We start from the raw sequence: 124939 nt of genomic DNA, 5'->3' as shown, positions 1-124939 counted from the left end.
CTCCTTTCTGTTCTGCTGACAGTGCTACTATACTGGCTCCAAAAATCTCAGCGTACATCAACAACCTGTTCCAAAATATGCTCACCTCGGGGGGGGAAAAGAAAGTCGGTTACACCAGAGGAACCTCTGCTTTCCATCCGATATTGTTGAACCACATCCACGCAATCAACTGGAGTCAGAATCCAAATCATTCACATCTTGTTGCAGAGCAATATCAATAGTTCTGCACGGAACAAAACCCCCCACTGTCCATTAATACATTAAACATCACTTCACGCATGCATGCATGCTCGCAAACTTCTCTTTGACAGCAGCCAAAAGGAGAAGTTGACCCTTCCCATTGGCCCAAAATTTAAGGGGAGTAAAAGGTATCATGTTGAGATATATGGCTATGGGTAAACGATACACAAATATTTCAGGTAAAACACACATTTTTAAACTAGCACTGCAAATCAACCGGTCACTTTTCAAAACAAACATAACGGCAACCCACTAACTACTCTGAAACCGAACACGGCACAGTCAACGCAAGTCATTTTTCAGTGTAAAGCAATTTGTTTTTTGTATTTTTCCTTTTTCTTCTCAAAGAAATCTTTCTACGGTTTCATAGCTTATACCATCTCTCTTCGTCAGCATCCTCACATCTAACACACGTTGCCTTTTTGACAGCAAATATAATGCAACTGAACTGCAATTAAAAGCGAGGAACAGAATTCTCTAAATAAGCAAATATGTCTCTAGGGTATATAGAACAACTGGACACGTTTTAACGTGTTCCACTCAACATCATCCCCGTACAGTACTTCAACAGTGCAAAAACATTCAGACGTTAACCCCGGGATCCATCTTAGCAACATCGGGTTGTTCCTCTCCTGTCACAGCTCTACATTCAAATTTTGATTAAACTTGCTCGACTGCAACATGATCGGTTGATAACATATGATCGGACAGAATATGGAATCATGTGAAGACATTACCAGACAACTGCAGCCCCCCGAGCTTCTGTATCACTGAGGAATACATCCCAGGTTATTGCAGCATATTCAACATAATTGCAACCAGGGATGCTCACGGACCGGTTTCAGGGCCTGTTGAATAAAAAGCTATATTTTTGCATTTAGCAGTGGGTTAGTGAGTGTTTTCTGGACCCATTTTCTGTCTGCTGCTTTAATACCAGCCACCATTTAAAAACACAAAACCCCTCCTCCACCACGGGTTCAATGATGGAACGCGGTCTTTAACATTAAGCAAGTTTAGAATCAGTAAAGTGACAAACACAGGGATCTGTTTTTTTTTTTAGCTACAGTAATCTAAAATAAAACAAAACACAACAACAAAACTAAATAGAATTTTGGCAACAGTTTGTTTTTGTAATAGTGCTTACATGTGCTTCCAAACAAGCTGGAGCATTGCTTTTTTTAAACTTCTTTTCAGCGAGGAAGTAACAATTCGGTAAATACCAAGAAATAAAGAAACTCAGGAAAGCAAACAACGGGGTTTAGACGAACATATAGTTGATGAGATTGATACTTGGACATTCCCGCCCCTTCATCAGCACACGTCCTTACTGTATGCAAGTGTACATATCTTGGTAAAAGATAACATTTTGTCTACAAGCGGATATTCGTCCATCTTACGCTATCTGTTTATGTTTAGTTAGGTATTTTATGTGGGTATGTGACTACTTGGCGATATCTACTCCTGCAGGTGCTACGCCTGGTGAGAGGAATCTTCCTTCTTGGCAAAAATATGTCCTTTTCAGTGCCAGGAGCAAAGTCCTACTCGCATAGACGAGAGCGCAGACATTCTTTTCACAGCACAAGTGCTTCGTGTACAACACTGGCACGAGTTCAGTGCCGGAGAAGTCGCTGCCACTGTCCAGAACTCGGGATGAACGGCAAGCCGTTTGGAGAGCACAAGCCCCGACGGGTTAAAGTTCAAACTGCAAAAAGCCTTGTGGTTTCCTAGTGTTAAAGTTAAAACCATGAGATGTGGGTGGAGATTTGGTTTGTTGGAAATGTGCAGGGTGCAGATGACTGACATCATAGCCACACTCAAGGAGCGGTGCAGGAACTGTCAAACGCAGAGACCCGACTGCAAAGCTGTGAGGCGGCGTTCAATGCACTCTTTACCTGCATACAAAAAGAGGAAAAGAGAAGTGGGTGGGTGAGCATAACAAGTCATATCCATGCTGTGTTAGCATGGGCTTAGCTTTAGTGCATTAGCTCTGTGATGAACTGGCAGAAACATACATTTGAATATCACTGTATAGATGGAAAATACTGGGAAATCTAAATATTACATATATACATTTTTTTTTTAGCTGAAGGAACATCGCACAACGAACTGTGCTGCTGGTGCTGAGTGGAGACGTCCCTTCTCTTTGTGAGATGAGCTGACCCACATACTTACATTTGCTCACACTGAGGAGGTCGTCCTGTTCAGTGAGCAGCAGAGACAGGCCCTCCATCAGCAGGAGAGCTTTATGGTACCGCAGGACGGACGCTTCGCCCTGGTGGAACATCTCGTCCAGTGCAGCAGCCTGAACCTGAGACGACACCAGGAGGCTCAAGTCAATATATAATGTGTTATATTTTAGCTTTTGATTGAAACACCAACATCCTTTAATAGCTTTAGTTTCCCTTGCTTTGTGTGGTACTCTTTCCTGAGCAAGCATACAAATAAAAACATGACCTTTAAGCTATTTACATAAATACTCTAATTAGCTTACAGTTACTTTAGTGGCCTTACAATATTGCTGTGGCCATAAAGCAACAATTTGAGAGCAACTGCTTGGAGCCTAAGTTTATAAATGTTGCCATATATGTGCTCAGGTTGTTTAATGGTTTGCTGGATGTGTGGAGGGTTGAATCTCCCCCACCGAGAGAAGGCCGGAGAGCACGCTCCACTGTTATTTTACAGTAGAGTTGCTTCTTAATAAATCTACCATAAACTGGTTTACAATTAAAAAGTATTTAATCCTACTGAAGCTTATACAATTACAGAATGAAGTACACTACTAACAGAATATATAATATATGATCCGCGCGGAAAAGCTATTCACTCGCGACTCAGCCTGGAAACACAGATGTTTCCAGGCTGAGAGCCGAGAAGAAAGAGAGTGAATTCCTTTCCAGCACTTCCTCTTACAGTTTGAAATCCCCTCCCTTTTGTCCATCTTAATTCCTATTGGCTAATTTCGGTTGCCTCCTCCTGGCGTCAGGCTTCCGAAAACCCTCGCGCGGGCACAACCTGCAAATGTCTGTCTAGAAATCTGACTTTCCCTTGGCTATTCTTCACAGTTTAATACATTCAATGACTGTCTTTTATGGCTTAACACTTCTATGGTAAACATTCTATATAAAGATAAGGATTTGCAACTTTTGGCAAAAACCTTCACAAGTTTCACAAGCAAATATAAAGGTGCTACAAATTCTACTAAGATACACTTCTAATTATGTATTCCAAAACACTTCTAATTATGATTTCTTAATTATGAATCATTAAACACTTCTATTATAATTTCTTAAAACACACTTCTAAACCCCAAATTTCCTACAGATGCCCACACGTACAGTATCTGAACGATTACTCTTTGGCCTGCTGGTCAATATCCGTCATCTGCTCCTCTGCATCCCAACTGTCTAATTCCCCCCCCCTGGCTTACCATCTGCACAGTGTGGCTGAACAGCAGCCGCTCAGCTGTGATGGAGGTGATTTGGTCCATTAAGCGGTGCTTCCTGGAAAAGAAGCGCTCCAGACGGGTGCTGAGTGAGCGACAGGACGCCACACTGGACTTGTACAGCTCGTTCAGCCTCCTCACTACTGTATGCAGACAGAAATGTATTTTCATATGCTGCCAGGAAACTCATTATGCATTCTGTTTCATATGCGTATTAGACGCCTTAACAAGACCATCCTCATTAAAAAAAAAGGAAATGGCTCATACTTTGTTTGACTGTCGAGGATGGGTAGAGTTTTCCCTGTTTAACTCGCTCCATGGCTGTGTGTAAGGCAGAGGACAAGAGTTCTGCAGTCTTAAGGTAGAGAACCAGCTGTTCTGCATGACTGAGGAGAGAGAGACACAGAGACACACACACACACACACACACTACTTAAAACTCAAATTTAAATTGAAAAATGAGACTACAAACAATACAATGTTGGTGTTTAATTGTGAAAGTTAGCGAAACATCTGTACGATCGATTTGTATAGCAGGTTTATGGCCAATTATGCATCAAAAAAGTCACAAGTCTAACCCTAACCCACTGGCGGTGGTGCAGCAAACATCTCCCGAGGACCAGAGATGAGATCAAAGTCTTTCTCATTAAATACCACACTCCCCATTATCAAACTCATCTGCAGTGTGTTTCCCCGAATGTTAGAAGGCGTGAAATCTCCTCCTCTTCTCCCTGACTTATCATATTTATGTCTTGTGCAAAAAAAAAAAAAAAGTGCATTCAAGCATACAAATCTTGTTTCATACGAAGCAGCATGAATGTTGACATATTTAAGTCAATACCCATGAGCAGGTTCTACACATCTGCGAGCTGAAAGTCTGACTTGAAAAACTAAAAAAGGTTATTTTTTAAATGTTTAATAGCTGATCGATACGGCCTTACCTCCACTCTCGGCTCAGCGAGCTTATCTGATCCGCTACCAGGCTCTGCTGCTGAAAGAGGGAGGGATGAGAAATGTCTTCCTGCTCCCCCAAGGCCGCGACCCCACAGGCTCCGGCGACCTCCATCAGACAGCGTGCGAAATCCAACGTGAAGCGCAGGCTTTGCACAGTGTCTGTATGCTCCTGCTGCCCTCCGACAGAGTCGGGAAGAAAGAGAGACAGAGAAAAGGGAATTGTTTAGTGATGCGATTTAGAAGAAGCACCAGACTGTAATTTCCCATTTAGGCTGCATTAGTGAAATGAACGCAAGCATTAACAGAATCCACGTTAGGCTAATTTGCCACGATGACTTGATCTTAGGCCCTCTCAAATACACTATGCTCTCTTGTTACATTTTTTCTTACAGTCTACACTGTCAAGAGGGATTATTCATATCGAGGTTTTGTGAGAATGAACCCCTGACTGATGTACACAACAAAGAAGTAATTGCTGCAGAAATACACAGGTTCTAAGGGACGACTCCTTTTTCCATTGCTTTCTCGAGCCGCGCATTAAAACCTGCTTCTCACCTCCATCAGCGTCTCCTCGGGCAGCTCAGGAGCCTCAAAGGTTACACGGCCGCCCATGTTGGCTGTGATGGGATCAGTGAAACTGTAGCGAGGACTGGAAGGAGCCTCAAAGCCATCCAGATAGGTGGCTGTCTGGGGGTAGCGGCTCGTGAAGGAGCCTGCGGGGCTGATTGAAGTGAACGAGCCTGCAGGAGTCAGAAAAAGAGAAAATGTATTTAATACATACATATTTTGTTTTGCATCAAATGCTATGCTTTTCGCTTCCGGCTTTCACCCTAATGACCACTGTATTGAGCAGAGATTCGTTCCAGTTAATGCTCAACATCTGCCAGCAGCTACATGAATTCTTCTCTTCTCTAAACTCCAATTACCAATTGGAAAATTGTGTGTTTGATAAAAATGTAATTTGGGTTATTACTCCCTAAATGTAGCTACATCTCTCCACAGATGGGTTTAATGAAAAAGTAAAATAAAATAAACCTTTTATGCTCGCCTCCATAACTTTTAATGAAGTTTCCACATCATGGAAAATGAAAGCAATATCTTCCCAGTGCTCTATGTTTTATGATGTGCAGAGCGTAACGCTGCTGCGTAAGTGGAATTTGATTCCGGCCAGCTTGCAGACGGGATGTGGAGACCAATGACTTGCATTTGTTTGTGTTAGAATGTGCATGAGCTACCTGAGTATTTCCTCTGTCTGGAGGTATGAGGTGGGGTTCTGCCGCTGGGAGGAGAGCCCACAGTGAAAACCACCTGAGCAGGGCTGATCGAGCCAGGGGCAAGACCTCCCCCACCACCCGGGGGCACTAGAGGGCAGAAAAGAGCGATGAGTGGACCTTTTTTATTTTCCAATAAATACCAAGAACTACTAAACTGTATTTCAAAAGGAGCTCTCCCTGTAAATGACAGACTTCTATATTAATGACACGTTGTCGGCATGAGCCACGTAAACGAACAGAAATCCTAAATATCAGACATAATGTTTGTTAATTCCCACCTGTTATGCCTATGGTTTTCTCAGACGCCAAGTTCTCCGTGCTGCCTCGGTCACCCACGGGTCCACCTGGTCCAAACGCAGCCATCAGCAGCATGTCCGACAGACGACTTGCACTCTGAGACCTGCTCCGAAGAGACAGGAAACAAAGACAGAGCAGAGAACATGGAAGGAGAGAAAGTGATATGAATTAGGCGCACATCCTTGTTTAATATATATATATATATGGCACTCCAGTCTATCCTGTATCTGACGGTAAACAATTCCTCCTCGATACACAGCATCAGCGTGATAAACACAACACACAGAAAACAAAAACAATCATCTAACCTTCCAAAGCTCTTGGTATCGTCGCTCAGTCTGTGGATGCAGTGGGCCGGCTGGATAACCTGTGTCAGCGCTTGTTGTCCTGCGTCTCTGAGCTCCACCTGAGCAGTCCTGCTGCCGATGACCAATCCTTGTTGTTTCAGGAAGGTCATGAGGTTTGGAGAGCTAGGAGGCTTAGGGAATTCAAACGGAGGGATGGCCTGAGGAGAGCGACAAGAGGGAGAGGAGGAGAAGTACCACAGGTTTGTTGAAACTGCTTTGGTAGTCTTTTCTTGCTCTGTGTATCTCCAGAGGATTAAGCGCGCACACACACACACACACGTTTTTCTCACTCGGCTGACTCACCCTGGAAGGGGAGCCGAGGATTGTGGGGAGGGGGCTACGCTGCATCAGCTCACTGAGTCTAGGGGAAGAGTGTAGAGGGCGGAGAGCCTTCAGACCTGCTGAGGGGGCCACCACCGGGTCCGAGTGCTGCTTCCTGATCTTTTGCTTGCCGCCGCCACTGGCGCACTCCGACAAGCAGGGGGCACTGTGGAGCCGTGTGCCCAGGCCCGTCGGCTGTGGGTGCTGCTGAGCAGTCGGCCGTGATTCACCGTGCTGAGGAGCTGTGTAGGACAGAAGACAGAGGTCACATTGTTTCTGCTTTTAGACAGCAGGTGGCATCCACGAAATTCAATGTCAGACAAGACAACAGGACAAGAGATCCACCAAAGAGACTGCAGAGAAGTCCTGCCTAACTCCCACGCTGCCATGCTGGACGTCCAGACAGCTAAGGGACTGTGCCAGCACGAGGCACAGACGAGTAGAGAGCAACCGGTGGTGAGAAGGAGAGTGTTTGTGTACGTAGGAGGTTGGTTCATTGTCTCAACCCATGACTTTCAACAGTAATGAGCTGGCTGACTCAGAGAAACATTGGCAAATACTAACCACAAAAGTAGTTCCCTCTTTGTGACAAGCCAATTGACTTTATAGGGCTGCACCGAATTACTTTATAATAATTTGTTCCGTTTGATTAATAAATATATTTTTAAATATATATACACAATCCCTCTTTGGTTAAATTGTATAGAGAGTAGTATAGAGAAAGCTGGGATGTGCATTTGTGAAAGTGGTTTACAAAGTGAAGAGCAGCCTCTGAAGATACCTTGAGGGGAGAGCTGGAAAGGTCTGGCGCCCCCCAGGGAAAGCCTACGATTGGTGGTGACTGCCCCCTGCCCATAGAAGGGGGAAAGCCCGGTCCGACCGAAGCCTAACGAGCTCCCGCTGCTGCAACGCCGCACAGGTGTGGACAGCCTAATAACAGAATATTCATGAGTCACCGCAGTCAATTAAAGAAATGTAAAAAAAAAAAAAAAAAATACAGATTTACACTAGCAACAGTGACACAGACCGGGGTGAGCCATCCGGTTTGGTACAGTGGAGATTCTGCTCCATGCGCTGGTAGTTGTGGACCTGGGACGGGACTGGGATGGGCAACGACTGTGCGTGGTTTCCATAGCTACCCCCATCGTTACTTCCCGAGAATTCACTGGGCCTGCCAACAAGAGTGAGAAGAAAAGAGTGTGCCAATGCAAACAGTAGAGCGATGAGAGGCATAGTGTGTGTGTGTGTGTGTACACAGACAAGCTTAACACTTTCAACATGAATGAGTACTCCACATATTTTGCAATAGAGACATTCTGTTAATACTGCCAAGACATTGGCAGTTACAACATTACATAGCATGTGTGAACTGAGGTTAATCAAAGACATGTATTAATTTAGCAGATATCAATTACTTTAATCGACCGTACCAGCTACTTTGGCAATTTCTGCTATTTCTTCTTCTCCTACCACCAACCAATTTCTATATCGTTCACCACAACCAGACACATAGCTTTGAGGGCGTTACCTGACAGGACTTGGAGACCCACTGCAGGAAGGCGAGTGTGGTGGGGTTTTGACTTGGCTGCACAGACCAGCAGAAGCCAGTAGAGAGCTGATTAAAGAGGAGACACGCCATGAGGACTTTATCGAGCTGCCATTTTGAAAAGGAATACAACATGCTCTCACTTTTACTGTAAATTGAATTAGGGATAGTCGGTTATCCTCCTCTACTAGCGGTGTTCTGTAACACTGTTACACAACTACATTAAATTAGTGTAATACAGGTAATGGCAATCTATGAATAACCAATCCTTGCGTCTTACCTGCTGTTCATCAGGCTGTCCTGCAGCACTTTACTCTCACATGTCAGCTCACCCGCTGCAAAACCAGGAGAAATAAATCAGAAAAGAGACTGAAAAAAGGATCTTATGCAGCTTATGAAATGCTATTAATGCCACATAAAACTATGAAAAAAAATCTAAAATAAAATATGACTTCAGTAATCCTACAGAGCGGGAGCCAAGGAGAGGACTGTGCACGGAGGCATTTAATATTTAGGTAGAAAAAAACGTTTTCTTACTGGTGATGTGAGCAGGCACCATGACAAAGTCATCTGTGTCACAGGAGGAGGAGTTCTTGCTGCTGCCACCCCCGCCAGAGGAGTCCTTGAGAAGTAAACCAGCAGCCTCCTGGGTAGGGGAGGCCAGAGCTTTGGCACGCAAGTGCTGACCCTCGGCAAGAGACTGCTGCGGAGACGGGGAGAGAGAAAGCAGTCGGTAAACCAAGAAAGAAAGCACAAAGGAAATAGCGAAATAGATATTGACTTGGTCGGTTTTCTAAAACACGGCCTCGATACTTCGGTACGTACAGAGAAACAGAGGAAATAATACAGGAATAATGAACACAAACCGGTGGAGAGGCGAGGTGAGAGGTGGAGGAGCTGCTGCAAGAGCTGGCTGATGCAGAGCTTGGGAGGCAGGTCATGGATGCAGTAGGAGTCGCTGCAGCCAAATGCAATGCACTTGTTAAGACAACTCAAGGATACGCACAAGGCGGTTTGAGAAAAGCCCAACACACATCATGTCATAAGTCTATGGTATATATATATATATAAATACCATATATATATATATATACACGCATCATATACAATAGAGCTATAGTCCTGCACTTATGTATTACTGACAATTATCCAACCTAGCTTTATTAAGAAGTGTACCGTTTATTCTTACTTACTCTTTTTCAGGGATGAGCTAGCCTCCAGGAACGGATGACAAAAAAACTCATCTACCAACAGCAGCAGAAGAAGAAACAGAATCAGTACACAATATACTTGTTACATCTGTTGTCTGGGTAATGGGACTACATAAGCATTTATAAAATGCTACATTAGTAAGTTAGCAGTGTAGGTCTGCATCAACGCCACATAGTCAACCGTTTCATACGTTTTCCTGTACTTTATGTTCACTGACCGAAGTCCATGCGGTCCTTGTGGTTGCGCTGCAGCAGACCCAACAGCAGGTGCCTCAAATGGCTAGAAGTCTCTCTGGGGATGCTGCCAATACAGAACAGATACAACACTTTGAGCTGCACTTGGTTTACTTTTTTTATGTTCATACTGTAACCAAATAAAAGATCTATCTAAAATTCCCGTGAGATAATTAATGAATTAATGAAAACCTTAGTGTGGTTTCAGTAGGCGGCTGTGAGAAACGGAAATGTGAAGCCTTACAGACGTTAATTAGGTTCGGATGTTGGGGATTTGTTTGGGGCTTTTCATCTCTAACAATGTTGTGAATCAACTGCTGTTCAACTGTTAAAACAACCCAGCTGGCATGGCCGTTTTTAATAGCACTGTAGCAACACATTGTCAAATATAATTGGGTCTCTCTGAAGAGTTTAGGTCAGGGCTTCACTTTTTAAATCGGGGAATCTGTTCGGAAGATGTACCGCAGCAAAGTTTCTAATTTCTTAGAAGTAAAATCCATAAAACTAATACAGAACAAAGCGATTAACTTCACTAATGTTTTGCCTTTTACCATAACATTGGCTGATCACATTAAAAAGAACATGCTGTCATTGTAACTCCTTACTTGGGGCTGAGCGTCTTGTTTTTTTCATAGAACAGCCGGAGGTCCTGGGGACTGCTAGCCTAGAAATGATGAAAGGTCAGAGAGATGGTTGAAAACATGTAAATGTATGTACATCTGCACACACACACACACAGTCGTACACGCTTATGGCACAGTGTGCTGCCATTGCACGGATAGGATGATGTCATTAGCAGTGCCTGGCTCTGGGTTCCATCACCTGTGTAACGACACAATAACACACGCTTTGACACGCCTGTCAATGAAGCTACTCTAATAGTTTCAGAAATGCTACTAGGCCAGATTAGATGAGGTCGTTATGAAAGAAGTTATGTGTTTGATCTTTCACGGCATCATTTTACTGGGTTTTTGGGTTCTTCCTCATCTTTCACATGATCTGGAGAGAAGAGACAGTCTGTTTGAATACTTACAACAAACACACTGAACTGATGTTTCTAAGAAAAAAACATGTTAAAGGATCATTCAGCATAGTTTTGTGTTAATGAACTATTTTTAATTACTGCGTGCGTTTTCCATATTTTTGATCGCATTAAAATATCTGCTTCAATTCCATTATCTTGTGCAAAATGACAAGCAAACTAATTGTTATAATATTACGCAATGGCCATTCAAATATTCAATTATTGTTTTACTTTTCAGTGTTCTGTACACACATGCTTGTGTTCTTAAAAGCCATGGATAACAGTAAATTGTTAATTTATGTCTTTGGTCGGTGGAGTTTCGATGCAGGCTCATCCCTAAGTGACGTTGTAGGTATGAGGGAAGCGGGTCATATTGCAAAAAACAAACAAAAAACATGCATTGTCATAACGTGTTTACCTGAAAAGGAGCCTTTCCAATCAGACACTGAAACACTATGGTTCCTATACTCCACAAGTCAGCCTTGGCGTCATAGTTTTGGGACATAATGACTTCAGGCGCCTAGAGAGGAAAAGAATATGGTCAGATTGCAACACTTCAGTGGAACTCTTTGATGAACAATCAATGAGGCGATTAAGTTAGCATTACTCATGCCGTATCATGTGTTAGAGACTGCGATATTAAAAGAACTCGCTCCTAGCTCTGCTTTTTTCACGTGAGCAACGATAAGAGAAGCATCAGAAGCAACAGCCATCATCGGGTTTAAGGATGCGTACCATGTACATGGGGGACCCACAGAGTGTTGCCGCCATCATGTTGGTCTGGAGGTACCGGGCAAAGCCAAAGTCCGCTGTGGAGAGAAAATGTGCAAATGCTCAGACTCAAACGGATGAAATCAGAAAAATAGAAAAGAACTCCCAGAAGAAAAACTGCAGACGGTTGCAGAAAAAAAAAAAAATCCATAGTGCTCTAAAAATTACATTATTTTGTCTCCTAAAGGTTCCCAACTGAACAGTATCTATTTTTAAAACCAATACAACTATAAATCATAATAGCAATAATGCTTCACTGTGATTACAGGTATGATGACAACGCAGCATTATCACCCCCCCCGCAGGGAGTTATGGTTTAATAAAACACTTGCCAATTACAAAGCACTATTGTTTTGTGCATATACATATATATATATATATAATTAAATACTCCAAATAATCTCTGTGTAGCTCATTATATTACTCCTATTATTAGATTTTAACAACTCAACAAATCTACCTAATATCCTTGAGCACACAGCCTTTTGTAACGAGTCAACATGTTTCAGTAATCCCTTAAGCACCGTGTGGATGTGCTCGTGTGCCAGCACCTGCATCCACGTCGGTACAATGAGTGTGAACGGGCCGTTCGTTAGTGTGACTGTGACAGTTTTCCCGGAGTGGTGAGGATAATAGCGTTCTGCAGGGACTGGGAGCCTCACTCCCACGAGGCAATCAATTCTCTCCAGAGTGAACAGGAATTAATAGGCTTAAGGATTAGCGGAGTTTCCAAACAGCTGAACAACACAAACTCACTCTCAGTACTTGGTCATGACACTTTCCAAAACGGCCATTATTTGTTGTGAAACCAACTTCATTGTTTATGGTCAAATGAGCCAGACTCGAAACATACTTCAAGTGTATCTATGGATAGGGTTCTTACTTTCTTGGTATTTTTTCTTTCTGACTCTATCTCTATAAACGTGTTTGCCTATATTAATCAATAGATACTACTGGGTTAGACCAATTTCTGCCATGTTTTAAAATCACTTTAATATCAAAAATCTCAAGAAGTACACTACACGCACATGCCCGCAGGCTCTCGCGCCATCGAAACCTACCGATCTTGATGCAGGTGTTGTTGGAGTGAGACTTGCGTCCCGGTGCGTAGGAGAGCAGGATGTTCTGGGGCTTGAGGTCCCTGTGGATTATGCCTTTGCCCTGTAGGACCCTCATGGCCCCCGCGATCTGCTGCAGGAAAACCCGAATGGTGTCCTCGCTCAGCGTGCCTTTGGCTGCAGAGAAACAAGGTTTACTGACTACAAGTTAACTTTGGTACACTGGGTGTACAACGTGGTTTATTGATTCATTACTGATGGAGGAAACATGGTGGGGGTGTAGAAGACAGATTGGAACTGAATAACCTTCTTACATAGATTTTCTAATTTAATAAAAATATCTCTAAGATGTATTTTTCCTCTCTGTTCTGTGACATCACCCCACTGCCACCTCCTGCCCCCTCGTCTCTTCCTTCCCTCCAATCACTCCCCTCGTCTCATGGTGGGTCAACATGGTTCTATGTGAGAGTCCCTCCCTTGTCTTGAATTCCTCTCTGGGTCCGCCTCCCTTCCTGTAAAGCCAGACTCAGGCTTGACTCGAGCCAGGAAGAAAAAAAAGTTTTGTTCATTGCACAAAGTGGGTAGTGGATCCAAAAACACTTTTTTTTTCTTTTTTTGAACCAGAGAGGGAAAGACTATTACTGAAATAGGTCCTCTGTTTAGACTATCTGTACCTGGCAGACGAAGTTAGCAGCTCGAGCTATAATTAGTCTGCAGACGGCTAGATGTTTTATTTCCCAGACTGCCCACGTTGACAGATAAAGGCCCACCTCAGATGAGTTGAGTGCACGGGCTGCTAAGAGCCCCTGCAGTTTATGAGATGTGGCAAACCTGGACAGAATTACAGACTGTGTGTATGTGATATATTTCTCAAATACAGGAGGGACGCTTCTATGTGGTTGTATTACACTGCATGTTAAAGTCTATTTAGCACCAAATCTGTCTTCAGGGCCCCAGATAAGAAGGCAGCTTCCTGCGGTCAAACATGAAAGCTAAAAAAAAAAAAAAAAGCAGAGGTGTGACCTGGATGGCAGCCTTGGGGCGCATATTTCACTGTTAAGTTGTTCCCTTTTGTTTGCACTCTTTCAATCTCCTCGGTAGATTTAACAGAGCTGAGAAATAATTCTTCCTCTTCTACTAATCACAGTCTTAACCGGCAGCTCCTATCCAAACATCCTCATTCTGGATTTAAATGCCTTTATTGGTTGCTTTAGCGATTTAAACCTAGAAAGTTAAGATTATTCTACTGTCAGAAATTGTTCGTGTTCGTATTTATGATATTGGCTTTTAGAAATAAAGAGAGGCTTTAGGGACGAGGACTCTCCCTCTCTCGTCACCGAGCAACAAAGACGACGTTTCAACATCAGTTCCATTGTTGTTTGTTTTCTACTAAGAAGCATCTACAGCTTTTAGGAGGTGATTTGTTGCACTTACAGTGTAAGTAGTCAGCGAGGTCTCCCCCATTGCAGTACTGGGATTAGAGAGAGAGAGAGCGACAAGGAGGGGGGTGAAAGAAGGAGAGATGAAAAGGAATAACATTAGGACACACAGGTAAAACAGAGGCTGGAGTGTAACCATAGTGAAGGAGTCTCTGATATCAGCCTGCCTCTGAGGGGACTAGAAAGTGAAAGAGATCAGAGCGAGGATTTGCTGGAGAGTGATGCCTTTACAAATTTATAAGCATGCTCGCATCAATATGAATGAATCCAGGAAAGGACAAGGTGTGTTATGAAAGGCTGCCTCAGTCATTTCCTTTCCCCAAGACACAGAGATAAGCATGAACAAATTAAGATTATATATAGAGAGACGACATTTACCAAATGTCACGGTTTTGTCTTTCCACTCATGCAGTGTGATGTTTAATTGCTGTTGTATTACTTTATGCGGTGCTCCGGGGACACTGGAAGCTAACGGGGATGCACATTAAGAATATAAATAAATATATATCTTTTTCTGCTTAGTCACATTCCAAACCATTTTTTTCCAGATGTCCCTGCAGCTCTCAGTATTCATGGTGACTGTGAACGCTGCATTTTGAGATCGGGTGCCTCTGGCGAGCAAGTGTCACTTTTGTTGAAGTTGTGTCTGAGCGAGCTCTTCTGCTTGGCTGGCCTGAATGTGCGAACACAATATTGCATGTGTCCGCACAACGCACGTTAAAAAGAACTCAACACAAACAGTAGTTGACATGCACTCTAAAAGACCGAAACGGCCAATTATGATGTCTGGAGAGCTAGCATGACAGGAATGAGACATTTGTATGAGGCACTTGTCGTGCTGAACATTACTGGTTACATTTTGAGCATCAGTCTAGAGGCCAAAGTACTCGCAAAGTGAAGTAGTAGAAACAAGATTCACAAACACTACACTACCTATGGATCAAGGGAAACAGTAGTAAGCCACTGTAAAAAAATCGAGCAGCATTTGGATGTTAACCAGTGGCCATTTGCCCCCCCCCCCCCCCCTCCCTCCCCCCTCCATTGATGCCTGAGGACAAAGCTAAATATAGCCCGGGCCTCGTCAGCGCTGACTGCAAAAAGGCTGAGACAATACAGCGCTCGGCAAACAAAGCCAAACAAGCTTACCTCCATTACCAGGTACACCGAGCTGGCAGTTTCCTAAAGAGGGGAGAGATAAGAGTGTGTGTGTGTGGGGGGGGGGGTAAACAAACACAAGTTAGTGGCAGACAAAGGAAGGAACAGGTGGCCGTTATGTTTGAGCGGACCGAGCTGGGGGATCCGGATTGGAGAAACATACAAATTTAAATTTTTATTTTGTATTTGGGGGATTCAGAGTTCTAACAACCTTTCTAACATCTATCTATTTCCCTCTCCTATCTCCCCTCTCAGCCTCTCTAAACCTGTCTGAGGGCACACGTTGTGAAAAAGAAAACACAGTGCTGCCTGCGACCTCTTATCACATGGCAACAGATGACTGCGGACTTTCACTCTGACCTCAGCTCAGTATCTTGTTGAATCTACCAGTCAGAGGCCAGGCTGCTTTCTATAGTTCAGCTGAGTTGGGCCTTTTGGAATTGGTTGTCTTTGGCTGTATTGAAGCCGGAGGGCAAACCGACCGACCAGTCAGTAAAGAGAGAGACAACCATCTGGTTTCCACCGGCTGCCTCTCCGGCAGCAGCACCAAACTTTCAGTGAGATAAGATTGTCTGGCGTTGCATTGAAGGGGACGTTTTTCATCTCGCGCTGTGACTTGCTTTGAAATAATGAAGACGGCACAGGTGTATCATGTGTATCTCAGGTCTGCAAAACAAGGATTACTTGCATTATCGCATATTTTGGTACGAACGGTCAACTTCAATCAATAAAACACATCTCCGGGTCGGGTGACGAGGCCTGACGAATTTGTGTTAATCCAGAGTTCATTAATAAACAGTTTTCATTACGAGATTTCATCTGGGACGAAAACAAAAAGACTCAATGCATCAAAACTAAGAGCGCGGCCAGACCAGAATCATGAGAGACGCAGCAAGGAAACAAGGATGTCAGTCAACATTCCTGCAACGCGCGTCATTGTGCAGAAATGCAGTGTCGTCAGATGGCACGACGGGAATAATGGGAACACGAGATGTTTTGAACCAGATGGCAGCGTGTCACCAACGGGACCAAAAAAGACAAAAGAAACGCACGGCGGGTTGAGATGCGTCTTCGTGTCGGGGCTGTCTGAATCGTCCAGCAGGTGTTTGTCGCAGTGAGCTATAGGACTGGTTTGTGGGCTTCAGGCGAAAGAACACTGCTGTGGATTCTCACCTTACGATGCGACGCCCCGGTTAGCGTTAGAGGTTAGTTTCAGGTATCTGAAAACGTGTGTACGCGCACAGGCCGTGTGGGACAAACAACAACACCTGGTCGCCACCCGCGGCTTTGTGCCTGGAAAAAGGTTGGCGACGTATCTCTTGCAACGAGGCAGAGATACAGACAATTCACCGAAAGCCCCGAGCTCACAAAGGCAGAAGTATTTACTGAAACTTTTACAGGGATTTTGCTGTACACAGGAAAGCATGCCTCGACAAGATCAAACAGAAAGATGTTATTTTCGGAACAAACAAATGTAGCAAAGCCTCATTTAACAAGTAGGGGGAAAACAAGTCTATTCAAGCTGCGTGAGAACGAAGTGGGTCATCTGGAACAGACGCATCCAACAAGGCCCATCTGCTCTACTTCCGTGAGCGTAGACCGATGGGGGAGAAACTGGGCCGGTAAGAGGTGCGATAACGACGTATGTAAACAGAAGCATTGACACGGTTCAATCGGCCTGATCCCGACACGGCCCAGATAGCAGCCGCCAGTGGTTGTTTTACACACCTGGAAGTCCAGTAATGCAACGATGTTCTCGTGTTTCAGCTCCTGCAGAAATGACAGAGAAAATAAAATCTATATTTGGATGGTGTATGCCTCTTTGTTTTTACATGTTTAACTTGACTTGTGCAGCCATGAGGTTTGCAGAAAACTTAACATTTACTTTCACTACGACACGATGATCTTGTCACCATGATAACTAATATTTCACTCTGAAATATGGCATCTTTCCAGCTCTAGACACCGAGTTGATCACTACAGCAAAATGGTTTATTACCACACCACTGACCAAATTATCTAATAAACGCTTTATAACACTTTGAAATAGGTGGAATTCAGGGATTCACTACCGCTTGTGAGGACAGAAAGTGTTTTTTTTGCTCAGGTCTTATTTGGTCTCAAACAAACAAATGCTTGTTTTACTGCATGTGTTCATTATAATAAACAGTAATCTAATAATTGGAAAGAATGCCTCTGAGAGCTTCTGACTTACCTTGAGTATTTTAATCTCTTTCCCCAACAGTGTCTGGGATTTGGCCAAGTTCTTCTTGTTGATGCACTTTACCGCCACCTCCCAGTCGTGTTTCTAGACGGAAACAAATATAAGCTAAATATTTTTTGGGACGGATGCTATGTAGCAATGTGTTGCACTGCATCCTTGTATGTTTATGAAGATCTACCTGTCTTCGCACTACAGTGCAAGTGTCAGTATGTTTCAGGACACACAGAAAAATTTGTCCAATGTCCAAAATGTCTGCTTACTGAGACAGTTTTGTAGAGCAGTCAGTGACTCTTTACTTTCCTCATTTCCTACAATATAATGCAACTCCCCTGCCCTGCATTTTCTGACCTGACAGCATATTTGAATGTGTTGTATTATGTATACATATGTGTTCTAAGATGCCATTATCCTCTATTATAGATGGATCTGATCTGCCTATTTACTAATAAAGCAACACAGATGCTTCAGGCCTGCATTTACCCTAGACTGTATTAGCTGATGTGATATATTGTATTACCAGTGTGCATCATAATCTATACTCTTTCATTACGTAGGGCATGTTACAGCTTGTTCATCAATGGTCTCTGTGTGGAGCTTTCTTATGGAAACAATAATAGTCTGCTGCTCTACATTCAAATTTAACAGGATTATGGACGTGCAGGATCTGCCAAACCAGACGGAAAATAAGGACCCTCACCGAGTAATAATCCACGCATTTAATAAAACCTCGCATATATAAAAAAAATAAAGCATTTCATCCATTGACTGTGTTGTTTTTAGGAACATCCTGTTTCGTGAGCCCAGGCCTCTTAAGGCCGTACAATGACAACAAATACACCAGATGGCCAATAAAATGCGATTCACGGCTAATATTACAACCGAACCATTCTAGCGACCTTTCATTTCATTTTTGCAAAAAAAAAAAAAAAAAAAAAAAGTAAAATGAATAGCAGACAAGGAAAACACTCACCTCTCGGTGTCTGCCTTTGAAGACGACAGCAAATGCGCCATGTCCTATCAGGTCCTTCCGACTGAACTCAAATTTCCCCACCGTCTCCATATTGTGCACAAAGAGTGGTGTTCTACTACTTGGAGACGGACAATTGACCAGGAGGCCTCAGGTCGCACTTCTGGGTCGCAATTGCTCCTTTCTCCTCGGTCGAGTAGGGGCAGCAGCAGGGATGTTCACCTCCTCGTCCACTTGCCATGAGCTGCCTTCCTGACAACAAACTGTCCTCTTCTCTCATGTTCGCAGCACACGTTATGGAGTTTAACTCCTAACAAAGCTCTTTGGTGATTCACATCGCTGACAACGCGGCCGACACGGAGTTATAGCGAACTTACCGAACGAGAATCGAGTGTTGTTGTTTTTTTTGCAGCTTCTCTGACGTGCCACCTTAAAAAAAAAAAAAACAGCCAGCAGCTTGCTGCGTTTTGTTTGTATACAGGGCAGCCTCGCTTCTGTCGTCTGACGCGTACACACGGCGAATCAAGCGCCGACTGTGAGCTCGAGGCGAGCAAACAACGTCCAATAACCGGAGAATACCGCGAACTGTCCCGTTTATATCTTGCAATTCGCAGTTGACTCGCCGAAAGTCGTAGCATCGATGGTCCCGACAAAAGCAGACGGCGTCTAGCCTCTGCAACAAGAGCGCATGCGCAGAGCAACTACAGCTGTAGGGTTGACGTCACGACCAGGGTCCTCGGTCATAAAAGTGGAAGCGTTTTGTCATCTGCTTTGGCTTCGCTGATGAACTACTTTAGACTTGAAAACCAAGGGACTGTCTCCTAATATTAAACGTGTCAAACAGTATGTCACGAGACAGTACGTCATATATACGTGCACGTGGGTTTGTGTATTTTACTTTAGGCTAACGTGAGAAGAAAAATGAAGAAGAATGTCGTGAAAATAAACAGTAGGCAGGCACAATGCAGTAATTTACGGTAGTATCTACAATTTCCGTGTGTTTCAGACAGTCTTAACATTTTAACTAGCTACTGCTTTCTAGGAATACTGTTGGCCAAATGTTTTTAAAAAATGATTTCAAGTATGTGCTATTTGTCTTACAACATTAATATAATCATTGACTGCTTTTATAACAGGGGGGATTAACACCATATTCCCTTGATTAAAGTTTGAATTGGTGACTTCACAAAATGTTACCTTTTTTGTAAACTCACCACTAGGAGCAGAAAAAGACTATCAAAAGCAGTAGAATACATTAAAGCGGAGAGGAAAGGGTTGGAAGGGCATAGAAAAACTGGACAAAGAATGATTAAAACAAGAATCTAATAGCCCACTTACACAGATGGCTTGAATATAGAGTAACAGGAAACACTATGGAAACTAAACAGAATTGAAAATGAATATTATCACCGATCAAATGTGGGAAAAGACTTGATATTGTCATACATGGATGGAGTTTGAATGGAAAACTAGAATGAGAGCATGCATACTAATCTCATGTACAATAATAATCATTTGCATACAGACAGAAAAAGAAATAAGCAGCTAAAAGCAACCATACCCTTTTTATTGCTGTTTTTTTTAATTACTATTGCTGAGGGTGTTGCTGTTGATTGCAAGGAAGGTGATTACAGTGGAGAAATGCCAAGCCACCAAATGTTAAACAGTGGCGGGTCAGGTTAAAACGTGTTTATGTGATGGAAAGCACAACAGCTCAATTCAAATTAAGAGCTGATGTTTTCACACCGGTGATATTACAGCTAATGAGACTGATTAAGGAAACAAATACGTGATCTCGGAGGAGTTTGACTGGTTCAGTCTTCATGTAATTGGAGCTATTTATACTGTGACTGTGTAGTACCTGCACAGTGATGCTGCAGTGACATACTAATTGAGATTTCCCTCTGAGTTTTCCAACGGGATATGAAGAAGTGTCTAATTATATAGGTGATTGCTTACTGGTCGGAGCTATAGGTTAATTGGGTGTCTTTATCTGTGATGCTCATTTGAACAGAATCCAAATAAGATGGTAACACTTACGTTATGATATAGTCTGCCCAGCATTATGCAAACTTCGTAATGATCATTTAATTAAGTATCAATTCATCTGAGCAGGCAACTTTCCAAGGGCTCTTTTAAGGCTGGAGGACAGCTGCTGTGGGAGAGCCCCGAGATGCTGAGCCCACTGCTCCTAAATGCAGCCATAACTATAAATTAAATGGGTCTCTCACGGCGGCTAAATCCAATGTAAGGTGTTTTTGTTTCAATTCGGTTGACTGAGTGGAGTCTGACTAATACAGTCGGCTTAATTATCATATTTTGTCCTTGAGAGGAAAGTATTTCCACAGTTTAAGTGCAGATGATGAATGTGCTCATATTTCTGCATTACGACCAAAGCAAAAAGACTGATGTGAATTCCTGTCACAGAATTCCAGCATGAGTTTCTTAGAGTTCAACTGATGCCCTTTACACACATGAATACAAGACAGTTAATCTGCCCAGGAGGTAATAAATAAACGTTTAAAACACGTTCTGTATATTTAAGTACCAGAGGAGGGCGGTAGAGGCCTGCAAAAGAGTGCATATTGATCATGTTGACCACCTTTTTATTTAATATAAACACCGATTGGAAAATGTCATGGAAACAAGGCATTAGGTCATTATATTATTTTTTATCTTATCTTAGTCTTTGGATAATCAGACATGGACAATAGTGTGACAATATTCACTTGAGCAATATCATGAGATCAGTGACAGCATCATGAAATACAGTTTACCTGGAGAAATGTTCTGCAGTCGTCAAAGGACAGCTTTTGAGAAGTTGAGTTCCAGTGGAAACGTTGCTAGCACATTGTCAAATATATATTATTTAAAGGTGGAAGGCTTTTCAGGAATAACATTGTTTTGATGTTTTGACACAGAGTGAGGACCAGTAAGATCACCTTGAAACATCCGGCTCTCACCGCCAATCTGATGTCAAAGAGCCGTTGTATCCTAGCTGATATCAAGTGAGATGACAGCCAGTCATTGTGTAATACTAGTGCAGCATTGTCCAACAACACCGGTGCATGCTATCATGAATTACTTATAGTGCTTTTCCCGAGCCAAGAATCCGACTGCGCTGAGCAGGTCAACATACACTTGTATAGTTGATGCTGTGATGTGTTCACTATGTAACAAATGTTAACTGAGTTTTTTTACTCTTCTGCTCTTCAGTGTTTCACTTTGACAGAAAGTTTTGGTTAAACAGGGCGAGTGCATTTTGCTGAAAGCAGCCCACCAGCCATTCCAGATGTCCACTCTGCAGGGGGCTTGCTCTGTTTTTTAAATTTGTTTTATACATATTTTAGTTCTGCTCTGCGGCTCACTCAGAATGATTGGTTGGTTCTTCCTGTCACACATTAAGCCGCTGCTGTAGAAAGTTGATGCAAAGGCCTTCAACAGGTATTCGCTGTAGTTAGAGAATGGGGCTCCACAGCCAGCAGTGTCTCAATGTACTTGCACACTGTATACAAATGTGAGATGTCTGTAAAATTAAAATATGTAAATGTTTTATCATGACACAATAAATAACACCTTGCCTTCCACCTCTGTTTCCGAATTAAGAATGACATTCGCACACACTAACACCCATGCATCCACACTTACTACTCTCATACACACACACACACACACACACACACACACACACCTACACACACACACACACACACACACACACACACATACACACACACGCACACACACACACACATAATAATCCCGTCCATGCAAGGGCATAATGCCCTGTTTTATCAGGGTGCTTTGTTTTTATGCATTTTAGCCATGTTTAACCATACTAATGATCACTCAAGGACAACTATGCATACAGAAAGCACATAAGCTTACTTACGCATACTAATTTGTTTGCTTCCCTTACAAAAGCCCAACCAACTATCTTTGACTATGTATTCCATATAATTATTCATCTTAGATGTATCATATTTTGCAGTATATCAATACATTCCGTATCTGGAATACAATTAAACAAGGGTGCATTGTGTGTGTGTGTATGTGCGTGTGTGTGTGTGTGTGGTGTGTGTGTGTGTGTGTGTGTGTGTGTGTGTGTGTGTGTGTGTGTGTGTGTGTGTGTGTGTGTGTGTGTGTGAGTGTGTGTGTGTGTGCGCGCGAGCGCACATGCATGCTTTGTGGGGACATTATCCCACAGATACATTACGGGGACTTATCTCAAAACATGCCAGAACATGGTCCCCAACCATATTTTAGAATAGGATATGGTTTGGGTAAGTGTTTCAGTGAGGCAAGGGTACAGTACAGTAAGGATAAACCTTTCAGTCAATTACAGTCAACACAATTCCTCACCATCAAGAGAAACATTAAATTAATGAATCTAAATGCGTATGATTGAATTTGTGTTTTCTGCATACCCCTATTTTGTTGGTTCTCCTCATTGTAAACCACTGTGAGGTACATGCCCTGTGTATTTTGAAATCACATTTACTATTAAGAACTTTTATCTCCATGACCAAAGGCTAGGGGGCAGCTGCCTCCTCCAAGGCCCCTCCTTTCCACTTAGCTAATATCAAGTGCTGTGGCACGGTGCCCTGCTCATCTGTTCAGCCTAACATCAAGCCTTCTACCACGTGGGGAAGAGGTTGCACAGCTGAATGGTGGCCAACCTTTTTTCATGTAGATGGATAGCTACACGTCTTGCCATGAAGGTCAGTGCTTTTTCAAACCCATCTCCGCACTGAAATGAACTTTTAAGACTTGATCAGCATAATAGTTTTGTCTGCATACTGCATTGCTATGCTCCAGCATGTGATCCCCGCCAATAGGTCATGCCAGATAATTAAACTGAGAAGCAGAGGGAAATTCAATACACTCTATTACAACTGAGGGCGCCTCGGACTCAAGGGAGACTTTGGTATTCATAGACTGGATATAAAGCTTTTGGAAAGCATCAAGTAGCTCACACTGAAAACACAAGTCGTTGAATGTGTCAGTGTTGACTAACAGTGGTGCCACATCACAGACCAGCATCATGTTAATGTACGGTAGCTGAGTGAGGTCACACTATGATAAATGCTTTAATAACTGCTGATCATTCTCATCAACCCTTAACCGTATTGTATTTTCAATGACTATGAAGCTAATGGCTCAGTCTTTTCATTCATTTGTCTTCATTTCTAAGCAGGATCCTGCAACTTGAAGATGAAAAGGGACACTTGTATTATGGAGTCAGGGATGAGGTCATGTTCAGCAGTATTTAGGAGTTGTGTTACATACAGGCGGAAACCTCTGGTTCTGAAAAGTGAAACCAATGCTGAAGTGCGTTAAACTTGTGTTCCGATTGTATGGAAGTCTATGAGAAAATGACTCTACTTCTCACTTGATTTATCACCTCAGTAAACATTGTAAACAGGAGTTAATTCGTTCAAACAATAGTTCAAAGTCTTTTTCAATAGAGCATGATGTTCATTTACTAAATTATGGTCCCATTTAGAGTAAAATAGACCATAAACAGGGTATGCTTTAGGGCGGGGCTACCTTGTGATTGACAGGTTGCTACCCCAGCGTTGTCCAGTCTGCGAGTTGTACATGTTTTCATCTTAGAACTGACCAAAATGCCTAATAAGTCATTAAAACAGTAGTACACAAATCAATGGGTTACATCACGGTTACTTTGCCCACTTATGGTTCAATATTCTCCATAACACCATAAGGGATTAATTTTGCGTGACCATTTAAAGGGTTTCACAAAGTGCTGAAAAAATAATACTCCACAAATTCAGCATTGGACTCCTGTAACATTGCCAGGCTCACAATGGACCATTTAAAAAAAGGATTAAAATGAATGCAGCCGAACCTAAGATATATATTTTTTATTCCAAACATTCTTCTTGTCAAAATCTGCCACCTACATTACTTTGGTTGGAGATTTAGGTGTGTTATGCTCATAGCAGCTAATGAAGCCTCAAGTCCCTATAGCAAATAGTAATCTTTAAGCTTACTAAGTGACATCACTTGAGGCATTTTATCTGATTATGAGCAGACAATTATTATAATCTCAAACTGTAGCAACTATCCACATGCTTGCACACCTCCGAAGTATTTACATGCAAAGCAGCACACATTTGTTGTTTGTTTTGAATGCTCTAATGAGTCACGTTGAACTTGTTACCTTTTGGATAATATATGAGAACAGTAGGCTTTAGAAAGTCGAGCGTTGGTGTTTTATCTCAACCGGATTAAAGGCCTCAGATGCAATTCATAGTCATCACCTGATAAAATGTCAGTTTATTCACCAGGGAAAGGCCAGACTGACTGGCAGGAGTCTCTTCTCTCATCAACTGCCCAATATTTCTCTTTTTATTCTGTTCACTGACATTAGGTGTAAGCCAATGTAAGTCATTTTTTTGAAAAACAAAAATGGAAGAAACATTGTCGCTTTCTATATTGCTTGTACCACGTGTCTATTTTTTCAGCACCAGCCCATATATCGTCCATCAAGGTGAACCGTCCAACACTGTCACTTTGTCACACCAGACATCAAGAGTGGAGACGATGCTTCGGCTCAAGCTTTGACCAGTGGGAGTAGAAACGAACCCTTCCTTCCTGCCGAATCCACCGGCTTGTGTGGTGGGCAAGTGTTGAATTCAATATGACCTTTTGAAGGAATGTGACCACAGAGAGCTGCCAGAGCCCAGTTTGACAAGTCCGCCGAATGATTCTCTCAACATGCGAGCTCCAACCAGCTCCGTGGACCCTTACCTCAACCTCACTGCCTCACATTCATCAACTCGGAGCCGGGCTCTTGACAACATCACATCTCCACAGTGCAGAGACTTTGGGAACGGTTGTACTTTGGTGCATGTTGAGTTATTTTTAAGTTACGTTAGTGATGTTTTCTATACTTAAGTTACGTTGTTTTTGTTTTACTTAGGTTACGTACTTGTTTTAGCGTTAACCACGTGTTGGAGCGACTGTAGTGGAGCATCATAGTTTGAAGCGCTGGGCTACCCAGTGCGCTAGAAAGTGACTCATCGGGGTCAGATCAAGCACCAGGATGTGACGAGTTGGGATGAGAACATGTTGAGATAATCTGTTTGGCTGTTTGTCTTTAGTTTGTCTGTTTATAAATATTTTTTCTGTAATTTATTCTAAAACCCAAGCCTCAGCTGTATCAGTGGTTTCATTGAGGGTTCCTCTAAGATATCCATTGCATAACATGATTACGCCTCACTTCTCATATTTCCTATTAAATAAAAATAAAAAAATCCTAAAATATTATCTATTTTTTGTGTGTGTGCATTTGTAATGTGTTCAGTCGGGACTTTGTTGTAGGTCCTAAAACAGTCACAGCTGGAACAGTCACAGCTCAGGGCATCTGGAGTCTAAATTTTAATGATGCAAACCTGCCTGGCTGGAAATATTTCCCACAGTAGTTTAGAGAGCAGTGCAAATCAAGACCGAGTCCGGCTGGGATGCATTAATTAAATTTAGTGAATGTGGAACTGCTGATAAAAATAAAATGATTATCGAAAAGGCAATAACTTTAAATGTAACAGTTCTATTAAAAAATACAATTTGATATTATACACTTCACACTTCCCTGATGAAATACCTGTTCACAAATACTCGCATACCGTTTTTTAATTCTAACATATAGGGGTTAGCAGCTCAAGTAGGATCAGTTGAACCAACTGCTGAAAAGCGACCCATCACGCAGAGTTCGCCTCCAGGGAGCAGGTGCTCTCGTGGTGGCCGCCGAGCCACACCAGTTAATTAACACCACTCGAGTGTGTCAAGAGGAGGGAAGAAAAATTGCGGCTCCTAGTTGGTGTCACAGCCCGGCCTGCAAGGCGTGACAAAAGGCAGATGCAGGGGGAATAACAATGGATTCATTTTTAAACCGACATGATAATAAATTACGAGAATTTGAACAAGTATATTGAAAGGCGTAACAGGAGTAGAACCTATTACAACCAGACACGAATGAGTTTGTGCACGCAATCTCAAGATGCAAAGAAATAGAAAATGCAATTGTAAAACAGAATAATAAAACAATCAAGCCGGAGGGTCATTACGCCAGAAATAATGCTTTTTAGACTTAATTCGACTTTAAAACAGATTGAAAGTTTAGCCGTGCGTATTCTGGTAGAGGTCATCGGTTGCCTCTCGGTGAAGTTGATTGCTTTCATTTTATAAGTCGGTGACTGACATGGGGTTCTCCTGGTACGCCGTGTTCCTAAGCACTTATCTTGGTTTACCCCCTAAAGCTCACTTTGATTATCTAACTAAGCGGCATCTGAACCGCTAAATATCTTTTAGATCAGGTGACATTGCTTCTCTGATGTACTACCCCGAAAGAGCGTGGGCATATATATATATATATATATATATATATATAATCCTCTGCCAGCAAATCTGTTCACAAAGCCACTCATAGTGAGCGTGCAGTGTGATTGACGTGATGAGGTTCGCATTGCTGATGAACAGCGGTGACCGTTACAAGAGGAAAACATGCAGAACATCAGAGAGATGGAGAGCAGTTCCCAGTTGGTGTCTGCAAGCCGCCATGTTTCCTTCATCCGTCTTCAAGGCCGGGCTCCTTTTCAATGATGCTAAAAAATAAAAAATTAGCGGCAGCGCTCAAAATAATCCGTCTCCACACAAACTCACGTGACCACAGTCGGGGTCAGTAAACTTCATTCGTATACTTTTATTTTTCTACAAAAATATTTTACATTAGAAAACACACCTTGAAATATACACACAGTCCACTTTGATTTTTGAAGTAACCGTGGGATATCTCAACTCAAATATATCTGTGTCTTTATTTAAATTGTAGGTAAATATATCAGCAAGAATAAATCCGGTTGTATCTCGTGAGGCCTTATAACAACGACACCAGAAGGAGCTTGGGTTGATAGAGGGCGTCGTCCAGCGGTGAGGGGGGGGGGGAAGAAAAAGGCTCTGTGAACTGTAATCTAATCAAAGCAATATGGAATCACAATCTGTCCATATTTATACCAAAGAGTAGCACAAAACCAATACGGCCTCTGATAAATGGCAGGCGATGTTTCTGTACCAGGGTGTAGAATGAACTCTTGGTTGATACATGAGCTGCAGCTCCTTGAGGAGCGTGGGAGTACAGGTAAGAGACATAAGCTGAGATAATAGCGTTAAGCGACACCGAGACACATTTAGACTTTCAGACTTACAGGAGGACGTCCTACTTCTGTCCTACTTCCCCCAGCACAGGGGTGCCCTTCTCTCTTCATGTGGCTGTGGATGGTGTTCACCGGTCTACCTGTTCACAGCCCTGGATGCAATTCATCTAGCTACCTGTCGACATCCCAGCATGCCATTTATTTGTCTTCCTGTCAGCATCCCATGGGGCCGTTCATCTGTTAACATAACTATCAATCTCCACTACCTTTCAGCTGTCTGCCTGGATGCATGCTGGGGTTTCACTCACCCGTCTACAGTAGCTACTGTATATCCCAGATGGCATTCTGTACTCTGGTCTGAGTACTGCAGACAGCTCTGCTCTTCCTGCCAGAGTTGAACTACTTTCTCTAGGGATTGGTGGGCACAAACCCCAGCCACTGTCATAACCTTAACTGTAACCAACTTAAACATAAACATTTATGTTGGTTCCATTGCTGGAGAATGCTGGAAGGCAGTAAGAAGCCTGGCAGGAAGTTCCACTTTCCAGCCACTATTTAAAGAAATAGTTTGACATCATTGGGAAGACACCCGTTTGTGCTTTCATGGCGAGACTTATATGAGAAGATCAATATCATTCTCATATGTGTAAGGTAAATATAAGGCTACAGCCTGGACCTGGTTAGCTTAGCATAAAAAACTGGAAACGGGGAAACTGCTAGTCTATGTCCGAAGGTAACAAAAAGCCTGGTTTGCAGTTTTCCCCCTTTCCAGTCTCAATGCTAAGCTAAGTTGTAGCCTAATATTTCTCTCGGCAAGAAAGGAAACACGCCAAACTATTCCTTTAAGGTAAAAACATGCCTTTGAATGAATTCACCTGTCACCATCTCAGGTCACCATTCAACTGTCTAACATCCCAGGATGCCATTTGTTATCGTTGTAAACTTGTTCTACATGAAAAAAAGCGATTCTTATGGCTGCTGTTGGAATACTGCTGTATTTCGTGTGAACATATTTCAGCACAGCCACACTCAAGTATAGCGTACTCCCAAAAATTGATACAGTTCAGCCATTCAAGAAGAAACCGAGCGATATATAACTTATGGTTCTGTGTAACTCAATTTGTGAAGCACGGCACTAGCATTGTGGACGCCCACTAGATACATCCTAGCATGATAATATGATAACTGCATGTACTACCCCATACAGCAAGGCGCTTTTAAAATGACCATCGAATGGGCATGTGAAATAAATAACAGCAAAAATAATAGCGAAAAAACATACCAATTGATATTTATATGAACAAAATGTTCCCGTTTGTATTTAGTCCGAGTGTCCGCTGGCCCTCCGTCGATGCGTCTCTGTCTCTGCACCCGGCTTGAGAAGTCTGTCCCGTGCTTTGGCATCATAGCGGTTCTGAGCGGAGGGCCAGCGAGAGCGTCCAGAGAGGTGGCAGCAGCCACAGGGGGGAGAGGGAGGGGCGCGCTCCGAAAGGCGAAGCGGTGTCAGAGGTGCAGGAGCACACCTCGTATCCGTTCTCCGCGTGGTCCGGCTGATGGTGCACGTTGACTCTCGTCTCTGTGCTTTTGGGCTCCGCGTCCGGAGAGTCCGACTGCATCTCGGTGCACAGCAGCCAGTCTTTTGCGATGAGGCGGGGGTATCCGGCCTCCGCCTCCATGTCGCTGCTCGGCACTCGCCAGTACTCCTTCCCCTTGAAGAAATAGGATGAGCCTTCAGAGAGAGAGAGAGAGAGAGAGAGAGAGAGAGAGAGAGAGAGAGAGAGAGAGAGAGAGAGAGAGAGAGAGACAGATGGTTGGTATTATGTATGTTTTGTAATACTAGAACAACATATAGGTCAGAATAAAATGCTAATTTATCACTCATGAGAGCAATAAGGATGCACTCAGCATTATTCTCATCCTTTCAGTGTATTTCTTATCCATCTCTTAAACCCGGGATTTTCTTACAGGCCTGTCTCTTTTCACTCACTGATCACCATGAGTTGTCACCACGTCTGCTTCGCTTCTCTCTCCTCCTCCCTCTATCGCACTGTTCTCGCTTCATCCCCGGCTTGTGTGGAAGCAGCCTAAAGGCAGATAAATGCTTTGATGTGGCTCCAGGTCCCTGGCCCTAAAGGTGCGCGTATATGTTCATTTGCTTATATACTGTATATATACACATACTGCTCCCACACACATCAAAGAGCTTGGATCAGGACCTCTACAGCTGGTGAAAGCCAAGAGACAACACAGACCTCTCAACACCTGACAGGGGAAAAGAGCTTCCACATATCCAGCTGGGAGTTCCTGCCGGGCAAAGTGGTGATGGTTGCTTGTTACCATTGAGAGTAGCCTGAAATAAGCACCCAGTACCTGCTTCTAATTAGCTGTTTTTTGTACCGGTTTTGAACATCCACAAGTGCTTTATCAAAGCCTAATCTGCAGGTGGAGGCATTCCTTATAGGGGATTTGCCTGGTAAAGGCCACCGGAACAATGCCAGTTAAAGTAAACATTATTAATCCAAAAGGGAAGGCAATATGTCTTCAGCATCTGACCTATTGTAATTGCTTGGGAACAGCAGGCAACCTTCCTCCAGCACCCGGGGACCAAAAGCCCTCGTCCAGTCAAAGGAAATGCCAGAACCAAGCTGATATAATAGTTTTAAAGTGTTCAGAATTATCAAAACGTATGATATTCGCTCTGTTTCCAGGAACACAATATAATGAAAACTTTAGCCCGTAAACTTAGACGTATTTTAGAACATACATATTTTTAACCCTTTCAGTCTCAGGCCAAAATCTGGATTTCCTCATTATTCCATTTATGTGATGCGATTACAACCAAGCATGAGAGCTCATATTGCTCTTAAGGTCCAAATATAATACGTTGATTGACACCATGACCAAATTGGTTCATGTGCTGGTCTCGCTTAAACAGTGGACCTAATGCCGGCATTGTAAAGGGAAATAATAGGGTTAAAGTGACTTTATACAGAATATATGCAATTTATCCTAATATGACGAAATGTGGTCATGTTCAAAGCAATGCAAAAGTACGTCTTTGATGTGGATATGGCCTTAGGTTCCATTACGGTTAATATCATTTCAATAAAGAGTATAAAGCTTCTTATACTTTCCGCAAGGACGGTATTTCGTACAGTTCTCAATTTTAACAGCTGCCTTATTGGTTAACTTCATATTTTGTGAGTCATTGAGTCTTACATTATTATCCTCCACGTCCTCCCTATGCTGCACAGTGATTAAGTCAAGTTAGGAAGCAGGCTCTCAGTTTCTACCTATTTAGCCGCGGAGGTTAAATCTCAGTGAGTTTCACTAATTAGCGTTTGAGACGCATTAAGGAAAATAGGTTGTGAATGTTACGTACACTATCAAAATACAATTAAAAAGAAAAAGGGTCACTCCATACAAGATAGTTGTCCATTTTCATTCTCTTTTTTTTTGTTATTATCGCAATTCATTTTTTCATTATAATGGCTTATGTCATCCTAATGCCACACATGATTACACGGCGCCTGCTGCGAGCTCACTAAACACGCATACACAGATTCTTCTTTTACTCTCACGTGTAGTGCTCGGCTTTTATAGAAGCCACTATAGACATTTCATAGCAGGTAAAAGAGCAGAATAGTTTACAGGCACAGATGCAGAGTCCATAAAGATTACTGACATGGCAGATTCAGGCGTGACATGCTCCAATAATGATCACATTACCCCACCTCCTGCTATAAAGCTACCCAGAGGAGCTAGGTAGCTTTATGTAGGAGGTTTTAAGAGGCAGGTGAGGGAGAGAGATAGGAAGGGAGGACCACACACACACACACACACACACACACACACACACACACACACACACACACACACACACACACACACACACACACACACACACACACACAAAATACTGTATATACATGCTGGACTTCTCCACGAAGATCATTTTATTCAAAATGTAAATTTACTAAAACAACACTTTAAAAAATTGAATCAGTAACAGTACTTCATATGTATTGCTTCCATTAGGTCACATATTGACTCACACAACACCAGAGAAAGATTTGTATTCTTTACGCTGCCGTTAGAACACTCAAAGTGAACAATTGAGCGTCGACTTCTCCGAGACACAGTTACTTTACTGGGTCAGTGGCTGACCGTATGTCATAAAAGCCAATTTGCGGCAGTTAGCGGAGAATAATACTTGTGTCGTCCATCTGCCGCTGCCACTTCTTCCCTGATGCGTTTCAGAAAATTTCACAATCATTTTCTGGAAGCGGTTTAATTATACATGAACAGAAGGCAAGCGCCCGTGCTGCCACAGTGAAACATTTGTCGCCCGCGATCACTCAGCGACAACAAACAAGTAGGACGCTCTCAGGAAGACGGCGGCCTTTGCTTGCGGTCCCCGAGAGCCCACACTCGGCTCCAATGCTCACACGTTTAAGTTTAACAAGCAGCTCGGGCTGAATGTGGAGATAAGCAGAGACGACTTTGGGAGCCTGATAAAACACCTGTTATTCCCAGGGTAGCTAGGAAGCAGTGGACGCGCCATTGTGGAGAAATGCCAAAGCCGAGGGCCGCATAATGAGGAGAAAAGCGGCGATTTGAAACTCGGTCACTTGTTCGTGCGCACTTAAAACAAAGGACTACATGGTTGTATGATTTGCATGATTAAAGTGGTGCCCGTGGATGCACATTTACAGTGTTATCTGGACCTAATATTGACTGTGGGAGCGTTTTATGACTCATGAAATGTATTTACACATCCTCAAACTAGAATATTCACAACAAAAAAAGGCCCGCTGCGCAGGAAAACCGGCTTGATGTGAACTGCGAACAAACAGTAAAGTTGTGAAACCAAAACAATGTGCTGAAAGATGCTAAAATGTTCCGTAGAACTGATGGGGAACTGCAGAGTCTGGTCATGTTTGTCACTAACAGCGGCACCTTTCACATTAAGAGTTGTCATCCATTGTTGATATAAAAAAAAACTTGCAAATAAATGTATTTGTGGGGAAAATGATAATTCATGCTATAAGTAACATAATACATTTGCTCAGTCATGGGATGGTTACACAATTCAAGACCGACACAAGTAGTGTGGGTCAAATTAAAGTAGCGGTAAACACATTTTGTAGACTCGACCTGCGAAGAAAGGGAAAGTAAAGCTAAACTAATAACTAACACAATGGCTGCAGCGAGGTAACGGATGCTGAGGCGGAGTGCGAGGGCTGATTCAATGAAGCTGTACGCCAGAGGGCAGTGTGTGAAATGCAATGCTGCCCAAGAAACGGGGTAAAAGCGGCGGTTTTCTTTCATTGCCTCCTTTCTTCCTCTGGTGCGCTGGACCGCAAAACTCAGCTTCTCAAATGACAGACTTCTGTTTTATCTGGCAGCAGGAAAAAGGCTGATTTGCATCAGATGATGGATCTGTAGAACCCGATCAGGGTCGACTGGGATACATCGATTGCCCTGCAGGTTAATGCTGGAGGAGCATCCTCAGTTAGACTTTCTTGCTAATCCAGTTTTGTAATCCCACTTTAGTGTTTTGACCGACTCACTGAGCTAGCGGAGGCAGCATGGATTAATAAGGGGGAAGACCGGCTGGTGGATTGATTCGGCACTCCGCTGTGTTTGCAGTGTGTAGGTCAAGGCTGTTTGTTGGCAGGCCCAGCTGCCAGTTTTTCAACCTCTTTCTGGTAGACCGACTCGGTGTCTGTAATCTAAAAAGTTTGTTCTCTGGAAACATGGGCCCTGAAGGCAAACGTACATTTTCCATAACCACGGCTCGCTTTTTATGAGTCACTGGTTATCCGTTATCGAGTATGTACACATCGTCTTTGCCAAGAGCTTACAGCATGCGAGTTTGTGTGTGTTTGAGTGTGCAGTTTGTGTACAGGCTTTACTTGCTTGATGAAATACCGCACCGATTCTCTTACTTGTTAAGAATGATACAAATGATCATTCGCTTCCAACCAATACCGTGCTACAGGTATTAGTATAGATATGAATATATATACATGTGTGCTCAGGTAAGCTAAGCTAATTGTTTGTAGTCTTTAGAAGCAGAGGTTACAGCTGCAGGCCTGAATAACGTTCACTTCTGCCAGATTCCACACGCTGGCAGATTCCATACTTCTGCCAAAAACTGTTTTATTGAGCATATTTGTCACATAAAAGTGACGAAATGTTTCCCTAACTTTTCACAGTTCCTTTTTAGAGCCACATGTGACTTTAAAAACCTGTGTCTCCATTTTCACAGGTCTACCACTGATGGGGAAGTTTTTTGTTTTTAGTTGTGTTTCCATGTTGCTATTTAGGCAGACAGCATAAAGATGAGAGGAGCGAGAATCCCAAAACATTCACCTTTTGACTTGCAATGAACTTTATTTAAATACAATTTGTCCTTTCCAATACAATTTATTTCAGGTAAAAGGACAGCGTGCTGGGATGCTTTCTTCTCTTGCTTATGAATATTTCCTCCTATGCACTTGTCCACAAGAAATTGAAGGTGTGCGTGATCCGTCACAGCCAAGAGAATATAAAAGACGAAAATGAAAGCGCTCTGTGGCATTCATTGACTGAATCTTCTCATGAAAGTACATCCAGCACATAACCAACCCAGCTGGAGTAAAGAAAAAGTGTTGATTTTTAAGGTTACTCACCATCAGACCACCGCATGGCGTCGTCCAGTTGTGGCGGCAGCCCCTTCCAGAGCGTGCTGTCTTTAGGGTAGCCCTGGTCCATACGTCTCAGGTGGTCGTCGTAGCGCCAGTAGTGGCTGTCCTTGAAGAAGTAGGTTTTCTCGTTGTGTAACCAAACAAAGGCTGCATCCACTGCTTCCAGGGGCAGGCCGAAGTCACTGATTGGACGAGGGTAGCCCTCCTCCACGTTATTGTCTTTAAATACCCAGTACTTTAGACCTGAAGGGGATGGACACAGTGGTCACAATTAAAGGGAGAAACACCGCCTTTATAGTTTGGAATACATCCACCCAATTACTATCGAAACGTTTAGAATTAAATCCGTCAATTGTGCCTGATGTGGAGTACCAAGAATGCAAAAGTGATCTCGTCAGTCAACAACGCTCACACAGACAAAGTTACGATCAGATAGAGATATTTACCTTTGAAGAAGACTATTTTGTGGTCCCCAGGCCTCTCATATACAGCATCCACACTGTCCAGATTGGTTGGGAGGCCCCTCCAGAAGCGATGGATCTGAGCCGGACGCAGAGACACCAGGTGCTTCTCTCTCGTTAGTCGCCAGAAGTACTTCCCTATGGACAAACAGGAACAGGTTAGAGCTCGAAACGTCTTCACAATATCCTGTAGGAGTTTATCCCAAGAGAAGCCATGTTTAGATAGGACGCTGTGCTGCGTCTGCTATAATCACATTACAGATTCCTTCCCCTAATAGACAAGCTAAAGCTATATATTTCTTTGGCTCTTATCTGTGGAAAAGAGTGCTGCGAAATAAGGCAGTTGGGCTTGTGTTTAGGGGGATAAGTGTACTTAATTAGCAAGAAGCAAAACTTTAGCCAATTCACATCACATAGTGTTGTGTTTCAAGAAGTCATTTTCAACATGACAACTGTTTGTTTAGCCTGCAGAATATGTGAGGAGTGTGAGCCTGTGATACGGGCCCTGGGAGCCACACATGACTTGGCTTCCTATCGACCGCTGGAGCCTCCATTCTGCCCAGCCCCCTTTGTCCCTTACTCTTTCACTTTATCTCCTCTCCATTCCTTTTTTTTTTCTCCCCACTCTTCTCTCTCACTGTCGCTCTCTGTTTAACCGTCCGTCTCTCTCGTTCACTCTCTCCTTTCAGGCTTGAATACCTTTGAAGAAGAAGGCCTCCCCTCGTATTTGGGCCACGGCATCGAAATGACTGGTGCATCTGTCCGGGGCATCTCGGGCCAACCTGAGAGACACAAGTTGGAGGAAAGAAAAGTTGTATTTTGTTCGAAGTCGAGGCTACATACATACATACATCTTTACATAAAATAATCTCACTTGTTGAAAAGCATGCAGCTCACACACACAAAAAAAAGGCCGAAACCAGTTAAAACCGTTTGCAATAAAAGAAAACAACTATGTGATAATTGCACCTTCCTACTGAGAGAGAGTGAATGGGTTTCCTTTCATTAAACAGGTTAAACAAGGTGAAAAAAGCTGGGTGAAATGCTACCACACTGACACGCTGAGGTCCCCCAGTGCATTTATCCTCTGGGCTAATAAGTGATTTAAAACACTGACGTGGCCGGCCTGGCAATGATGAAGCCATTAGCACCACAGGGCTGCCTCTGTGAGTGGGAGGCCGACGGCCCTCGCGTTATCAACAAAGATCTCCATTCAGAGCTCTATTAACGCAGCACCGCTGCCTAGTGGTCAGCGTTCGTGACCCTTGTCAAGCATAATCCAGCTTCTCCACGCATCAGGCCCGGATATGGAGGTGGTGAAAAAATGAGTAATGAGGGCAGTGGAAGGCCGGTTAGCGAGGGTTGTATAAGTGTGTTTGGTTTGGAACCGCTGCGTGAGTGTGAGTGTACGCATGGAGGTCAGCAAGCATCGGGGGTTGTTGTCAGCATAGCTGGAAACGCAGTTCGATCACTCCCTCAGGAAGCTGCCCTCTCTTGATCCTATTAATACAAGAGACCGCCTGAGTACAGTTAACACACTTTGCAACTCGCAAAGCCACCAGCCTCTGTTTATGCTTCACAATAATTAATGTATCAAGATCTATAAGGTTAGCGCTAGGATGACAAAAATGCACTATGCTGGATAGGGATGGATGCGTCTATTTTCTGTACATTATAACGGTATTCAGACGCACACAAGCCAAAGTCCCAGCGATATATAAAGATGGTAGTAAAAAGACAACAGGAGGGATACTGTAGCATGACGGCCTGGCTCCTGATGTGAGATAGTAGACAAAGAGACTCAATCCAGGTCATCACTCAAAATTCATTGACGGTTCATGCGGCGCGTAGTGCGACAGACACTGCTGTGCATTCAGGGCGGGTCTGTTGGTCAGTACGAGCTTTTTGTCCAGAGTGAGATATCGTTAAAGCCACTGAACGCATTGTAATAGAATTTTGTATTGACATTAATGGTCCTTGGCTTTGTGATTCCTTCTGTTTTTTGATGAACCCATCACCTTTCCAACAGTGCCACCTTCACGTCAAGGCTTTCAACTGGAACGTAAAAGAAATGGTCCACAGAGGAGGAGCCCGGTGGTAGTCTCGCATAGCCAGACGTATCTCCACAGCGCCGTGTGAGCTCTAGAAGAGAGGTCTGGCTCCACACATTGTCATTCTGGTATAGGGGGAGCAAACGATCTGGCTTGTTTGCATGTTCTTAAACCAATCACAATGGCCTTGGGCAGCGCTAAGCACAGGATGCAGCGACAATGCCCTTGGGAAATAGATAGCACAGCACCGCGTTAGATAGGAGGCCAATGGCAGGCTTATACCCACAGTCGAGTGAGACTACACCTGTGTGGTGATCTTTTTGATTCATCACCAACCTGTACATGTCCACTAATCATATTTATGCTCCCTCAAGTAATTACTACTTTACGTAATTATTATCTCTCTCTTTAACGGGCGGATGGATGTTTGGGTTGTCAAACATCAGCGTTATTTGTGTTGCACTCAAAGCACAGCAGATCTGCTACTTACAGGAAGGTGGATCTGTTTTCGGGAAGGTCCAGCAGGACAGGAGGTTCAGCCGTCTGGGACGAGCTGCTTGGTCTGTTTGTGTGGGACACCGAGTCTCTGACACCTATGGGTGACACGTGATTAAGGAAGGATCAAATGAACACTCAAAAGACAAGGCACTACATTGACAGTGGGCTCTGGGAGCAATTCATCTATTCATCCCAAAGCCAACCAATAGACATTTTGCTAATTTTGATTTGTTGGCTCAGTTCCTCTACTCTTCCGCATGATTCCGCATTTATCGTATTTGCACCACAGTATAACATGAAATAAACAGTATGAGATGCTTATTCTTAGTATACCAGCATTATTTACTGCATTTCCTTCTCATCTTCATGATCATTAGTCTCTCCCCCGCACACTGCTACTCTCCATGTCAGTCAACGGTGTGATAAGGTCATATCCCATAAAGAGGTCCAATTAACTCAATCCATGCTTTCATTAATCAATACCCTTGCTCCACGGGGCAATTGCTCCTTTTTCTCTCTGTCTCACACACACACACACACACACACACACACACACACACACACACACACACACACACACACACACACACACACACACACACACACACACACACGGTGCAGTGGATGGATGTTCCGTCGTACCGTAGAGCTGCCAGACGCGGACCTTGTCTTCGTAGGGTAGGTCGTATTTCAGCGGGTCGCCTACAGGACCCTGGTAGTACGGCCTCATGATGGACTCTATGGCTGAGGTGTGGACCAGGCCGATGGCGTGACCAAACTCGTGGACCGCAACCGCAAACAGATCCATCCCATGAGAGTCTGAAAGGAGAGAGAGAGAGACAGACACTGAAATCATCATCGTGGCTTCTTTACGATATGTTTTTACACATCTTATATATCGACAAGCGGGACTGCTTAGATCATGAATAAGTCAACATTTTTAAACTCACGTCAAAACTGCTATTTAAAGAGGTTATCGGGTGCCTTTCATCTGGGGTTATGGTTATCTTTAAGTTATCATTGTCTGTGTTGTTATTTATGTGTTTTCCTGTTCATCTATATGTAAATGTAAATGCTATGGAATTGGAATAAATCAGGAGGATACGCATCCTTCAATTTTGAATGCCCCCCTGCCCCCCGATCTTTAAAACTGGAGTTATTTAGGTGCAGTCAATACAACCGCAGACGCAGCTACAGAATGCTGCCCACAGCATATTTTTCATCCCTATAATTGCGCCCTCAAAATCCTAGACACAGCTCCTCTTTCCTCGCTCTCAAGATTTCAAAATGAATCGACACCAGCGAGAGAACACAACAGGCAGAGAAGCAAGATATGCAAATATTGGTAAATGATATGATGATCAAAGATATCACGAAAAACATGAGACTTTTACTTAAACCGCAACCATCTCAGCGTCACCTTCACAGAGATCACCTTGCTGCTTGTGACTTTTTGCAGAACCAATACGACCCCTGTTTGCATGTTTATCCCTTTTTTTATGAGTGAACTCCATAGGTTGAAAGTTAAGAGCCGTGACAGACAGCTCCGGTGGCTGTCAGTGCTGTTGGGCATGTGGTGTAGTGAGATAACTATGGTAATACCGCCTGAGCCGCTGGGCTGCCAATCAAAAACCTGAGTGCGGAAAGACACCTAAAGAGGCTGCAGGCTGTTAAAGCACATTTCCCCCGATGTTCCAACTAAAGAAGAAAAGGCAAAGCCTCCAGAAAACTCCTTGTCTGGCTCTGCTAAGCAAGACAAAAACCTGTGGTTTAGAGAGTTAGATTTGACAAAAATGTGAGAGCTAGCGTATCAAGCCAAGCTAGCTTAGAGTTCCTCGGTGGCTAGGCTGAAGTCTCTGCATTCGGTTAACCTAACGTTGGCCTCGGCTTGGGAACATCTCGGTGCCTCGCTCTGTCAGAAGACAAAAGGACAATTGGAGCCGCGCACTTGTTACTTACAACACCTGGGACATTCCAAAAGCCAAATGCCAACTGTAATCTACAGGAGCACATGGAACGGAGAGGGAAGGTGGATAAAAGGACGGATCGAGGGGGGGGGGGGGGAGAGAAGAGGGACTCGGAACAAAGTAGGTACCATGTCATCGTATTTACGGTCCGTCTGAGGTTGACAGATAAAAATCCTAATGCCTGCGGACAAAGTCAGAGCGTAGAGATTTGGGGCGGATGAACGAGGCTCATCGAGTGAGACATCCGTGGCAGAAAGAGAGAGAGAGAGAGAGAGAGAGAGAGAGAGAGAGGGCAGGAAAGAAAGGGAGAAAGAGAGGTTCAGAGTAAACTGTTTTTACTGCATGATCAGTAACATCTTCTTAAGACGCACAGTAGCTACAATAAATTCAGCGGTACCTCTGCATTGGCTGTATAGCGTGATGTATCCGGAATGCTGCAAACATAGCCTGCAGCATTTAACTAAACCTTTAATAAGGACGGTGTAGCATACGGTAGATGGAAAGAAGTACAAGCACAACTATCCGCTATCCTTTTCAGTACTGTCACCGTTCATCACCTCGTGCCACTCAAGAATTAATATTTCTACGCGGGTCATTTGATTTCCTACGTTTGAATCATAGCTCTGGAAATATGTTGGATTTCAATCATTTAAAAGATGAAACAAAGCCTGATATGAGTCGAGCGCAGTCACGGCAAAGTCAAATGTTGTGCACTCTTGCGACGCGATGTGAGAGATGGCAGCTTAAACTGACGGAGAACATTTTAGAATGAATTAAACCTGAGACAAACATTGATTCTAAGAGTTTAACATAGTGCAAATGGCCGAGGATAAACATTAAGCGCGTCTCGATTTTAATGGGACAATTGTTCAAGCAGAAGAACTGCTGTAGCGGTCAATCGTTTTTGTGAGACTGAAATTACTTCCCATGCTCCCTAAAAATCAATTCTGGTAACATCTGCGGCTACAGTTGAACCACATATTTCTTACCTGCATTTCTTTTTTTTTTTTTTTGCCTTAGAGTGAGGATGCTATAACCAGTACATACACTAGATTATTAGGAAGTACAGTGAATGCCGAATTGTATGCCATGCTCCAGTGCAGCTCAGGAAATATATATAAAAAAGTGTCCAGAGAAATGAAAATTAGACCTTTATCAAAGTCTATTGATCCGTCTAGGCTCCAAGAAACGAAAATTGGAATTAAATCTCACTCATATGTTGAGGAGTTATGGTACCTTACAGTTACAATCTCCAAGAGCTCCCTTTCGCCCTCTTTGGCAGCATTCAGGGCGATAAGAGGGAACTGCAGATGTGTTTCTGGATCTCACTTCCTTGCTGCCACTGCCAAATGCTTGTTCATGGGGAAATGTTGGGTCATTGTAAATTAAATAGCATGGTTTAGACCTGCTCTATATAAAAACTCCAATAACACTATGTAATGGCGGCCCTGTTTCCAAATGACCTCAATCGTATTTTTGGCATTCCTGTCCTACTGCTGTATCCACTGGGAGATCAGCAGATAGTATCCCCCATGCCAGTGTATCGGCCATTTAATAAATGTAACTTTACCCTCTAAGCTAGCTTGTATGTGTTTGGAGATACTTCCCCTCTCTGTGATTTTAGCCTGCCTCAGTATAAGTGGATACAAAGAGCTATTCTGTTGTGTCGAAAATTAATTAAGAGCAATGGAAGTCTGCATCGACTCCTTTTGTGAATTTAGTGGGTTGACGGCTCTAGAATTAATGAATACATTTTCAGAAATGTGAAATCAATACTAAAATGCATCGAGTGTTTCCTCGAGGTCAGGTGTTAAATACATTGCCTTCCTCATGAAACATCTGCAAAAAACATCGACTGTACACTCACTGCCCAGCGCCAAGCAGCACTCTGACAGAGTTAGCGACTATCATGGTGGAGAATTTAGCTGAGAGGGAGAGTGAGAGGGAGGGAGAGGGAGGGAGATGAACAGAAAAGAGCATTCTTAGTGCTTAATGCTTTTAAATACCGCATTGCTTTAGAGTTGATTGGAGAGCTATTAGCCTTTATATATTTTCATGAAGGACCTTGGTCTTGAGGTAAGTCCCTAAAGGTGTTTGAATAGACAGACTCAGAGTAAGACTATGACAAAGATCACAAGGGCAAACCTTCAAGCAGGGGATCAATATCTTGCTTTTGTAGCATACAACTAACGGTGTCTCTATTGTACTGTCAATATCTAAACTCGCATAAACCCTAATCTTGTTCTAAAAGAATGTTACAAAACCAAAGGCAGCAGTATACAGTGGCAGCGTGTTTTTACTGGCATCGATTGGCGATGAGAAACAGAGGGGCTTAAATGCCTTTTACAGAGTGCAGGAGGAAGTGAGGAGGAGGCAGACGCCTGCTTTACAAGTGACAAAGTCTGATGTGGTATTATTTGATGTACATTTTGCCTTTCAAGTGTTGAAAGTAACCTTGAAAGCAGGAACATCTAACAAGGTACGTTCTCGCTCACAGTGAAGGCCGCCTTCCATCCGACACTTCCATCCGACACTTCCATCAAACCGTTTAAGATTGGAAACATAATTCTTCGCATTAGAGAATTTTCTTCGCTTTATTTCTCCGTTTCTATTTCTGAGTTTCTCACTTTGCTGAACATTTTGATTTTGGAAGAGAGAAACAGTTGGCGTTCGTTGGCGACACACCTCTGACGCCCCCCCCCTCCCCCTTTCACTGCCCTGCTCCCATTAACCGTACCCGCAATCTATGCAGATTACTCTGTAAACTACAGCGCCGTGGCGTCGTGTCCTGCCGCTGTGAGGTCTAATTGGAGCAGACTGAGCTGCAGTGACATATGCTTCACAGCTTTGCAGGGCAAAAGGAAATGAACAGAAATGGACACAGGTCCTGGTTGCATCATAGACTCACCAGCTGGATCGGTCAGTGCCATCTAGACCCCGGCTGCAAGCTTTTAAGCTCCATCTCTAGGGGGGGGGGGGGGGGGGGGGGGTAGGACAACACAGCAAGGTTGTTGCCCCCCGAGGAGCTTATTTTTCAGCCTGAGGTTTTAGTCAGCATCCTGAGGAGTGTGTGTGCCAGGAAGAGTCGTGTCTTATCTTTCTAAAATCAAGGGATCCTCCTGGTATTGCACGCATAAGCACTTTTCTTTTTCTAGTGAACTGAGAAGTTCCTGATCTGCATGAGCTATTAATAAGTGATAACTTCCCCAGTGGTGGGAGAATCAGGTCCTTTATAATGAAACATTTTGACATTTCCGGAGATACCTTCATATGGCTTTCTTGCACAGAGTGAGATGAGAGGAGTTCTACCACTCAAATAATGTACGCTAATTATGAAGCTACAGCTAGCTGACTTAGCTTAGCAGAGGGACGGGAAAACCCAACCCCATAAATCCCATGTGACATTGTGTCTAAATCACTTTTTTATCGATTGTCAGTCGTATTTTGAAGCCAAGTAGAGGCCTTTGCATGCCTTTCAGCTTTTTCTTGCCCATAAATCAAAAGAAACATTTAGTCATCAGGTAACAATACATTAATCACTCCCAATATGGTGCGTTTGTCTCTTTATTTTCTTCCCAATCATCCGTTAAGAAATTAAAATCACTCTATTCTTGGCATAATTTAACAACCAAGTGGGATCAAAAACATAAACAAACTGTAAACTTCAAATATTTTTGTTTTGGAGGATTGCTAAAAACAAGAACTCATGGGTACCAGAGGCTTATTAGAGTGGATTGTTTATGGCAGCTGTAGTGAAAGGCCACCTTTTATGCCTCCTAATAAGCTTGTGATAACAACCACTACTGCTTTAGTCGCTGCTCCGAGTCCTGTGTCTGAACCATTGTATGTTATATTCATAGTTCAAACCAATTAAATATTAATTATAGAATCTGGAGCATGAACAAAGGGGAGAAGCACAGCTTGGCTGCAAAAATGCAGTCAGCGTTCTAGTTTTGGATATGGAAGTCTTGGTGAGCACGGAAGTTCAAAATAGTTGTCAGCCTCTGTTTCCTTGACACCGACTGTTCCAGTCTCATTTTCTCGTGCTTTTGGAGTCTCTAAGAAGTGCTTTGGTTAGATGTTTCTTAAAAATACAACTCTATATCCAATCTGCCCCATCATCGATCCCTCTTCTGCCCGTGATTCAGTCACACACTGTCTTTTACCAATTAATAGTGAAGGTTCCTCACCTGGAGATCTGAAGGTCCAGGCCTCGTCGTCATCGAAGTGTGTATCCCCAGCTGTGAACCTCTCTCCGGGGAAAAATGCGTGCGCCACCGTGCCCCCTGGCCCGTCAAAGGGATATCCGTCGTCGTGGTCGGCCTTTGTGAAGTCGATCTGAATGTCTGCATCGCTGCCGGCCACTTCATGGAAGTTGAGCGGTGCGATGTCACTCCAGACCTTCAGGGCGTAGTACATCAGGGCCCGGACAGTGTCCCTGCCCAGTACGGCCGAATCCTTAGGAAAGGTCCTCACTCTGAGAGAAGAAAGGGGGAGGAGACAGATCACAAAAATGTCATCCGTTCCTACCAAACATTTAAAGAAGTGCACCTATCATAACCTCCCTTTTAGTTATATTGTCCAACCTTTACAACAACAAAAATACAAATGTAACATCCTGGATTCTCACATTCAATCTTTAAACGGTCATATTTAGTGGACAAGCCGGCCTAGTTCTGATGAAACATCTACTGTAAGTTCCAGGTCAGCAGTGAACTTCACTTGAAACGATACTTGACGTGACTTCCTGCTTATCTAACAAGATTGATGAATAAAGGAAAGTTAGACCTTCAGAGGTTCGTCCACCCATCGTAAACCCTTTATCAGTTGACCTTCCAATGTTTTTCATAGCAAAAGTGTATTTTACTGATAACTTGTGAGTCTAAACTACTTTCCAAGTCAAACTTCTGCCAGAGGAGCTCCCACCAGTGAGGATCTCTTTAATATTTGTGTCACTTGTACAAGCAGGCACGTTCTGTCTTCTTTTATCTTTGTTTCAGATGCATTCTCATTCCAAAATGGAGTCATTTAGTGCTGACTTTTTATCAACTCGGCAGTTTTTCTTGTTTTACACACACTTACATACATAGAGCCAAGCCGACAGACTCTTCTCTACCTCACCATTCATCCGTGATTGATTTTCTTTTAGGGGTCCAAGCACCATAAGGGTTGGCACCATTTGTTTTTCTTCATTTTTTAAAAAGCTTCCTTGTCCTCCTCCCTGATCTGAGTTAAAACTATCACTACCTCAGAGACGATAAGTCCTAGAACAACTAAATATGGAGTTTCGTGAAATTCGTGGAACTCGTCCTCAGACTGTGGCTGATAAACATTGGGAGATAGAATATAATGGGTATATAATGGGTAATTAAAGCGGCTATAATCAATATTCATATCAGAAAGAAATGATTGTTTTTTTCCAGCCTGCAGCTGTACTGTTCTTCTTTTCTTTTTGTAATTAGTGTAAAGGGCAGTACACAAAACAGGGGTAGTGACATTCAACACATAGGAAGAGACAGAAACAGACGGATATAGATGAGACAGACAAAGCAAAACAAACAGATGGATATATAGATAGATAACAATATTATTGTTATTACAAATATGCAAACCAGCTGTTGTTTCTAAGGGTTGTTGTGTAGTGTGTGCGTATGGGTGCGTGCACATTTGTGGCTGATGGAGAAGAGACAGAAGCCTAATTAAAAACAAATTTATATTATAATACTACTATTAATAATAATAATAATAATAATAATAGGAAGTGGGAAAATGATTTGAAATCTGAAAATAAATAAAAAATAAATAAAAGTATAATAATCAATAAATGAGTGAGTACTGTCTTCAGCAGAGGAAGCTCTAAAAGCCGCTACCTGCCCAGCACCAAATAACAGAGAAAGTCAACGAGCAGCCGGTGAACATAGCGGAGCATTTAGTCGTTGAAGAGACGTATATTTCCCTCAGGAGCTGGTGGGAAAACAAGAGTAGGACTTGGAATTACATTTGCCAGGTGGACACAATTTGTCTCTGTGTCTACTGGCTGCATAAAGAGGCACAACTGTTTACTGAAAGGTGATAATACGCCACTGTGGGGTCTATAGTAATTACAGACTAGATGTAGTCACAGTCCATAGTATCGTAGATCTCAAGACGAGCGCTATAGATAAGAAAGCGTTGGAGAGTAGTGCTGTGAACACTCTCTTTCATGAATCGCGATATAATTGTGTAAAGTAATGGAGATGAGAATAATCAACCCTTTACTACAAACGGGAAACCATCACCTCTCGCATCTCCTCTTTGCAATAAAACCATTTCAAGGACATCTTGGTGTTTCGCTAACATCCACAGTTTTCAGCTGATATTTTCTGCACACTTGAGCTGTGGCTGTTTACCGCGATGTCTTTAACACACCCAGCGATGCGAATGAGTCCATTAGTGCAGCTAATTAGCAAATATGTCTCTGTCAACACGTTGTCACAGGACACACGGGCGGCGTAGCTGAAAAGCAATATGGTGGGAGCCGTTGGAAGAGGAGTTCCACCTCATTGAGATGAAGACGTATGCAGCCGGTTACCTCCAAATCTAATCGGATCGACTCGTCCGTGGTGGGGGGGGGGGGAGAGACTTGTGAAGCGTGATTTTTTTCTTTTCTTTATTGTGTTGATTTGTTCACAAAAAAAAAAAGATGTGCTCACACACAGTCCACTTATTCCTACTTGCCTGAGCGCCTGACCCTCACTGCAAATCACAGTGAGCCAAGGTCAGTGCAAATAGCTCACCCTCCACTGACAATTCACCTGCTTATTGGTGCTAATTCAGACGGACGAGGCCGGCCGATTGTGTACGGCTGTGTGTGTGGGTGTGTGTGTGTGTGTGTGTGTGTGAGAGAGAATGTTGATGAGGGAGAGCGATGGAGAGGCAGAGTGCATGGATTTGTCACGGCGTGAATATGTATGTGCATCCACTGTGTGTGTCAGCTTGTCTGTGTGCGTGTGTGTGTGCGTTACTGTGTATAAGACCAAGGTCAGAACATTCCCGACATTCAAACTAAATAGCAGCGATTGAACTACAGGTGAACGGAGCGGATATATTTATCTTATATATCATGATGTATTATTCTGCTTGACCGAGTTATTTAATTAAATATGTTGAATTAATAAGTCACGGCTATATTTTTCTTGAAGGATTTCCCAATAAGAAGAACTTTTTTTAGTTGTTACCTCAGTGTGAAACAAGAACCCTGACTAACGCGGTCACAGGTCACATCAGTGCATGCTTTTCTCTCAAAATGAATAAACTTTGTTTATTTCCTTCTAATTTCATGACCGTGATTGATGGGCAGTTAGAAAGTGATAAGCACATGAGCCAGAAAAGTGCAGACGTAGGAGTTTTTGGGCTGCAGCATAAAGCAGAAGTCATCACCGGCTCAGTGGCTGAGGGGCTGTTGAGCAGCGGCGCAGCGTTCCCCCGAGAGTGTGCATCATTGACTCACAAATAAATATCTGTGAACAGAGTGTACCGTCAGACGTTTCCACATCAATCAAATGTAATGCCTCCATGAAGAACTGCTTACATCAAAGCACACCGCGACACTACTGAGCAGGCGGTCCTGGATCGACTGGGAATCTTTGGCTGTGGCCCTTAACCGGCAAACAAGAGGAAGGAGGAGGAGGAGGAAGGAGGAAGGCTGACGGGGGTGAGAGGAAGCCAGCAGAAAGATGAAGTACGCAGGTCAATGTCACAGTATTCAAGAGTCTATACTTATTCATGCATCAAAACATCTATCAGTCTTTACATTCGAACCTGACTATTAACTATGTCCTTGGTTATCAACACATCATAACTTCATATTTGTAATCTCGCCGACTGGTTTATATTTGCCATTTCTGTCACTTGTACTTGGATTTAAAAAAAAAACAAAAAAAAAACTAAGCTACAGAATGTACGACTGAAGTCAAGTATGAGGTTTGTGATTTTAAAAACAACAACACAGTAACGTAAATCAGGGTTTGATCTCACATTGATGCACATAAAGAGTGCAAACACCGTGCCAACAGAGCTAATCAGAACCTGGATGATAACGCGCATTTTAATTTGAAAGTACTCGACTTTGTGTAAAGCAGGGTAGGCTTTAGTCTGAGGAATTGGACTTAGTGTAAGTGTTTGTCTCTCTTAATTCCCCGTGTCTAAAAAAGTTTATCTTCAATTTTTTTCCAGCTGTAAGAAAAGAAAGGCTATTAAATGGAAATAAACAAATCTTTTTACATTTAAATCAATAGCTGTAGGGCAAATGTTTTGCAATGCATTTGTGCTGCAATGTTTGGGCAAAACCCTACCTACCTATATCTCTCTCCAACAAACAAAGAATAATCATGCTGCTGATTGTTGTTTATGTGTATGGATGGGGCAGAAAGAATGGGCCTCACATGCACATATATAATAATAAAAAATGCAATATATCCTTTCAATAGGCTGCGTTTCTATTGCACTGGAAGGAGAGCGGGACGAATTCCCCAACAGGCAAGATGACGGATGTACAACATGAATCTGAGCAAGTACAATTACATTAAGTTAACCTAATAAACCTCCTAGAAATCCTGTAATTTAAATAAATACGAAGTTTTACATCTTATCTGACAAATAAATGTCTATGAAACCATCCTTAACCAAACGTTATAAATATGTAATGAGGAGGGAAATTAGTTTTGCCATTAAAGACTCTATTACGAGATATTATCTCAACAGGCCGATGTGCTGTTGTTATACTGGGATGCTGCTTCCATTGACATGTAGAAAAATACAACTTTCCGGTCTTTTCAATGCTTTCCAATGCTAGTTTAGGCGATTGTGGGCATTAAGGTCTCTAAATGGAAAGTCTGTTTGCATTGCAACTCAAAGGGCTGTCGGTCTTCTGTCTTTAATTAATACAACTTCATTGTATATTTGTTGATTAGGTGTATGAAGCATATGTGCACTACTAACCAGAACGCATATGTCATTTGTACTTCTGGTAATAACCCACTTAAGTTATGTACATCTGCTTACTTGAATATCTTTGTATTTGTTCTCGTTATAAACCACACGTCCTTAAACTCGACACCCTTACTTAGTGAGCGTCCTTAGTGTTCTGAATGGCACCCTAAGGTGGATGTAAGTGTTCCAGCAACACCTCCAGTCATGAATGAACAACTTTTCTATAGTGTAGGTAGGAGTTTTCCCTCCCGACTCATGTTTAAATGGCGTATTTGAGCAGAATTCAGTACCTTGGTACTTCATTGGCTGCGGATAATACAAATGTTCACGGCAATGTATCAACAATAGAGGGGCCTTGGAGCTGAATAAAGGCAGAGGATACAATAGAAGGAAGAAGGTGTAGGACTCTAGGAGTGTACTGTGGATGTTGAGTGTGTGATGATTTTCCAGAATATCACAGTTAAAAATCTATCTAATAAAAAGGAAAACAAGGCATTTTCCACATTCAACAAAAAAACCTGGATAAAAAAGTGCTCTCATTAAATTACAGCAAACACCCCCGATGCTGCGGCTCTTTATAGAATATCACAATAACACAACCTCTGAAAAAATGTGACTGAATCTGAAATTAACAAATAATCCACAAGTGTTTATAATAAAAGCACTTAACATTCACCATCTGTTTCTTGGCAGGAGCCCCAGGCATGGAAAGAAATATACCAACTAAAGACACGAGGTCTGTACTGTACATCTCAATTTCCAGTGTACGCCGTGGCTTCTCTCCACACACACACACGCACACACACACACACACACACACACACACACACACACACACACACACACACACACACACACACGCACACGTGAGAGCTGAAAGTAGAAAGGTGGCTTCACTGCAGGACTGAAGAGACAGGCTGCCGTATTTCACAAAGACTCAAGGGCTCAAGGAGTCTGAAGGCGTCTGAAGGCGTGTGATATCGGCTCGTCGTACTTTTGGCAGCGCTGGTATGGAGAGAAGAGTCAGATAATAAAAAATATTCCCGGTCATAAAGCAGCGGGTCTTCACAGCAGCGTGCATACCGGTTCCCCTGAAGCAGATGTTGACTACGTACAACAGCTTTCGGTGCAGTGCGATGCTGGATTGCTGCCACTCGGTTGTTTCCAGCTCGGCTGAGACCTCATGAGAGCCCCCCCCCCCCCCCCCCCCCCACCAAATGCAATCGTATCCTGAACCCGAAGAAATGTCTGTATCTCTCACCGAGAGCCTCCGGCGGGTGGATGTGCGGGGATTATTTCAACAAGGCAATGCCACGGGGCAAAAGCCGCCATAATGTTATCAATAAGCCATAACCATCCCTGCTCCGGGTGACAGGGGGATTCGTCCCGCTGAACTCTTCCCTCTCGCGGTGTGATCGTTCTCTTCTCCTGCTGCAAATCAGTGCGGAGCAGGAAAAAAAGAAGAAGTTGACAGAGACGTGTTTTTAATTCTTTGTTTCTCTTAGAAAGAAACTCAAACATCTTCCCTCAGTCCGAGCTCTACTTTATTTTCTGTCCTGCTTTTGCAGTATAACTCCTGCAGACCCCCCCCCCCCCCCCCTGAAAGAATGATAACAGCCTACCTGTCTGTTTCGGTGTGTTCCAGCAGTCAGGTACAACACTGCAGCTCCTGGCAAAGCAACACCCCCACTCAGCCAAGATGCCTAGCTAACCTGTCAGCAGTGAACACCTCATGGAAACAGAGGCAATTTAACCACTTACGCCTGTGCAAAAAGGCCCAACACTAGCAGAGGAGAAGAGTGGAAATAGAACCAAGATGACAGCACGGTCCTACTGTGTTTTGTATATCACAGTCCATCACAAATTCAACCTCACTTTGGGTTTCTTGTTTGGTTTCTTTTAGGTTATTGTGTGTGTGTGCATGCCAAAACTGTCAAATTTTTATACATTCTGCAGCTAGTTAGTTCTCCTAATGTGTAGTCATAACATTTAGAAGCTATTAATTCCAAGTGTAATTATAAACTTTGCAAGGCCAAAATTTACATCCAACACTGGCTGAGCAGTCCATATTGAAAACGAGCTAAAGGCGCTGTGCTCGGTGTTGGGAAACACATATGAGGCGGCAACTGTCACTGTGCGGGCAAACATTTGGGGGGCAACGTACAAGTCAACTGATTTTCCGCCATTACAGCCACGCCACCGGCTCTGTGATGCCACACACATGCACAGCGGTGCTTTGAGCTAAACGCTAACACGAGCTAATATGCGCCCGATGACAATGCTATAATGCTATGCTAATGTTGTAGCAGGTTTCACCATCTTGGTTTAGCGTGTTTGCATGCTAACGTTTGCTAACCGGCGCTCGACACTGAACAGAACAAACTGGGATCAGCAGTGACTGCACACGGCATTGTTTTCAATTGATTTACTGGTGTTGAAAGATGTGGTCAGTCACACCATCAAAGAAGTTGGCTGACGGAAGAATTGACTCTCATCAGCGACGCTGTGGGCTGGACTCTGGGAGAGGTCACTCCCCATGAATGAACTCGCAGAGGGAGCAGTGGGGAGATTTGATCAAAAGTTGTGGTGAGACTGTTGTGACTTGTGTCTGATAGCTGACTGAGAAGCACTGACCCTTTACAAACACCTCTCACCAGCAGGGAGAGAGAGAGAGACAGAGAACAAAAGGACATCCAACCTCAGTGTGGGGTAGTTTGTGTTTTTTTTTTACTGTGTGTGTTGTTCCACCCTCCTGTCTTTTTTTCTGCATGTGCTCGTGTGTGCGCATCAATCAATCAAACGCCGCTTGTACAGCACCTTTCATTGTGCAGTTCAAAGTGCTTCACAGACGACTGACGAGCCGAAAATAAGAGGGAACCGTGAAAACCCACAGAAAAGACTAAATGCAGTTCAGCAATTTAACGTTTGACAATTTCAGGCCAAGGCACTCAAGAGGATAAAAAAAACAAGTAATAAGAGAATTATAAGCTATGATAACAGTAATAAAGCGTGAAATAAAAACTAGGTGAATACAATTATACAACTTAAATACAAAACACATGTGATCATTTAGTACTTTAAAAAAAAAATTTAAATATAAAAAGAAAATGGGAAGAAGAAAAGTGTAATCAACCGCTTGGCTGAATAGATAGGTTTTAAGTTAATGTTTAAAGATTTCGACAGCCCCAGCAGCTCTCAGATCGGAGCACAATAGCTAAAAGCTAACGGGTGCAGGAGGACCTGAGGGGTCCATGCAAGACCATGAAGTGCTTTAAAAAGAAGCGAAATCATTTTAAAAATCAATACGAAAGCTGACAGGCAACCAATGTAAGGATTTGAAAACAGGTCTAATGTGTCCTCTCCTTCTGATCCTGGTCAGCACTCAGGCATAGACCACACCAACGTCTCTTGTTGGCTTTGGGTTTGTCCAAGGGAATTCAATTTTTCATGTGTGTTTGTATCAACTGCGTTAATGCGTAGATTGTTATATATTCGACAGACTGGCCAACACCAGCTGAGATCATCTCCTTGTTGAATCATCCCCGACAGCCTGTGTGAATCAGCAAAGGCCAACCGTATGTTCCACCGTGTCATCATCTGCTGTTTTAACACTAAGCCGTGTGTTGCCCTGACTGCATGTAACCATGTGGACCATAGTCTGTAGAATTCATTTTGTCTTTAGGAATCATACAAATGCCTTCGGTGTTGGGAGTATAGACCCGGAGATGCAATTACTGTCTGTGTGCAAAAAAAAACACATTACATGCTCTTCCTTTTTGAGCCGAAATGTATCCAGAAAACAACAGATTTCTGCCTTGAGGAAGCGTGGCCTAATCTAATCTACCAGAGGCTGCACAGATGGAGGAGACAATAGTGAAAGTGTGATGGTTTATGGGAGCTGGACTGAACACAATTGTGTTAGGCTTAGATAACCTGCTCTCAGTTGACACAGATTGAACTATACTGAAACACAAACACTGAAACATCGTTGTATGTATTTGTACAATATTATACTTCTAAAAAAAGTGAATTACATCCGAAATGTAGTGTTTTGTTCCCTCCAGCCTAGTAGGATGAATTGGGCACATTTCCATTGACTGGATGATCTCATCTTTGTGAAGCACCCTTCAGCACTCAGCATGACTACGGGTGTAAATGGTGAATGATCTAGACGTCATTTTCTTTTTGTTTGAGGTGTAACCTCATAGTAGATAGATAGTGCTTTTTAAAAATTGTTTCTTTACCTCCAGGATAGATGCCTCTTGCTCCATTTGTTCTGAGGGTTCAAGCCGCGCTTCCTGCGGCCCATGGTCCCCTCCGCCTCAGAAACATCTGGCAGAGAACATCTGGGTGTTTTCATCAGACCCACCGTGGCTTGGTCTAAAGGCGAGAGGGCAGGTAATTGTGATACAGACTAACGGAGGAACATCAATTACACCGAACATTATTACAACATCGTAAACAGAACTTTTATCACATCGGTTTCACGACGGCTGGAAAAGTTACTTAAAGCCTGATTACAGATTATGTCCGACATAAACACAGTGGAAGACATCAACCGCTGCGGTTCAACAACTGTTTGCAAATGAATCTTTCAGCAGCTGTAACTCATACTGAATACGCTCGCATGCATACATACATTCAGGCCATAAATCATACATGCTCCGTATGATTCCCTCTCACATGCACACTCACACGCTGCAGTTGGGGCCATAAATTACACTCACACACACACACACAGCCGCCGCTGTCTTAATGCGTTCACACAGTGCGATGCTTTCTACCCTCTACAGTTGTGTGCGTGAGATGGAGCAGTGGTGTGTATGGTATAGAGAATGACATTGTTTGCAGAAGATAACTGCTGTTGGTGTGTGTGTGTGTGTGGCAGACAATACACTGTATGTGCGAGAAATGATGTATAAGGGAGAAGGTATTCGATCCAATACACTGGTTTTACATATACCACGATGATCAATCACACAGCATGCAGTACTGTCATTCGACTGTGTGCATGCGCGTGTGTGACATCAAGTGTGATTTATGTTAACAAGGTGTTTCACGGGGCATAGTGATCTCATGCAATCCAATACAAAAGGGCTTAAAATACATTTTACCCGTGTTCGACGATTGTTATGTCAGAATGATTGACTCCAACTGCCAGTTTCTAAAGCCGTATTTTGTCTGTGTGTTGTGTGTCGCCAGGTACACTTTTAAAGTCGCTCTCTCACTCACACATACTGTAGTCAGGAAGTTAAAACACACACAAAGTGCATCCATCCATCCATCCGAAGTGCCAACATAATCCTCCCGTTTTCGGCGCGATCGCACGCAGCCACATACCTAAGACTCCGGTCTCCTTCAGCCCTCCGTACTTCTGCATGGCTTTGATGGCATTGGTCAGGGCCTCCTTGGTCTGAAGCTGACCAGTCACTGGGTCAGGGGGCGGGAGGTAGCCAAACTTGCTCAGCCAGTCCTGGAACGGGGAAACAGTAGACAGAGTTCAAGAGTCATCACAGGCATTTCAAGGACTCCAAGTATCCCAAAGCTGCTGAGAGGGTCTGCCACCTGTTCGTGTTTACTGTCTGCGAATACTGTGTGTGTATGCGCGTATGTACATTCAGGTTATGTGACAGTGTTATGTCTGAATGTAATGTTTGTACACATATATCTAGGGATCTCCATCTGTCTTGTGTGCACTCTGCACATCTCGAGAACCGCTCATCCGAATTCACACTTGGCGGGTGCATTGCTGGGGACTCGAGGGAGTGCAGTGTCGAATTCTGGTGCAATTTGGAAACGTGACATGTTCAATATTAATAAACTGTGGATTAACAAGCACACGGCGCTCTGTGCAGCAGCGGGGGAAGAGCTTCGGGGCGCTGCGGTCCAGCGTGCGGTCCAGACAGCGCCCTATTGACTGCAGTTCACTTTTTGCTGCTGGACCCTGGATGAAGCCCACTAAAGCTACATGAATCAGTTAACAAGCACGAGCAGAAAGTCTACATTTCAATTTGAATTGTGTATGTTTTAGTTTTTTTTCCATTACTAGCTTATAACTGCACCGCTGGAAATCCACTTGTTAAATAAGCCTTTTGACTTGTCATAGCAGAAAAAGCACAGGTGTTACTAATCACGTTAACGATGGCTCTGTTCTATTCAAGTGTCCCTGTAAGATCATTCACTTAATTAGTTGCACCTGTGCTTTCCCCTCTGTGACCTGTCAAAACGGCTTCTGTAAAAAAGGCCGTTCGTCAGCTACTAATCAATATTGTGATTACTGTTGGATTTGCAAATACTGACTGTTTTTGGATTGATCAATGACAGTATCATGTATGCACACATATTAAGTTGTGTCAAAGAAGATTTTTGGGATAATTCCATGATTTTCTTTCTTACTTTTATTGACACGCTATGACTTTTAATAATTAACTTAAGTTCTTCCGAAGCCGTCTTCTGACAGTTGATATTTGCGTCCTCATCCATGTCTTTGCTTCACAGAAAGGGGAAAGTATTACAGAATACAGATGACCCCAAGTATCATCAGGATTATGAGAAAGAAAAGTTTGCTTGAAGAAGTTTGATTACGTATAGAAAGCAGAGAGCAAAGAATGTGTGTCTGAATAACGACTTAGACAATAGCCTTTATGTTACCTGAGTACTGAATGATATTATACATTTGATGTGTACAATATAACTAGGCCCTGTGTTTATAAACAAAACCGTATTTTATTACAATGTCCTGATGAATGTCACGGAGACAGACCTCTTGTCATAAAACCGTAAGTAACCGTCTATGTCATGATGCGCTTTTAGCATCTGCAGTGCTCACGCCAGGTGGTTGAAACCTGGGTCCAAGGGCAGGTGATCGGAGACATACTAGAAGTTTACTATCACATACCCAGCAGTTACAATTTAAGAAACACGAGGAGAGAAAAAAGAAAAAAAAATTAACGATGAAACAAAATGTGGTAGTAAACTGGGAAGATAAAAAAAAAAGAAGTGGCTAAACAGCATCAAAAGGTTGTGTATGTGTGGTCTTGGTTCAAAGGCAATGGGATTGTGGGGCAGGTTCTGCTGAGCTGGAGGTAATAGCAAAGCACTTTTAAGGTTCAGAAGTCACCCAACCCACTTTTAAGTGTCAGCATACTGAACGTTTTGGCAAGATGTAAAGAAAAAGAAAATGAAGATATCAGGCAATATTGATCCCTGTCCATGTCCATGTCAGTCTCTCCCCGTCCTCGGGGGTCAGCTACAGAAAACAGCCCTGCAGCTGCTCTAGAGTCAGCATATTGCTCAAAGACCAGCTTGCTAGCACTTGAACCCAGCCCCAGAAGGGTGAACCCTAAACAAATGTTATTTTTTATTACCATACGATGTCCAGAAAAAGAGCAATATGGATGTAACAGTTAGGGTCTGCATATGCAGAGAGCTGACTCTGTGCTTCACTCAAATGCAAAAACATGATAAAGAAATACACAACACAACCACACTCGGCTTGTATCCCTTGGGGGGACCTTTTGACTACAACGGAGCAATTTCTGCGGACACGTTAGTGCTGAATCCACTAAGACAGCATCAATCAAAAGCAGCAAAAAGGCAAGGCAATATCTGCAGTATACCTTTCAAACACAGAGTGGTTTTACACGAGGCACGGAAAATGCATTAGAACATTTATGGACATGCCGAATGGGACATAAATCTGTTAAAAGAAAGTAGGAATGAATACAAACACACAGTTTGAGTGCAGCGGCAGCATTTGAAGTAATAATAAAAAAACAACATCTCCAGGTAACCTGCGATTGAGTATAATTAGACTGGGTGTAATGCTGACTACCGGAAGTTATATGTATTTATTAGTATATAGTGGTAGCTTGTTTCTTAGACAATGAAGAGACATTTACAGTATACAGTATTTAACATACGTTGCAAAATTTAGCATGAGTAAACCACTGTGTGTGTCTTAATATTAAAAAGACGTGTTTGATGCCCAGAATGCGGACAGAAAAGGCTGTATGTGTATATATATATATATATATATATATATATATATATATATATATTATATATATATATACACGTCATATATATATGACGAAAGAACTGAACCGTGTGAGTATTTCTCTCCAAATCTGTGATTAACTGCAGCACGAGGGTGCCGACGCCCATACCCGAGACTCCAGTCATCTTTTAATCATGCATTATTAAGACGAGCAGAAAACCGTGGCCCAAAAATAACGTGCAACACTCCAGTATTCCCGTTTTCTCGTACCTTCAAATGAGAGGCATGTTTTCAGAGAATGTCCTCTGCACAGATCTGCTGCCACTGTAGCGAGCTCTTTTTTTCTGAGCAATCAAATCGCCGCTTTGTACTGTAGTAATCATCTGTCGTGTTTTCAGTTGTTCCGCTGTGGTCGGCATTAAAAGTTTTCTTTCGGTGGCTCGTCCGAGTTGCGGAAGGGAACCAGAAAACAGCTGATTCCACAAACGAGTAAACAGCTGTCGCAACAACTTCAAAGCGTTGCTCGTGTCACACTTACTCGATAGGTTCTACGAGAGAAGAAAGTAGCGGTAGGAATAATTGTCTTTGATGCATTATCACTTGGTACAAGAAATGTATAAAAACTGCCCTTTCTTACTTCTAGCCACTTCTTTTCGTTTTTTGTCCCAATTTGTTTCCAGATGGCACGGGGTTGAACTACAGCCGCATTCTCACCAAATCAGGAGGTTGTGGCGATTAGGACCTATTTGATCATAAACCAAAGAAATGGTGACACTTGGTCAAAAGTTAGGAGAAGAACCAAAGTTGGTACGATTCATCCTGAGGGGGACATGAATGTGCGTACTAAATTTGATGGCAATCCATCAAATAATTATTGAAAAAAACGTTATGAACTTGAATGTGGAGAGGTCAGGAGTTCACCTAAAACTATATAGGATTCATCCTCTGGGCACCACGAATGTACCAACTTTCATGGCAAGTATCTGCAGTCCAGCACCTCAACAAATTGTCTTTATATTCAACATTTCTGCGTCGCACAATTTACGCCCCAACGCCTGCGTCACATGCAGGCACAAGTTCAAACTTTATTTAACGAAGCGGGGAAAGTAAGAGTGTGGAGGTCAAGACCAAAAAGAGGCCGGCACTGAATGTTAACTTCGTCATTGAAAATAATCTGGAGTTTTTCAGAACCATCAACATTCAAGGTTGTTGATAAGAATCGATTGCGGCGCGCGTCTGTGGACACACAGCAAGGTTGTTGTTCCGCGCTGTCAAAAAAATCCCTAAACTCATCTATCCGGCTGTCAGGACTGCCTGCTGCTCAGAAAAGGTGACTGCACAGCGAGTGTCACCACGTATGTGTGTGCGAGTGAGTGAGTGAGTGTGGAAGCAAAAAACTAAAAAAAAAAGAGTCAGAACTTAACCCCACAAAACACATCAGTCAGCAGAGACGCGCAGCAGAGAGGAGAAGGTGAGGGGGAATGGAAAAGAAAAGGGAAGGTGGTGAAAGACACTACGGGGGAGATGGAAGGAGACCTCTGATGAGTCCGTAAGATCGGCTCATCCTCAAGGGAGCCGTCTGTAGTACAGCCTTGTAAACATCAAACCAAACCACTGACTGTGATTTCACACACCACGAGAGAGAGAATGTGAGTCATGTATGAGCTGCATGAATAACAATCGACCAAAAAACAAGAAGTAAAGGAAGAAGATTCCCTTAGACACACACACACACACACACACACACATACACATAAAGGCATCGAATGGTGCCTATTGGCCTAAAACCATCTGATGACAGCGGTTCAGAGTGTGACAGGCAGTTGTTTTTAACACCAACTTTTTACAGAGACTTGAATCGATTAGGGCAGTGTTTGTTGGCGGAGTCTATATCTCCAGACTGGTTTTTATAAGTTCCTGTGAGCACTTATTCTGCGGTGTAGAAACATTGTTTCCTAATTTAAGCTGACCGCAACACCACCGTTTTATATGAAGGACACAAACCTGACTTTTTAACAGCCAATTTTCAAGCCAAAAAAAACAGAAAAAAGGGAGAGTGTTTGTACTAAAAAAAGACACAGTCAAGGTTTCAGGCTACAAATGTGGATTTACCATGAAGGGAGAAAAAAAGGGCCAACGTGGAATCAATTAAGGACAAATAGTTGAGAAAGCGCTGGTTTATGAAGACGGTGGTTTTATAGACCATTCTGAAGTTTGATAAACACAAAAAGTAATTTGGGTCTAGTTTTTTTTCGAGAGTTTAATGATGAAAATCCGGGCAAAAATAATGGGTTTGGAGAATACCGTTAGAGCTTTATAATCTATTGAGCCAGCACCAATTTAGACTGGCTCCATAATAAGGAATGAAAGGAGTCCCGTCCTCTTAAAGGAATACTTCACCCCCAGAGTGACCGTTTGAATATCAATTACTCACCCCGTGTTACCTTAAACCTTATATTTGATATATATATTTTGCATTACAGGACGAGGACTCTGACCGAGTGTCAGACAGACGAGGTATGGCTGTGATGTGGCATGGTGTAAAGATGGCTGACACGGGGACATACGTCTTGCTCAGGATGTGGCTCATCCGCACAGTGAGAGGTATGTGGCGATCGGTACAAAAGCAATCTCTATTAGGGTAACAACAAAAACAAACAACCAGAATCATGCTAAATGTTGTTTGTATTTGCAGGATAATGCATGTGGATGAAACGCACTCTGCACTCGCTGTGCGCCGTGCGTTCAAAGTGCGGTCGGGTTTAGTTAATGAGACACTTTGATCTCCCACAGTCGCTATCACTTAGAAATGAGGCAGCACACGGAGGAACCTCTGCAAAGATGAGAGGATGTGGAATACATAAACACACAGAACCAGGGTAACAAACAAACTTTGTTTTTGTTATTCATATTGAAAAATTAGTTTTTTAATATCCTCAAAAGAACATCAATTATTGTTCCTGGTGTCACCGTATCGGTTCGTTTTTGTCTTCGCTATTATTAATAATAATTTTATTACGAATCAAACCACTTCTCGGAATTAGACTCTTCTGCACAATATAAAATGATTCGTAAAAGAAGTAATTCAAAACAGGTAGAGTGGAAAAAAGGAACCGCAGCAAAGTGATTATAGTGATTATGTAACATAATTACATCCCCCATCACTCAGCATACTGCTTCACTAAGAATGGCACACTTTAATTATACACCGCTTTTCACAAGGTGGATTTAAAACATACTGTAGGAAAACAAAAAGCCCGAACAGGTTGGGATCTGCAATTGCTTACTTAAACTTGAAGAGGAAGTGTGATTTTGGTGTCCCTCAGTAGTACGTGACGGCCTTGCTTACAGTGTAAAAACGTGCCCGTGTGGTGTGCCACTTTATATTGATGGTGTAAATTACAAACCCACCCTTGTATGAATTAAACACAATGATAAAGACGTTTAGCCAAAATGCGTAGGAGCCAGCTATGCAATATTAAATATTAAAGGCTTTTTTATTATACAACCTTCTTTTTGGATTCGCAAGAGGATTCCCGAGCTGCAGTAAGAAATAATAATAAAAACAAAATATCTTTCCTTTTATTTCCGAAACACTGGACATCATGCAACGGCTGACAGCGGGCTGCGAGTAGACGGGCTGGGAAGCCATTAAGGGTTATAGGAGCCGCTGCATTCGAGGATATCGCCTCTTAAGTCAACTAATGCAGTCACAGTACAGGTGTCACCCTTTTAAGCATCCCAGAATATGCAAAGCAGGAAGTGTCTATCCAGAGTGTAAAGCACACTTCTGAAGTCTTTGATGAAGCTCCAAAGCACTCCGCTCCAGTAAACGACTAATCCAGTTTGCATGTCATCCGCACTTCTTCTTCTTTTTTTCTTTGTTAAAAAGGAGGTGAAAATCAATCCAAACAAGATTCTCAGTTTAGTCCGGCTGTAATTTAATAGTTCGTACATACGCATGCACACGTTTTCAGCCTGCAACACACATTGCCAATGGGTATTCAAGTGGGTATTGAATCACCCGAGGTTTTTGTTTGTCCTATTCCGCGCTACATTATCTGTGAAATAAAGCGCGTTTGCTCTGAAACGCGTGAGCCCCGGTCGTCCAGTGATCCTGTTGTACAGCGAGGGCTGCAGCAGGTGAATGTCTCGTTCTGGTTTCATTCCTCCGTCTCTTCCTTCACTCCATTTATTCTTTTTCTACCAGTCTTCTCATCTCTCTCCCTGCCTGTTTGGGGCGACGCTTCATATATACTGGCCTGTTTCGGATGGAAAAATAAGAGCAACGCTCGGCATGAAGGGGAAGAGGATAGAAACAAACAGTGTGACGGAAAGACAACTGCCTAAAAAGCAGCCCTTGAACAGAGCGCTCTGTATTCGTCCTCCCGTTTCTGATTAAAGTCATTCCAACATCATGCAACACATCCGGTCAGAAGGGGACGAACTCTCTTCCCCGACGGGTCAAAGGTCACCCTGCCGGCCTCTATATAAAGCTCAAATCAGTTTCATCCTCCCCCGCCGGCCGGACAAAACCTTCCTCTGTTTTGTTTCTTCTCTCCGACGAACAGCTGCCGAGTTCCTCCAGCCCTCGGCCTTATCGACGAGGAATGAGGAGTCACCGCGGGACGTTTGACCCGCGGTGACCCCCGCCACCTCGCTGTCTCTCAGAGCGCCGGACGGTTCGTGTGTTTACATTGTTCTGCGAGGCCTCGGAGGACGGAGGCAGAACCTTTACTCTCCTGTCTGGTGAAAAGGTTACGAGGCGGTGAAGGAGCAATACCGAAGCGGTAGCACTCCACAGAAGACACGCAACAACCGGACTGATGAGGTTTAAAGTTTGTTTTCTTTGCTCGCTCCCGCCAGCGTGATGAGAAGTCTTTAAGAGCGGCTCTCGAGCGATCAAATGATTAAACGCATGTATGCTCAGACAGGAGCGAATCAAAGAGGTTGCTTCTTTTTTTCAGTTCTTACATTTTTTTCACAGATTGTTTGGGCATTTGGGATTTTGAGTTGTTTTATGTTTTTTGTGTGAAACTTCTACTATCTTTGGGAGCAATTAAAAGGTGTCCTGTGAAGTCTTCTTGTAAACGAACACATTCTTGACGTCCTTGAGGTCTTACAAACATGTGTTTACTTCCTCATTAAACATTTGCAAAGCTCGTTCTTTAAATAATTTAGATAACGGTGTGTTAACGCCGATGTTTGATTGCTAGCGGTCTTCTTGTGGTGCAACGTGTATAACGTATACATCCAAAGTGCATTCAGATCTAACAGTTTACAAGAACTGTCTCTAGTGTATTTTCTGAAGTAAAAAGAAATACGACAAATACTTCTCATTCTTATTTGTATCTTCTACTCGGCTTGAAAATGTCCCAGATGTATGTGTCATATTATATTACTGAAAAAAAGGGCACACAAAATATATATATTCAAACAAATACACAGAGTCTGATGCGCATAAAAAGACTGTTGTGTTCAAGAAGCATCAAAGCATTAGGCTCCCAAAAAGGTGCAGAGAGAATCCCTCCCCCTTCTGTGTCACATCCATCAACACCAAATCTCTCCGCTCTCAGATTGCTCCGTAACACCCAGGGAGTGTATGCAATAGCTGCAGCGATGCTATCATTCCTCCGGAGCAGTTTGAGCGGCTTTTCCATTTTAGATCACCGGCTTATTCGGAGAAATCGCGTACTTAAAGCATAGAACTGGAAATGATATAACAGGCGGGGCAATGACAGCCTGTGTATTTGACTGAGGAGCTCTTAAAAAAAAAAAAAAAAAAGCTGAAACCAACGGCAGACTTTTAAAGCAAACACCATTTCCTGACGAAATGAAGGATTTACTCTCACCTGTGCACCTGTCTCGCACCTCCTCCACTGTGCCGGATATAAGCAATGGCGGGAGAGAGAAATTGCAGGTGATAAAACAGGGGGGGGGGGCTGCAGAGCCTTATAAAACATGTTGGCTCACACCAATTATTTTCGAGGCCTCGATATCCATTTCCTGTGATGCATTTCCACCCGTTAGCGGACAGGACAAGAGAGGCAGAGTCTCTAGTCAAAGACAGATGAGCCGGACTCCACATCTGTGATTTAACACCCTGCGGATGGACTGGTGAGATCTACAACAAGGGTGCTCACAGTCTGTGGAGTGAAAAGGACCTGAAGTGTCTCAGTGGTGTGAAGGTAATCTAGTTCTCAGCGCCGACAAAAAGGAGATGATCACCGACCGGAACTATGACGTCATTCAGTAAATCGATTCAGGACGGACCTCACCTGGTCTGCATTTAAGGAAAGGCCCAAAACACCAACGAATGGAGCAGCAGCAAACTGAGATATGTGCCGTGGCTCGATATCTTAAAGTGAAATAGCAGTTTGAGCTTTTATTTAAAGTTTTAAGTTAGATCAGGGAACAAGAGAGGTGGAGGACAAGGGAGCAATGAATGAATTACAGCTATTTATGAGAGGTAGAATTGGGATAAGTCGGTAGATCTTTAGTTGATAGTGTGCAGTTCTCTTGCTAGCAACGATCAGCCTACTGTCGCACATAGCACACGGTGATGAGTACTAAATACAGTGCTTGTTTAAAAGGTTGAATAAGCAGCATGAGAGCAAGGGGGCATCTCCGTAGTCAAAAGTCATGATGGCCGATTGCACAATGATTTTTCTATTTGTGGTCTTTGGTGAAATATCTTAACTTTTAATGTTTATCCAACAACAACAACTGTCAAATGGATTACAATGAATTTGCTGCACACATTCATTCACTCAGGACAAGAACCGTGGAAATGTTTTTTTTATTATTATCTGTTCTTGGTTTTGTGAAAAAACACCTTTTATCTCTTGTATGCATCGGCGTCGTGCTGCAGAAGCACACAGAAACGAAAATAAAATATTTACAGTTTGCATAATCCCGTTGAAATTCATATACATTTTATTTGGTGCTTGAAGATGAAATCACTAAACCACTAAAGCATATGTCATGCAAGAGAGCCAATAAAAAAAAATGTAATGGTCAAAGTTGCCATTTTGCCATTTAAGGTGGGTCGATTGATTCACGACATAAAAATAAACAACATTCCACCTTAAAGGTTGCAGGTAGCTGTCAATAGCGAGCCGTCTGCACTGCAACTTCCCAGAGTGAATGTTTAGAACGTGGATTGCTCAACAACACAAACAAGTAAATGATATCCTTCAAAACACAAACTATTTGTGTTCATTCGCTAATTACAACCTACATTCATGGTATCGCCTAATACTACTAATACTACCTACAGATGTTTGGCTGCGTCATTTCCTCAACAACAGTTCATAAAGTCTAACATCTGGTCGTGTAGAGAAGTAAAAAGGTCAACAACTCACAACGACCCTCGTGTCCAAGTGTACGGCAGTTTTTATTAATTAAAAATACTTCACTTTCTTCTACCCAGCCTACCCGGGAGGCCCGTTGATGCGCCTGGTGTTTAGCTGGTTAGAGTGTATGATCGGGCGCGTCGAAGTGAGAAGCTGAAACAGTAGTGCTGTGTGCGCACTATACGCTGACAGCATGTGTTGACCCGCAGGTCACGCTTAATCCGAGATGTTCCCACAGCATTTCAGTTTCTGTGTGTGTGTGTGTGTGTGAGAGACATTCACGCTTCCGAGCATGATGTCAGAGAGGGTAAGAAGGACCAGTTGAATGGAAAATTGGAGAGAGGAGAGTCATTCCTGCCTTCATCTAACAGTATGTGAGCTTTAGAGGACAGAGGCACACAAAGAGAATAACTGAGGATGGTTGGAGGGATTGTGCTGCGCCGTGCTGACTGTTTGATGCTGGCTTAGGTTTTCTTCTTGCCGCGATTATTCACCAGTTTTAACTGTAAAGCTTAAATTATTAATATTACTTTATTAACAGTGGATCCAATGTGCAACGGCTTTAGCGACTAGCTGGCAGTCACAGTGAGCTAAAACCAAAGTGCCAGATATTACTGCAACTGCTGTTCACATTCAACATTTCCCTTTTATTCAAATCACATTGCACTTCATTTGATATCTTTCCGACCATGCCGTCTTATTCTGATTGCCCCGACGCCGTGGCACGTCTAAAGATTCAAACTGAGCGAACAGAATAGATGGAAGAGGTATGAAGTGAGATCGGAGAGAGTGACAGAATACTTGAACCCCACCTTCCATCCGTTGTCTTGGGGGGGAAATATACATGAGGTCAAGACAGATGGCGAGGAAGATGGATGAGCTCTCCGCCTCGGTCAGGACCCAATGGGGGATGCAGTTTTATCTGTTTCAGAGAAACTGCTGAAGAAGAGTACTGGACAACAGGCTCCGCAACTGAGCTGCCAAAGGTTTCAACAGGATGATGAAAACAGGAGAAAAGAATGTTGACAAGAGTCCACGTCTACTCTTATCAACTTGTTTCTTTGCTTTTCAGCCATGCTAGCAGTATGGCACCAGTACGGCAATGTATGTCGGTTGGCCCACCAACTACTTGATGGATAACGATGAAATATCGAACAGACATTCATGGTCCCCAGAGGATAAATCCCTCTGATGTTGGAGATCTCCACACTTGTCCTCCCGGCGCCACCATAACGGTTGACTTCAATGGTTCAGAGTGTAATATTTCAAAAACTGTTGTGTGGATTGTCATCTAATTTACAACAGATATTCAAGGTCCCCAGAGGATTAATTCTGATGACTTTGGTGATCCTATGACTATTCCTCCAGCACCACCAAAAGGTCAAACTTTTCACTTGTGCAGTGATATATCTAAATCCCATGACCTTTCCGCTGGTGGCCCCATGATGTTGACATTTTTGCATTTAAAAAAAAGATCTCAACTATTGGAGGGGTTTGATGTGGAATTTGGTTAACATTCATGGTCCCCAGAGGATGAGCTGTCATTGGATTCCTTGACCTTTCATCTAGCACTATTGTATTTTGTGCTTTGGTTTATGACCAAATCAGCATACTGATGTGAGCATTTAAACTCGCGTACGGCTTCAGAGAGCTGCTGCCATGGCTGTAGACCTTTAGCCTTGTTTGCTCAACTAGTTGCTGCAGGTCACAGATTCAACTGCTCTCCATAATCAGTCATATTCACAGAAATGTTGTGGGAGTTGTGGGCAAACCTTTAACCCTTCATAAGCCGTGCGTACGCATCTCACTGACACATGAACTCCTATCAGCGAATAAGTATTACTTGAATTCTGCCAGAAGTTTTTGGATCATTTTGAACAGTTTTGAAAGAGTGGGGTCATGTTATTTCTGTGCAGTGCACTCTGTCAATCCACGTCGCCCATCGGCATGTAAATCTTATTGAGATACAAGGAAAATTGTCAATCTGACGTCTGAAATGCTGATGCGAGTGCTGCCCTGGGGACACGTTATACGCCACATAAAAATTGAAGTAGGCAACAAAAAGTGTTAATGCCTGTCTAAACATGATCCGCCTTTTTGCACCTTTCCATCATTCCTCTGCTCAAAAATAGTGAAGTCTCTGTCTTGATGTCTCACAGGCTCATTGTAGAAAAAGGTACGAGTGATGTAACAGATTTAAATAGAATTAGGAACATTCTTGAAAGCAAACTTTGGTGGCTGATGACAATGGAGTGGTCCTCCAGTTTTAATAGATTTAAAAAACCTTCCCCCCCAATCTGTCAGTAAGAACAGCCAGATGTTCAAACGCATTTCTGTTTGACTCTCTAAACACCCGACACATTTGCATTTGACACGAGCACACACCGATTCTCGTTCACCAAACTTTTTCTTCCACTCTTCTTACTTTTGAGGAAAGTGTCAACAGATAACCTGCATGGGATTTAATAAATTTGTGTGAATCCTAAATTTTGTGCATAGACCCGGTGAAGAATGTTGACTGTTTGACAAAAACAGCATTCGATTCGGGTAAACACACTTTATATAACTATGCTAAGCACATGCAGATCTTGAAAAAGGGCCTGCAGACTCCTACATCTGAGATTGTAGTTTAAAGAAGTTGCTTCTCAAAGATCTTTTTCCAATAATGTGTCAGAAAAAGAAGAAAGGCCGGTAAGGGCAGCAAAGCCCCCCGTACAGTAGATAAAATAAAACGAGAAACAGTTTGATGTGAAATAGAACGGGGAACAAAGAGATAGACGGGAGTGACGCAGCCTGTGGGCCGCAGATTGAGGGCAAGGCACTACTAGCTCTGAAAGGGGCACACACAATGGAGGAATTATGGGTAATGGACCGCAATGTCAGGCAGCCTTGCAGGAAACTATTGGTTGGTATTGGCAATTTCACATGAATATTAAATACTAATGTGCATGATAATAAGCACACTTATCAAAACTCTTTGCACGTTTTAATACAGACCGGACTTTTTTTACTTTTTTGTGAGATAAAATTGTGTTCAAGCGACATTCATCAACAGGATCTTCTTTTCCTTTAGCTTTAATCCTTCAGCAGCTATAACTCATGTTGCAGCCTAAAATGTTTTTAAAAAGGTATTTTACACTATGAACAAATATTGTACCGTTTCTCTCGACTGTTATTTCATCAAACACACTCGTTTCCTTTAAGCGTGATATGGAAATGGTAAACTTATTTAAGAAAGGTCACTTAAAGTGCAAAACGAGTGGACAAGCCAGATTCCGCTCTGAGGCATCATAGCTTAGAGTGCATCTTGCCATCATAAGTTCCTCCAAACTACTTCAGGATTTCGTAGTTAATGCTATAGATTCAACCCAGGAGGCAGCTGGAGTTCACACCCATCAATGCAATCTCTGCCATCGCCTCATCCATCTCCAGTGAGTTGACCTTCTCCCGTTTTTCCACTTCTCGGCTGCGAGACTTGTACATCAAATTTTTAAATCAAACCAATTCTTTATTCATCAGTTGCAAAGTTTCCCGCTGATGCGGCGTTACCGGTGTGGGGATGTATTTGAGTGGTTTGTGCTCATCCGGAGCTCTAATGCCACTTGCTTTCCGGATCCAATCTTCAGATGATATGATCACTGTGGCCTATTTCTTTTTTTTTTGTTCTGTTGCAGGAACAGTGGTGTAGTTTTTGTATCTTTCTGCCAAAATTTGAGAGGCCAGATTTGTTGCCGTCTACATGCTACGGACATCTGCTGCTCTTACTTGGGGCTTGCCGGGCCGGTGACTGAAGCTAATTGAAGCAAATTGTTTGGCACGCTCTCGGGAATCTCAGATGAAGTGTGGCGTTTTTGTTTATAAGTGAATGGGGAAAAAATGCACTTGTACTTGAATAGGGCCTTACCAGTCTTCTGACCGCTCAAAGCGCTTTTAACACCACACGTCGTTTTTCTGTTCAGTGTTATGTAAAAGCAGACACCGCTGCTCTACCAGCTACTGTAAAATGGGCATAAACACCGAACTTAAAATATATATATATAAATAAATAAAGCAATACCTCCCGTGTAGGCGGATTGGAACACGATCAACCTTCTACTTTCTGAATTACATTACAAAATCTCTGATAATGGGTTTGCTGGAACAATACATAGATTGTGTTTTGGAGTGTGCTTAGCCGCATGAAGCGAATGTTACACTGGGGGGGTGCATGTACAGAGAAAGCTGATTGTGAGCAGAACACACACACACACACACACACACACACACACACACACACACACACACACACACACTGAATCTGATATATTGAAGTCATTATCTAATAAAATGTAGGTATTAGAGATGATACATACATGCTTTTATGTCCCTTTACAAGCGAACACCAGAGAGCAAATAATCACCAACACCACAGCGGGTATCTGTGCCCTCCAGTGAGTAAAAATGGCAAATTGGGTAATTTAAATTATATATTTTTTTATATATTTGTGTCTCTACCCTGGGCCATACTGTATATTCATTATTGATATGGTGATGAGAGACTGGATATCATTTTGCATTAAACAGCACTTTTTGTGCGCTCCATTCTACTGTGGGAGTTAATTAATAAAATCGAATCTTTACGTAACGGTGTTACAGTTGATCTGACTTCATTTAAGCTGCAGGAGGGATCGAGCCAAGAGACCGCATTGGATAAGGAGCTGTTGATGAGGTGGACATCGCTGGCCGAGCTAGAACAGTATCACTGTCCTGAGGGGGGGCTCAGAAACAGATGGTTTCCTTGGGTGGAAAGGGTCAGCCAAGCACTTCCTTGCTTATTTCTTGGCTCTGCCTTCGTGCAGATTCTCGGTTGAGAGCGGTCGGTGGCCTCTAATGCCTTTTGTACAACAGTGCCGTAGCTGTAGTTTGACCACGGTGCAAGTGCAGCTTCTGGCACACACGAGGACTCTCGCAGAGGTGGAGGAGCCACACACTGATGATAATAGATTAGTCTCCTCCCATGTAGGAGTGCTGGAAGTGAGCCCAACGCGTTCACGGCTGTGCTGTTGATTTACATGGGGAAAGACGACAGAAATCAACTCGAGCGTTTGAGCTTATGCCAGATTGCCAAGTGGGTCACCTCACGACACTAAGGCCGGTAGGGTTGTGCCACAAGCAAACTGTACCACACGTCGGTACAATCGGTACTTTACAGAAGTAGTCCTGTGGTGCAGCAGAGCCGGCTGCTGCTTTATGTAGCGTCTGAAAAAGACGGCACAAATACAAATATCTGTTTTTTCATTTCCTCCCAGCAGCAAAGAGGACCGTCATTTTCTTTCCTCTCCTTTTTTCCGACTTTTATTCCTCTTCACCAAACGCTGAGTTTAGTCATATATAACGCCCTCGGGACGGCACAGAACATCAAGAGTAACCTGGCACATTCGCAAGCCTATATTGAATGAGTAAAAATAAAAAAATAAAAAGCACATGGCTCAGAGTTAAAACAAACGCAGAAAGAAAGATGGAATAAACTGGAGACCCAAAAATACAGAGCGCCAAGGTTGGCATCAAAATCACAGTGAATCAATGTTTATCGTCCTCTCCGCCAAGGAAGTATATTTTGTCAGAAGACCATGATGAAGATGCTGTGCCCGTAAAATTTTACTATAATCTCAGCTGGGTGTGAATGACACAACAATTTAGAAGTCATGTAGCGTGCAAAAACAACGCCATGCTCGCTTTTTTGCACCATGTAATCTGTACCGACTGCAATTTAAAACACATACGTGTGAATACGCCACGCTCGGAGCAAGTTAACGTGGTATAAAAAAGTGACAAAGACTGCTAATGCCGGGTGGGAGGGTAAGACACAAAACACGCCAAGAGTCTGGCATTTGAGACCGCTGTTCGTGTCCCAGTGTGTTTATGTACTTACGTTAAGTTGTTTGCGGTTTACATACTTATTTTAAGCCCAACCATTATATTTTTCCTAAACCAGACTAAGTGATAAAACTGTGGCTCTTTCACGGTAGTGACGCGGCGTAAAATGGCACACGAAATGTCCTTAATATGCGGTGCTATTTATGCACCTTTTCTCATGAGATCAGGGATGCAACTCACATCTTTTTCAATCATTGATCCATCAATTCAGTTCTCCTAATATTCCCGGTCACCCACAGTAACCCCAACCGCCCTCATCCAGCACAGCCAATGAATGAAAAGCCTCTGAATTAAGTACGTCTATACCTTACAGGCTGTTAATGGAAAAGGGTACATGTTGTTCAATCCCAACACGACCTAAACTATCGATTTTCAGAAATGTCGCAGCGCTACACAACATGCAGTGGACTGACAGCCGAGGAGTGACACGTAATGATATTAATCTGTCGGATTCAAAGCAGATGGCACGCACCCCCTGCCCGCTGAAGCACTCAATCACCTCATTAGACGAGTACTTCCATCTAATGTGCTTATAATGGAACACATGGCTGACTTGTTGTAAGGGTACGTTCTGCTGGATGTGCTATAGCTTTAACACCCCCGGTTTCCACTCGCAGCCTGAATGTCAATGTTTAATTACACATGTCTAACTCTCAGATATAACTCAAATATTATTTAATTTAGTGAAGCCACGTGAAGCAACAAAGTGTGTGTGTGTGTGTGTGTGTGTGTGCATCTGAGAGTGAGAGTGAGACAGCGAGGATTAAAAATACGGCTGGTAAGTGAATCATTTAATCCCTGGTTTAGAGACAGCTGGTTCCTACGGAGAGCTGAGACACAACCACCGTCTGCTGACTGAGGGGGGAGAGAGAGAGAGAGAGAGAGAGAGAGAGAGAGAGAGAGGGAGAGAGAGAATAAGAGAGAGATAGTGAAAGAGAAGGAGGGAGAGATTCAAATTGGTACCTCTCCCCTCCTAGATCTTCCGACGCTAAGTGACCTAGACATGCCTGGTTAATGGAGGCTGCCATTTGTTCAATCCTGTTAAATATGGAGCAGCGAGAGGAGGGAAGGATGGAGGCATTGATGGAGGGCTGGTAATGGAGTGAGAAGGCGGCAGCGCTGGAGGTAACTGACAGAGACGGCGATGTAATGCAGCACATATAATGGCTCGCGCTGTGCACACAGGGCAGGCTGCCCTCGCGGTGACTGAGGTTTAAAGAGACGCGACACTGCATGTGCGCATTGACATGGACAGATACAAGTCCTGTTTAACATTTGGCCAGTTTTAAAGTCTACCTACACGTCACTATATTATCAATACCACTGTACATGGTAAATAGACTCTACTTACACAATGTTTCACAACGCCTTACCCATGCTCACACACACATCGATGGTGGCGGAGCCCGCCATGAAAGACGCTAGCCTACTCTTGGAGAGCAATCCTCCTCAAGGACACTTCGACCGACCACAGCCGCCCCTGTAACCTGCTGTAGGAGTTTACATCCACCTTCCATTGATTTTTCTGTCAATGGAAGGGGGAGGAACAAAAGGCTGCCCTCCCCCCCTCCTCTTTGTCCAACATTGTCAATGCAGCTCAAGATGTTCGGGTCAGGTGAGCAAAGGTGTGCAGGATGTGAGCATGAGCCGTTCCGAGTTGTGACAAATGTCAGAAGAGATTGTTTAAAAAAAAAATAAAATATGGGCCAGAATCCACTGAAGCAACGAAGAAGGAAAAAAGAAAAAAAAGACACAGCCAGGCTGCACATGGTGGCGGTACCATAGACGTGACCTATTCCAGCTCAGGGAACACAATGTATTCCATTAAAAGTGTTGATTCCAGGTGTAAATGACCACCAAATGTGTACTTGGAACAACACTTTTACCAACTGCCATAAAGTCCCTCCCTCTGGAGGAGAGAGTCTTAACATGTTTCCATGAGGAAGTGGTTGAAGTTGTGTTTGTTTTCATTGGAAAACCTGAGGTCTTTTTCCACTTTTACAATAAACATTTAACTACACAATAGTTTTTTGTATTTAAAAAAAAACAAAAAACATTTCCATGAATCCTATTGCTGCGTGCACGTCTTAACCCTGCTCGACATCATTACGTCTGTGTTTGTTTTTAAGGCCGAGTAGGAAAAAGCCCTTTTTAGCAGCGGCTATACATTCCCGTGAGGTTATTGAAAAGTAAAGAGTGCGGTTGACATTAAGGTCTATGGTTGCGGTAGTCGTCTGTGAACTTGATCCTGTGAGTTATCTGCCACCCCGTAAATTGTCAAGTCAAAATTCCACTAAAAGTTACCTTCCATATTTTGCCAGAGGTCATGTGACAACATTAGCCCCGTGCACCACAAGGATTTGGACTAAAGAAAGAATTGTCGAGGCCACGTTGGCAAATTATAAATAAAAGTGTTGAGTGCAAATGTCAGGAGACTCATCTCCCTACACAGTCTCTTTGTGAGTGAAAAATAATATCATTATATTCATAATGGTACAGTATACGATTATATTTATTGTCACTATAGGGCTGCAGTGACAATAATAATCTTGCTCACTATTGCTGCAAACTTAAGCAGCGTATATTGCACTGCTCCATTAGGTAGAAATGGAAGTAGCACAGTAGAACCCATCGGTGTGTGTGGCTTTATGAATGGTGCTCGGTGGAGAGCACTACAAAAGGTGTCAGTCCTCCTGTAGCTGTCAAGAGTGTTGTGGACTTCTGAGGAGCATTGGACAAAATGATCCACCAAAATGTCATATTTAATGTGAGTCACACAGAGTGCACGCAGTCAAATGGTGTCAGCCTAGGGTTTTTAAGATAAACAAACTGATGGCTTTTGGAGCCAATTAGGACGTGCCCCCGTAACTGGAGTTTATTTTAACAGGCAGAAGAGTCAGTGTGGTGGGGGGTGGGGGGGGCCCAAACCTTCTTTGAAGTCGCTCTCTCTCTCCGTGGGCGGTAATGTAGCGCGGCACCGAGCCAGAGCCCACAAACACAGGGATTGAATAACGCCTGCCCAGAGTCCCCCGCTGTGGAATTCATCCCGTACGCCACGATGAATACGGAATATGCAAAGTCCCTCGCATACAGATGTGCATACAAACAAGTCGATTAGACACACGCGGGCTTGATCGCGTGACAGATCTGTCACATGAGCGAACCCTCTGCCGAGAACTTGGAAGTGTTTGTCCGAGAGGGGTGAATTTGTGAGTTTTTAAATGTGCCACAGTCAAAAATAAATCCAGCCAATGTCTTATTTATAGGTTTATTGGCTCGCGTTGCATTCGTTTGAAGTCATGACGGATGGTATCTCTGTCGGCTCCCGAGTTAAAAAGAAAAAGCTGCAGGAATATATATATACAAGTGTATTTATGGATCTCGTATGCAATTTATAGGCCCGTGGGTTTAGCTGTGGTGCCAGAACATGACAACATACACTGAGCACTGGTGGCAACTGGTCTCAACACAAAGACACACACACACACACACACTACCCACAAGTCCTCCCATGCTGGATTTCCCTGCCCCTTAAAGCCCATAACATCTTCATATGAAATATAAATGGCTCTGTTGGCTCTCATGGTGTTTTTTAGTTACTGTTAAGAAGTTAAAATAGGAACCAGGAAGTCCAGTTTGGTTCGTCGGCAGCCAAGACACGAGACAGAGGAAGGGAATTTATCTTTACAATCAACCTCCTTTCACTACAAAAATCTAAAGAAGGTGGCAGCTTAAAAAACATGTTTTCTGTGTAAAAACGAACACACGTCAGAAGATAGCAAGTACAACTGGCCCATCTTTTAAGCGGTTACGCCTCCAGTCTCATCTCGAGCGAGCAGCTGATGGCTCCGTGGTTTGTTTTTGAATATGACGTAACGCAGTACTTGCTGTTAGGACGCTGAGTCACTCTCTCTGCAGCCGAGTTCTCCGGCTTCATTACGGTTGTTGTTGGATTATTCCTCGTTGACCTATCGTAAAATTGCATTTTCAATTAATGAGAGTGACGTTGTGTGACCGTGCAGTGTGGGGCCATTTGCAGAGGCAGTCCAGTAACACCATATAAAAGGAACACATTTTAAAATACGTAAACATGCAAGGTTGAGCTGTACGGATTGGTACCAGTGTAATGGGCGAATGGCAGAAATAAGCTGTACATATTATGATAATAATGACAGCTGCACTCGCCATTCAAATAAATGACCTTGCTGTCAAACTTGGGCCTTTGGTGTGAAAGCAGGTCCTCTTGATGTGCTGATCCGTGGCTCAGGCTTTCATGGCAAACAGCAGCGCCAGCACAACGCTACGCAGTATTTGCCCTGAGAGTAATCCACCTGGAATTAGCACGTATTTGCTGAATGCATCGAACTGGCAAAAAGCTGGAGCAGATTTACATTTTTTAGCTCTGTGATCTTGAGGTTTTATTTGTTTTGCTTGAACCCCCCCTCTCCCTCTCTCAGGCTGCACTCGCATGCGTCTGCGTGTATGGCGTCTACGTGTTACCTCTTGCATGCTAGTGCTAGAGCTCATAACGCAACAAAGTCAAACTTCAAGGCTGAAGAACGGGAAGTTAAATTGAACAAAACGAGGCCAAGAGGGAGTTCGCTATACGCTCTGCTATCCGACACGGCTGTAGCCTGAAAATGAGGTCAAAGTTCAAAACTCTGGCAACACTTTCTGGCCTGGGAATGAAATTGGGCCACTGCGACATAAACACGCCCTCCCGGATTGACGCTGACAGGTCCTCCGTGTGTGTGTGTGCACGTGCATGCGAACGAAGCAATTTATTTCCCGGCCTATCAGTTACTCTTCAATGCCTTCATTCCCGATGCACGCTGGAAACCAAGTGGCGAACATGTTACACCCATTTGACCGTTATGGACGTCCGGGAAAACATAAAATGTATTCCAGTGTCAATAACTGAAAAAACTGCACGGAAACTGCAGAGCTGAAAAAATATATGGTATGGTATTGATAATCCCTGACAGGAACTAAATCGTTCAGCGTAGTAAAAAACACCAGAAATGACTCAGATTCATGCAATGCGATGAAACTATATTACACACGAATATCATGATACGGCACGTTAAAAACCAATCATCTTGTGGGATCATCCCCTGCTGATTCTCACCACAGGAAAACATCTGTAAACGGCTGCCAAACTATAACAATGAAGTACCGAATTAACCCGAGCAAAGAAGACCAAGGCCAAACGAATCCAACCAATAACCACGATACATGCATAAGGAAGCACACACACAGATAAAAAACATAAAAACTATAACTGATCAGTTCCCCTATCATCTCCTTATCTAGCCAAATCATCTTGACAATTGCACAGAGCATAAAACAAAGCAGAGATTTAGGCTGGGTCCTGTGTTCATGAGACAAAGAGCGGTAAAGCCAGATAAAAAGGAGAGAGAAAGCCCCGACAGTCCTGGAATATAATGAATATGTTGTTATCATGCTGACAAAATCTGATAGGACCACTGGGGAGAAACACAGGAGTCCGAGAAGTATTTAAGAGAGTTTGTGGAGCTACGGGATTTTTTTAGTTTACCTCAGCAGTATACTTCAAACAATGGAGCAGCCTCTAAGCGAGACCGGTTATAAAGAGCGCCTGGTTGAAACTGCAGTGATGTAAAAAAAAGAAAAAAAAAAAAAAATGCACCTTCATTCTAATTTTACAAGCATTAAAAATGCATTGAACGTTGCAACAAGCCCACTTTAATACAAACAATAGCTTGTAGCACAACACAAGGCGCATTGGTCGAAAACAATTCAACTTTTGATTTGTTTTTAGTAGTTTAGTTTTAGTAGTACAAAAGCCCAACATTCACAGGTTCGGGTCCGTCAGATGAAAGCATTCGGAGCCTCTGTTTATCATCGTTAAAGATAATTAAAGACTAAACCCCTCGTTCAGACAAAAGACCTGAGGCTCTTCAAGTTGCAATAAGTTGAAGGTGCAATTTTGGTTTTTTTTGGACACATCACAGTCAGTCTAATTGGATGAAAAAATCCATTTCGATGATTGAAATAATCATTAGGATGCGGCCCTATAGTCTTTTAAAATGTGGTCCGATCAGTCAGTTTGATCACACAATGTGCCCGTACTAGTGAATGTGGGTGTAAAAGCGAGACGGGCTGTGAAATCTGAGAGTTTGTTTCGCATCTGCAACCGTTAATAAACGGCGGCATCAAAAAATAAAATCAATACACAGTGGTAGCACCGTGTTAAATGCTCGGATTTACTGTGAAAAGTCAGGGAAGTCATTTGAAGAGACAGTTGACAGAAGTGTATTAATATGTGAATCTCTGAGGTTACGTATAATTCACGGTGCTGGAAGTAAGACGGTTGCGTTTGAGGTTGCATGCGTGGGGGAAGTCAGTATACTCTCCAACAGTGTGAATATTTAAATAGACTAAACAAATGTGTGCTGCTTTGACACTTGCTCCAGGGTTCTCTGCTTGGCGTCAACAACTGCTCCAGGTGGAAATATGAATGTTGCTCGTAATGCTGAAATATTAGATCTTTGCATGACCCAGTTTGTATACACTGCATGGCTCTCATCCAGCTCCGTTTTCCCATTCAATTTGTAAAAAATCCCACAAAAAGTGTCCCTTTGGATCGCTGGAAAATCGAAAATGACAGCTCAGACTCCGCCAGAAAAGGAAAAAACCTCTGCGAGTTGGCTTTAATTTGAATTCAGTCAAAAACCCACCGGTGTGAGAAACAGGAGCAGCATGAAGAGTCTCTGAACTATTTAAAAAATGACAACAAAAAGGAAAAACAGTGACGTGTTCATTTATCTGAATAGTTTACAACAAAAGCTCAATCAGACCGCATTCATAACATCCATGCACAGACGTTGTTTTGTCTGTGGGGATAATAAACGAACGAAGTCTTTGGAACACTTATAATTGCATCAAATAAAAAGCGTCTTCCTCGCGTTATTAAAACGCCCGGACGGACTGAGGAGAGCGGTCGGCTGTTTACCCGGCTGCGCTTTAATAAGCTCTTTTGAATTCAAATTGAGCAGTTTTCTGCACCGATGCACCGATCAATCAAAATAGAATCACAACAGGGAATCTGTTATTTTTGTTCCGCACCCGCTCTTGGAAATATGCAACCGAGGGTACTCCCAAGTCTGAGACGGGTCCAAGGAACTCCACGAGGGTCCAAATGAATGTGTTAACTGAAGCACAGCTCAGCCAAGTCCATTCAAATCATGCCAGCACGTACAGCACTGTGACATCACCACCACTTATTGCAGTGTAATATCACATTGAGTTGATAATTAGGGTTGTCACCGTATTAAAATGGACAGTAATCATACTGTGTACATTTACTGATCTATGCTACGCGGTGATTTTACAACCTTATACAATCGATCACCTGCTCCAGTTAGCTCCTGTTCTTCAGTCGTGATCCTCAACTTAAATGTCATTTCTATAGTATTTGTGTGGAGTTTACAGTACTTGGAAAAACCGTCTCATCACTAAATAACTTATTTTGTATGTGTGTGTGTGTGTGTGTGTGTGGTGGGGGTATGTAATTTGTTTAATTGTCACTTAGGGAAAGACATACTGAGAAATAACTCTTTTTTGTTTGTCTCCCAAGGGCTGGAGAGAGGAGAAGAAAAAAAAAAAAAAGGCACTGCAAATACCTAATTAGGCAATGAATAATTGCTGAGTTAATGGCCACCTCAAGATACAATCTTGAATGTTACAGTCACTCTCCAAATTAATGGGGCTGCGTATTGTGCGGTGGGACAAAGTGATTCTGCTCTAAGTAGCAAAGTCAGATTTTTATGCCTTGATGCTCATTGCATCCGAGCATTTATCATAATTCTAATAAACGGCAGGGCTTCCGCCAGATAGGCTGCTTTTTTGGGGGGGGAGCTTGTCACTAAAATGAGAATATCTGGTCCACCTTAAAGAGGTCAGACCACCTCAGTCAAGTGTGAGCCGAAGTTGTTGCTTACTTCGGGGGCTCACCCAGCAGGCAGCAAGCAAAACACAGAAACTTGGCGTGGGCCTTTAGGAGTTTAGGCATTTAACACATTTTAGTGTACAAACATGTCTTAAAAATACATCATGCCCGGGGCCGGTGCTAAGCCCGGCGGGGAGTCAGCTTGGCTTGCACTACACTGGCGGAAAACCCTGCAACACTTTACTCACTAGGGTTGGAAAGTGAAACTCTGTTCCAAAACTCTGCTTATTGGTTCATAAACAACTACACATTTCCGCTCTTTCTGGACTGGAAGACGCTGCCTAAAGTGATACATTGTGGGTTATTTTTTTGTCTTTGCATGGGAAGATTAATAAGGCCTTGTTCCGACTGCCAGCTCAAATAGATGTTTTTAGGCATGTCCAGATTGTATCCAGATTAAAATCTGGACTGCAAAAGAAATACAACTTTTTTGCAAATCAGATCCTCACCAACCCGACCGCTGAAATCAGATTTCAAAGAAGCGCTGCTCGGAATCCATGCAGCTAATAGCAGAGCACGATTGAGGACAGCACTCCGCGGAATTGCACTCTGTATTCTGCGGCTTCTCCCTTGTGATGTACACAAGCCTCCTACCGTCGCACCGGACAAACTCAACGAATGCCTCACGACTTGCCCCTCGATGGCGAATGCTTCATGCGTCTCCAGCGTATAGCTGTGTAGTTACAGCAACCCATGCGGATAGGTTGGTGATGTCGGGAGACGCATATCAGATCTAAATCACTGGCGAATAACAGTGTGGACAGTCTGTCTTAAAGATCTGGTTTGGGAAACCAATAATCATCTGAGCATGTATTCCACGCTGACCAGAGCTCAAAAACGTTCAATTTTGGGTAAAACGCTGCAAACACAGCTAATATTAGCAGTTGTACAAAAATTGTCGCGCTCACAGAGCGGCTGCAGAGAGGCAGGTGGAGGCGATGGAAGAGGCGAGGGAAAGGGCAATTGTGAATATGAATTGTGTAGAGGTTATATTAAACATCCAAACAAACCCCAGTCCTATTACTCACAGACACCCAGCGCCTGCCAGTTGTGCAATTTATCGGTCTTTCTGTCTTCTTTCTTTATACATTTCACTCAGATAAACACACAAATGTGCCTTCATTTCGAGAGCCTACAGTACTGGAATTGAATTCCAAAGCACACATGAAGGGCTCACTCAGCAAGTGTTTATCTTTTCCTATTTCCTCCCCTTTCCTTTTTTTTTTGCACAAACTGTCCCTCACTTTGATATGAAATAAACTAGAAGTCAGCAGTGCCCATCACTCCTGTGTCAATGGCAGCAATGGAAATCAGTATGCATCTCCGGAGAAGCAACAGCCTTTTTTTTTTTCATTTTATCCTCGCACGCATACAAACAAACAAACACACACACACACACACATACATACATACATACATGCCGCATTTACCACAATTCTGCCAGTTTCAGACGGCAAACTTCAGAGGAGCTCTGTTGTTGCTTTGGGGCTTCCTCCAGTTCAGTTGGCGGGCTTCTGGAATATTTTAACTTTAACATGCAAGCAGCGCAACTCCACAAACCACCGTAATTACAAGACTCGGTCAATCCTTTGAATAGCGCCGGCAACCAAGACCGGTTACATGACTAGAAGGGGGGGGGGGGGGGGCGGGTCACTTAAAATAGGACGGCCACATGGAGTTGATTTGGGGTTTTCAACATGGGGAGCCTGAGAGAGAGAGAGAGAGAGAGAGAGAGAGAGAGAGAGAGAGAGAGACTGTTGCTTTGAACCAACAGTCACAGTAAGTCATGAAACCAGTCAGAGCCAATGGGAATCTTATGCAGCGGAGGAGAATAGCGATACCAGCTCAACTGCTCACATCGTCCGGTCCATTACTTCTGTAAACTACTCTGACATTTGCCTGTGCCAAAAACTCTTTGTGCCAACAAAAGCAAGAAATATGCACGCGCGTTATTGTTGATTTATAAAGTCGTGCATATGCATGGTTCCGTTTCATAAATCTCCCTCATTGTGAAAACTGGGCGTACCTGCACAGGCCTGATTTCCTCTCGCCATAGATGGATGTACAGGCCCTCAATCGCCCGTTCGCATATCAAATACCTCTACCCACTCTCACAATGAGACACAGTTTCACAGAATTGCGTTGGCTCAGTCGTCAATCGACACCAGAGTAGCAATGCGGCGACTAGTTGCAACGCCCACAGAGAAGGTTCAGTCAAATGAGGCAGTAAAAAAGGAAAATATTTTAGTAGAAATTGGATCTTACAGAGAACACTTTTCAGAACCACATCTGTCAGTCAATCTGGCTCCAATTAAGTGCTTTAAATCAATTGAAGAAAAAAAAAACTACTTTTAATGTGATTAAAGCAACAATTTGGGTAAATCAGTATGCATTTATCTACAAGTTCAACCCAGTGGTTTGTGCAGTGTTTGTTAGCCACGGCTGCTTTACGCCACTTGACGACCTTCTTCTTCACCTCATTAAATCCCTGCAGCCATCTGAAGTCAGCAGGACAGAAATATGTGATAAATCTGCAGCCCTCCCAATGTGCCGCAGTGTCATTACACACTACCGTTTACTTTGATTTAATCACCCGCAAACGACACCGGGCCGCCACTAAATAACCCCCATGTCTCCCGCAACTCTGTATTCTGCCTGTTTATGCAGCAGACTCCGGATCAATTCTGAGTGGCGTTTTTACGATTTATTTACTTTTTAACAAATTGTGGCCTAAACTCTACTGTTTTACATCAAGTAGGATATAATGTGACCCCTTTAAGGTGTGCGATACCTAGTGTATCTCACACATTATGACTGGAATAGCCTCAGATTGATGCCATCATACATAATCGCCAACACCGAACTATTTCTACCTTTATTCATAGCCTTTTTTAGCATATTGTGCTGCTGCACTCGGAGACGACCACACTGTTCGTGTACTCACAAACTACCACTTTTGCGCCGGTTGTCGTGCGTGCATGTTTGAAATAGGGTCCACAGTGCCATTAATTCATCCCACATGCACCTGTAAACTAACATCGGATCGTACTGTATCTCGTTAAATGGCGGAACGGTGATGATTTTATTTCTAGCAGACTCAAGTTAGAGTCTAGAGGACATGCTGATGTATGTTTTTTATGTGTACAGGTCCTTTACACATCTGGTTTCTGCCATTTACCAAAATAAATACATTTGCTCCGTGACTTCAGGCCTCAAACTGCCACTCTTGAATTTAAAGCTATGAGAGTATGAGGCCATAAGTCTTCCAAGTCTTTGCAATCATATTGTATTGTACTCGTGAGCCAACATAAATATTGCCAAAATAAAGTTCTTAATTCACGCTGTCAAACTTTATCTGGGAATCCGTTGTGTGTTGTCGTTATCTGAACGCGTCACGCGGAAGTCTCGCAGCTGCCACGCGTCACTCCCAAGCCGCCACGCTACGGCGGCAGCCAATGAGGTGTCAGGGCTCTTGAGACCCTTGGTGAATTGGTTTCTGAGGAAATCATAGACTCCTGGGTAACGCTGACAGTCTGCTCAGAAACTCGCACGTCTTGGAGAACTTTAACGCTTAACAAGGCTGAGGTGACAGGTCGGATAGGAGCAGACTGAGGGACTGGCTTTCTCCTTCTTTTTTTTTTGCCGAGAAGCCGAGAATGCGCCGCCGTGTGTATTACACGCTGAACATTCGCTCTCTGTCACTCTTGGTGGAGAAATGCACTCCCCTGCAACACTCAAAAGTCCTCTCCCGCAAGACATTGTTCCTGAAATAATCTCCTCGCCCTGAATTGGAGTCCCAAGATGCATCTCTGCAGACAGAAGGTCACACGGCTTGATGGAAGTGGGACAGCGGTGCTGAAAGTATCCTCACGATCCAGGCTGAGAGAGTAATAACATATTTACATGCAAACCAGCATCCACAGTGCTTCTTTTATACCCGGCGTGGCTTAATATTCCTGCACACCTTATTACTCACATAGCTAGCTCTAACAAATCAATCAATCTACCTTATAGGTATAATATCCATAAATCAAAGACAAAAGATTTAATGTTCTTGGCTGAAACATCCTCTTCATTTAGCACATGCTTTTGAGTATTTGTCAATTAGTGAAGGGAAGGGATGGAACGCTGGAGAAATGTACACAGCCGGTACTAATGAGGGTACTGTTGGCAGCCAGAGAAATGGGGCTTGGAAATGAAATGATTTCCCCATTATACCTCTTCAGAACAAAAACTGAATTATTAAAATGTACATTTTTCCATCTCGCTTTCCACACCAGAAAATTCCTGAACCATTGTCGGGTGGGGGGGATTAATGGTACTTGTAGAGTAGGGGATTCAAAACAGCAGAGCGCAAGTGGATGCTCTACTACTTTTTATTTTGGTGCTGAAACGCTCATGCTCATTGTTACGCTTCTCTTAAGAAGACCGATGACCTAATTACCCCCCAACCCATAATGGGTGTTAGTGAGCCGTATCTACAGTCTTTTCAGCAAACCTTGCAATTTTTAAACTATTCAAAATAACCCAAAAGGATTTTTTTGGGGGTTTTTGGGTTGGAATGATCACAAAAAGGATCCTAGAGGGACTATTTCTAAACCCTAGATATTCCTAAAAACAATTGTTCTTGATTTTTGATTGCTTCTTTTGTTATTTTTAAGAACTTTTTAATATGATATTTACCAGGGAGGGAGAGGGAGTGGCGGTGACATGGGAGCAGAAAGGGGGAGGGGCCTACCGCTCCAGGGGGAATTGATGCCAGATGGTGTCTTCATTGAAGAAATTAAACAGCAAAACGAGAGTGAGAAATGGACCGGCGGGGTAGTGGCTGCCCTTCCAGACGCTCTGTGGATCATTGGCCCGTGGTTCTTTTAATGGAGAAAAATTCCACTGGTTGCCGGATGCACAGTTAATCCGGTAATTTATCAGCCGCTAATTCGTTCAGCTCACTCTCGCTCATCATAAAAAGAAAGGAAAAGGAGCAGCCCTGAGAGTCCAGGTGAATAGCTCCTTCGGGAAGCTCGGCGGTTCGGTTTTGAGCGAAGGAAAATGTTCCTCGCGAGGAACATAACACGACGAGCAGAAAAACACATTACAGTACACGTTGTAGTTGTTATGACTCGGGTCCCTCAAGTGCTGAAATGGCAAATCGGCTCTATGCAGCGATACATCAACCTGGATAGAAGCAGTATTATGAAATGAATCTCTGATCTGTGCGGTGGTTCGGTTACTTAAGGAGTCAGCGTGTGCTTGTTATGGAGACACATACCGTACATAAGATTTCACAAACTATGAGCCAAGTGATGGAGCGTCGCTGCAACGGAGTGTGATGGGAGCACGGATTTAAAACGAGAGGATTGTTATGTGGTGAGATGGTTGTGTTTGGGGCGTTTCAGACACACACACACACACACATGCATGTATCCACAGTAGAGTGAGAATGATGTGTGCAATCATCTGATCACATCTGTACTTTACAGCCCCTTGCAGTGGCACAGAATGATGCTCTCTGCGTGTCCCGCTGCACCCCACGGACAAGAAATCAGTCACCGGCCAAGTAATCATCATCGGAGCTGTCTGCACCGATACTTTCTCTCCGTCTCTCCCGATGAAACCGGAGCTGCAGTTGGGATTATATTGTCTGGATAAAGTGCCTTCGCTGTCGGTGATCAAACTCCGTCAATCAATGAATAAAGCAGGAAACACTTCATCTATCACGTAAGTGATGGCAGGGAATGTCTTAGTAACATTATTCCCCTTGATCAGGGTTATCTCCTTCCAAACCTTTTCAGCGTATGGTATGATGGCTTTTTTAACTTACTTTTCACTTACGACTGTGAACTTTTGCTCTCCGCTGCCCTTCATCTCCAAAGTGGGGGAGCCTCTAAACAATAGGAGGACACACACTTCCCCCTGGAGCTCCTACAAAGACATCCTCCTCCTGCGTCTTCTCTTGAGGACAGAAGAAAGAGTCTTTGTTCCAACTATTTTCTCGGGCACCCCAAAAATAAAATGACCTGCCCTGAATCTACAAGGATCATTCCACCTGCTTACTCATAAGTGGTCAAGCTGGACTCAAAAGGATGAACTTGAATGGCACTTTTATGTCTTTGTTTCTAGGCGTAGGAAGTTACTACATTAAGCCTTTTAGGGTGGACCTCAAGGGTACAGCAAGTCACTTCTCAGACGCTCCTGTGTGTGGGCACATTGAGAAATATGCTGTGGTGCTGGGGAACGCATGTCTTCTTCAACCTGTCACTAAAGCTGCTCTTCTTCTTCTTCTTCTAAAAAAGAAATAAATAAACTACAAACACATCTTACCCTCCCCCCCCCCCATGTGAGCCTACAGGGTGTGAGTGTTTGGTACACAAATAAGAGATTTTGGTTTGGGTATCACTTTTAAAAATGCAATATGAGATTCTGAAATCCTACGCTTAAAGGCTTTTAGGAGTGGGTTTTTTTAAGTAATGTTCTGTACCTGTTAAACTGACATCCAAAGTGAGAAATTGTTGTTTTGAAAGGGTTTCCTCAGCAGAAGTATGCTGGGAAAAGAGGCTCACCATCCAGGAAGTGGTCACTTTTATTGCATGAACCCTCGTGAAGTCCGCCAAGAGTCATCTTTAGTGCCTCGGAGTCCATCGAACAACTTGTGTGGACAAGTACAGGCCTGTATCCATCACTGGACTGGCAGTGTTGCTTTGCATTTACTGGCACGTGAAGCGGGACGGAGCATCCAAGACATCGCAGCGAGAGTAATGGCCCAAAGACCACAGCACCACTTTGGACTGAGCGCATCATATTAGGTCTATAGAAACGTAAAAAAGCGTTGTTTTTCTCTGCCACGGCAAATGGTAGACAATTAATGCGTCTGTTGTGTCGTAGTTCACCCGTTTTTTCCAAGAATGCGCAAAAATGACAGTACAAAACTGTTATCTTCCACCAGAATGATGCGTCAGCTAAAGTGCATTCTTTCATAACTGTAATTCACAACTTCTATGTATTCTTTAGTGAGAAAACAACACTTAACGATACCAGTGGCCAATAATGATCATGACATTTACACTAATTGACGATTGAAGAGAGAAAACAGAGGTAACCTGACAGATAAAAACAGGAAGAAAGCGTTTTTCATCGGTAGAAAATGTGTTGATTCCGACAATGATTCCTAAATGTTGAGATGAAGGACGGAATTATGTTGCAACTGGAAATCAGAATGAGACAAGAAGTCCACTACGCTCGTGATGTAATAGCAGGCTTCGGTTGTTTGTGGCCGAAGCTACGCGGCGAGGAAGAAGTGCGTGCAGGTCCTAATGAAAATCCCGCCAGGTGTGGCCAAACTGACCTTTTGGAAAAAAACTGAAAAAAAAAAAAAAATTGATTCAGAGCGAAAAGGTGCAACAGACCGTGACCACATGTCAAGGTCGTTGGCATCCACCGCAGCTATGAGAAAACGTGGGTAATGTAAACTGAACGGGATTATTGTGGCTCCTTTTTTCTTCCTCGAGAACCTTTTCTTAGATAATGTAATTTATGTACAAACATGTGTAGCCTACATACCATTTGTTGAAGTTGAAATTCTCTTTTTCTTGCACACACACGGTCTAAAGTAGATCAGAAATGATAGCCATGCAATCTCAAGCAAATACCTGAGGGAGGGGGGGGATAAGTAAATAAATGGAAACGCATCTATTTCAGTGCTTTTTGTTCTAGTCTTCGTAAAGAAATAAACTTAATCCCCAAGTGTGGGTTTGAGAAAGTAGTTGGAGTGCTGAAAGCGAGTCACAAGTTTGGATGTGCAGCAACACAAACTGATGTCGCCCAAAGGAGTGGAAATTGTAGTAAAATGCAACTCCAGTGGGGGAGGAAATCACACAAGAACTTTGGAATTTTGAATAATCTCATATTTTACGTACAGCTTATAGTGTATCTGGATAAGAATAAACTTACACAATCAGTCCATTTGCAGGTGTCTTGCTCCCTTAACCTCAGTCTTGACTGTATGCTGTTGGACAGTGATGATGATGATGTATAGTCACTGACTACTTTACAGTCTGTGGAGCTTCCTCCATTACTAAAGCAAAACATAAGCCGAAATAAAAATATAAGACTATACATCCAATTCACTGGGGTGATATTTGATGTGATCTGTTTATAGGTGAATAGCCTCAAATCAACGGTGTTTCAGTGGATTCCTTCATCTGCTGCTCCACCAGACTACAGTGTGGGATCCTCTCATTTAAAACACAGCAAATTGGTTTCTCTTGGTTTCAAATCTTTCATACGTTTGAGTGAGAACAGCCCTGATTAAATGTTTCCTCGTGGGTTCATTCCGTCCCATTGAGCTCCAGTTATCTCATTAGCACAGGATCCAGCGGAAGAGGTCGATATCTAACGTCAGAGCTCATCTTCCTCGCATACATTTATTTATTACAGGCAATTTGGCGAACACATCGATTTTTTTTTTGTATGTATTATTTGTGGTTTTTTGAATGAGGGGTTGATTCCTGAGCAGGTAAACAAAGTTCTTATATAGACGTTTATATATATATATATATATATTATTTTTTCTCCATCATGCAGTGCGTACCGCCACTCCGCCTCGTGCGTTGAACTGCAGAGCGGTGTTAAAATTCAGAGCAAGTATTCGGAGAAGACTAGTGCTCTTTTCTGGTGGTTGGAGAGGTAGCCCAAGTAGGGAAAGGAGTGTGTGTGTGTGTGTGTGGGGGACCTGCCACCCCACACTATGATAGAACCCCCCCCCCAATAAGTAGATAGAAAAGATAGAAAACTTACCACCCCGCTGTCCAGCTGCTCGGTAGTCTGGGACGGAGCCGCTCCGGTCAGAGGTAAAAACCACAACATCTGCATCAACAGCAGCATCTTCCGGTGAAATATTCCTCATCCACTTGCGAAGTAACCGGAGAGAAATCACGGTGCCCTATGACAGGCGGATCCTGCAGGGCTCAGACACCGACCCCGACAGCCGCATCCACGGGGGGGGGTTGGGGGGGTAAATCACACGCCGACACTTGCGTAAAACGTGTCCGTCTACCTCACTGTTGAGCGCAAACACATGAAACACATTAAAAAAGCTGCGCCGGTGACACTTAAGACCATTTAGAGCAGTTGTAAGCCTCGGAGAAACTCCACTCGTAACTAACGCACGCAAAGTGTTCGGAGTCAGAGACGGACGGTGTTTTCTTTTCTTGTCTTATCTCAAGTCCATCAGAGGCGATATATCCCCGGAGCGAGACGCGCGAGCTCCCGCTCTCTCCGTCGTGTGGCGTCTGGAGCGCTGGGGAAATGAAAGCAGCTGCGCGCGGCTGTGCAGAGATCAATCTCAAAGTCAGCCACAATAACCTTTTACACTTCCGGACAAAATGCTCAAAATAAAATCCACGCTGATGGATTTGAGAAATTGAAAGCAATGAAGTGCACGAGCGCATTTAACCTGATAGGGCTGTGGGTCCCTTTATCTAAATATATATCCGTCTGATAACGTTTCCAAGCATTATTAAAGGTTTGGGTTGGCAGTTAAAACATTTTGATGTATGCTGAAATGATTTGCAGGAATAATTAATTGCATTTCAGAGCTGTTGAATGTGTGTAAATGGGATTTATGCCAAACATTTGCTCATTACAGTCGTAAGAATACAAGTATTTGGTGCTCTTCATAATTTCATATCACTGTACTTTGTACAAACAATTTAAAAACACAACTCCGGGGCTGTAATAACTTGTGTGTGATGATTCAAACTACTTTCAACATGTTTAAACCAAAGGATGCAACTCATGAAGTAGTATACAGAAATTAAAATATTGAGATAAATTGAATTGTTGAAAGGGTCTGTTAAATTCAACAACAGAGAGATTATTAAGGTAATGTGATAATAACTTGTTGAAGTTAGACAGGAGTTTCACACAGGTTTGGGGAGACCAGCCACCCAAAACCTGTGGGCTTGTGCTTTTATTTTGAAGTTCAGTTTTCAAACTTCCAGTCGCTTACAGTATGTTCATTTGGGATTTTTTTAAATTTTATTTACACAGCTGGGAGAGAATTTGAATTGGGTTTGAGGTGCCTTTTTAGTTAATCTCTTTGGCCTTTATTCAAGAGTCATCAAAAATATACAGTTAATAAGCTGATTTAAGTCTGGCCATGTTGTTGCAGTATAGTAATGGTATGTAACATGGTACTGGGAAATAGATACATGAATATACATCAGCGATGAACTGCTTCTATTGCTGACTACTAATATTAGTATAATAATACTAATAACAATTTTTATTTTGAGTTTTGCTCAGTGGTGTGTTCTGTTCCTTGGATAGCAGGTTAATTACAACATCATCAAATCCTCATTTAAAATAAATGAATTTAAAAGGAAGCCAGCTGTCAATTAAAGCCGGGAGTACTTGAACAACAAGCAATTAGATTTTATTTTCTCAGTTTGAAACTAAAAGCATCACGTGTAGCGTAATGACAAGCAAGATGCTTCAAATTCAAAAAAATGGCAATTATCCACCCTCATGAAATGTCCTCCAGTCACACTCCGAAAACCCTTATTAGATCTAGCAGAGCTGACCTGTAAACGACCTGCACCGCCGCACTCAGACCTCCCCTGTGGACGTTGCATGTAAAAAAAAAAAAAAAATGGAATTTTAAACAGTAGAACACATAAGCACTGTTGAGAATCGCCATTGACTTCCGCCGCAACATCAAGGTGAATTATCCATTTAAAGCACGCATCATAATGCGGATGCACGCACACGCCTCGATGCCCACCCACATGCGGACGGGCCACATGCGCGCATCTTAACTATTCTGTAGTCTACTTTGACTGGCAGTCTCCTTAACCTGCGGTGCACTGCCTCTCATGATTCACGGCTCTCCGTTATGGAACCACGAGCCTCATGACTCGACTGCAAAGAAATGCATAATGAGTGCATGGACACAAGCGCCCACACACACACAAATCAAGCTTATCCAGTTCATCTGGGACTATTGAGTTTTTCCTTCTAAATTGAATTCAGTGTAATAATGAAGGGTTATATCCATATTTACCACCGGTACGTCCGAACATGCCGGGAAGCACCGAGTAATGCATCGACACCCAATTAAATCCACACATCAGTAAATATAGCTCTCTTCTTGATGCGAAGAAAGGGCACTGGTCTCTGATATGCAGAGGTGCTGTACCCCTCATTACACTTCTATCTTCATCATATTGTAGAAAACATAGCAGAAAAAAGGCAACTGCAGAGATATTCTCCACGAAAACATCACAATGAGGAAAACACTGTCAGTTAACGCATAATAAACCTCCATCAGCCCACTCTGCTTCCCACGAGGAGAGGTTAATGAAAGTATTTGTGTTTTATCTCTTCACTAATCTGGGAACATTTTATGATCAATCATTTGATCAGTCAGTCAATCCACAACAGGCCATACACGCATACAAACTTGCCTTGGCTGGTTCCATTTCTTATTCAGATCTGTTGGCGCAGCAGTTCATCACTGGTCCAGTGATGAACTGCTGCTCGGCAGCATGAAGTTCTGCTGTCTTAGTGCTGAGGGCTTCAAACTTCTCAAGTGTACCGCCTCCAGTCCCTGTTAGACTTGTCGTATAGCCACAATGTTATGATAATTGTAGCAGCTGAATATTGTGTCTCATCTGTCTGCTGTCAAAAAGTAGCTTCAGTCAGTCAGTTTACCGTGAAGAGAAGGACGAGACATCCATCTACTCATCTCAGTCTCCTCTGCACATTTTACCTGAAGGGCTTCCCAACCGTAAGAGCCTTTTTCTAGAGAAACTTAGCTCATTTTCTTTGGTCAGATCGTGTAATGTATATGAAAATCCATTGGACTGAAGTGAGTTTGTTTGCCGCCATTATAACACATGCATTTTATTACTTATTGTAGCATTTCGTGCCAAGTTGGCTGCACAACCCCTTGCACTGGTGAGGATTTCTATGCCATCGAATCACGTCATGCAGTATCAAAGAGGAGTGACGTCAGTGTTTTTGCGTGACTAGTGGGATGTTGTTTGATTATGGAGACAATGTTTGCAGTTGTTAATAACATAATTCATACTTAATGTAGTTTGCATTCACACTGTCGGCTCTACTTAATGGGCTTTCCCATTAGTCAAGTTAACATGGTGTTAGAAACCAGCAGAACATTCATTAATAACTTTGTGTGTGTGTGTGTGTGTGTGTGTGTGTGTGTGTGTGTGTGTGTTCCACAATCAGTTGAGATAAAGCATTGAATATATATTTTTTGTCATACCTAATGCGTATTCTTTGAAACTTTTTGCATCATCAAAGTTGTAACCAAAGTTGTGACCACTGTATATCTACCATATATATATATATATATATATATATATATATATATATATATATATTTAATTTTAATATGCTGTGTGCAAAGCTTGTTTCTATTTATTAACTTTTTCATGCAAATGGTGTTTCTGATAATATTAACCATGATTATTATTATCATCGTCATTAAACAAATCATTCAATAAAGGAGCATCAAATACAGAGTCAGCGAATAAACGAAGCTGATATCAGGGTCAAGGGTACGTTTATCAAGGAGGGTCATGCAGTACCACGACCAACCACTGCGAGGCGTCACTGCAGCTACAGGGTTTCGAACCAGCACCAGCTTCCCGCGCACGACCACGACCACGATGCTGAGTGCACCAGGATTTTGTTCTCTGGGCCTCTGTGGTGGCGGATGGTAACTTTACCCCTGGACCACCTGTTCGCAGTAGACGGTATTTAACGAGGATTTAAAAATTAAAACTGCTTTGGATTTAAGAGCTCAGATTTGGCTTTCAGATATGCAGACTGTTCCGAAGATTAGATAAATCACCCTTCATCACCCTTTTGAGAAATAAGAGAAACCCTTTTTCGGCGGATCATGTCGGGAGAATACTGCTGCAAAATGTAGCAGTTTTCATAGCTGTTAACACCGCTGATAAGCTGAGAGTCTGTATCACAAAGTTTACAAAAAGCACAGCGAGGGGACGTTCAGAGGGATCAACATGACTGCAAAACATCTTTGACCACACAGGGCAGGTTTCCTGAAAGGTGTCTCAGCTCAGTGTTACAGCATGTCCTCATCCATACTTTGTGAAATCTCTAGCGAATATACTGAGACTCCGTTTCATGCCATGAGCTCTGAAGCATCTCTTTACAGGTGATTGTGCAGCAATTTACAAGGAGGCCCTGATAGGTTTGGCCTCCTATCTATTATATTTCTATTTCTAATGATACCATAGAGTAGTGTATGATTTGGCAGATACAACTGCAACTGACTTACACTTTTCTTGTCCCATCATTATGTATACTACTCAAAATACAGCACAATGCAACATAATCCACATGCACACAACAGGATAGAGTTACTCAAGTATGTTATGCAAAATCTCCAAGTCAGTCACATATGAGTGGTTCAAAGCTAATTAACAAAGACAAGTATATATTTATGGTTTGTGTTTTATCCATTTATCGATGTATTAAAAGATGGCTCCCACACTGATTCTCAGAGACCCAAGTCAACTCTTTTTCCACTTACATTTTTGTCACATTTCTGAGCAAATCCTGCTGCTTGTTTTACATTCACTGCGGTGCAGCAGCACAGAAAGAAAGAAAAAACTTAATCTTATATTAAAAAAAAAGCCATCTTGAGTTGTTTAGAATGCAGTTTTTCCATTGTCCTACAGAAAGGGGGAACGGGTCATTAGAAAAAAAAAAGTAAGAATAAATAAAACTTCCATCTATTCATCCCGGCAAGAATGCACAACAGCCTGGAGAGGTCACTGGTCTATCAGGGGTTTGAGAGAAATTCAGTTTTGATAAATGATAATCCAGCATCTGTCACCCTGAGGAAGTTTGAATGCGGAAAACCTCCATTCTGCAAAGATGGATTTAACTTTTACATTCAGTTAGAGTGATTCTGCATCGATGATAGCAACAGATAAGTGACAAATGCACGGCGAAAGACCAAAGCAGTATCTGATCAAGGCTATTGTTGCATCTTCTTTAAATCTGTTATGTATTTGTATGATTTACTGTGGTCAGTACATGATTTTGTAGACAGAAAAACAGCTCTATACAGACAGCAAAGCCGGAGTTAAGCAGGGCCAGAGTGCTGCACTCCTCTTACGATAAGGGCCTCATTTTTAAAAGCCTCTCGAGAGCTGCGTTAAACCATGAAATTGTTCGACATGTGTTTTAGTGATTAAAGTGTGTGTTTACAGTACGCGTGTGTTCCCCCAAAAATATTGAAGCCACATTGAACTGCTGAAGCTGCTGTCCATCCATTGTCGTCATAATAATATTGTCCTTATTGTAACGCCATCATAAAAGTGATCAGTTTATTAAGTATTAGATATCCTTGTCCCCCGCAAGCACCAGGGTATATGAGTCCTACACGAGGGTCATTTTTTTAAAACTCCCCTTATGGGATCAATAACGTTCATGTCATATTTTACAAGGGGCGAACCTGTCGGGCTTTCTCATTAACTTAAAACAAAAACACTTTCATTGATAGCGGCTCCCGTTCCAAAGATAAAGGACGGACCAAATTGAAGCCAATATCAAAGTTCGAAGCAGTTATTCTGAAAATTACTTTATTAAATTCAATTTTTGGAGCTTAAATAATTTACAAGAAATAGTTCGACATATTAAGGCTTTCCCTTATTCACTATTTTGCCCAGAGTTAGATGAGAAGATCGATATACCACTCATATCTTCCTGGTAAATATGAAGCCAATAAATAGTTCAGAACACAATCCTGAATAAAACAGCAATTAGTCGTTTTTCACACTTGTGTTTTATGTGTTACTTGGTGATATTAGGTGGATTTTGTGAGCTTTGGACACAACCAGGCTAGCTGTTTCCAGTCTTTATGCAAAGTTGGGCCAACCGTCTCCTAGCTCCAGCTTCATATTCAACGGATGGAGGAAAGCAAACAGCCTATTTCCTAAATGGTCACACTCCTCCTACTTCTATAAAAGCAGATACATAGGCGACTGACACATGAACTACCCGGCAACGGAGAACTTCAAGATATGTGAGATTACAAAAGTAGCAAGACGAATCAGCATTCGGCCTTCAAACATTAGGAGAGGAGGAAATATGTGAGGTGTGTTCCTGAGAGGAACAACGCTTGAATCCACAGCACACACGTTTCCCTCCTTGTCCTCTAAAGACGGTGCCTGTTACTGTCAGTGTCACAGCGGTGGAAGCGGCGAAAAAGAGCCCCACACCTGCTCCCACCGCGTTACAGTGACTGCTCTAATAGAAAACGTGCTTTGTGTTAAGAACCTGCTCGTCTCGTCGCCATGCACCATCAGTGAGGGCCATCAATGATTTAGATCAACAGCACTCTCCTCGCTCCTTAACAGGATCCGCAGGTGTGCTGGCACTATCATTCATCACTGAAACATTATCAATTCTCCTCCAGTTTCCCCACAGTGGCACTGCAAGCAACAGTCCTTCACGCTCTCTCTCTCTGCTTTCCTAACAATGTGTAACGTGTGTTTTTAACATTACACTCGCTGCCTCGTAAACAATTTGACTGAGAGAAGTGTAATTGATGAGCTGTAGCTACAAGAAGTTCTCTTTTTTTTTGGTTTTAAACTGGGCGTGACTGGGCAATTTGCCTCCATATGAATGAAGTCAGGAAACATTAGGAGAGAAGGCATCTGACAAAGGTCACACACTAAGCATCTTAGATTGCCCTGACAACATGAAGGTGTGTTCAGACAGAAAGTGAAGTGAATTTTCACCTTGCGTTATGCTTGTGTTTATAAAATCTGGACTTTCAATAGATATATAATATTGACGATATCTACCCTCGCACTCACAGCACAGTAGGGCTAACCTGACCCACTACACCGTCATTGGAAACTGTTTGGAAAAGGGCAGGAATAACACAACCTCCCAGGTGACTGGATGAACCATCTGTCAATCAAACTCCTGCCGAAGTCCTTTCCATCGAGAAAAAAGCCTTCAGAGTCGTTCTTGGCTCTTCTTTCAATGACTACTCCCCAGTTCTGATTTAAACAGATGTTATTGCAGCGTCTACGCTAACCTCTTTGGGAGCAGCCGTTGTTGTTTCTAACGAACAGTCGCCTCACTGTGTCGCATAGGACACACAAAAGCCACTCGCCGTGCAAAAGTAATGGAATGAAAACACTCGCGTAAGCAACTCCTTCCGTTGAACTGCCACGTGAACCTGAACCGTGACAGGCAGGAATGTGCTGCAAGGCATCCAGTCTGCCGGAAATCTAAAGAAGTTGCACCGTTTGTCGCAGACTGCTAGACAGTGCATCCAATCAGCGGCCAGAAAACCATTATCCAATATGTACCTATAACTCCGAATTGTGTCTCACCAAATAATGTTGTGTTTTATCTTGTTCTGCTGCGTTTTGCACATATATGTAATGTTTTCCGTTTTGCCGTTTTAGTTTGCGCTCCATGGCCACCGTAGTCAAGCCTTAAGAGGCCTGTAACAGGGCGGTCGAAGAACTAATGTTACAGCGTGCGCCTACATTCTCCTTTCATGACACGCATATTGATCACAGAACGCGCTTCCATTTGTTGTTGGTAGCAATAGCACGATTTCACGCCTGATTAGATCTGCGGCTACAGCCCAGTTGCAGCGCAGTGTAATGAAATCTGACATCTTGGCTGAGAGAGGGCTGCTGCACGCAGACACTGCCGCTGTAAAACAAAAAGATGAATGTTGGAGGTCCAGCATCTACCATCTCCTTCCTCTCTTTTCCCTTGAGTCTGAATGAGCGGCAGCAGGAATGGGGTACTTAAAAAAGAGGGAGGTCAAGAGGTTGTATAGATCTGCCCGCTGTAGATATGCATCTCTCATCTCCCCTGCTAATCAGGTTCTATTGTTGTTCCGATTGGTACTTGTGCCCACGAGGGTCTGTGATAGTGATTTCAGCGCCCACACAAATAAATTGCAAACTGTAAGTCATTCCCGTTGTATCTAGCAACAAACTAATGTGTTCAGGAGATTTGATTTTACGTTATAGAAACTCCTAATGACCTGTAATGGAGGACTTTACTTGAACTTTTAAAAACTTGTTGTTCTCCTTATGTATTTTACAATGTAGGACATTTAACAAATAAGAGCAAGGGTGGTCCTATTTGGCACAAAGTGCATTAAATCACCCGCTGCTTTATATGTCTCATTTTTTCACAATCTTTCCCTTTTCCCCAAAAACGTATTCTAAATGCAACATTCCTCAGTACACCTTCTGATACTTTGCCGCCAATTTCAGCTTCCTCTTTCCCACAAATGCCTTTCAGTAGCACTTTCAAATTTCCGTAATGGGTGGTCTAGTCGGCTTCCATTCTTCAATGTTAATAAGTGTCAGAACAGGGAGTGCTATAGTTACAATGGCTTGCTTTCCCCTCAGTTCGACGTCGCTGGGACTCTGACAGATAACAAAGAGCCACACCATAGGGGATGCGGCAAAGCAATGCATCACGGAAGGAACGTTGTAGTCACCCTGCCCCCCCCCCCCCCCCCCCTTCTGCTTCTCAATATTCCCCTTTCATCTGCTCTTCACATATTCCGCTTTTCCATCGCCCATGTCATTCGCATAATTTGGTGTTTGTCAGTGTAAACCGCTTGCCTTTGAAATTCTGCCATGTTTCACCTGCGAGACAATAAAAAACATTGGTAAGTGTTTAGCAAGTACAGCAGTTCAAAGAAAAGATCAGTCCTCCCTCATTTGCATACTCTCTGTATGTGAGGCAGCGCCTAAGTGCTACAAGGTTACATCCTATTCAACAACCAAAGGAGTTCTGCCAACCTGAAAAGCAGTAGTACTTAGATTTACAAGAATAAGTGTTATGAATGTCATGACATTGTTACGAGCGTAAACACATAAAAATAATATTTAAGGTGCAGGGAAACAAACATATATGGAAGGAAAAACTAAACCCTGTGAGTCTATTATTATTATTATTAGCTGAAAACGAAATACATGGTCCTCTAAAACTGAGGTTCTCGTTTTCTATTAGCCAAGGACCCCCATGCATGTCCGTTGGAGTAATTTGACGTCGCTTATTTTTTACACTTCTATAGTTATGAGAAAGAACAACACAGTAGAAAAAGTATTGGAACAAGCATATTTTCCGATTCTAAGAGTTATTGATTTCTTAGATTTAAAAGTATACAACTTTAAAACTTTTTACAGACACCCCGACAGAGGGCCACAGACCCCCTGGTCCCCAGACCCCACTTTGAGAGTCACTGCCCTAAAAGGCTTGCTTATAATTTATTATGGTAGCTTGGTACATGTATCCCTACACCAAAGTGCTTTCTCTCTTTCTATGCAACAGACAGAATTAGGCCATGGAAACACCCTAAGGAGCCCAATAAAAGGCTCTAATATTAGCAAGTAACAGTAAAGACGGTGGGGTTAACAGCTATTTAGTTATACAGCTTAATTACCAGCCTGCAGCTTCCTGCTGAGCCCAGGTTTTGCACAATGGCATGTTAAAAGACCTGATTCCATTAGGTGCATTGTCTCTTATGCTGGCATGGAGTGCAGGAGTTTGGTCAAATGGTAACCCTCCAAATAGTTTAATAACTCCCTTAAATTGATTTTGATTTGAGTGGAGGGGAAACAATGTGAGACAAGAGAGTGAAATAACAAATGGAGAATGGAAAAATGAAAGAATGAGATAGAGATATGTACCTGTAAGAGTGGCTATAAGGCATTGCCCAGTACTTACGTGGAGGAGTTTACAATGTCAAATGGTTTGGCATTGACAGTTTTGCAGGCCGTGTTAAAAGGCTTGACATGTCCTCTGGCTGTTTAGCAAATGCTGATAAGGGGAAAGACGGCACGAGGTTCTGACTTTACTGCGTCTGCAGCCAGCTCCTTGCCACTGCGTGCGTCCTTGTCCCAATTTGTTGGCGGAGCGACATCCTCGAAGGATAACAGTACTGTTCTTTGATATAATGAAACGTGTCAAGAAAGCGTGCTGAAAAGCCCGGTCTCTCTCTGTTGCAGTCATCGCCCCACCAAGAAACAGGAATGCATTTGAAACATTGGTGATACAGCTTTTAACTAATGAATTCATTGATTGCAGGAGAGATTACTCCTGAGTATTTGTTAGAAATGCAAACAATTAAACAGCCCACACCCCAGCAATTAGTTTCTCCTCTTGTTTTTCTCATGTAAAATATGTGAAGTATTATACAATTTGACTGAATAAAGATTAAAGGCAAATGAGCTCATGAATATTAAAATACTAAATATTAAATGACTATTAAATATTAACCTGCTGCTACCTGCAGATCTGATATAGAGACACAGATCTGAATAGCTGATTACTATGTGAGAGGTGGCCAGTGACTCACTATTATAATGATTTAATTGTGCAAACGTTACTTACCTTCTTTAATTAAAGAAAACACGTTTATATTTTTCGATTATATTTTTCCTGGGTTTCACTGCCAGCAGTTGGGGTTCACAAAGGTTGTCAGAATTGGTACAACAATCGTTATTCAGTCCGTCAATCAGCTCTTAGACCCAACCCTTGAATAAATGAAATCATCACCTTGTCCCTAATAACTTCTTGATAAGAAAAAGTAACAGACGTAATCAGTGGAAATACAAGGCATGCTCCGAACAACAGTGGCTCCAGGTATTGATACGTCAGATATTGTCAGTTCAGAGAGCTGTCAGTCTGGTGTTAGAGATTCATCCCGTGCACTCGAAAATAACCCGTCTTAACCTTTTCCCCTGATTACTTATTCATATGAACACAGTTCAGATAAATGGGTCCTGCTCTGGGCTTTCCAAAAATATTCCATTTCCTCTTTTGATTTCTCCTTTAAATTAACATTAGTAGAATCGTCAGAGTGCAAATAAACAGAGTGCAGCGTTTCTGTGCCGCTCGAGTGCAGACGGCTCTGTTCCCGGGTCTTTCTGCGGTTTATCCACCTTCTTAGAGGCCACGGTGTTGTTGAGCTTCAAACAACCAACTTCTTTTGATTAGACTTTATGATTTTATGATTGACACTGGGAGCACTGACCGGCCATCCAGCTCCATCAGGTCCTCATTTTGAAATTCCATTTGGCTTGATAAATAAATAATGTTATTCTCCATCCCAGCCTTATTCGCCCCCCCCCCCCCCTCCACCCCCCCAGTTCAGCTTATAAAGGCTTCCTGCATATGTGTTTGTGTACAACAGATGTGAGTGTTTGTTTCAGGCTGCTCGTGGGAATAAATGAAAAGCAAAGAAGTATATTTTTGGCACTTTCACTCAATTGTTGCAAGAGAGAAATCATCCTGGAGCCTCGAAAGACATGCTTTTACGGATGCCGTAGTTCGATGGCATCAACCACACCCATAGCTTCCTTTGAAAATATCCATATCCTTTCACCTTTTTCCATATTTTGTCGCCGTTGTCAGAGTGGCTGTGGAGGTTTATAAAGTCAGGCTTTCAGAGCATTCAGAGACTTGTCCCTAAGCTACGACAGCATTGTTGTAGAAATAAAAGGCACTATACTCGGCATTCCAGAGTAGGTTCTCCTCTCTGTTGGAGGGAGTCTGGGTCCTTCATACTTCCACCATAGACACTGTGTAATTATGGTACGCAGATGTAGAGCTCGGCACTCAAGCCAGAAATAATGTCCCGCATGCTCCAAGTCCTAAAGTGCCTTACAAATCTCAATTGTGTTGTCATGTGCCATTGAGTGTTCAAAATCTTGCCACTCTACCGCAATCTCTTGATTGGCGCAGCGCCCGGCACGGATGCCCTGTTAGAGCGGTCATTGGGGTCTTGAATTGTTCTCTGACCGGCGGTCTTCTTGTCTTGACAGCCAGCAACAGTAAGCGGTCGGGTGGTTTCGCAATTTTCATACACTTGTGATCATTACCATAATGAAGTCCACTGTGTTTCGACATGTTACGATTCAGCAATTTCTTCATTACCTTTGTTTAAGTTGATCTCACCCTCACGTCTAGATGTCTTTTTGCTCTGAAATGCATTGTGAGCTGTGACTTCGTTTAGTTACACCCTTCTAAATTATATACAATCGACTCAAAATAGATGTGCAAATTTAAATTAAATAATGCCTTTTGATTAAGTCTGGAACAAATCAAATCAACTTAAAGGTATAGAGTATGAATAGTTTCTGATGTCACTCTATATAAACAAGCAGTCACTCAAGTTTAATGGTCTATTATTTGTTGTAAAGACTTTAAAAGACAGCATCTGTAAAAGCCTCATTTTCAAGAGGCTTCCATTATGAAAGCACCTGACTGGAGATAGCGAGCACAGTCGACCCTGCAATATCACGTGATGCTTTTGGAAAGATAAATGTACCCTTCTGAAGAGGCAGACCTTCAAAATGTCAGTTCTTCGATTCTGTAAAGTATAACACACTGGCAATCTTTAAGCAGCGTCCCGAAGAAGATGTTTTCCCTCATAAATCCAGAAAATGTCCTCTGGGCTTTCTTTGAGGCACAAATGAGTGAAGAGAGAATATATTCAGGAAGGCAAAGGTGTCTCTTCAGATACAGCTCATCACCTTCAGATACTTACTAGCAACACCTCTCAAGGGTAGCTATGAAAATACAAATAGAATATGAAAAAAATGTAAATAAAAAAAACCTTTGTATGAATAATATATATATAATATAATATAATATAATATAATATAAATATTTTGTGAAACACTTTGGCTCTTATTAACAACTAAACCGATCTTAGTGGTTTTGTTGCCTTAACCTGTGAAGATGGAGGTTTATTTTGAAAAGACAAGATGCATTTACCGGGTATACATCGACACACCATCAACGATGCTGAGGGGTACGTAGAGCTTTGCAGTTTGAAGCTTAGCGCCACTGACCAAGCTGCGTTATTTGATGCATTTGGTTGGCATTTTGCCACTAATACGTGACAACTTTTGCTTTAGCTACATTACCCTAACCCCAACAAAGACAACTCTTTGTTTACTGAATACCAGCGCAGTGTAAACATACTGCAGGTGACAGTGTGGTCCCTGGTTACACTCTCCCCAATCAGATGGTTTTGGAGTTCAAGCGCACTCAAACAGACAGGGTGAAACCTCAGTAGCTCCCCTGTCTGATCCCGGTGACACTCCATTAAACTGTTCTATTAAACACTGGAGCGCTCTTGAATGTACAAGCTTGAAATAGATGTTCTTTTGTACATCGCAAGGCAGCTAATACTATTTCAGTCGGGCATTACTAAGGAAAGTATCCTCAGTCAATCCTAATCATATAAACTATCTGCATGAGCGTAAGAAAGGATTAATTACAGGATGAACGAGGATCTATACATTCCCATTTTTCAATATAACTGGATTATCATCATCTTCTTCAGGTCCATGAAATTTCCTAAGCTGCCCAGACTCTGATACATACTTGCCCACAGACACTGATGTGCCCTTCAGTGAGCAATAGAGGAGAGAGGAGAGGGAAGCCATTATCCTCCACAAGAAGATCCCACATCCACATCCATATCCTCTTCCTTCCTTTTGTCTCACTTTTTAATCTTCCTTTGCCGCCTACCTTATTTCACTCTCTCTTTCGGTCTCTTTCTCCCACGAGCCTGTCCTCCTCTCTCGCTATTTCTCTTCATCTCTTTTTATTTTTTTCCCTCTTTTTTTTCTGTTCTTCTCTTCCTCTCGGGCCTCTTTACTGTCCCACACAGCTGCCTATCATTCTCTTTCCCCTTGTCATCCTCCCTCTCCCTCTGTGCTGTCACGGTTTCTGTCCCCTCTCCCTTCATCCATCCTTCCACGTTCATCCAATCTCTCAAATGAATGTGGTTAATGGGCCCAGCCTTTTGTGCACCCGAGCAGAGCAAGCACGATAAAGATGTGTACGTATCGACTTGCGAACAAAAACACGCACGATTGTGCACACATGTATGCACATGCACATGCACACTTTGAAATTAGAAAACATCCGTGTGCCGAAGCACACTACCAGGAACATCGAAACACAAAAAGGAAGAAAGTACTTTGCTGAATGGTGGCTCTGATGATATTGCCAGCATCCCATAGGGAAAAGAAAGAAGTCCTTGATTTATGTGTTCAGTGATTTGATTGGGTAACCCTTTCATAGCACTTCATTAATCAGCAGCTGGATACAAGTAAGTGGCAGGGCGGAGCGTAACAGAAAGGACTAGCGGGGGGTTGGGGCTTTTTCCTTAATTACCCCACTATCTCCGGTGTCTGAGGAGACAGAAGGGGCATCAAAGAGCATGTGTAATAAAGCCCATAACCCACTCGACCAAAGAAGCAAGCAGAGCATTTCTCATCAGCTGCTACTGTATCTTTCGGTGCTGCAGATCCTGCACCTTAACTCAGTAGTGTATCCTAGAACTCAGCAGACAAATCATCTCGGGGGGAAATTACAGTAAATTACTTTTGTTCTTGTAGCAGAGGCCCAGTGCTGTTGTTAAGTGCTCGAACCATTTTGAAAAAATACCTTGTGTTTCATTTGGCTTTTTCCTTTTTTGCATTTCCATGAGGCACTACACACTTGCAATTTACTTGCTTGCCTGAGATCCTTACCACCTCACTACCGTCCACTACCGTCCCAGCTTGCCAGTTCATAGGCACTGTGCAGGACCCCTGAAACACTGAAGAAGCATGTCAACCTGGGCTGTTCTAATGAATTCCTGTGTGGTGTCCTACAATTGCACTAAAGCTATGCCTCTTGAGTAGGCAGTCAGCTGAGGTTGTAGAGTTGATGTTGCTGAACTCGTTTCTAGTGCCTCTGGCTTTGCTTCAGTGACCACCGAGACTGTAGCCCTTTTGGCCACCTGTTACCTGTCTACTGCTTCAGAGGGCCCCTGGGCTAACCAAGCCTGAAGGGCCTCCTTTCTCACCGATATCCATCAATGGGCATGTTGCCACCACGACAGGCATGGATGACCTTCTGACCACGACTCCGAGCAAGTGCTTTCATAATGGAAGTTTTGAACACGGCCCACTTGGATGCCATCTCCCAAAACCTCCCCAGGGATGCATGACAAATTCCTCTGGAGGTGGGAGTTAAAGACCTCTAGGACAGAAGCACCACCTCATCCATCTCACCACCAGGTGGTGATCAGTTGACAGCTCCACTCCTCTCTTCAGGTTCAAGCTGCAGATCAGATGAACACTAACCCACAAAAGTCAACCACCGATCTTTGATCTAAGTCAAGTTAAAGCCACTACTGAGAACTTTTGTGTTGATTTTGGCGGTCCCTGTGGACGAAAGTGGTAGTGTTTCCAAGCACCAGATTCCCTTCAACAACCTAGAAACTAATTTACTGCAGCAGGATCTGGCAGTCTGACCCACTCGGTCCTGGTTCTCTTCCTTCTATACCTTCCTTCCCTCCAGCGGGCCCAGCAACACAGCCTGGGCGCAGCGTAGTCACTGTGGGCTCCCAGCGGAGACCAGCGAAGGACGAATATCCAGATCCAGAACATCTGCAATAAGGCACCGACAGCCGATGAACCTGCACCCTGAGCGAATAGAGAGGAGAAGGAGGAGAAGGAGGGGGAGACACACCAAGGTATGGCCAATCCATTACAAGCACAAAGTTTATTAACTAAGCACCACTCCGGTTCTGTCTGGCTCTCTCTCTTTCCTCGCTATCACCTCCCTCCAGATTTCTCCATCGTTGCCCACATGAGTGTTGAAGTCCCCCGGCACAACATAGAGGCGACCTTCACAGTGAAAACCCAGTACCCTCTCTTCAAAAGTTTCGTTCCAGACTCAGCGCTGTGCGTAGAGATGATTCCAACTACACCTCCTGCACTAGCTCCTGTTCTTTCCCCAACAGACAGATGACGCTCAAAGTCCCCAGAGCCAGTCAGACTCCTGCTCCCAACGAAACGATAAGACAGGGAATTCACTGAGAAGTTCTGCACCACGTGCGATACTTCCAAACAGAGTAAAGTTACATCAGGCGCACATCTCAGCGAACACCACACAGTAAGAAATAAATCATGTTCATGTCAATAGTTTAAAACCTGTACCTGCCCTGCAAACCTCAAGGCGACCCCAAACATAAATCTATTTGTTACCACCCGACTCTTTTTTTTACATAAGATCTGACCTGACCTGTAATCATTGTCGAGGAACAGTATTTACTTTGTAGAGTTACGTTATTTCCTTCATTTCAGTGAAATGCTGTTGGAACAACATTAACTACATGTATTTAACAAGACACGTGAAGAGCTTCACTTTTCAAGCCAAATAGCTACAGGCTTCAACTTCAACACCTGAACCTTCAAATCAACAGAGGTACTGCCTTCAGGAATCCCCTCAGGAAACAAACCCACGGTTGTGGAAAATAAAACTTACGTGAAAAAAAACAACTGCAGCCATCCTCTGCTGTCAGTCTTATCAGATGTTTTGACCGGTAGGTTTTGACACAGTCCACCTCGAGCTTCAGAGCTTTCCCTGTCTCCTCTGTGGAAGCAGGGAAGAAACTGGGGTTCATTTCCACAAGCATCAGAGTTGATGTGCGAGCTTCCACCTCAACATTCTGATTGATTTAGCTGTCACTGTTCTAATTCTAAACAGTTGGTATGATCCATCAAATTTTGACAGACAATAGATTTAGAGATTTTTCGAGGTTGTACACTGAAAACCTGTGCCCTCACTCGTTACCTTAAGCAATTAAAATGCATATCCTCGCTTCTGAAAACACTGGAAGAATAGGGTGAGTAGAATGCTCACAGCCAATTGCGTTTAAATGCGTTTACCGTGAATTTCAGCATAAGGTGCACTAAAATGTAAGTGTGTGCTGACTGACTATAGGATGTTTGCTGGCTTTTATCCCACTGTTCTTGTCATCCTCTTGTTGTTATGTCTATGTATTGTCTCTTGTCTTTCAATAAAAATAAAAAAAAAATAATAATAATAAATTTAAAAAATGCGTTAACGCGCGATAAAATAATTGTCGGCGTTAATTAATGAATGCGTTAACACGAAATTTAACGCGTTAACTTGCCCAGCACTAGTCTTAACAAATGATAACCTCCATTATTCTGCAGGAGGAAATCAGACACCGGATTTCGTAAAGATGAGTACACTGAGAATGATACACATTACAACTTTAATTAATCATGTTAATGTTGTAGTGTGTAATCCATCCAGCAGAGGAGGATATCATCTGGCATCCTCTTGTCGCATCCTGCACGTGTGTTTGTGTGTATGCTTTGGTTAGCTCAGAACATGACAACAAAATCAAACAAAAGAAATATCATACCACGTTCCTCTTTCCAAATTTACGAAATGACTGAAAACATAAGCCGTATGTCTGTTCCCCTCCAAATTGAAGTTTCACGAGTCAAGGTCCTCAGTGAGAATGTAACAAATTAGATTTACAAATTACAAATGCAGCACATCATTCCTCATTCACCAGATGTCTTCAAATAGAGATGTGTCTCTGCCGGAAAAAAGAAACCAGCAAAGGAACTCAATCAATCCCTCTCAGATTTGGAGGAACAGTGTGTGCCAGAAGATTATTATGTGACAACACAAGACAGTGTCTCTGCAAACAGCTACGTCTGTTTGTTTCCTTCCCTCTCAGCCTGTGTTATATGTGTTGAAGACATCCACACTGCCTGACTGAAAGTCAGACCGCAACTAAAATTGTATCCTCAGCCTTTGGATGCTCTCAGTCTAATGAGCCTGGAAAAAGCTGCGAACACATGGTTTTCTGAATAATAGATGCGATGGGCCGTTGGCTCTGCCACCAGTCTAGCATCGCTGGGTGGAATGGATCTGAGAAACAATAACAATGATGCATTTACTGACAACTAAAAGCAGAGAAGAAAAGCCATCGCGGTTCCACAGATGTCCAAAGAATCCATGCAGATGATGTTAGGTCCGAGGGGAGTGATGCTGCCACATACGGATACTAGCAGCTATCTTGCATGTTCACACTAACAACCTTTGATCCCTTAAGCCCTTAATCCTGAGATGAGTTGTAGCTGGACAAGCACTTCGACGCGTGTGACGTTTTTCGTGTCACTGCATGTGTGACTTTATCTGAAAATAAGCAAGCTCATGATTGCATCTGTGCTCTCCTCTCAGAAGGATCAGCAGCCAACGGGCTCAAAGAGGAATTTATCATCCTCTATCCCGTTCCGTGATGCTGGCTCTGCTGGTAGCACACAGAGTCACGCTACTCCACTGATCTACACCCTATGATTAAGTGTCTTTTCGTACACCGTGTACAGGAGTTATTTTTCCAGCTGACGGCAACAATGAAAATCCCTCACCGGTGAGAAGTTGCTAAATGCAGCTATGTCAATGAAGTAGCTCTGGAGCAAAAGACATTTATTTGTAATAATTGACTGGTGAGGGAATTTGCTGTTCCTGTGCTGCACATATTCATGTTCAAACGGCAGAACAGCGGAGCGCTCGAACAGTTGGGGAAGTGGAAAGGAGGACCCCTGTGCGAAACTAACAACGTTCCTCTGCCTTTACTTCAGAGAGAGGACATCATTCCATGACCACCATGACCTGCAGGACCTGGACGCCTGGAGTCAGAGCAGAAAAGTGCCCGACGTCATTAATATTTAGTCTCATTTGCTGGATACATGTAGCTATGAATATACCAACCCTAGTCACCATGATCTGAACTTCTGTTACTTAAGTTGTTTCATCAGTTTAAACTGTACTATGAACTATTATGTAGCGTGCATTTTATGGTTTGTGTTAAGCTAACGATAGCACTCATTTGGTGGTTGCCTAATAGCATTAAAATAAGATGCAGAAAACAGCAAGAACCGCTCTGATCAGTCTTCTATATCTGTCTTTAACCATTGTATATGCATCTTTCAACAGAAGTATACCTTCACATACAGAGCCAGTCAATGTGTTTACTGTACCTGGAGTCATATTGTCATCAGTCATCCACCATTAACATGGAAACGCAGCTCTCTGGCTCAGCTAGGGTATCATTCCATCATGAATCTAAACCCCCTAGGATCACTTATCCCAAGCAGCAACAAGATCCACACACTCTGCTGCTCCTTGTTACAACGTAACAGAATCACCATGAATGTCAACATGCGGCACCTTAATAAAAATCCACGAATAGCAGCATATTTCCCTCAGCCCCATATGAATCAGCCATGCCTTTACACTAACGTACCGTTAGCGGACGCATCCGTCTGCAACTCAATGCCAGGCTCGGCGGGGCTCTAAATTGAATATGTGTTGCACTTCGATGGCAGTAAACACAGAACTCTCATTCGCCTATTTCATTTTTCGAAAAATGCATCGATCCCTTGATCCCCATGAGCCCATGTGATCAATCCATCAGAGGCCATTGAGGTTTTTCAGCCCAGATTACAATTGATCTTTTAAAAGTTCACTGCAAGACACCAGGGAGTAAAGGACTTTTTTTTTTTTTTTTTTTCAAGCTCAAGGAGAGCTGCTTAAGTGAGTAATATAGGGAGGGACTCATGCTCTGTCAAGTGAGCACCTCCTCAATTAGAGTTAAGCTTAGACATCGATGGGATCAGGGGAGAGGACTTGACTGCTCTTCTCCCTTCCAACCATACTTGTGGAATGGTTTCGTGGAAAACAACTTGTGCATGCAGCTCTGTTTCACAGAAGAGATAAGAGCTATTGTAGTGGCGACTATTCATTGGTCTTGTGCATCTGCAAGGACATTTCAAGGGCTAGCCGTGTAAAGATTCACTTATCTGTCTGCATTAAAACCAAGGTATTTATCTCCACCCTAGGCTGTGCACTTAAGATTCTGAAACAGCCATTTATAAATAGTTCGTTTAATTGAGGCACTTTTTTTTTTTTTCTAAAGCAAAACCGTTTCCTGATCTCATTAAACCAGCTTATAACTCCAGTTGAATTACAAAAATAACACCATTTTTATTCTCGGCGCACTGTTAAACCAGTGCACCATGAATACGGGACTGAGCATTTGCTAATTGATTCATACAGAGACTTGTGATGCTGTCATTATCTTTTGATTACATTTCCATTTAGAATTGGAAAAAAAAAGATTATACCCTCTTGCCCGCCAGCGTCCACAACAGACAGATCTGGGGTCGTTCCAGGCAACATAATGCATCCTGTTCTATAGATACTGATCTCGACTTTGTATTAAAAGATTTTCTTATCGTGTGACAATACCCATTAGATGGATTGCCATGAAATTCTCTGAGACAAAGTGAAGTCATGTACATGCTCAATCATTCACTGAGATGATTGTGGACGGTGGAAGTCTTGGGCTGGTTGAGGATTAGGGAGACGCCGGCTTTTGAGTGTTAAGGCTCCACTTGTCGTGTCATTAGAGGTCTATGTAGACAAAGGGAGAGCAAGAGTGGGGACCATGGAGGAAGGATAAAAGAAAAGATGGGATGGGGGGGGGGGGGGAATGCAGAGAGAATGTAGGACGGAGACATAATAAGGAGTTGAAAATGAACTGTGACTAGAAGAAATATGTGACATTTCAACCATCAGTTGTAAAATCCTCTTCATCCTGTCAGACTATTACAAAAATCCAATGACTTCACTGTAACGAATTACTGTAAATTTACGGTGGATTTTCAACGGTATCTTACAGTATTTCATAATAACTGTAACATACAGTTAAATGTTCATCCTCACATGTAAATTAACAGTCAATGCTGTAAATTAACAGTTAATGCCGTCAATTAACAATAATAGCAGACTACCGTAATTTAACAGCATGATACAGTATTTTTTGTGAAGAGGTGGATACACGCTTCTCTATACAAGTTGAGTGAATCACGATCCATCTACATCGTACTGTCTATTGTAGGTTAATGTGTCTGTAATGACGATAGAATATTTTTATTATTCAAACTGCTCATTGCCTAAAAGTCATTTTTGAGTGACAAGACGTGACCGACTGCTCCTGAACGTGACTTTGGACACAACAGCTTCAGTTCATCCTTCTGAGCACAGCCATGTGGAGATCAACCGAGGAGCCGAGGTAACTTATCATCTGAAATTCAAATTCAAAGTCTCTAGTATTGTTTTGTCTTCATGATTGGATTATTGAATTGTTGACATCTCAGATAATGTTTCACTTGGTCTATTTCATTACATTAGGTTGCTAATGTTGGTGGAGCTAACGTTAGCTCTGTGACGTTAGCTAGCGCAAGCTCAATTAGCCTTAGAAAGGTTAGCTAGCTAACAGCATAGCAAGTTAAGTTAACATAAATAAAGTGAATCACCAATTACAGTGTTAAGATGTAACGTTAGTAACCTAACTTGTGTTTACTTGTGCTCTTATTGAACAGGACGATTATCAAAAGGGAGAGGAGAACAGAGATCACCGACGTGTTCAAGACGATGAACAGTTGAGGTAACGCTAACAGTAACGTTACCCGTGTGTGTTATTCCAGGAGCAACATTAACACCAGATCAAACTCATTTTAATGTTGAACGTTAGTCCATTGTGGTCCATTGTCTTAGCTTTATTACTTCACCTAACGTAATCAGCTCATCACATAGTCTGTTCATTTAAACTGTATGGTATTCTTGTAGGCCTATTAGCTTTTTACAAAGACTTACATTGATATGTTAACATGTGTGAGGCACAGGCAAACCCACAGCTGCACACCCAAAGCTTCTTTTGTTTATCCTGGATGTCATAGAACTTTCCAGAAGTTCAGAACATTGTGTTTCTAAAGTTTTTATTTTGTTTGTTTACAGTCACTCGTCATCAGAGATTGAGGAAACCAGCCAGACGCTGCAGTCAAGTCCTCTTTAAGGTGTTCTCTCTCCTTATTGTTTCATTCATGCGAGTTCATGCTGTTCAAATTAACTATAAATGTGTATAAGACTTGTTATCAAGCTAGACTGTGAAGCAGTTCTATTACACTGTTCTTGATACTATTTTAATTCAATATTATACTGTTGATGCTAATGAGTTCAGTTAAGCTGGTCATTAACGATTTTATTGGTTTATTAGTTTTTGTCACGGCTCCGCTGTGACCTCAGCTTGTCTCCCCTCTGTTGTCTGTCTGTCTGTCTGTGTGTGTGTGTGTGTGTGTGTGTGGCTTGAGTGCGGCTGCAATCATCCGGCACCTGGGCTCATCTCCTCACCTGACAACAATTACACCATCATCACCTTCAGCTTAAATACCCCGGCTTCCTGCAGTCTCATCGTCAGATTGTTCCTTCAACTCAGTGGTAGCTACACCTCGGCCCCTTTGAGTTTAAGTCTTCTATTAAGCGAAAGTTAGCCTTTTTGACGTTTTTAACTAACTTGTGTTTTCCCTCTGCCTCAGCGAGTCCCGTGCCACGTCGCCGCCCAGACGCCGCCGCACACACCGCCTCGCTGCTCCACCTGCATGCTCCACCTGCATGTTCCACCAGCTCCACAGACAAGCAAAATAAAACTCTTTTTTCACCTACTCTGCTGTCCCGGTGTCTGCGTTTGGGTCCAGGATAAACCGACCATAACAGTTTTCTTCTAAACATGCAGTACATTGTGAGTTTTGTGATGTAATACAAATGTCCCTTTATTATTTGAGAACATGTAATAAACTGCAACTAGTATGTATTGAATGTCTATTGTTGTTCTTTCAATTTTTGGGAATTAAATGCAAAAGTAGCGGGTTATATTACCCTTTGTAAATAAACGGTAACATTCTGGCATATACCGTAAAATCACGGTAAAACCCAATTATCCTACTATCACGTACCGTAATCCAGTATACGGTATGATACAGTAAAAGTAAATTACGGTAGTGTACCGTAAAAAAACAGTAACTTACTGGCGTCCCTGCTGCCAGTAAGTTACTGTTAATTTACGGTGAAATAATTTAGAGTGTTGATAAGATGTCTTGGATGTATTATGTATTAATTTCTGCACTTCTAATACATCAGCTTCCCGTCCAATCTTTCTGTTACAGTCACACCATATTACGGAGGCGGCTCATCATCTCTGTTGCTCAGAGATGATAAAGGGCGCTTTCTTTTATCCTTTTTCACACGTGTTCAGAGTGAGCAGAAATGCAGTCTTGCCGAAATAGCATTTTAAATGAGGCTTCTTACATTTAATCGTATTATAAAACGTGCTGACCTCAGTTGACATGATGAGGAATATTATTCTTTACAACACGTTCCCTCCTGCCTAACATACCACGTATAAACAACAGTATTCTATGTGGCAGTATTTTTATTCTAATAATATCCCTCAAAAAAACAAGAATCGTGGCATCTTCAAATTTCCATTCCCTTGTGTTATCACAATCTGAACTTTACAGTTGAATGTCCCATAAATTTACCCGCCGTCACCATGCTGATAACACCCTATTCTCCTTTTCATTTCCGTCTACTGACTCATAAAGTATGGGCACTGACAAAGAGACACTAACAGGCTACCATCGTACTTCGTGTACATGTTTTTGCTAAACAGTGGCCATGCTACACACACACACACACACACACACACACACACACACACACTCACACTTCCCTCTCTGATATCACTCCACCACTGTAGCTCGATGGCCCACAAGACAATTGTTGTGTGTAATGACCCGCTGTCCTGTTACTCTTGGCTGATCCCTTTCTACCATCCCCGGGGGTGTTTTATTTTGCCAGTCTGATCGAGCCTGTGCAGTCAGTTGGATCCAGCAGACAAGCCCCAGACAAAGAATCATACGACTTTAATCTGGGGATGAATTGTCATATTGGTTCTCTTCCAATCTGACAGTTTTACTGGAAAAGACGTGTTCCAGTTGGTGTGGATGTTATTCAATTCACAGTTCATTATGATTCATCTCCAATCTCTTTTGGGATAATTGATGCCAGTGTCATGGACATTTTGAACATTATTCCGCCCTCAAACCTGATGTTCCTAATTTGTGTTAAATTCACAGGGGACATTTGCTCTGCCAAAAAAAACACCTTATTATCTAATTCCTGACTGACTGATGACTTGAATGACATTCCCTCACAGGATTTAGCACTGATGCCCTCCCAAACAGGTTTGATGGATTGCTCTTAGCTGTAATAATTCATTATGGATCCTTGTCAGGTGGGTGGGCATTTCAGAACATAATTGCTGTGCAGCTGTGCAGCCGACTACACACTACAGACTCATAACCTATACACTTCTACACATCTCTCATTTTAGTATAAAGATGATGAAGCCGTTTTAAATCATGCAACAGTGGAATAAGTTTTAAATGTTATAATACTAACATTTGAATTAGCTTGTATGCTCACAATCATAGAAAGATAATGTAAGACCTACAGGTTAAATTATGTTAGATACAGAGAGACGTTTTTACTTTTTTACGCGATTGCATTTTCTGAAAGCAGAATGCGTGGAACTTCAAAAAAAAAAGCTGACAAGGGAAGATGAGGAGTGACTGTGCTGCTGTGAATAGAGTGAAAAGGTCACTTCTCTATAGGTGAGACAGGATAAATAACATTGCAATTCATCTCAGAGAAGAGAGAGGCAAGTGGCTGAATGTAGCCGAGTGCCGGTGTTCACGACTGCACCTCAGCCTGAGAGTTTGGAAATGGGTGCCGGCAGCTGAGGTCTAAACTAGACACAAGCAGAGGAGAGAGGATGTAGTAGTATCATCAGAGGGCATTCGAGCCGAGGCTAGTGTTAGTATTACATGCACATACCGTTGGAATTTAAAGTTGGAAACTTTGGGAGTGAAAATTTGCAGATGCGTGATAAGTGAAAACGCAAAAACTGTTAACATACTTGAGTCAAGTACTTGGGGTATGTCAAGTTGAACTAAATCCACAAGTACTTCCACTTGAGCCTCAAGTAAATACATTTTTTAGTACTCGTGCAATTTTACTGAAACGTAAAGGTGGCAACCTGAATTTATATTGTTAAATTAAACAGTGGCCATGATGATATTTGTCTTGTGTAATATTGTTGATCCCTCCCCCACTCAATTCAATGTAGACACAATCTCAGCCGGAAAAATAATAACACATGCTACTAATAGTTACCCTTACCTCATTCGAACTCAGGAAGCACGTACGGGGAAACGTCATCAACCCAGTCTGACCCGCTGACCCCCAGACAGTCTTTCACAGTGAGCGTATGGCCTTCAGCATGTTTAACAAGGAACATGAGCTGTTTCCTTTGGTCTGGCTCTCTAATTAAGCACTGACACGGCTGTTAAACTCTCAGTGGTCCTGTCTGCCAGAGACCACAGCTGGTTGCAGAAAGCCTTCCCTTGCTGTGGGACGCTGATTTTCAGCTCACCTCGCTCAGTCACTGACACTGCAGCGCTGAGGATTCGTCAAGAAAAGTTATTACAACCATAATATTCTAACAGTGGGCAACGGGGGGGCATTTATACAATAACAATATAAAAGGAGCGCAGCAGGGGAACTGGTCAATACATCTGTCATCCAATTGAAAAAGGAAAAACAGAAAAATTCTTAGTCCCTGTAGAAAACACAGAGGGGGCTAAGTGTCACAGCTCTGTTATTGCTCTGCTGCAACATGGTTGGTAGGGGTTATGCTGTATATGGGCACACACATGGCTGGTTTGGTCAGAAGCCAGATCAAATGCACATTACTACCATTAAGAGGAAAGCCAGTACAGACATCATGCCCGCCCGTCAAAATGGAGCTCACGCAGGTTAGCGACCTCGCTCTTTGTTGAATGTGGAGTGGCTGGCCTGTAATATGCTGCTCTGTTGGGGTAGAAGACAAGAAGCCGTGACATAGAGAAGATGAAATTCTGTCTCAAGGAGGAGAAAGGGTTGATGTTTCGCTTTAATCATTCGGCAGCCATAAAGGAAGTCTATGATGATACAATATTTAGGGCCAGAGATCAATGTGGGACATGAACCCGTGGCACCCGCAGGCCCATTAGTGTTCCCTGTAGAGTTGTAATGGCCCTGATTAAGAGCCATTCCTCACCCATCACTCCAACAAGTTTGAGCTGAATAGCACTCCCTGCAGAGGGAAGCAACCCCTCTCCTTTTATTAGGAGATATTAGATGTGACTGCGCTGTTCCACTGACTGGAAGCTCATTATCAAAAAAACCTGCATTACCTCAGCTAGCTGTCCTTAACCACGTCTATTCGTGGAGCAGGTGGGGACAGAATATAAAAGCAGTATAAAGTCTTTGATAAAATGTAAAAAAAAAAAAAAAAAAAAGCATATCATGAGCATTCAAAAAAAAAGGAGAGACCAGAGATCAGATCAGTGAATATGAGTATAGCCTTTAGAGTGGATGCAAATCGGGCAAGACCAAAGGATGGGATGTGCTCTGTGGGAATGACCTGCTCTCCCAAATGAATATTCTCAGAGCAAATCCTCACACACGAGCAGACATGCACAGACAATTTCAAAATGGTCCCATTTAAAACCTTTAGAGGAGAGAGACAATACCAACTCTCAGGCTTCAGGCTTGGTGGCCCATGGTCAGGCATTCAGCCTCACTCATTAGAGGTCTTTTCCAATTAGTTGAGCTGTCTGCACATCCAGCGTCACGGTTATTCAGAGCCCATTGTTTAGACAGCCCGGGCCCACGTTCCAGAGTTTGGAGACTGAGAGGATGGATGTGAAGGAGTTCATGTTTTAGGGGAACAATGGCTACTCTTCACCAAGTGGGGTCCAGAGACGCGGGGCTGTTTGTCTGTGAGAGCCGGCCAAGAGACTAAAACACACACCAGAAGAGGATAAAAGTGGGCTAAAAACAGGAACACTGCCGTTGCCGCATTCTCCCATAGTTTGATCGGCTTTCTTGCAAAGACAAGATGGAGAAAGACAACAAAAGAATTGAAAAAAAAAGATGACAAAAGTTTGAAAAGCTGCTGAACGTGATGTGACAGAGAGGCGCTCATTCACAATGAGAGCTAAAAGAACATACGTGTGGGACTAAAACCAATAGCTATCCAAGCTCTACACTGACTCATTTCTGTGTACAGAAAGCAGGAGTTTGGTAAGTGGTTTTAACACCACCAGGGAAGACGAGACGTCTGAGTAGCTCCACTAAGAGGAGTGGAACAATTGAAGCATGCACTTGAAGGCACTCAGTTGGCTGTAAAATAGAAAGACGGTAAAGGGGGGAAAAAAACAAGACAGAGCTCAACTGTGTCCATAGCTGTACTGCAGGTCACTGATGCACAGTGACCTGCAGGTCAGAGGCCAAAAGTCAATCATTTTAGTTTCATGCTCAACATTATCCCAAAATACCATTTTATAGTAATAATCATATCAAAACCTTGGGGATATATGATCATATTATTTCAAAGAGAGTACCTCCAAGCCTGTTGCGATAGTTCTCTGTTGGAAAACGGTGGATTGTGCCTCAGTATTGGGAGCTCAAGTATGTCGGGGTATGAGGATGGGGATAAAATGGAGCGGTGCGGCATCAGCAGTGACGCAAGCGTTGTACCGGACCGTTGTGGTGAAGAGGGAGCTGAGCCGGACAGCAAAGCTCTCAATTTACCAGTCCATCAACTTTCAGACCCTCACCTATGGTCACGATGAGCTTTTTGGTAGTGAAATTAGCTTCCGGCGTAGGGTGGCTGGGCTCAGCCTTAGAGATAGGGTGAGGAGCTCAGGCATCCGGAGGGGGCTCGGAGTAGAGCCGCTGCTCCTTTGCGTCGAAACGGTTCATCTGAGGTGGTTCGGGCATCTGATTAGGATGGGAACATCCAACTGTAGGAGGCCACGGGGTAGACCCAGACAGGAAGAGCAGGAAACGTTCTGGGGAGAGGAACATCTGGAAGAACCCTGCTTAGCCTGCTGCCCCTGCTGGTCCCAGATAAATGGAAAAGATAATGGATGCATTATTTCAAACTGACATAACATTGTTTTTTAACACTGTAGTATATTTACACAGAACTCTGATACTTCTGCAGGCAGCTGTGACAACACCTTTTCAACGTCGATTTGTTCGCTGGTATTTCTTAGCGGTAATTTGGTAAAGCGTGGAGGTGTGGGAATAGAGCCGAGCTGTTTTTAGAAAGAGGGCAGGCAAAGATGCCAAGCCACGGCAAGGGTGTAAGGAGGGTGAGGCAGATGTCCTGGCAGCTTTATAAAGACCCTTACTTTATATATCTGCTGGGAGACGGAGCAAAAAAAAACAGTGTGGCCCCCTAAAATAACCTAAATGACTCAGTGGGGCATTTTGTGATCTGGTACAGAGTAGGCAACTAAACTGTCTTGAGTGAGGATACCTCCGGTTATTTGATAGAAGACAGGACATAATTTCCTGGAGCTGGTTGATGATGATGACGAGATTCCAGGAAGTTAGAAATTGCCCCCAAATGTTCCACTTCCAAAAATAGTTCTGGTGCATCATCAAATAATTATGTTATTTTTCTACAAAGCAAAACCATCAATACTCAACTGAAGAGAGGGGTTTCTGGTATTTTTTAGGATTTTATTTGTTCTGTTATTATACTAAATTGTATTGTAGGGTGTTCTTATTATTGTGTCTATCCCTTACTATATATATATACTGTATAGCACTGGCCTCATGTTCAATGCCACTGCAGCAGGAACATCAAGACAAATTCCTGTACATTCTCTGTACATTAAGCTGATTGTGACTAATGAGGTACAGTGTAAGCCTAATGTAACACTAATGAGGGGTGCATTTTCTTTATGTCTTTCTTCCTCCCATATCGGTATAATGTCTCAGCTTGTCTTCAGTGTCTACTTCCCCCTCCCCACCCTCCCCATCTTCTGACTTTCTCTCTTTCTGTTTTTCCTTCGTGTCGTTGTTTGTGACTAAAGAAAGAGAAATCAATGCCACAACACAACGCCGTGCATTTTCAGGTGGAATTAGGTGCCACTCTGCATCGCAATCATCAGTCCCTTCTGAAATCAGGGAGAAGATTGGTGCAGGGATGCAGCTTGCTCTCGGTCTAATGCTGTTTAGAGTGATTGTTGTCTGCATGTACTGTATTGTGTGGTCTGGATAACAGATCGGGTTGGGGCTTTAAATGGGATGAGTGGTTTATATCAGATTTTCCTACTATGGGGAAACGTGTTTTCTGTGGAGACTGAGGCACTTTGTAGAAACACCTGCAGTGAGTAACTGTGGGGTCTTGTTATGAGTCCACATTGTCCGTCTGCTGGAAGAGTGAAATTATCAGTTCATCCATTTGACAAGCTTGCAAAAAAGAATCTATGCTGCACCTGATTGACGTGAACATACAGTGCTTATTTAGTTTGCCCCACGTGATTGTGGTCACTTTCATACACATTTCATACCACATTAGTCGTTACTCCTGACCCTTAGGTTGGGAACCGCTTGACTAAACTAGCTAACATTAAGGCGTTGAAACTAGCTCCACCTCGACCAGCTGCAACAGCAGAACGCTGGATGCATCAGTATCAGCAGTCTAATATGGTTTGAAATTTTTTTTATACAATTCGCAGAGGACAATTTACTGCAAAACAAGTACTTTTACTTTAGTATGTACATTTTTCTAATAATACTTTTGTACTTTTACTGAAGCAGGATTTTGAATGCAGGACTGTACTTGCCATTAAGTGTTTTTACATTACTGTATTGGTACGTTTACCTAAATAAATGGCCTAAATACTTCATCCGCTGTTGTGCCTTACACAAAGCAAACAGCATGTGGTCTTATATATAATATAAGCATATTGTTGTATGATTTGTTGATATCACACCACTTTTTACAGCAGTATTGTAACAGATTTTCAATATGGAACACAATAATATAAAAGAAGTATTCTAGTATTCTTTCTGACTTTTGTGTCAGTGTCTTGACAGCGAATGGTATACTGATAACTTTCTTCAATATCTAGTTCTTTTTTTTTTTTTGCGACAGATGGGGATTAAGTGTTGGTCAGCAAACACCTAGTATCTCTGAGCTGCCTCACATACGTACAGCCTGGACGGTGTCTGAATCGGATACTTATTCACAGACTTCATTTAAACCACAAAAGGTCACACACCGGCTGGACAAAATGAATCCTGTGCTTGGTTTTCCTGCTCACTGTCAATAAAATGTGGGCAAAGACTGGAAGAAACAAATCTGCAGTGATCCTCCTGCTCATCGACTCTGAGCACTGTATCACCTCTCTGAAAGTAGGACCTCTGCCAAACCCATTGAAATGTAAATTTGGCCCAGAAAAAAAAAGGCTGCTGACCGACTCGGCTCGCCCCAAAATTCAGTTCACTAAAAGTCAGATTTTTCATTACTGTCCTTTTTTCTTTCAGACTCGGATGCGACCCAGAGTTTAACTGGCTCCGTAACACTGACTCGGATTTTTACAAAGATTTGATGCTGCTCAGCTTGGGTATATGAAATAGACAACCCATGTTTCTGTTATAATTACAGAACTATTACATGGTTGCAATAACATTTCCATTTTAAAGTCATCTCATCCATGTTCAATTATTATTGCGTGCTCATAGCAACAAGCTTAATGAGCAGCAGCAAGTGCTTCAAGGACTTTTTTTTCAATATGTGTTTGTTATTTTTCGAGAGCATAGCTTGAATACGAACGACAAGTCATATTTAAATTTAATATGAAGCAGTTTTTCTTTAAAAAGTACAAAAAGTGTATATACTTAGTAACAAAACAAAAAAAGGTAATATACAGAGCAAGCTGCTTTACATTGGACACAACACTTCCTTAGTCCTGACCCTGAAAAGATGTGAGTGCAGGATCCCATATCGAACACACCTGCTCTATCTTCACTATACAATCTCAGTCTCTGCAGTGTGTTCGGGATTTAGCTCAACCACTAATCATACGTGGACACAGAGTCCATTTGGCTCACTAAAAAAAATTCACTTTTTTTGCAATCACCATTCCAGACTGGCAGGAGATTAGGAATTTATGGCTCCAAGGATGGCTGTGAGTGGATCGGGTTCCCGAGAGCCTCCGGGAAACAATGAATGAACAAGTGTACTGCATGACCAGAAAGTATGTGTTCAATTACTGATCGTCGAGCTATCGATGACAAACAGCTGGAGCATTATGGTCTTTGTTTTTTTGCCCTGGGTTTCACTGTGTTTGAAGGTTGTTCAGGACGGAAGCAACCTGGAGTGAAGGGAAATAAAAGGCCCCGTTTTCTTCTTTTCGTCATTCATAATTACAATAATATAATATCCTTTATATATTCTTCTCACAAGACGCCAGGATTGACCATCAGTCAATGATAAGACAGTAAAGCACAGAGATCTCTTTATAGTAAAGCTGCAAATATAACATTATCTATCATACTAGGACACTAAAAGAGATTTGAGATAGGGCTAGTGCATTATTGCAGTCCACATCTTTTTGTTATACATACCTTTATAGAAAGTACAACAACCGATTTTAACATCATACCTCATTCACCACCAGTACATCATCATTTGAGGTATGCAGCGTGCACCTGGAGGATGACTCGTGGTCGGGAACAGCTCCAGTTTGCATTCAGCCCGCTGCGAGGACAGACAAGAGAGTCGTAATGATAACAATTGTCCCCGCGGACAAAAGCCGCTAACTGTACGGCACCGCCGGAGCCAAGATTAGATCACGGGATTCACCGGACACGATTCAAGTTTGAGAAATGCCATAGTGTAATCAAGTACATCAGTGATGACAGCCCTCCAAATTCCCTATTCAAAGATAAGAATAGGTTCCGACTGAGGTTCTTGGCACACGCTCCTATTTTCCTGCATTGTGTCTATTTTCTGATTCTTCCATCTGAAAAAGAAGATCTATTGACTTTCAGATCCCAGGGGTTGTTTCCCTGCTGTTGATGCAGGGAGACAGGGATGTGATGTGACTAAATATAAATGGAGTGACGACAGGTGTGTTTGTGAGTGTTGTACTGTTTGTCACGCTGCCGGTATTGAAGTAGATAATCGACACGAACGTCTGCGTCTCTCTACACATGTTTGAGTGAATGATTTCTACCAAATGTTATTTCATTTTTGACAAATACAGTACGAATTGATTGCACGCTCAAATCCTGCAAATTTGAGGCTTATTTGACACAACGCTCTGCTGGAAGTCCTTATCGAGAAAAGAAAACATTGTTATTTTTACGATAACCTTCACAGAAACAGGAATACTCTACAACACCACAGAGCTGTGGATGATGGGACTTTTGCTTTTTGGTCCCAAAGTAAAGAAAGCAGAAAAAGAACCCCTCTTTGTCATAACGAGGCAAATGTGACGTACCACCATGGTCCAGATCACTATGTCAATAGCAACTTGCACCTTGACTCCAGAACCGTACCGCACACTGAAGAAGCAGTGGAAAAACCACAGTGTAGCACATCACAAGCATGTGCAGCTTGTGTGCAGGTGTGCGCATGCTTGTTAAAAAATATCACCCCAACTGCTGAGAGGACGACACAGAAAGAAACAAAGAGCGCTACAAGACAGCGCACACAAGAGAGCAGGAGAGTAAACAAACACAAGCCGCTCTGAGCTGAAAGCGGCAGGCAGAGAATTACACAAAGACTCAAGCAGTCAATGTCCAATCTCATCCGTGGCATGGATGCCAAAACAAAGCAGGGTGCTCTCTGCAAGCATACGATTTGAAGATAAGAGTAACTTCTGTGTGGAGCCATGTTCAGGCACAGTCACTGTACACTACAAATTAAAGTTGAGCGCATAACGCTGAGTCAATGGTTGAACTTAAAACAGTTAGGCAGAGTTTTTACGAACCTTTAGGATGACAAAACATTGACACCATGCGGCAGGTCAACACATATTAATTGAAATGGCCCTTTCAGCTCAACCTGTCAGGGAGGAAGATGCAAGGCACCAGGGCTGAATGCACGAAGAGCATTAAGGACAGTAAACACATTAACTTGGTCTAACGGGGGAAGGCCACGAAGCAGATTGCCTCCTCTGTTCAGTGTGAGTGGGACGGACTTCAAGGCAGCCACGATGGGGACTGCATTAAGCGAGGACTGAGGGCACATTTGTCCCTAACAAAGGCATAGTGGCCTAATTAAGACCGGTGGCCACGAGGCAGAGAGGAATGTAAAAGAATTCTGAGACGAGCACGACAGAGGGTTTATAAAATGGAGTAGAAAAGACGGACACAAACACGGGGGATCTCTGCATCTGTCTCATCCTGGAGTCTGTTTGCCACTGGGACTTCTGCCAGTCTGCTCTCCTCCTTCTTACAACGTCTTAATTAGACCAATGTGTCTCTGTCTGGGTCTGTGGCCAAGGTGCCCTCACCCCGTGTGCAGTCCTCTAGTCGGCGGTCAGACCACAATCTGTCAAATCCACTTCAGCGCCCCTCGCGGTATATTCCTTTACCATGCTCACACTATATACGGCAGTATTTCTAAAGCCGCACACTGGAAATCACGAGGTAGATCAACCATGTCACATCCCATCACGGTTCAGTCACTTGAGGTAAATCCGTCGACTCGGCAGTATAAGCTCAATACTTACCCACAAAGAAGAAAAAAAGATCAGACTGAGGATTTAATCATCTTAATGTTCGGCTATGAAATCATAAATGTAGACTATTATTATTTTTTAATAAACATCAATTGCATTTGGGAATGGAACCCTTTCTCTTCAACACAAACTTTGTTCATTCCCCTCGCCGTCTCCTCAGATGTCTCACTGAGTTACGATGCATTCAGGTCCCGTAAAACAAACAAATCACTCTCCGTGCCCTCATGGTTCTCTCTAACTACTTGCCTGAGTCACTTTCCCCCTGCCCTGCAAGCTCTCTTGTTTCAATGTCTGACTCACACACACACACACACACACACACACACACGCACACACACACACACGCACACACATGCACGCACAATCTATCTCTGCCTGTGTGAGTTAATGAAATTGCAAATGCCAGGCAGCAATTTGTCTAGAATCAATCAGTGCAGATGTGCTGAGCTTGATTTGATTACACATAAAATTGTGATTTAATGTTCAGTTGGGGCATTGTGGTTATTGTAGTCACCATGGACAAGGGTACAAAGAGACAAGACAGAATTGGCTATTCACATGACTTATTTGTTTTGCTCTTTTGATGGACTATTAGCACTAATGTTTCTGGTAATAAGAATAGAGTATTTTACAATGTCGTGAGTCTAAATGCTTTTGGAAGTCTGTTAGCGTTTCGTCTGACTGATCGGATGTGGACTTTGCGGTGGTGCAAAGGACACTGTTGCTGCATCCTGGGCGAAGCGCCGGCGAACACTAATGTGATTGGTTTAAAGAAATACAAACAAGCCAGAACGTTTTTTTTCTCTCCCAATACCATAATGATGATGTGTGGAGCCAGAACATTTTTTCTTTTGCGCTGACACAGCGATAGGTCTGGCTACGTGAGAGCAGCTAGTCTTCTAAAGATCTGAGAAAAATAAAAAGGATTTATCTTTAGTTCTTCAACAACAACTGTTTCAGGATTGTCTTCAGCTTGTGTACATCTCCCAAAAAAGCTGAGAGTAGATTCTGTATTTCTGAATGAACTTTGATGTGTCAGGTTCAACTGGATTGCAGTAATCGGTTTGGTCCTTTTTGATGTAGCCTCTCAGTGTTAACTAAGTGATGATACCAGATCAGGTGTTCTGATGGTGGACAAGAAGGTGGAAAATCAGATCAGTTATTTTCTAAGGTTGAACGCGTCAGAGTGTATTACACCACCGTCACTTACCGCAGGGGGGGAAATATAATCTGTATTCATTAAACGTCATCGATAAAATAAAAACTGCAATAATAGTTTTTTTGGTTTTGAGTTGCTTATCTACGCATCCAGCAGGCAACATTAGCATTCATCTGGAGCTGTGTTTATGGCCACCTGATGAAAGTCAGTCCAGCATTCACTCTCTTTCTAGCTGTGTGCCACGAACATAATAATTGGCTGTTTAGCAGCTAAGTGCTCCACTGGGTTCACCAGCTAGTTGATAACTTCATATTCCTCCATTTGGTTTTTGCTTTTTTTTTTTTGCTGAAAACACGGCGCTTACTGCAGATGAACGGAAACAATTTAGAAAGATGAGAGTGAATCAAATCCGGACAGTTGTGAGCCAACAAACCAAAGCAATGAGCTGAAAGATGCTGAAACAGTCGATAATGTTCTGGGGGGGGGGGGGGGTCCATCACTACAAGAAACTACTTTCACATGGTCAAATGATCCATTGTCCTTTTCTCCAGTTAGCATTAGCTTAACTGCTAGCAAACAGCTTGCTGTAGCAAAGGTGTTATGCTATGGATACCTGCAGGTAAACTGTTTGAGTCCTCGACTTTTAAAGCAGGCCTACTACCTGTAATGACACATATACAACTTTGTCATGAAGTAGACTCCCCAAGTCGTACTCTTGACCATTGACACATCTCATTTCCCCTGTTTCGTCCCCTTGCATACTAATCAGAATGACACTAAAGTTCCCAAAAGAGAAGAACACAGGTTAGTATAACCTTGTTTATCCATTGCTAAGACCCTCAGTTGTGACTGCCTTTTGCCAGTATCTCACAATTAACCCCACACGGATGTTATAACCTTGTAGGTCATTACCCTTGATTTATCGTGGCAGTTACAGCAGAATAATCGGCAAACATTTGCCAACTTGGAAGCTAAACAAATGAGTGAGGGTAAGATGTGCTGAGGCAAACATGTTGATCTACTTTGTGGGACGACCTTTCCCTCATCTCCTTTTGACGTTTGTAATACGGACCAAAAGAGCTGAATGTTACACCGACTTCATGCGTGCTTAGAAGGACCATATAGACGTTAGTAATGTAAGGGGATACGTCTCATCCCGCATACATCTTCCTCACTAGACTCTGTCTGGCTCATACTTATTCCCAGTGGTAGCGCACAATTACTCGTTGAAAAATGCAACACAAGGCATCACTCGCCTGCCTTATCAAAGCAGCTGTACAGATAAAGGGTGAAAAAAAAATAAGATAAAAACACATGCACGATTGGCCAGATGAACTACTCGCTGAATTTCTGACCCATGCCTCGCACAGTATCGAGGCAAGACACATGCTGACAGGAATAAGGAATGCCGAAAGTGTGGTTTAGTTATTCATGGGGGTGTCCCCCGTCTAACAGATTTGTGCAGTCATACAGCAAAATAGGGATTGATTGTAATAAAAGCAGTTTTGGGTATCCATTACAAATGTTTAATAATGATCAATGTGGTACAACGTCAAATGTAAATCAAAATCCAAGGTGCTTCCAAGGTGCGTTATGATGGCAGGTTGATAATATGATGTCACATAGCATTTGTGGAAAATCTATATTTGTTGTTGCAATTAGAGCAAAAATTGCCAGCAAGAGCACAATGCATACTGTCCATTTGTCTGTCTACTTCCCCAAGCTGTACAGTTCACCTCAGACATATACATGAACGTTATCAGGTGATTAAATGGCTTTTTGTTTAGTTGCCGTCGGGAGCATAGATTTGCTTAATTGGCTTAGTAGGCCGTTATCATCGTTATCAAGAGCGACAAAGTCTGCGTAGAGAGCAGTGAAATGGGTCAAACAAACACAGGACTTTCTCCCAGAAGAACGTCGTTCGTGTTCTATGGTGAAACCAGAAGTCAACACGTTGACTTACTGTATTAGTGCAATTCATTTCTTTAGGGTGATGGCATCGTAAAAGATGACGAGAGACGTTCAAAACTTCATTCGAAAACCTCAATAAGCTTTGAATTTAAATAAAATAGAATATCGATACAGTCCTTTTTACCAAACCGGTAAATCTGAATAAATAGGCTCATGTGACATACGTATACTTAACTTATGTATGTTACTTAAGTTACATTACTAATATTAACATTTTAACACGTACCACAATCTTTTCTTGAACCGAACCAGGTACTTTTGTTTCAATTCACAAGCATGCAATTACAGCTCTGACCATTTCACAACGTGTGGGTAAGTGCAGTTTGCCCGTTCTACCCGGTCTGAAGCGTTACAATGGCAGCGATAACAACTGATAACAGTCATTTAAATGGGCCGACAACATTTGAAACGGTGCATTTTAATGAACGCAATAGTAGCTAACAGATTATTTATTTATGTGCTGGTGCTCCCTCTTTGTTATTCATAGAGCTGTTACTCGTTTCTGCAAAAATATTGGAGATTACAACTGATTGCTCTTTTTTTTTTATCTTTATATATCGCACCAGGAACGATAAGAAAACTTTGTATTATTCACGGTCTTTGCCCAAATGTGCTAAATTGATCAATCTGTGATAATGCAAGCGCAATCTTAGAAATAAAGCATCAAGTTAACTGAAAGTGATGCCATGGGGTCCCCTTTGAAAAAAAGAAGAATAAAATACACTGAATATTTGAACCTATCATCGTCTGCAGAGAACACCTCATTAAGTGCGATAAAGAATATGAGACAAGCCACATTGAATCACGCACAGCAGGAGGCTGTTGCTGCACATCCTCTGATGAAACTTTCAAGGATGTTGCAAGCACCACCAGCGGGCCCCATAATCAGCCATGTAGAGGCAGGTGTTTTGTTTATGACAGCTGGTGGGAAACACCTGCTTGGGAAATACTTTAAAGAACTTGGGACGAAGCGGTCTTTGAAAAGGTGGACCGGATGTTCTTTCGCAGAACTTTAAAACAATCTTCCTCATTTTTGGTATCACTGTGAGAGAACACGTTTTTTTCTAAGGATGTGAACGATAAGCCATCGTGGCACAACCTGCTCGTTTGTTAGGTCCCGTTACCCATGAGTGAGGTCGTATTAAGAAAATCAATGAACTAAATAAAACGAGCCCCTTAATAGTTTCCTTTGTGTTTTACAGTCAGCATGTTTTTCGCAATTAATGCTGCTATCTTTGCTTTACCGATGTTGGATAAGCTTACAGGGCTCATTTTATCTGACAGGCAGCAGGGGAACAACCAAAATGCAGATAGTGGAGGCAGATAGGGAACGTTCAGTGATTTAATGACAAGTGGAAGATACAAATAGGCCTACAAGCGCACACACACACACACACACACAGGTCGGTTGACAAGCAGGCAGGTGTAAGTGGCGTGGCATGAAAGCGGAAACTCTGCAACTAAGAAACAACAACAGTCTGACAACTAATCGGGGGGGAAAGGGGGGGCTGGTTTATGTGCTGCAGGGCTGATGAGGAAATGACGTGCAGGTGCTGGGAAGCTCGGGTGAGGGGAGTGAGGCGATTGCAGAGTAGATGGGAGTAGCAGGATCTGGAATTAAAGGAAAGTCCGAAGAAGATACTGAAGGGGTCAGGGACATTGAAATTATTATTGCCCTGAAGAGCTGGGTGCATAGTACAATACCTCGTACTTTTTTTTTTTTTTTTATCATTTATTCTAGGACCTTTCATCAAATGCATGAAGGGCCTTAAACCTGACTTGTGACT

General features: G+C 42.8%; 2 protein-coding genes across 4 annotated transcripts in view; both read right to left on the bottom strand.

Annotated features, from left to right (window-relative positions):
- ulk1b (unc-51 like autophagy activating kinase 1) overlaps positions 1-19187 on the bottom strand; it is a 20073-nt gene extending 886 nt beyond the window's left edge. Inside the window, exons 1-27 of one of the 3 annotated variants that reach the window (XM_076079997.1) lie at positions 18508-19187; positions 17529-17621; positions 17042-17083; positions 15305-15337; positions 14154-14190; positions 12723-12896; positions 11626-11699; positions 11309-11410; positions 10472-10530; positions 9851-9933; positions 9615-9665; positions 9288-9379; positions 8959-9124; positions 8702-8765; positions 8404-8490; positions 7903-8046; positions 7657-7805; positions 6858-7117; positions 6516-6712; positions 6189-6310; positions 5872-5997; positions 5192-5376; positions 4624-4808; positions 3950-4068; positions 3668-3825; positions 2413-2548; positions 1-2132 (exon numbers count right to left, since the gene is read on the bottom strand). The exon at positions 1-2132 is cut by the window's left edge and continues 886 nt beyond it. In XM_076079997.1, the coding sequence (XP_075936112.1) occupies positions 2077-2132; positions 2413-2548; positions 3668-3825; positions 3950-4068; positions 4624-4808; positions 5192-5376; positions 5872-5997; positions 6189-6310; positions 6516-6712; positions 6858-7117; positions 7657-7805; positions 7903-8046; positions 8404-8490; positions 8702-8765; positions 8959-9124; positions 9288-9379; positions 9615-9665; positions 9851-9933; positions 10472-10530; positions 11309-11410; positions 11626-11699; positions 12723-12896; positions 14154-14190; positions 15305-15337; positions 17042-17083; positions 17529-17621; positions 18508-18597 (3084 nt within the window). In that variant the 5' untranslated portion in view covers positions 18598-19187 and the 3' untranslated portion in view covers positions 1-2076. Of the gene's footprint in view, positions 2133-2412; positions 2549-3667; positions 3826-3949; positions 4069-4623; positions 4809-5191; positions 5377-5871; positions 5998-6188; positions 6311-6515; positions 6713-6857; positions 7118-7656; positions 7806-7902; positions 8047-8403; positions 8491-8701; positions 8766-8958; positions 9125-9287; positions 9380-9614; positions 9666-9850; positions 9934-10471; positions 10531-11308; positions 11411-11625; positions 11700-12722; positions 12897-13099; positions 14125-14153; positions 14191-15304; positions 15338-17041; positions 17084-17528; positions 17622-18507 lie in introns of those variants that run through there. The other 2 variants (XM_076079998.1, XM_076079999.1) reach the window with 2 other exon arrangements.
- A 9896-nt stretch (positions 19188-29083) lies between these two features.
- mmp17a (matrix metallopeptidase 17a) lies at positions 29084-86505 on the bottom strand. The gene is made up of 10 exons (XM_076079836.1): positions 86373-86505; positions 53660-53792; positions 52564-52699; positions 43540-43826; positions 38025-38201; positions 37375-37477; positions 35533-35615; positions 34819-34971; positions 34358-34615; positions 29084-29409 (listed from the first exon to the last, which is right to left on the bottom strand). The coding sequence occupies exons 1-10, from the start codon at positions 86457-86459 to the stop codon at positions 29084-29086; spliced, it is 1743 nt and encodes a 580-aa protein (XP_075935951.1). The 5' UTR covers positions 86460-86505.
- Positions 86506-124939: the final 38434 nt, after the last annotated feature.

The sequence above is a fragment of the Anarhichas minor genome, unplaced genomic scaffold, assembly GCF_050575085.1.
Source record: "Anarhichas minor isolate MPS153535 unplaced genomic scaffold, ASM5057508v1 ptg000073l, whole genome shotgun sequence".
NCBI lineage: Eukaryota > Metazoa > Chordata > Actinopteri > Perciformes > Anarhichadidae > Anarhichas > Anarhichas minor.
Note: the sequence above shows the minus strand (reverse complement) of the source record. Positions and strands in the feature narration are given on the sequence as shown.

Excerpts from the sequence above, each read along its gene's own strand:
- mmp17a (XM_076079836.1), bottom strand. The coding sequence starts at position 86,459 with ATGCTGCTGTTGATGCAGATGTTGTGGTTTTTACCTCTGACCGGAGCG. Across the intron at positions 52,700-53,659 it reads GAAGGAGACCGGAGTCTTAG|ACCAAGCCACGGTGGGTCTG; the intron begins GTATGTGGCTGC and ends TCTCGCCTTTAG. Across the intron at positions 34,616-34,818 it reads CAAAATAGTCTTCTTCAAAG|GTCTAAAGTACTGGGTATTT; the intron begins GTAAATATCTCT and ends CATCCCCTTCAG.